The 141,855-nt window shown below is 39.4% G+C and overlaps 3 protein-coding genes across 8 annotated transcripts; all 3 read right to left on the bottom strand.

Annotated features, from left to right (window-relative positions):
• Nucleotides 1–706: 706 nt before the first annotated feature.
• LOC120530644 (dynein regulatory complex protein 10-like) lies at nt 707–1,930 on the bottom strand. The gene has a single exon (XM_039755066.1). It carries the CDS (start codon nt 1,928–1,930, stop codon nt 707–709), a length of 1,224 nt encoding a protein of 407 aa, XP_039611000.1.
• A 14,753-nt stretch (nt 1,931–16,683) lies between these two features.
• Nucleotides 16,684–34,696, bottom strand: LOC120531293 (high affinity immunoglobulin gamma Fc receptor I-like). Its single transcript, XM_039756562.1, has 6 exons — nt 34,529–34,696; nt 30,307–30,342; nt 27,809–28,090; nt 27,423–27,683; nt 23,204–23,491; nt 16,684–18,058 (listed from the first exon to the last, which is right to left on the bottom strand). Exons 1-6 carry the CDS (start codon nt 34,563–34,565, stop codon nt 17,814–17,816), a joined length of 1,149 nt encoding a protein of 382 aa, XP_039612496.1. The 5' UTR covers nt 34,566–34,696; the 3' UTR covers nt 16,684–17,813.
• An 11,704-nt stretch (nt 34,697–46,400) lies between these two features.
• rabgef1 (RAB guanine nucleotide exchange factor (GEF) 1) lies at nt 46,401–139,125 on the bottom strand. 6 transcript variants are annotated; one of them, XM_039756557.1, is made up of 10 exons: nt 139,044–139,125; nt 125,213–125,260; nt 109,835–110,020; nt 92,047–92,216; nt 70,922–71,088; nt 68,982–69,063; nt 63,720–63,852; nt 57,574–57,665; nt 56,714–56,970; nt 46,401–48,591 (listed from the first exon to the last, which is right to left on the bottom strand). In XM_039756557.1, exons 3-10 carry the CDS (start codon nt 110,011–110,013, stop codon nt 48,196–48,198), a joined length of 1,476 nt encoding a protein of 491 aa, XP_039612491.1. In that variant the 5' UTR covers nt 110,014–110,020; nt 125,213–125,260; nt 139,044–139,125; the 3' UTR covers nt 46,401–48,195. The 6 variants fall into 6 exon arrangements, with proteins under 6 accessions (XP_039612491.1, XP_039612493.1, XP_039612494.1 ...); XM_039756559.1 differs by lacking the exon at nt 125,213–125,260 and having other exon boundaries at nt 139,044–139,124; XM_039756560.1 differs by lacking the exon at nt 125,213–125,260 and having other exon boundaries at nt 109,835–110,017; nt 139,044–139,121.
• Between the last annotated feature and the right edge of the window lie 2,730 nt (nt 139,126–141,855).

Genomic DNA, 141,855 nt, shown 5'->3' with positions numbered 1-141,855 from the left:
TAGTTGGCTTGCTTATTAAATTTAGAACAAACACATTTTTATTTTACTCATCACTGATTGCCATAGCAACAGTATAACTAGAATAACTAGAAAAAAGAAAAAACTGCAGCACAAAAATAACACACTGATTTTAAGCCTGATATTTCAGACTGATGTCCAGGTGACAGCAACTACCCATTCCATTTTTAAGGTTAATATGGCATCTGTCCTCAAGCCCAGCAAAAGAGAAGCAATTTCCATTGACAAGATGGCATGTTCCTTGCAGCTCAAGGCTACTTACTGTTGCATTATAGATGAAAATCAGCGTCAAAGTGAGTCCAATAATGTGCAGCTCCAGCTGGTTTTAGATTTTGTCCAAACTACTCTTGTCACTTTTTCTTTGCTGGTGCTTTACCTGGAAAAACAAATTTTAAGTAAAAAGGAAAAGCAAGACAGAGTGTATTTATTACTGCCTCCCTCTTGGTTATACAACAGTCTTTCTGTACAGACAACAGCAATTACTGACTTAACAATGATCTTAAGTAAGGTTCTCTTTTTAAGCAAATGAGTCAAACTCACTTGACAAAGAAATGCAAAAATATTATTAAAGGATGTAAAAGGATTCTTCACTTCTTTTTTCTCAACCCCTACTTTGTATGTGTCTTGATAAGCTCACATGAAAAGACTTCCCTAAAGATGTTTTTTATACAATGGTCCAAGACTGCACTTAATATAAACAAATCATATTTAGCAAGTACTGTACTTTATGCCTCAGTTTTTCATAGAGTAAATTAAACTTGCCTTTGGCTCCTTTGCCTTTTTTGCCTCCTTTCTTGCCTTTTTTGCCACCCTTCTTACGTTTTGCCATCCTTCGTTCTCTAAAACGCCTCCAGTAGAATTGAATAAGAACTGCAGCCTTAGTCATAAGGTACAGTTTATGCTCCAGTGCTTTCTTCCTCTCCATAATAAGGCGCTGTCTCTCCAAAGCTTCCTTGTACTCCACTTCCAACACAGCAAACCTCTGCTTCAAATCATCCATTTCTGCCCTCTCTTGTATGAAGAAACCATTTATTTCCTCAAAATCCATATGCATTCTCCTTAGCAAGTCTTCCTTGTCTTCTATAAGACCTTTAATCTCTTCTTCCACTCTAAAATTCATCTTCCTGAGAATAATTTCTGCATCCCAGTTATCATCAATTAAGCGAACAAGTTGCTGTTTCACCTGTTCAACAGCTTGCTGCAGGTGGATTTGTTTTCCATTAGAAACTTGATGGATTGCTTTGACCTTCCGATGTGCAGTAACTAATGTTCGCATATTCAACTTCTCTGCCTTTCTCTGAGAGTGCTGAGATGATCTTTTTACCAACCAGATGTCCTGATCTAGCATGGAAATTTCTGAATCTTTATTTTTAACTGCAAGAGCAAGTTGATCCTCCAAATCCTTTACAATTTTCATGTTCTTCTCACGTCTCAGCATCATCTTTTCGAGGTAGTAATTTTTCTCATCTTCTACAGGTTTTCTAGACCGCTTTTCAGAGAGAAGGCTGCGAAGCTGAGTAAGTCCTCGTCCCAGCTCTATTGCAGCAGTGCCCTTCAATGCCCCCTTTTCTTTTAGAGCTTTACAAGTGACTGGGTTTACTTGAAACAGTCGCAGAATGTTTCTCAAAGATTGGCAAATAGCTTCCTTTAGCTTTACCACATGTGGGTCACGCTCTTTGCCCTCCTTTTGCTTCAAAAGATTCTTCAGACGGTCTTCTAGGCGGTGGTGCTCCTGTAGAATTTTCAAAAAATCCTCTCCCAAGATGTCTCTCAATTGCTGTAGATTCTCCAGGCAAAAAGGCAACAGGAGCATAAGTAATTCAGTCTTTTTGAGGGTTTCATCCAGTATTGATGTAACATGTTTGTGCCTCCTTGAGGAAACATGTTTGTGGGTATTTTTTGGTTGATCCATGGTAGAGCTTAAGTCCTAAATGAATAAAAATAAATACATGTTTAGGATTAGGTGCTTGGATAGTACACAACTAGATGATTTTCAGAACTAGCATTAAGAATAAATAGTAAGTTACGTAATTAGACAGTCAAACTACCTCTTAAAACTGTATATATTATCACCATTACTAATTAAAAAAAAATCACAAAATCAAGAATGGGATCAGTCGTAAAAGGCAGGAACATAAATATGTGCTGGTCTTCTCCTCTAGTTTGGAAGAGCTGTAAACACAAACTGACCCCACCCACTGAAATAACCACAAAAATACTCCAGGATATCACCCAATGGTCTGATAATCAGGACAGGTTCTGAGAAGATTAATGAAAGAGGTGTGCCAACAGTGCATGACATAAATATTTGTTTGCATTTAGGAAACATTAAGACCAAAAGGCTTTTTTCCAGTATGGCCCCAACTCATTTATCTTGCTTTCAGTATTGATGTACTATATATGCATTCAACAAATTATATTGCGGAATCATACTGTTAAAAATGGTTACTTAATTTTTCAATGCATTTCTTCTGTCAGGGTGGCATGGTGGTGCAGTGGTAGTGCTGCTGCCTCACAGTTAGGAGACCTAGGTTCGCTTCCTGGGTCCTACCTGCGTGGAGTTTGCATGTTCTCCACGTGTCTGTGTGGGTTTCCCCTGGGTGCTCCAGTTTCCTCCCACAGTCCAGAGACATGCATTTTCGGTGGATTGGCGATCCTAAATTATCCCTAGTGTGTGCTGGGTGTGTGTGTGTGTGTGCCCTCCGGTAGGCTGGTGCCCTGCCTGGGGTTTGTTTCCTGCCTTGCACCCTGTGTTGGCTGCGATTGACTCTAGCAGACCCTGTGACCCTGTAGTTAGGATAGAGTTATGTCAAAATGCTGTACTGTGAAAAAAACTTTATAAAGACATTTCTTAAGAAAAGTAATGCTACTAGGATGATCTACAGCCCTAATAAACATGAGCTGGATTAAGTAGGTCTGGGAGATGAACGGATGAATGCTGCCATCAGGATTTGATGAAGTCATAAAACACAACTGATGTGTTTAGGTTTAACAGATAATATGTTTATGGGTCAGTACTGTCATGTGTACAGAGTACAGTGAAATTCTTACTTACATGTGCTAATCAATATACAAAATGTTGCCACTCTCAAGAACCATTATTAGCAAATATAGCAATCTTACCTTGAAACTACCACCTTCCTTATCTGATAGATCTCAGAACAAAATTCCATATCCTCTTTAACAACTTTAGGGTGTAATAACCAATGGGTGAAAGCTACACAAATGTGATAAATAATACCTCTTCTTCAACAATTGGACTGTCACACACAATTTCATTTTAAAGAATGTGTGTCACATGTGGTAGCATTTAATATACCTTTGACAGCAGTGAAACACACAGACTCACCTAGATAAAGTAAGACCATTTATTAAAACTACAGTACAAATATCAACTAAAGGCATGGTATTTTTTTTTAATAATGGGATAAAATCATGACAGGAAAAAGAGAGCTTTTTAAAAAGTATGCTGATTATTATTATGTGCTTAAAAGGTTGTCTATTATTTCTCTTCTGCAGAATTTTTTGCTGCATTATTGCCTGTTGTAATGTATGTTTGCACTACCGTAGTTTTATCTAGATAACCAACTTTGACTGTTAAATTGATAACTACCAACAATTTATAGAATTATGGAACCTGCCATTTTGACATCGGAATTTAACGACTTTGTCTGTCGAGGCCTGAAGTGTGTCACAGTGTCACTGTCTTATCTTTGTCGTGATTTGTTGTATAAATACTAAAGGTAAATGAAACACACCTAAATAATGAACTATCAGTAGTGTATTGGATAACAATATTTTTAGTTAGGTTAGGAGAAGAAACAGATTCTTGCTGCTACTCATCCATGAACATTCTACATAAAGTTGGCAATGGGATAAGCACACATGCAGTAATCCACGCCCGCTACTCTCAGAGTTTGTTCATATGTCTTACTAATAGCCATGGTGAAATACGCACTAACAGGGAACTGGTAACACCAAATTATTATGAGCATATGGGTCACATTAAGGATGACCATGCTTTCTTAGCAACTTACCTTTTCTACCTCTGGTTACCTTAATATGCATTGGAATAATATACAGGTTCCTCACTGCATCTGGTGCATGGTAGAAGCCAACAACGGATGATGTGCTAGTTTATCACAGGTCACACTTAGGCACTAATCTATATGCACTCAGGGGAACCAATTTAGAAAAACACACGTTTGGGATGCAGGAAGAAAACTAAAGTAACTCTGGAAAATCACACACAATCTCTAAATGGGTTATCATTCAAACTCCATAGGGTCAGTCTTGAATTCAGAATCTTGCAGGCAGTAGCTGAGTGCCCTATTGACCATCTGATAACTGAACCTCAGATCCACTAGGTCCTGTAAACCAAAAAATAATACAGAATCCATCCTGACTATGAAATAGTGGACCAGATACAGTATTCATGTTGAACACATATACTTTGTGGATCTGGAAATAATGATTATGACCATACTCTCCATGATAACTTGTGGGGTTTTGGGTGTACCATTATGTCTCTGTATTTGCAAAGCAAGATGTGGGCATTGGGCTCTACCAAAGGTGTTCATTATTTTTGTTGTGCAGTTACACTGTAAGTCTGACTAGGATAATAATTCATACATAAGGAGTATTTATGAAGCATCCTACGCTCACTCCTAGATAGGAGTTCACAGACACCACAATTTTTACGGCAATCCCAGCTGCAAACTGGCATTTATGAAAGACTTTTGTAGTTTCTTTGGAAACCAGGACAACTCTGCAGTTTTATGGTAATAAAGTTAACGCTTCACCACAAAGATAATAACAGTATTTAAAGTAGGAACGAAAGACCTAATAAGGTAGGATATTGCGCTAAACCGTACGAAATTGTTGCCACTTTGCAGTGTAACACCAATGGTCCTGAGGATCGTGGAAAGCAGAGCTTAACATTGTTCGACCCCGTATATCTTCAGGGTAATATGATGGCTATACAATATATAGTTTGCACCCACGAACACCTGTGTGTAGTGATACTGTGATCTCGTTTGCGATGCACATACAGTACAAATGTATCTGCACTTGGGACAATTACTCTTTACGTGCATATCGAGTTTCAACTGAATGCATCTTGCTTTAAAATCACCTCGTGTGGGGTAATATACTATAATCTGCGTATTACCTCACGTGTTGTAAGAGCGTTCACCGTTAAAATGTGTCACATAACCATGCATTTCCGAATTCGCTATTATTAAGTCTAATCTAGCTGAAAATGTTACCTAATAGACAGGCCACTATAGGCAGTGAACTGCATACGCGCTCATTTCGTACTGAATTGCCCAAGAGCTGTTTAGTGTTTTCTCATTAACCTTTGACCTCGACAGTCTTTAGCACAATCTGTTGGCTCGGCCGAGAATCACAGTGCACGATGGGTAACGTAGTTTCTCGCGTCACCGTTCGTTACCGCCAAATTTGGCACTGCAACAGAAGGAGAAAATGTCACCGAGAATACACCATGCAGCGCAAGACAAAAACGGACCATGGTATCCATTCTTAATTGTTTCCAATCTTAATTAATTTAAGGTTTTACCATTTATTATAACTATTGGTAAACGGGGTTGAACATCCGTTCTAGTAAAATGTTAAAAGTTTCGCTTTATTTGTGCGAACGAGTAGCCTGCTCGTTAGTAAGTGTCACGACTGACAGAAAAAAACGTGCATTTACTGTACCTTTTTTTCTCATATTGCGTAATGGTTAAGTTGCCTCTGACACATTACTGCTGCGTAAGGCAAAGTGTGAAGCTTATGGTGCAGCTGCCACAGAATGCGGGCGTTTATAAGATCAGGTGGTTGTCACGGAGAGCAAGACAGATCTCGCAAGAGCCACTTGTGCTCTGCTGTTTGATTCATTAATTGATTTTCAAACGCGCACAGTCCAGTTACTTACATATTGGTAAAGAACTGAATGACAAAGATGCCTAAACAAAAAGAAAAACGCAGCCTACATCATTTTTTTGAACCTACTTATTCCAAATTATGGGTTGATCGGGTAAACATGTCAAAAGTAGGTTTCCTTCATATTCTCTCCGTGCTTACGTGGGACGCCACCACCAAATCCCACTCCCGATGTGCATGTGTTTGATTGGCGCTTCTGAGATTTGAACCGTCCAGATTCATCCTGTTGAGTATCCGATTTTTTAAAATTAATTGTCAATAATAACAATAAAATTACAATACAAACAAGAGCACTTAATATTCGGCAACTTCAAATAAAAACATTTCCGGGGTACAGGCTAGAAACAAATACAGTTTATAAAATAATTTATTTAAACATGGATAAAGTCCGCATTGTTTTCATATTTTTCCATTTTGAAATAGTTTGTAGATAAACTTTAACATCCATTTTAAAATGTTCAAACTCTGGATTTTATTGCAGACCTCATCATTATGTGCGTACAGCGATGGCAAATATAATAATTAAGTTAAGTACAAATTACAATTATTATTTTCAGTGGAATTGTAATTTAACATGTCTATCTCTTCAAAACCGGTGTCTGCATTAGTCAATTTTTAATAAGTTTGTAACTTTATCTAAAGGTTTTTTATAGTGGACATAACTAAAACAAATGCTGAATAGATTCAAAAACATTGTTACAAAAGATACATTTGCCATCTATTAATTTTAAATCGCTGAACAACATACAGGTTAAATTTGATTAATTATCTTAATTATGACCTCCTTAACTTAATCAGTTGTACAGTACTTATGGAGTATCGTCCACAGTTTTTCCCAATTAATCTTTTTTCCAAATAAAGAATTCTAATATACTGAAATGGCAAGAATGTGGTCATCTTACAATAAATACCTTAAAATGTATTGTTACATCCATAATTCAAAACTATCTTTCCCTGCAATTTAATGTAAACTGTAAATTCTCTAAATATTTCTATTAGACTGTCACCACAACGTCTTGGGACAGTCTGTATTTTTATTAGGAATTCCATTTATTACAGTACAATATTCCCTAAGATTACATAAATATTATATATGCTATTCAATTCCTTATAATTATATAAGTCACCATTATCATTTAGTTTTTGTTTAACCCAAATTATACCATTTTAAACCCAATTTTCAAATGATAAAAATGTATTCCTAATTTTAATTTATTGTTCCACATAGAGAAAAGTCAAGCAAAATGACACCTTTTATTGGCTAACTAAAAAGATTGCAATATGCAAGCTTTCGGGGCAACTCAGACCCCTTCTTCAGGCAAGATGTAATAGAGAAACTTGAGTTCCCTGTTTTTATATACACACTAGGACAAGAAACAACATTGGTAAATCTTTAAGTGAGAAATCTTAAATGTAAAAAATTAATAGACTCCTTCAGGCTAGGGTTCATTTAACAAGAGAGAAGAACAATGTATGCTCCAGATAGTAAAACTATGAGAGGAAAAGTTATGCTTATACATAAGTAACCATGTAACTTATGGTCTGTTTATGGAAACTAGCAGTTTCAAAGCAATGTTTCCCACATCAAAATTAAAATTAATTAATTTAATACCACTGAATTTACTCTCTTTATTTTTCAAATAAATTTGAATTCATCATATTTTAAAAATAGCATTAGCAGTTTTAAAGTGTAAAGTATTTATTCCTCCTCCTGACAGAGGATAATATAAATAATATCTCTTCTAAGATAAGGGGGGTTATTCCTTCAAATGAAATTAAAATGTTAAGAGTCAGTTTTTCTAATAAGTAAGGTTGGTATCCAAAACAAATTAAGCATAATTCAGTCCAGATAAAACCTTAGATTTAGATAAAAATATTCAACCCTTTAAAGAGAGGTCTCAATCAAGACATTTTCAAATGACTATAGGAGAAAAATTTAGATAATTTCTAATATTTGAATCTTGGAAATTGTAATATCAAGATAATTATATCTTTAAGAGGGATATCACAAATGGAAAATGAACATTTCTCAAGACCAATTCATCAATTCAGGTTTGCTAATATTTAAAGATAGACCATGTACAGAAGAAAATGCCTATATACACTGAATTGCCTTCTCAACTGCTGTCTGATTCCTTAAAAAAACAGTGAACATTTACTTTATCTATCGTGTATGTTAATAAGCTGAAACTCTTCCCTTTAATATGAGTACACATTATTTGTGCAACCAGTAAGAACAAAATTGGACTTGTGGGACATCCCTTTTGAATTCCTCTACAAATATTACATTTATAGGAGGTTCCATGAGCACATTTAACTGAATTGTTAAATTTATTATATAACGTTCTTAATACTTTTGAAAATATTAAGCCCAATAAATGGAGAACTTCAAAAATAAAAAAAGTCACTTATGTCAAATGCTTCATAACAGTCCAAAAATAAAATAAAGCCGTCCTGATCAATAAATTTGCTGTAATCCATAAGATCTAACACCAGTCAAATATTGTTACTATGTGTCTTCCTTTTATAAAACCCAACTGTAACTCATAAATAATTGAGTCAAGGTTTGTTTTAAGTCTCTCTGCAAAAATAGATACATCATTATTAATCAAAGTGATAAGTTGCCAGTTGTCAGTCAACAAAGGGGTCTTTATTTGGCTTTTTTATTACAGGTATTAAACTCTGAGTCATCAACAGTAATAGGACTTCCTTTATCGATTAATTCATTGAAAACCAAATGAAGAAATTCTGCCAAATCGTCTTAAAATGCTTTATAAAACTCAGCAGTTAGTTCAATGTTTCCAGGAGATTTTTTAGCTAAGTTAATTATAATTTAGTTATTTTCAAGAATGTGTATCTCTTTTTCACTGTAATACAGTTATTTTCTATGGTTTTTATGTTTTTTTTTAATAATTTTTTTAAAATCACATTTTTATCTAGAATGTCTATTTCTGCTATATAACTTACCATAAGAATCTGATACAGTTTTTGAAATTACTACAGGATTTTGAGTTTCACATCCATTTAAGTTTATTAAGAGTTGTATATTTTCTATTATTTTTTTCCACATTGTAAAAATGTTTTGATTTTTTACACTTTTTCTAACCATCTTTTTCCTAGACCCAAAAAAAGCTTATTTCTGCTTCTTCAGAGTATTATTGGTTCAGTTTAATTTGCAGTGTACATAGCTAATTTACCTACAGCTGTTTGACCTTTATTTTTGTTATCAGTAAAATTATAATTTGCCTTAGTTAAAACCTGTTCCTTTATTCTTTTAGCCTTTGCAACGTCATTGCTACATTTTACTGCAGCTGATTTTATACTTCATAAATTACTGATTTTTGCTATATAAATTTGAACATTGGGCTTGTCACCAACATGCTGATATAATTTCTTTGACCTTCCGTTTAAAGTCATCATTTTTCAGTATCCTGTTATTAATCTTCCAACAGGCTTTAGGGACTTTTATACGTCCATTTTTACTCATATTAACAGAAAGGTTAATTGCTTTGTGATCAGTTGGCGCAAGTGGTTTAATAGAAACCTTATTAGCTTGTCTTTCTATTACGTTTGAAATTAATCAAACCTCAATCCTTGATGGTATAGATCTGTTCCTGTTGTACCATGTAAACTCATTTAATCCTAGATGTCTAAATCTCCATATATCAATAATTCCCAAGTTTTGACATAGTCTGTTCAGTGCCTTGTCAAAAGGGGAACATCTAGTAGATACAGGGAAGCTGTCCATGGTAGCATGGAAGACTGAGTTAAAATCATCCCCTAAAATAATTTCACTATCTTGAAACTTGTCCTTCCTCTTAGCAACTTCTTCAAATTACAAAAACAATGATTGTTTATATTTTTTTCCCCAGTAAGAATATTTTCCCATCAAGATCCTATGAAATTTACTACTAATAACGTTACATTTAAGTATACCTTAACCTTAATGCAACACCTCCAGCATGGTTACTACCAGACAGCAACCAGATATCGCCACCCTACTGTTTCTTCCAAAATTGAAAATCTGAAGAGTAAGCATGTGTCTCTTATAAAAGTAAAAATCCACATTAAACTTATACAATACAATAAAGAGCCTTTCTTTTTGTTGAATACACATGGCATTAATAGAGAAAAGTGATAAAGACATAAAAGAAATATTAATTAAAAAAAGATAATCCTTCACTCTCATAAAATCTGAAATATATGTAGCTCAGTTGTCCTTATTTCCTATATTATATGTAACTAATATTGGAAAGAGAGAGAATTATATGTACATGTACACACAAACATACACATATTGTACATGTGCATATACTGTATATATGCATACATACATACAGATATATAATTAAACTATTATTTAAAAAGCAAACAAATTCAAACATCTGTTGCATTTCAACAACTGTAATAATAATTCTTAAGCCAAAAGTATATATTTAAATTTAGTGCAACATATAATTACTAATCACTGCATGAATCCAAATCTCTTTTCTCCTCCTCATTTTGTCTTTACTTCCACAATGTTGTAATGGCCATTCTTCCCACAAAGTAGGCTCTTTGTACTCTCTTCCTGTCTTCTTTCACCAGAGGTCATAGCACTTTATGCATTGTCATGTCAGTCAAAGTCAGTGAGTTGCAGTCACACTGGAGAAAGTCGCAACCCTTTACTCTTTTCCAAATAAGATCACGAGTAGATATAATGGTAAATTGGATGAGAGTTTTTATCAAAGCCTGTGAACAATATCCACTTAAGTATGTAGTCTTTCCTTGAGCCCAGGAATGCACACCCCCACAGATATGTATCACTATATTTTTAATGTGCTCCTCCATCTTCTCGGAAATATCTTGTGAACTTGGGTTCCATTTCCTGCAATACCATTCCACTTCATTTAATTTCTGCTTAGGCTCAGGTGTTTTTTTCCATATAATATTAGTTCCTTCCTTCATATCTGTCATATCAGATTTTAAGTCCATTGCTACATTCTTTGTGAATTGTACTGTTTTGTTTTACAGTACATTTTTTCATTATTTGTTGAAATGTTTTAAATCACATTTTTCGAGTAATCTACACATTCCTTTAGAAAATAGTGTCAGAATATTATTCTTCAACTCTAGAAGAGATGACTGTCTTTTGTATTCTTCATACATGTTTTTTCTGGAGTGCCAGACTTGACATTCGTATCAGGCAGTTGTACGAGCTGCAAATTACCTGAACTCCTGTGACTTTCAAAAACGTATAAGTGCTCAGTCTTGGAATTAGCTTTAACTTCTTTTCTTACATCTGCAGGTAGGTGTCTCATCCCTCTCTAAAGCAGTTGCGTTTTTATGTGTGTTTCTCTTTTCAGTTGTTTATACCAGTACTATTGTCGGAAATATCCATCGTAAACTGAGATTTCATTGTACAGCTCCATTCACTTAATCAATTTCAATTTATATATTGGAAAATATAGAAACACTTAAAAACTTAACAAATAAATTAGTAGAATATACTGTAATAGTTTTTCTACTCTAAATGTAATGATCTCTCCTAACTAATATTCTGGGGAAAAGACCCCAAATCTTTTTGATTAGAAACACATGGGTCATCTAGTCACAGTTTTGCTGATCTCCCTTAAGTGTGGGTTTATGTGCTTGAGTTGGTTCCACGATGCATGGAATCTCATCAGTATTTATTCATTACCCGGCGACCTTAAAGTGAAGTAATCATAGGTGAAAACAACTATACATCCATTTTCTAAACCTGCTTTATCCCAAGCAAGTTCATAGGGAAGTTGGAACCTATCCCAGAAGGCGTAATCTGTACAAGATAGGAGCAATCCTTCAACAGTGTTCCAGTCCATCCCATGATGAAACACAATAGGGCCAGTTTAGCATCGCCAAGCCACCTAACTGGCATGTCTAAGTTTTGTGGTCACACAGCGGCACACTTGGAGATGGATGAAAGATAAATGAATGAGAGCATTTTTTGCTTTTGTCAATTTCATATTTAATCAGTTTTTCTTTCTTGTTTGTTTAAGAATTGTGTTGTTAACAATTACTTATGAATGCTTGGAAATTCTTTCTTTCTTTCTTTCTCATCTGACTCACAGGTATGAGAAACCCCCTCAGATAATATACCCTTGTGACTGTAAATATTTGACGCAACTATTCTTATTATGTACTTCTACCTCAAGAAGTAAATCATTACATTACTTATTAACTCCCTGATTTGTGGAATCTTATGCTAATTCAGACTTTTTTTCTCATTGATATCAACCTAGTGATTCTCCTTCCAGTTTATGACATTTTGCAAAAATTAATAGAATTTTTTTCCTGATGCTTTATATAAATACAGTGCAAATGTGACCCAATTAGGCAGAATGCAATACTTCAGTCTGTAGTGAAGTAATTTAAAAGTAAGTAATGAAATATTTTATGTCAATTACAAATATGGCATACCCTATTTGATCAACCCACTTATTTAGATTTTGTTGTTCTGGGGACGTTGACAATGGGAAAGGCACTATATCAATAAAATAAAATGTGTCATCATCAATCTGGGCAGCACTGGGCACAAGGCAGGAACCAAATCCTATAAATGGTAGCCATTCCAGCGCAGTGCACCCTCATGCACTTGTCCATATGAGTCCAATTTAAAGTTAACCTAAGGTGCAGATCTTTGGGATAGAGAAGTTAAATAAACAAAATCTACTTTGTATGCAGATACATACAGAGGAATATTTCAAACAAAATAAAATGACTAAAACTGCAAATAAATAAAAATACTGTGAAATGTGACAATAAATAAATAATGCTGGCATGAAATGTGAGTATAAATAATTAAATGTATCATGAAATAAATATTTTGTTGCTCAGGTATATATGTTTTTAATTATTTCTTAATTTATTTCTTTCAGTGACACCACATACAACAAGAAATGCACCCTGAAATTAAATTGTCACTATCACTCATCAGTGTTGAGAGGACAGGTGCTAGCAAGTACTCATTTTGGACTTAAATCATCCGTTGAGTGGACAGAATGAGGATTACAAATATGAGGAAACTGTCTTCAAGTCGCGATTGGCTATAAAGGTGAGTGTTGTTGTCTCTCAGTTGTAAGGACATGAGTCTAATACCTGTCTTCGTGAAACCTGCTGTAAGGAAAGAATGTGCATCCTGGCTGGGAAAGAGAAGGATTCATTTCCCGGACAGAAGCCAGAGTGGAACGGCAAACAAATTGGCCAGCGGGAAGAAGAAATAACTTTGTGTCCAGCCGGTATCATTTGACAGAAGCAGACTAACAGAAGTTGAGAATCGGGAGCTGTTTCATCCCCCATATGACAGGTGGCACTGGTCCTCGTGTGGGGACCCAATTGGGACCACCCACAGGGATGCTTGGGATTGGAGCCAGAAATGCAGCCATGTCAGGGGTCCCTACATTTTGTTAGAAGCCGTTGTTGGTGGAGGACCTCCCTTCTTTTTCTATGGCCCAGAAGTGCTTTCCAGAAGACATTGAGTGGCACCAGAAGCATTCCCGGGTCCGGTATAAAAGGAAGCCCACTGCTCCACATTAAGGAGTCAGAGTTGTCAGGCAGTGGGCAACACTCAGCAGAGGTAGTAAGGCAGAAGAATTCTGTATTTATTTTCTAATTGAGGCAGACATTTACACACAGTACAATTGAACCCTGCTTTTCAGGGAACCACTTAAAAAATTGTTAGTATTAAATTATTAAAAGCTAGATTAGCTGAAAGATTTAGTATTTAATAATGTTTCTTTTTTATATTTTTACAATAAAGATACAATGTATTTTTTAAATTGGCATAATTGTTTTTTAAAAATGGTAAATACTGTAAATTACATATATACAAATATTTATAAAATAAAATGTAAGCATAACAAACATATGCTTTTTTTGCAAAATAAGTGTTACTTCACAAAACATAGACAGCACTGTCATCACCATTAAAAACTGTGTGAAAAAATATGGGAAAATATTAAACATGGAAATATTAAATCAAAGCAGATAATAAAATCTTAAATGAAAGTAATGTAAGATTAAGGAGTTAATGTAATCACCAGTTTCAAAGATTAGTACATCAAGGCAGTTGTAATTATAATTCCAATTAATATACAATTAATTGGGCACTTCTGCGTGGCAGCATAGCACTGCTCCATATAGCTTTAAGTCACCCAGATGGGAACCTCTCCAGTCAGAACCTTTAAAGCCACTTTACTCTTTTTTCACAAAACAAAGCCTAGCAGCTCCTAATGCCCCTCTATCACAGAATTGTCAAGTGTGTTAACAGCTGGCCTGCATACTAAGATATTTGACCCACTCCTCTACATCTGGCATCTTGTACTGTCACCCAGTGGGTTGTAGGGTTTCAATTCACCTCCTTTAAAATGGTAAGTCTTTTTGGGACCATAAGCTGCCCATACCAGCTCCAAGGTGTTTAACCACTTGCGAACCCTCTTTACTTTTTTAATAGAGGGTCTGACATTTCAGATATCCTTCATGCAGGTTACACCTCTCTCTTTCTCTTGTATTTGCATCACTGGATATTATTGTTGAATCAGTACTAAAGTTTTGACTTTGGTATCTATACCAGCTTTTGGACCTCAGTACCAGTACTAAAATGGTTTTAAAGGAAATAACAAACAATTGTAAAACCCCCCAAGCCCCCAATGTGTTACACCAGCCTCCCAGGTGTGCTGCATAATTACGGGGCTGCTCTGCTCTCAACTGTTTTCTCTTGGTGCAGTATGATGATTTCCATTATGCACTGGAATAGCTGACAGCAGCATGTGGTATTGCTAGAATAAGAATAAGCACCTCCAAGTCTGATGTAATTAGTTGGATTTCTTTTGTTTTCATTAATTGAAGTTGACTGCCTCCTTTAACATTTTTTATGTTAAAAAAATGTTTATGTTTAGTAATAAAGATGGTGGAAAAGTAGTAAAAAGATTTATAATCATATTTCACCTGTAACAGCAACTATTTGCAAACGCATACAATCCAGGAAAAGTATGTACAGGTTGGGAAGATGATTGAAACCTAAAAGAGATGAATAGTAAAACACTAATTTGTCCATACACTTCTTTTTGTTCAGCATCATAGAAAGGCTGGAGTGTACAATGGGAACAAAGCCTGGAATGGAAATTGACCTCAAGTCTTATGGAGTTTTTATAGACCTCTGCACTTCATTTTAATGTTTAATTTCAGGCTCCTGACAGATTTGAAGTGTGAGTTTGGTGGTAGTTAGCAGATATATGGTTCTCGTCTTCTTCATTGCTAATCTAACACTCACATTAAGATAAGATATCATAGCACTTGTTAGCTTTACACCCTTTTGTCTCTAGCTCTACACCAGCACAACCATGGAATGACACACTGAATCCTATTCTAAATTATTTCTGAAAGTGGGAGTCATTGGGTTATCCAAGGAGCATTATTTAAGGCCTAGTTGACACCTTGCCTTATGCAAGCTGTTGCCACATTTTAAACTAGTGGTTATGTGGGCACCAAATGGTAGCTGCTGATGTTTGTTCCAAGCAATTTCTTAATCTGAATCCATTTTTTAACATTAATTAAAATCTGTCTGGTGTTATTGCTTGTCATGCATTTTCTTGTCTATCTCTACAGTCACATGTATCCACTTGCATATGTCAAATAGTAGAGTCATGGGGAACCAAAGACTCAGCAGCTCTGGGACAAAGTGCAAGGCCATCACAGGCACACTCATGGCTTCTGTCTGTTGTTTGTGGAACAGACCCCAGCTCCCTCCCAATTGCAGCCATTCATGAAGTCTGTTTAATTCAATTCAGAGTGGCAGGGAGGTATAGTCCATTTTGGTAGCATCATGCAGCAGACAAATCAATTGTTGAGGAAGGATCTTCACCTAGTCATCTATTTTATAACATAACATTAATCAAATTCAGGGTTAGCAGGAGCGTAAGCCTATCCTGGCAGTATATTTGGAAGAAGACAAGAAGGAGCATTCACGTCCTCTGTTTTACCCCAAACTTAATTTAACATAAAATAACATAACATTTTCAACAACTTAAAACAAATTCAGGGTTTTGGGTGTCCACTTAGTCACTAATTAACATTATCAGTGTGGGAAAAAACTGGAATACACGGAGGACAACAAAGAGGCATGGGGAGAATATGCAAAACCCATACACACTGGGTGTGAGGTTCATATGAAGGACACTTGCCCCATGAGGCTGTAGCACTAAACACTGTGCCACACTAATTAATCTTCCTTTGTTTGTTAAGGTTGTTCCCAATTATACAGGTAGGGCTATGTTTTAAATTCAGGCTCCTGAAGCTGCATGGAAATAGTATTAACCCTTGCAGCAATCAAAATTTCTACTTTTTTAATTTATAATATAAAAAAGTTAGTGCAGCCCAAGCCAAACTAACTGAATCTCTAGGAGGAAAGAAGTAACCCAACTTAAATTTGGTGCAGGCTTCAATGTGACATATTCCTGCACATTTTAATGACACTTACTATTTATAAATGTAGAAGACATAATTTCTTTATATTTTCGTTTTTACTTACCAATACAATAAAACATTTTCCCAGGGGTATCCATAGAATGTTTTTTTTGTGATGGCACTAATTACAGTTCAGAAAAGGAGACAGACTGTGTTATTTGTTCCTCTATTATAGCACTGAAACACCCAGCACTAGCAGTGAAACTCAAGATTTAGAAGTTAATGAATAGCATTCAAAGATTTAAGCAAAAAAGCATTAATTCTTAGTTTATTATGAGGTCAATTTGAAAACACAGGAGAGACCAGAAGTACTGAACCTGCCTCTGGATAACTCAGCAAGTTTCACTGTGGGGGGAACAACTTGTGACATGGTGCTAAACCAGAGAAACATCTGCAGCAGTCATTTGTACCCTTTACACGGCCACTAAAGGGGACAGAGCAGTTATGGGCATGTGTGACTGTATGATCTACACTTTGATGTTGGCAGGCTTTGCTGTTTGAGAAGATAATTTGCCCATTGGTTTATGATTTTCCCATATTTTTACTGTTACTTCATTTATTAAACATTATTTCTTGTGCTGTATTTCATTAATGTGGAGTACATCCATTCAGGTCATTGCTAATAAGGCAGACAAGTTTAAAAAAAGTATATGTCTGGATGTGACTTTGAAAATGTGCTAACACATCAGGATCTAGTATGATTTTGGAAGACCCTAAAAATCTGCAAAGGTGTTGTTAACAAATGTAACCTTAGACAGAATTACTGAGAGATTACTAAAGCTTGGACCTCTGTTATGAAAGGTAACAGAAAATCAGTTTACTCTCAGGAGGCAGGACAGAGATATATTTTAAAAATTTAGTTGGTCTACAGTCACACATATGCTGAACAATATATTCATAAGCCAAGGTTAACAAGGTTTTTTTTTTAAATATTGTTGAAGAAGCTCGAGCACAGCTGATGTTAGAATAGAACTGACCTCACAGAACACCCTCACATGCCCATCTGTGCAGACACTTTCTGTATGCTGCATGGCAATGTTCGGTAGGCCATATGACTGGCATGATTTGCAGTAAACAGTACTGAGCCGTGGGATTGTTTTAGAAGTGTAAATTGCTATTATTTTATTCAGATTGACAAATCCATATTTTGCTGCCCAAATCACTTGTATGATGCCTGGTTGGTAAAGCATATGTTTTTAGAATTTGATATGGTTTGGCTTCTGCTCTCCATGTTTTTGTTTCATTTTTATATGATGCACTTCAAAATTGTTCTGCCATTCTGGTAGGACAGTTAGTTGCAAGTATTAATGACTGACGAGGCTCAGTGCCTCCTGTTAGTAAGTGAAGTCCTCTAAATGCATTCTAGCAGACTAAGATGAAGGAGTTTGTTTGACAGAACTTGGATAAAGCGGTGTGCTCTCTTCAAAGTCATAAGACTTTTCTGGTAAGAGTGGATCATAAAGACCTGCAAGAGAAGTAACATCATCAGTCATATCTTCATTTTTCATCTGAGTAGTATTTTCATCTTTTGTGGTAGGCAAGGGGATGGAATAAAAGCTTCCTCCTAGTGTAGGTGCATCTACATTTTTCAGGTTCTCTGTTCTTTGAATTGCATCTAAAACAAAACAGAAAAAGACAGAAAAGAATCATGTTAATTGTGCTATAATTAAGACAGTTGTGGACTGGTTAGGGAGGCTCTCTAACACCACAAAACGTAAAACTTTCTATCATTTTATCTTTTCTAATACACAAAATATTCAAAGCAATGTGCTTTTTCGCGTCCTGCCTCACAGCTCCAGGGACCTAGGCTCAGTTTAGGTCCAAGTTACAGTTCATGTTCACATGTACAGAGTACAGTCGTTTCTTGTCATCTCAGACCAAATTTCCACTGTGTGTGATGGCGGAACATTCGCCCAGTGCTTTAGATATGTCCGCTTTCTTCCATAACCCAAAGGCATGCATGTCTTGTTCATCTGCACCTATAAATTGGTCTGCTAAGACTGAGGATAGGTGAGGATATTTCGGATTTCATGCCTGTGGGTGGTGGAATCATTTTCAGCTCCCCAATAACTTAAATAAATAGATCCAGAAGGGATACTGATGAATGGATTATACTGCTCATATATAATAATAATAATAAGGTATTGGGAATATATATATATATATATATATATATATATATATATATATATATATATATATATATACATATATACATACAGTATATAGTAAGGGGTTTGCCCCTGCTCACTTCGCTTGCCAACCCCCCTGGCCTGCACTATGCACCAGCCACTTTGCATCTGTGCCACTCTCATTGTGAAGAGGGGGGCTGAACGCACTCCAAGGAGAAGCGGTCACTCCTCCGAAACCCCCTCTTAAACGGTGATACACTGGGAAACAAATACAGTTTTCTTTTTACCTCCTCTTTGCTCAGTCAGCTGCTGACTTGCTGCTGCTGCTGCCATGTGTGTGATCTGCACCTCACATGGCGCTTCGAACATTTAAACCTGTACAGCAGCTGTCCTTATTTTTTTTATATTATTTCCGGCCCCAGGCGTGGTTAAATCTCTTAGCAAAAAGTCTTGTCTCACGGGACGTGAGTTCTTGATATTTTTTGTTTATAATTTAAAAACGGAATAAGAATCTGAAAATCTAACAACATCATATTAAAGTTCGATAAATTCTGAAAAGAATGATACCAATCATATATATGTTAGGTTTTAAAATAAGCCCAATTTAAAGCATGACAAAAAAGTCACATAAAAACGTCACATAAAATCGTTGCACAAAATTGTTGCACTTTTATGCTTAGGATTTTATGTATATATAGAGTATATATATTATCCAACATCTGTCTGTCTGTACGTCTGTCCGCTTTTCGCGCGAGAACTACTTAACGGATTTAGATCTTTTTTTTTTCTATAATTTGCTTGAACATTCCAGTTTATTTTGTGACCTCTCTCACTGCTCTAAGTATCATAGGGTCACGTGCAGGACCGATTTATTTGCACAAATCCGAGAGAGAGGCTGCGGGCCGAGAGTAGGGGGAAGTGAGTGGGGCCCTCCTCACTCACATGCCAGCCTTTGTTCGAGTCGGTCTGATGAAGAAGGGTCTAGCTGGAGGTTGGAATACGTATGACATACATCAGGTAATATCCACAACGTCAGTCACAAAACACCCTTTGAGTCAGATAACCCTCCTACAACTATAATCTTAACCATATTGTAACGGGGCATTAATGTTAACCATAGTTTAATGCGATGGGTATTACGTGACTGACATCATAGGTACTGCAGTTTGCAATTCCACTATGTTGGTCTGATATGGCATTGGCAAGAGGTTTTAAATCCCTCTCATTCCTCTAATCGCCCTTTCAATTCAAGAGATTACAGTTCCTGGTGAAGCTTTGCTTTGCAATGTGAATTAACAAGGCCCAGGGACAGACTGTCAAGTTGCTTCTCGCATGGTCAGCTTTATGTCACTTTCTCCTGGGTTATTTCCCCAAGAAACCTACATGTCTTCCCCCGATAGCAAAACCAAAAAACCATGGTTTATAAATATTAAAGTGTGATGAAGTTACATATATACTGTATACAACACTGCATCAACCCTTCTAAAACAAAGACTAAACAAAACACAATAAAGAGCTAGAGAGTCTTGGAGAGTCAAGGCTTGGGGGCTGTCAAAACACAGGGCCTGTTAAAGCCCATTGCGGCACTCCTTGTGTGATTTTGGGCTATACAAAAAAATTGTATTGTATTTTGCCCTGGAATCCCTGCAGAGTTTATGTTTTTTTTTTCTCCACATTAACTAGAGTTTTATTTATTTTTTCTTTCCACCCTAGCCATCTGACCTTATCATCAGACTGTCATTTATGAACTTAAAAAAATAGTTCTAAGTACAGTACTTCTCTTAATAATATATTTTTATGTAAATGTGCATTATTTATTTATCTTTACTATGTATTCATTATTATTCTTATCTAAATTTAATTTGTTTTTATTTCATGTTACTACTTCATTCACACTTTGAGGTACATCCGTTGTGTGAAAATGTCCTATAGAAATGAATGTAGTTGTTGCTGACTCTTTAGATATGTTGCAAGAAGGTGGAAGTCTTTATCAAAGTTTGAACAATGTGTCTGCTGTATTCTCTGCAGAGACCTGTTTCTGTATCTTTACATATTTTAAGGTGACCTAGGTAGCCATCACAATCAAGATGATTATGTGACCCCAAATCATATGCTGAGCATGAGCTGGGGACGGCCCTGTCACTGTACATTGTACCCAAAGTTCTTGCAAGGGTTATTTCGATGCAAAGTCCTGAAGACACCTAGCTATGGTTGATGCTGGTGTTTCCTGGTTCCATTGAGTCTTTTTTTAAAGGTACAAATTCTCAGGCTACCTGAACTCTGCTGTGAGGTGCCGGCCTCTGCTTAGCACAAGTGGAGCTTGCTTACTGTTACCTGCCACATTGGGGGAATAGAAATGGCTTCTTTCTAAGTCCTATAGCCACTTCTCTTAAATGGGTGCATCAGCAGTACCTTTTTGCAGGACTAACTACAAGCTGTTATCCCATGTGTACCCTCGCTAGCTGTCAGAGGGTCTCACAAGTTGTTAGGCTTGAGCGCTGACAGGCTGATGTACAGTGCACATCATAGACAGTGTGCTGATGTGGCTGTGTTGAAGTTGGATTGCCATGGAGTGTTCATTACTACTTTCCACTGTAAACTTTTGGTTTCTTTAAAGCTTCAGTCCTAAAAACTTAGTTGTGTTCACTTCTGAGTGTTTGGTCAGCTCATTTTACAATTTTTTTTTCTATATGTAATACATGTGTTTTTTAATTTACTGTAAAACAAATGATGTAGCGAGGTCTATAGAAATGAAAACGTTGTCAGACAGCAATAACTATTTGTGGAAATTAATAACTGTCAGACAAAGCTGGGTGGGGGGCTTGAGGCCTGTGAGGTTTTACCCATACTACAAAAAGCTCTGTGGGGAAGATCTAGTTGGGCAGAGGCCTAGAGGCTTTTTAATCCGCATCTCAGAAAAGCACATTCCAAGCCATGCTAGTATTCCAGCTGGGGTAGCAGCTGGCAACAGGGTCATAAAAATTCAAAATATTGAAGACAGGCCTGCTTTTAAAGTGAAAGCCTGGGGCATGTGAAAGTTTAATTTGCGGTAGAATTGAGTGTTTAGTATAATAAGAGAGAGAGAACAGTTTTGTGATTTTCAGCAAAAGAGACACATTTCTTTTTAATAAAGAGGAAACTCTGTAATAAAGAATATCCATCCATCCATCCACCCATTATCCAACCCGCTATATCCTAACTACAGGGTCACGGGGGTCTGCTGGAGCCAATTCCAGCCAACACAGGGCGCAATGCAGGAAACAAACCCTGGTTAGGGCTCCAGCCCACCGCAGGGCTATTAAAGAATATCAGAATATGTATTCAAATTCTAAATATTCAAACCTAAATTAATGTTGATCACCTTGCAGATAACTAAACGTTTCAGCTTTAAACAAAACATACTCTAGCAGAACATTCTTAAACTTGCTTAAACCAATTCATAGTCATGGAGCCAATTCTAATAGCACTCCTGCACAAAACAGCTCAAGATGTGTTGCTGCAGGGCCAACTCATCCACACTCTTACACTAAGACATATTTAGATTAATAGTACTGTATTTGTCCACAATGGAAAATTGGTGTTTTACAGAAGCTCATTAAATAAATATATGTATTTATTGTCACACATGTGCGACTAGGAACAAGCTGAGTGGACCAAGTGGAGGTGATTACCCACCAGCCAGGGGGTAATTCTGTTATCTCTGCAGACCAAAAATGGGAAAACCTGCCTGATTTAACGTCACTTCCTGTTCCAGCACCCAGAATGTCACTTCCGGTTTACAGCATATAAAACCTCCATCTTCCCAAACCAGTTCAGTTTAATCTGGGAACTCATTTAAAAGAGCATCCTCTTGTTTTCTTTAAACCTTTTGCAGCCAGGGACAATATATGGGTGGCTGCCCCAAACCTTTTCAGTGCGTTGAGACTCATTCTTTTCTCTCTCTCTCTTTCTATATATATATATATATATATATATATATATATATATATATATATATATATATATATATATTGATTGTCACAGACGGCTGGGGTTCTTACCCAGCCGGGATGCCTAGAAGGTCTGGAGGGTGGCATTAAAAGCTTCCGGGTCAGGAGGACACAATCGCCCTGGAGCAGGAGAGGAAGAGAGACTTTCCAACTCGTTGGGACCCGTGGCCACCGCCAGGGGGCGCCTTATGCCTCCTAGAACCTGGGAGAACATTACTTCCGCCACACTCTGCAAGATGGCGGAGGAACCTGCCAGGGACGCCCGGAGTGCTTCCGGGGCAAAGGGCAGCACTTCTGCCACACCAGGAAGTGCTGCCGGAAGATCGTTTCCAGCCACCTGGAATGCATCTGGGCGGGAATAAAAAGGCGTGAGACGTGTGAACTCCACATAGACTTTGACCAAGCCTGAAACTAACAACCCTTGGCCCTGGATCCATGAGGCAGCAACACTAGTACTCTACTACCATGTTGCCTATCAAACCTACTAATGAACTATAATTTACACATTTGTGTAAAGTGTTATGAACACCACAAGAATCTCAACTAATAGGAACCAAACTACACTTTGTACCCATGACTGATGCTGTTTGTTCATCAAACACTACAAGTGACAATTGTCCCTGAAGACACTCCTCTTACCATCTGTCACATTGATGAGGACAGCACTGCTGGCTTTTAGGTTGCCAAACCTTTCCACTCCCACTTGGCAGGTATACCTTCCAGCATCTTCGACTGTGACTTTCTCTACAGTATATACATTTCTGGAAGTGGCTGTGCTCAGTAAATTTCCGTCTTTCAGGAAGTAGTATCGCAGCGTCACCTTCGGCTCTTGCACAGAGCTCTCTGTGAGGCACCAGAGACTCAAGGAATCTCCCACAGTCACAGGCTTGGAGGAACGGACAACTAGTATGGGATCCGTGAAGAGATCTGAAAAAGAGAAAATTCACCATTAGACTGGTCTGTGCTTTTCTGCAATCCTGCAATATGACTCTTCCACTGCTGACACAGGTATCTGAATGTTATCTTATCTGAAAGATATAGTCGTCTACTGTAACAACCGAAAAATGAAGCTACAGTGAGAGGAATAATGTACTGTAAAATAATGCACATGTAAGAAAGATGCACCATAAAGTATACATCTGACTGACATAATAGCCGATAAACAGATTTCCTTTTGCCTTTTTCCAAGACTGTTTTCTGGCTTGGGGTCCTCGGGAGTCAATCTGGGAGTGAACTGGAGTGCCAAATGAATGTCAAACCAAACTCTCTGCAAAGATAATGTGTTCATCCAGATTTAAGGAACAAGATCACTTGTTGCACTCTCTTACTTTTCACAAAATAAAAACACAACAGAAAGAATGGGCAGGTATACACTCCACCTTGCTCAAACATCAGACATCAATTCAGCTTCAGTAATTCAGCAAGCATAAGTGGGCTGCAGGGTGGCATAGTGGTTAGTGCTGCTATCTAAAGGATCTAGTGCCCTGGGTTTAAATTCTTTGCCCTGTAGTTACCTATGTAGAGCTGGCATGTGCTCCCCATGTTCATGTGGTGTTTCCTCCAGGTACTCCTTCCGCATCTCTAAACTCATATGTCCAATAGCATTTTATATAGAAAAGTGTGAAACATCTGGACCTACAGTCCTAAAAAATGCTATGAAAGGCTAGATACAGTATAAACAACAGTAAACTTTCCACCTCTTGTTTACAAAGGTTAAAACTTACACTTGATTATGAATTCCAAACATGTACAGTATACACTGTGTCCAGGGGCATTATCAATAGATGGGCTTGCGGGGACCGTGCTTTCATTACAATCAACCTTTCTGTCAACAAGGTGGACGTTACCTACATTTTTATGAATTTCCAGACTGTATGAGGTAATAGGCTTTCAATTAAGGCTAAGACCAAGTTTCTAGCCCCATTAGTTCACAACAGTGCGCGTGACAGACAGACATTAGTAGTTTTATATAGATAATAGCGGCATGGGGCAGTGGACCGGTAGGCAGTGCTACTTAATGGATTGAGCATTCTGGGTTCTATCCCATGCCTGTATGTTATCCATATGGCGTTTATACATCCTCCTAATGTTTGTATTGGTACTTAAATTAATCTCCCACAATCCCAAACATATTCGTGTTAGATTTAATGGTGACTCCAAATAAGCTCAGTGTGGGGATGTGTAGGAAAGGGCCCTGAAATAGTACTAGTACCCTCTCCAGGGTTGGTTCTTTCAGTGTGCCCAGCCCTGCCAAGGTAGTCCTCACCCTCCTGTGGCCCTGAATTAGATTCAACATGTTTGAGAATGGTATGACAGAGAAGATGGGGACATTTACACAAAATATACAAAACTACTGTATAGTAAATAACATGGATATTCACTAAAATACCTGGCCAGTACAACACTTTACTAATTCTGCCGACATGCTCAAAAGTGTGCCTTTCAAATAAGGAGACTAAGCAGTACTTATAAGTGAATCAAAAATCAAGTGTTTAACACTTGAGGGCACATAAAAAGGCACAGCATGACTTGAGAACTTTTAGGCACATTTGCATCATGGTTGATCTGGATCATACGTTTCAGGATGACGTGATCTGTATCCACCATGATCAAGGCTGGTGGATTTGAAAGTGCACCACCACACACCCCAATGATCCATAAATCTCCCAGTACTATGAGGTCATTCTCATGATTTATTTAGCACTCACAAATTCACAAATGCATCTGTTCTGAGCTTCTTTCATAGAACTAGAGCAAAAATGACTGAAGATAGCATTTTTTTTTTTTAACTATCTTTAGTACTATGGTGTTGTACTGTGTTAGCCATTATGGATGCAGTGAGAAGACAAGCAAAATGACACCTTTTATTGGCTAACTGAAAAGATTACAATATGCAAGGTTTCAAGGCAACTCGAAACATCTTGCCTGCGTTGCCTCAAAAGCTTGCATATTGTAATCTTTTTATTTAGCCAATAAAAGGTGTCATTTTGCTTGACTTCTCACTATATTCATCAAGTCTTCACAGAACAATGGATAGATTTATTGGTATCACTGTATTTCACCTCTCCCATATGTGGCGTGTGCTTAGGAGTCGTAACAAACAGCATTTACTCCATTATCACTGATCAAATTCTAGTTCAACTTCCTAGTCAGGATTTGTATTGCCTTATGTTTTTAGAAAATTAGAACAAATTTGATGACAACAGCCCAACAAAACCTGCCAATCCCATTCACCTAATTTCTCAGAAATAGCACTGAGTCAAATTTTCATGGTCCTGCTCTATCACACTACTAGGTCATTTATTCCTTGTGTCTATGATTCTGTGTGAAGAAAAAAGTTGTTACATTTGTTTAAAATGTACCCTTTAGGAGCTTACATTCTTATTGAAAAACACAATATAAAGTAACAGCTGAAAGCCACCATACAAATTAATATTTTTTAAAGCTATAGCCACGTCCCCTTTTAATCTGTGTTGATATAAACTGAAGAAGTTCATCTCCAGTCTTTCCTCATATTTTATGTCTCTTTGTCCTGGAATCGGCCTACTACTTCTTCTCTGGACTTTCTCTAGGCCGGCTATTTCTTTTTTTAAATGTAGACCAAAACTACACACAGTACTCCAGTTGAGGTATCACAAGTGTGTTATAAAGCTTAATCATGACCCCCTTGACTTGTACTCTACATGTCTGGATTTAGATTGTGGTCCATCTCATAAGGTGTACTTTAAAGTTTCAAATCTTCCATTGTTTATTCAAACTTAGCATTTCTACTTCTTATGTGTAATACTGTACTTTACATTTAGTTACAGTAAATCTCATCTTCCACTAGATCATTTATCTTAGGTAGAATGCCCAGTCGAGGCTGGGTGGTCTTGTGGCCTCAGAACCCCTGCAGATTTTCTTTTTCTTTTTCTCCAGCCCTCTAGAGTTTCTTTTTTGTTCTTTCTGTTCTCCTGGCCATCAGACCTTACTTTATTATTTGTTACTTAGTACTGCCTAATCTTATTTTTATATTTTTCTTTATCTTGTAAAGCACTTTGAGCTACATCATTTGTATGGAAGCATGCTATATAAATAAATGTTGTTGGTGTTGTTGTTCCACACATCGGTCCATGCTCGGTCTACAAGGCTTTGGCTGATTCTAGATTATCTGCCATTCCACTTCATACTTAGCCTGCTCGTTGTCAATATTCTTTTCAAGATCATATTAAAAAGAGTAGCACTTCCAACACTGACCTATGAGAGACACCACTTTTAACATCTCTTAATTCTGATAAGGTTCCTTTCACCAAGCCCCCTGGCTTCCGGTGTTTTATCCAATTTTACAGCCATCTACACAATATATCTTCAATTCTCACTTCCCTATTTGATGTTGATCATAATCGTACATCCATCTGACCATTCAGTGTGTTTACCAATTACCATAGGGTGTAATCATCATAATATGAGGGGGGCAGCCTATCCTGACAGCACTTGGTGCAAGATGGGAAATAGTCCCGAAAAGTGCAAGCACACATCCACACCAACACTCACATGGGCCCAATTCAGAATTGCTAATTAACTTAATATATTATGTCTTTAGGGATGTGGAAAGAAAACTGGAATACACGGACAAAATGCCATATAGACAATAACTAAGCACAGGAATTAAACTTAGGATACTGCATCCATGAAGAGGCAGTGCTTCTCCTTGCAGGCCTCGTGCCTCTACCGTATCTAGATAAAATACTCCTGGATGAACTTTTTAAGAATCAGAATGTACAGAGTAAATGCAACTGTTTTCCTCATCTTGCTACTTTTCTTTCAGTATGCATAATACAAACTGACATACAGTAAATTACAGGAATTTTCAACTCACTAGTTACATTGATATGAACTGGTAAAGACTGAGCAGAGTTCCACATCCAAGGATTTCCCCATGTAACCCTGCATGAGTAGGTGCCAGAATCTCTCTCCGTGACATTGGTCAATGTAAACTCTGTTTTTTTCTGGATGCGGATTAGTTCTTTATCCTTATAAAAACGAACTTGAGTTGGGCTGCTGTGGACGTGACACTTCATGGTCATATTGTCTTTTACAATAAGATGCTGAGATTGTGTCTGCAGGATCACCCACCCACCTGAAACAAAGTAAAGGAAGTAGCCATCACCATCGATTCAAGACATCAACACACTAGCCCCAGCTGGCATGAAAACCAAAAGCTGTGCTACCAAAGAGAAGAAACATTTGAATTGTGTTACTCACTGACCACTTGTATCCTCACAGGCGCACTGCGTAATGAAGGTTTGCTGTTGCTACCTTGGCACACATACACACCAGTGTGGAGCAAAGAGGCAGAATGAATGGTGTAGGTGATGGAGTTCTGGCCAACGGTGTAAGCTCTGTTAACAAGCTCTCCGTCTTTATATAATAAGAACATCCATGGAGGAGTTCCTCTTTTAATTGTACATTTCAGGACAATTTTGTCTCCGGTCAGGACTGTGCTCCACCCGGTCTCGATGCTGAGCACAGCTTTGGCTGGACTTCCTGGAAAAGTATAGAAAAATAAAGTTAAATGCAGGGGAAACCGAGTTGTCATGTTTTTTGCTCCATTCCTTAACTATCAACTTTTAACACAACATCTCAAAGACTTGCATGTTCGGTTTTTATTTGACATGAACTTTCACCCAGTATGATTTACTGCACGTCTGAAAGTTCATTGATGGCAATCCAGGCTTTCCTCCTCCTGCTGCTAGAATAGGTGTGACCACCAGGGAGCGCACCAGCTCCACAACACCCAACACAACAGACACTAGGCACAAGCGCAGCAACACACGTTTAGTCAACTGTGGGAAACGCTTCCCACCAAGCACAAGCACAGTCCACACTACAACAAAGCACAGCAACATTACAGCACTTTGCTTACTCTCTGTCTGTCCCTTTGTCGCCACTCCTCCTCAGGCAAGCTTCATCCTCCTCCTCCTGACTCTGGCTCTCTAAGTGAAGGCAGGTGGCTCCTCATATTCAGAATCCTGGGAATACTTCTGATGTCGCATAATTGTGGCTCAGAAGTACTTTGGGGTAAGGTGGGAGTCTTATATAAAAGGGCCCAGCAGTTCCTGCAGCAACCCCTGGCAGCACCCCTGGAACCCAACAAGACTGAGCCAACAAATACCAATTCAAATACAGCCCTGTGGGAATCCAAGGCACCGTTGCAACCCAGGGGGTCTGCCAAATAGCAGCTCAGGGGAGATTGTGCCCTTCATAAGCCATCTCTGCCTGTCCTTCCATTAAAAAGGTGTCCCGGCTGTGTGATGATCCCGGCCATCCCTCACATGGGAAATGTCCCACTGCAAGCCCAAACTAGATATAATAAGTGGGTTAGAAAATGTACCTGCTGGATTAATATTTGAGATATTTTAAATTGTGCAAATACTCCTTGTGTTCTGAAGATGGAGTCCTTAAAATTATTTGAAGAAATAAAATTAGTATAGCAGAGTATTAAATCATCCCAACTCTGTAACAGTCTGCCAGCTAATATTGGGGAAGACGCATTCATTTTCAGTCATTGCATATGTGGAGTTTATACATTCTTCCTGTGCCTGACAGGGTTTTTTTCTTGAAGCCCTCAGATGTGCATGCTAGGATAAATGTCATCTCAAATGTATTTATTTTTTTATTATTTGTGTTATTATTGTATTGATTTCTATATCTGATTTACTTTGTTTGGTACTGTTGTCAGTGTTACTTCATTGTGAATTTCCCCTTGGGATTATAAAGTATCTATCTATCTATCTATCTATTTAAAGGTGCTTTACAAATAAAACAGACTGACAGACTGAGTCTGAGTTGGCCCAGTGTGAGTGTCACATGCAACTTGTCTGTGTCCAGTGCTACTTGGACAGCATGGACTCCTGTAAACCTATATTAGATACAAAAAACATTTAGAAAATGTATGTTTTATATGTATAAATGTGTGCATGAACTCTTAGCCTGGGTGTAGCACGGTGGCACATGTTCTCCCCGTGTCTGCGTGGGTTTCCTCCAGGTACTCCGGTTTCCTCGCACAGTCCAAAGACATGCAGGTTAGGCGCATTGACGATCCTGAATTGTCCCTAGTGTGTGCTTGGTGTGTATGTGTGTGTGCCCTGCAGTGGGCTGGCGCCCTGCCCAGGATTTCTTCCTGCCTTGCGCCCTGTGCTGGCTGGTATTGGCTCCAGCAGACCCCCGTGACCCTGTGTTAGGATATAACAGGTTAGAGAATGACTAAATGACTGACTCTTAGCCTGTTTTCTATGGTGGCCCTAAAGTGTGGCGTGCAAAAACAAATTAAAACACACAAAACCAAAATGAAAATTCAGAGACAAGTCACAACTAATTTACTGATGTGAAAACAAATCTGAGAAATATAAAATCAAATTAGAAAAAACACAAACTCACACGAGGCCAATTTGGAATTGCTAATTAACTTAACATACTGTATTATGTCTTTAGGGATGTGGATAGAAGGGCGCTTAAGGACACTGGTTTTCAGAGAACAATGCTATATATGAATAAAATCAATTGAATTACCAACTACAATAAGAAAGGAAACCAGTTGGGTAAAGAGGGGATGACATCGCTTTGAGCAAGAAATTAAATTTAAAACGTGAAATGATTTATATATATATATATATATATATATATATATATATATATATATATATATATATATATATATATATATGACAGCACTTTAAACAAAGCTGAATGCCTGACCTTACCTTCAAGAGTTCCAAAATATGCAAATGAAAGAGTCACTGCGAAAAAAGAAACAAAGAGAGAGAACACCAGTCATTATCCTGATTACCTCGTAACAAAAAACAGAAAGTCCAGGGCCGTTTCGGGGCATAAGCTGTCCAGGCAAGGTTTAGGTCGCCCTCTAGTGGTCAGGGTGCATTACTGCAGCTTCTTTCTGGGATTCCTATCTTTATTTTGTTTAGAAAAAATTGTCCGCACCGGACGGGAGCACAAAGAAATGTTTTATGTTGTGCGCCTGCACTGTCTGCACTATGCACCGCACAATTTCTGAGCTGTTGCATACACTGGTGCAGGCAGCGTGCAAGGTATCTCGTGTGACGTTCTGCCTCCATGCTACCTGTGCACCGTGAGGCAGAGCCGCTTTAACTTCGGCAGGCAGCCGCTGCCAGGACCAGGAGTCAGGACACACCCCCTGGTCTTCCCACGTGACGTGCAGCCTGCCAGAGGGATACACAGCTGGGTCTCAAGCTCCTCCTCCTCCTCTTTAAGCGCGGCGCCGCAGGGTGAGTGATGGTGTTCTGACGATTTGTCCTACTTTGTCGAAGTATCCTACCGTAGTTTATTGTAAGTCGTGACATTAAACTTATAACGTTATACCATGTCATCATTTAGCATGTTGTATTTAGAAGTCATCTATCAAATTTATGGAAATGTTAACATTTCTCAATTTATTATATATGCATCATTTAATGTCCGAAAGAGACACAGCCTGATGCAAAGATTTCACAAGACGGTCATTACTCGTGCATGGATACAATGGCCTGTACAAGATTAAAAGTCACACATGCAAAATATACAACATATAAAATGTTGACAATAAATACCTATGCAGTAAACTGTAATAAATACATTAATGTAGTAAGGCTATAAGTTGCGTAATTTTGGTCTGCGCATGCTTAGTATCAGTGAGTAGATCATTTCGACGGGTAGGATGTTTCGTTATAACACCGGACTGAGTTCCGGCAGCCTCCTCCTGTCGTGGCCGCCGTGCCTTTGGCTTGTTCCTTGGGTCGGGAGGTACTAAGGTGAGAGACTAAGACTGAGGAGAGGAGGTCTTGGAGGCAGGAGCACTGGCACTGCAGCACGGACACTGTGTCCACTACACCACATTTAACCAACGCATACACTGCAGGGCCACATTGCCCAGGGACACATGTAGCACTACACAAGCACAGTGCCAGTTACCCCCATAAAATGCCTATTGGTGTATTGAAATTTTGAAGGGTGTGTTGGGGGAGAGGGTTGGTAGACAGACTGTGCCTGGTATAGCCTTAAACGTTTCATTCCACCCCATCTCCCTTATAATGTCATTGTACCTGGTGATATATTGGTTACAATCCCGGGTAGTACAGTGGCCAACATCCCTGCTGCACTCGATTTGTACCTTTACCGTGTATGACTAACCTGTGTTAGCAGCATATTGTGTGTCTGTGTGTGGTGGTGCGAATGGTGAGTGGCAGGGCCAGATTCTCTGGCCTGGGGCACCAAATAAGTCAGAAACGGTCCTGCAGAACTCGATGCAAACCAGACGTCGGGGTTCTGTTACTGGCGCGCCCACTGGCTCTGTTGTAGCACACCTCGTCTGCTAAAACGCAAATTTCTCTGTAATTCTCACTGATTCCACGCTTTTACGTGTAAAATGAAACGCATTGTCTGTAATTTACTGGCATCCTGTCCAGCTTTGCCTCATACAGGCTCCAACTTTTAATGTTGAAGAAAGCACGTTAAAAACCGAATGGTAACAGTAACTAACGGCAGATCGTGCAAATATCGTCTGACATCTGCGCGTCAACGATTTGGTACTAAGGAGTGGAGGTTGATTTGTATCTCGTTTCTCATAATCCGTTTTTACTCAAGTACGGTACATTTAGGCAAAAGTACGTTTGAGAGTAGTTTATGGAAATGAAACTTTTTACTTTTAATTGGTCAAATAATTCGGATTCAACGGATTGGAAAATGGATGGTCAACTAAAACTTGTTTTTGCTCCGTTACATTTCTGTTTTGGTATCATTACCATATTAACGTCATTACCATATTAACGTCAGTTCCCTAAGTGCTGCGAAGCAACAGCGCCAAATCCCAGCCGTCAGGCGCCTTGCTGTGTGGATTTGGGTTTTCAGCCATCAGCCGCAGTTTTCCCATCTAACACACAGCTGATCATTTGTTAGTTTGTTTTGCCTTTCATTATTTTTTGTCTTGCAAATAAAAGAAACCATTACGGGGGTTGAGTCTTAAATAGCAAGTCAATTAAAATAACAAGAAAATTAATTAATTAACAGCAAAAACAGGTCACTAAGAAAATTGTTAGAATGAAAACCTGCAGTCACAGCGGCCGTCCAGAATTGGAGCTGGACACCGCCGCCATGGGGTAGCCAATTTTGGTTCCAAAATGACACGAAGGTTCCACAAAGAACTTTTATTTATTTAGATCCATAACAAGAAATAACCTTGAATAGATGGTAACAGATTTGTAAAATGTCAATTGCGTACGATTTATAAAAAGGACTCTTGCTGCACAAAATACCACAGGCTAAGCCCAGGTGTTCTTAAAGTGTTAATGTCCTGCTATAGGCCTACCGTGCATTAAAAATGTCAGCACTTTTCCCTGCATATTAGAAAGATTTTCAAAGCAGGAGGAATCATCTTCATATGCAAAGAACCCTTCCCAGAATAAAAGGGTGCTTTTCTAAGCAGTAATTCTTGAAGGAACCACACAACCCAGTAAAGAACCCTAAAATGCCATTAAAGAACCAATGGCACTCGCCTGTGTCGACTAACGGACTGACCGGCTCGGACTCCACATAGGCATCTTCTTCTTCTTCTTCTTCTTCTTCTTATTTGGCTGACTCCTTTATCCAGGGCGGCGTACAACATGTGAGATTCAACGGGTTACATTTCTTTTGTTTTTCCAATTGGAGCAGAGCAGAGTGAAGTGACTTGCTCAGGGTCACAAAGTGTCAGTAGGGAGATTTGAGCCCGCAGACTCAGGGTTCGGAGTGCTTATTAGGAAAGCCGTGTTAGCCTTTTGTCTGTTTCGTGCAGCTGGCTTGTCAGCTTATTCTCTACGTCAGTGGTTCTCAACCTGTGGGGCGGGCCCCCCTAGGGGGGCGCAAAGTAACAAAAAGGGTGGCGCGAAGAGGTGACAAAAATCAAAAATATGAAAAAAATTTGTTGAAGCCAAAACAAATTAATTTAACCCACATTCTGATACTAGAACAATAAATATAGTTAGATAAATTTCGATAAAAGTTAAGTAGGTATAATTAAATATGAATCTACATTAAAAAAATGTTAGGGGGGCGCGATTAGAACTGTTATGAAAACTCGGGTCGCAAATACTTAAAGGTTGAGAAACGCTGCTCTACGTGGATGTCAAGCTCGTATTGGTTTGCGATGCCAGTGTCTGCTGTAGTCGTAAAACATCACGAAGTGACTTGCTATGCTAAACAACGTCGCTAGTAGCAAAAAACGAAGTCGATGCTGCCTGCCTGCCTACTATCTGATTTTGTTTTCTTAAATGGATAGCTTTTGTCTGTTATTATTATTGAGTAGTATTAGCAGCAGCAGCATTTAACTATTAATTCAGTCACAGTATATACGATTAAGTGAAACAACTATTTAAAATGAACACCAGCAGAGGGCAGCAGACAGAGTTCGTTTGATTCGGGATGCGGAAGGTTGCGTTTTGAAAATATCTATAAATTGATTTGTGTAAAATTCAGGGAAAATGCGGAAATTGATGGCTCATTCTGCGTTTATTCACTATTTTTCAGATTTACGGAAAGCTGTAGATTTCACTTACTGAAAAGATATACTGTACGTTTTTAAAGTGTTGAGAATCAACAGCACTCTTACTGACTCCGTTAACACGCTTTAAATGAAAACAATATTTGCAAAGTTTTTAATCAGATACTTTATATCTTTACACAAGCTCATTTTTGGTCGACTACATTTACTTTAATTATTTATTTATATTTTTTGAGCATTGATTTGGGCTACTTTTCCTAACACTGCCATCCGCTATTCTCAAATCGACGACACAAACACGCGATGAGAACAGTTGCGTTAGTTCACAATTCCGCGTCCAATCCGTTTAATTTAAAAGCTTAACCGCTCAGCAGAGACGAACAGATGAACCGGGTTTGATTAGGTGAGCTTCTCGCCCAGCTAGTCCGCATACTTACGCAGCACCAGTCTGCCGCAGAATCCGGGTGCCGTCATTCCGAAATTCAGCTGCAGAAAGAAAATAAAACGAATAAAGGGAAACGACCACTTTCTGTTTCTATTCCGGAGAAGAAGCTGTGTCTGGACTCAGTGTTGTAATGGGGTGGCGTGCGGCAAAAGCAAGAAGTAATAACACCCGTGGTGCGTGATGGAAAATGTGGTGTGGGTGCCGGCAGAGCCTATCCTGCCGTCAGTTTTATCTAATTATCTGTGTGTTATTTCCTCATTTGAATAATCGGCTTAACCCAATAAGTGGGGGGTTGACGTGCATTCAGCATTCGGAGCTGGAAAATATCCGCGATAATAATAATAATAATAATAATAATAAACCATTCACAAACCTCATTAGTTCGCTGAAGGGTCGCGGTGAACCAAAGCCTATTCTGTCAGTGCTGGGCGCCAGACAGGTGACAAACCTGGAGGGGCACCAGACCACCATAGTCTCACTCACAGACACACCCACTTTGACAAAAGGCCAGTTTGGGAAGCCCATTGAACCTAACTAGCATATCTCCATGGACGACTAGAGAATCTGGAGTACCTGGTGGAAACCCAGGAGTAGATGATAAATATGCAAACTCCACACAGTGTGTGCAGCAAGCAGGGGCCATTGACTTCACAGACGGATCAGGATGACTGCTGATAAATGCAATGAGGAAAGGTCCTCGCACACAGTACCACATCAAAGCCATATTGATACGACAAGAACAAAAACCAATCATGGAACGAATGGTCACTTCTGAATGATCCTGTATTAAGGAATCTTTCAGAATACACCTCGCTGTAAGGCTCTGCTAAAGGTCGACAGAGATGAATGAAGTAGTTAGCAAAGGTCTACCTAATACTCCAGCTGTAATCGGCTCCAGATACTGTTGGAGGGTGCAGAAGTTTGGAGAGTGGCAGGTCAAGGAGGGCTGAGCAGGTTAGCACCAAAGGGGCTCTAACGTATCTGAGGTTCAGCAGTCATGACATCTCAACTGCCAGAGTGTGCAAACTCTTTTTTATAACTTCAGCATAATAATTTTTGGTGCAATAAACCAGTCAGTGTCTAACTAGGAGGTTAACCACCTCTTTTGCTGGAAATCTATGCAAACAAAGTACCTTCTTGGCATTTGTTTCTTGCAGTTCCTTACTGACTTTATATAGCAGAATACAAAAACAAAAACGCTTTTAATGTACTACAGTAGTCATCAAAAAGGCCCCGCGATGACTGAGACATGCCTCCCAAAGGCCTCCTCAGCTTTTATAAATATACTGTAGGGTTCCTCCTGACAGGCTGCATGGTGTGCTGGAGGGTGGTGAAAACAGGACAGATCATCAGTGGCACATGGATACCATCCCTGCAGGACATACTGGGGAAGGCAAAACTAATCATAAAGGACCCCAGCCACCCTGCATGGATATTTTTTCCCTCTTGTTATGAGAAAGAACTGTTAACACCAGAGCTGCGAGACATAAGGACAGTTTGTACCCGCAGGTTATTAGGACGCTCAACTGTCATATGGGATAAACTGTCTGTAATCAGCCTAGCAAATGAAGTGCCACTTCTATGGTCCTAGTGTGTCTAATGTGGTGCTTAGCGTTATTTACCGCGATAATTATTAATAAGATTTAAGTCTGAGCTTTCTCTTTTGCTGATGGTTTATGTTTGATTATTGTGTCTGCAAAGAACATTATGCAAATAAGAATTTTGCTGTCCATTGTACTAGCAACAATAAAAAGATCTGGACATTGAGTTATTATAATAATAATAGAAATTAAACATATACAGTATTTTTGAATGAATAACATTTAATAAGTATGGTATTTTTATGAGTGCAAAGCTTAAATACACATATCACAGTGAATGTTATTGATCTTCACTGCTTTCTACCTGAATCTGCCCCCCATGTGCATTCACAACGTGAAGATCAGTTTAAGTTCCTGACAGCACAAAGGTAAATACTTAATAGCCTTGAGGTAAGTGCAAGTGTACCAAATTCAACTGGGCCAATAATGGACAAATGTAGGGGGTATACGATGAGAGAAACAGAAGAACATGAAGAATGAGACGCAAGCAAAATTAGAGTTTACTAGCCAACGCCCGCCATAGCATACGCCGGTGTAAGAATAGGAATGGAAAATGGTGAGAAAGGAATTCAGAAATCAAGAAGAAAGAACTCCAGATGTTGCCATGTATTGATAGTACTCCTGACTTGTTGTGATAACTCGACTTGCGTTGGAGAAAACAACAGGAAGAACGTCTCCAAATCTGTCCCAATGTGATGCAACGAAATCTACTGCCCTGTGTTGTAGTAAGAGTGCATTGCCTTCGTCAACCGTTTGTGTCAAGAAATAACCTACTGATAGGAACAGGCAGTTGCTGGATCCCGGAATAGAGATGACGTTGTACAAAACCCATCGACAGAGAAGATACTGTCGTTCATTTTATAACAAAGACTTAGAAAACAACCATCACAGTATAATGAAAACAGCATGGAGCGAAACCAATGCCAATGGTCGAGAGAGTACTTTCCTGTAGCAGGCTACGGAAAAGACTTCCAGACGCACACATGACCGAAGTGAAAAGTCACGCGTTCAGGCTAGATATAGGGCGGTGACGTGACACCAATGGGGTCACGAGAGAGGAGCGGGGAACACGGTAATCAGAAGGAGGAATAGGAATCGAGAAAAGCGTCGTGGGGGGTGTATGGGAGGCCGCAGGCAGCATGGGGAAGGGTTTAGAAGAGGAGGAATAGGAGTTGAGAAATGCCGTGTGGGCTGTGTGTGGGGGGGACTGGGTTTGAAGAGGAAGCAGGACGAACCAGAAGAGAAATATATATAAGAGATTGGCGAGTTTTGAGGGTTTGGGTTCTATCCAATTGTAAAGTCCGAACTGTGCTGGGCTTCACTGTTAAAATGGTTTAACATTAATTTTTATCCAATATGTAACAAAAATGGGAGAAATAATCCTAACTCAAAATGTGTAGGTTAGGTTAGGCCAATGCGAGTGTGGCCTGTGATGGAGTAACTCCATATCAAAGTCTGGTTCCCACTTTAGGTTATGATGGCCTCTTTTCTGACCAGTGCCCATATTTGTCTAGTGTTTCATAGAAAGAATGCAGTCTTAACTGACTCCAAAATCTCAGAGAGATGCACATTTGGTCCTATTTTTAGGACTAGGAGTAAAAGCATTTTAGCAATTTCCCTAATTGTGCAAAACAACTCCAGACTTTTCCAGGATTTAGTAGAGCTTGTGAGCTTTCCTAACTCTCTAGGAGCTATCAGAAGATGGCCTACAGGCAGAGATCGGCACACACATCATCTCAGGAAAGTCTGAATGTTCTGGGATCACAGAGATGAATATTCTTAATAAATCTTGTATGTTATACAGTCGATCCATGCACTGACAATATGAAAGCATGGCTGTTATTTTTTTTGGCCACGGTGAAAATGTAGCTGTGCAACAGCGATGATTTGAGTATGTCATATCCAACCATTTATCAAATTTTGCACTAAACTTTGAATGTGGTTGCAATGCATAAGGTGATAAACAGATTTGTACATTTCCTCACGACTCCATGTGAGGCATTATTAAAGCACACACACAAAGGTCATTGCTACAACTGTGGATGAGCACACGTATGTAAAACCACACACAGGTGGTCATGATGTTTTCTTGGAGGAAACAAGTGGATAGGACTGGCGAGCTTTGTTGGGCTGAATGGCCTGTTCTCGTCTATAGTGTTCTAATGATGATGATGATGATGGGTAAAAACTGTACTGTAGTAGAGAGCATCATACCCTGAAGATGAGCGGGGCTCGATGGGTGCTTGATAGTGAAATGTCACAAAGGTACCGAGATCCTCCCAGAAGATGAGAGGGGGATTACAGAAAGTGACACGGCACAGAACTCGAGAACACTGCGACTTCAGAAACAGTGCAAGAACAGCCATGTCTAATTTGAGCAACTTAAATTACAAAAGGCATTTCCTGTGGCCATAACAGCAGGAAGGTGATCGTTCTTTATTAAATGTCCGTTATTGGGCTTAACTCTTATTCAGTGTGTGCGTCTCAGAGTTTATGGCAGTATTATTCTTGATGTCATTGCAAAGTAGCAACAATTATGTGTAGCTTAGCACAATCTCCTGCCTTATTATGCTTTCCTTCTTCTTTGTCTTCTCCTAGTTCTATTATGAATTTTCTTATTACTGTTATCTTTGTGGTGACACCTTAGCATTAGGATCAGAAACCTAAAAAAAAAAAAATCATCATAAGTGGCAATTGGATAAATAATATGATATGCTCCACTTTGATCATATCCTTCCAGCATGTTGGTAAAATATGACCTCCCTCTTCTGAACCCATGCTGACTGTTCAGTAAAACGCCTGTACTTGCCATGTGTTGCTCAGTCTTATCTTTAATTCCTTCCATTAATTTTCCTGTGATACACGTTAAGCTTACTGGCCCATAGCTGCTTGGATCTGCCCGGTCACTGTTTCTATATAACGGGATAATATTTGCCATTGCCAAGATTGATATTTCTCAAGATGGAGTTATCTTTTCACAAATATGGTATAGAAGCATATGCCATACGAAACTGGGTTGAAATGTGAAGCATTTTCTATAAATTTAAAAAGTACCTGGCTTGCACTGGCTCTTTACAATGGAGGCTCATGGGGCATAGGGTGACACTGGAAAATAAAAGCGTAAAAAATGTACCAATGAAGCATCAAAAGTTTCGATATAAGAAAACACGCCATTCTTGTTTCCAACGCATGTTTGTGGCAACCAAGGCGATTTGGCAATGATCATTTTAGTGCATATTCCGGTTTCTATTTTTGTCATGGTAATCATGCGCTTTGTTTTCACTTCAGTGAGTTCTTACATAAATACAGAAGTAAATTAAAACAAAACCAGCCACAAGACTCAAAAATGTTTACTGTTATTTGGTCTTTCAAATGGAAAACCACTCCCTTGGGGGTGAAATTTTATTTTGGAAGAGGACAAAAGCTGAGGAGGCAAGCTCAGCTTGGTCTTCTTTTGGAATGACCAAATCTCATAATCTTTGTTTTTTAATGACACGTATCATGTGTGTGTGTAATTTCAAGACGCAGAATCAATATATGACAACTGTCTTGGATGTAATCTGTACATTTTTAAGCTGTTATTTTTCAGTGGGGCCCCAAACCCCATTAGCCTCCACTGTAATGTGCATCATGGGCAGGACATTTTAATTTAAAGGAAACACTTAACTTTAGAAGACAATTTTACATAGCAAATACATATTTACTGTGAAGAAATAACTTGACTTGAAAAATCCCAAACTTATCCTTTAAGAATGTTACCTTCATCCTGATCTGCCAGCTAATGCTCCCCTTCAGCCCCTCGGGGGGGTCTGTCTTGGATTAAGTGGGTTTGACAAAAATGTTTGGTCTCTTTGTCTCTCTCTGCCAGTTTGCATCCATGGAGGAGGAGAGGCCAGACCATCACTGTCTCCATTCAAAGACCATGTGGGCCCAAAGATCTAGCTGGACCAGGACATATCAAGATAGCAAGCATCTGCTTGGCTTGTAGTGGTGTTTCTGTTACACTCATTTGCACTTTGTATGATGTTTTAGGCATATCTTCTATAATAGATACAGTATATACAGTAGATGTGTCAGTTTCTCTCCTGCCTGTTCTGCGCTCTACTCTGTCTAGTTGTCTGGGGTTGTAGAATGTCAAAGAACGGGGAAGTGCTGAACTACCTGCCATTGTTGTAAGAGTGTGAGATCTGAGGTATTCTTTTAAGGTCTGCATAATAATGAGAATAAAAATGGAACACGGTCACTCTCTAACACGACAAAACACAAAGCTGTTCCTAGATGGTCTCCCATTTAAATACTTGCCAGACCCAAACATGGTTGGCTTCAGGTGGGTTGCCTGTTCTGAAGTGCAGGAGAAATGGCTTCTGAGATGGGAGAGAATTACATTGATATTTACCTTCTGACCAGTTTCTTCAATATTATGTATTTCGTACAGTATTATGGTCCCTTTTGACTATACTTGATAAATTCACAAACAAAACACAGTTGCTATTCGCAGTATTTGCACTCTTCTTAACAAATAAATTACCGCATATACTCGCATATAAGTCGGGTCTTGAAACCCGAAAAATCGATCATAAATTCAGACCCCGACTTATATGCCCACTCCAAAATGCAATACTTAATTTATTTTTTTTTTTTACATCTTCTTGCTTCCTCCAATCTCGTACGAGTTTCTCAGACGCATCGCATTTTGTTGCAGCAGCGCAGTCAGGCGCGGCTGTAGGCTTGTGGTGGCCCCTTCGCCCGCCAATGTCAATATGGTATCTTATGCACGGCGGATGGTCACGTACGTTGCGGATACTACATAGCCGCCTCATGCTCATGACACAAGCGTTTAACTTTTGCTGAAATTTGCCGCTGTGTCGTTATTTTCTCTTTCTGTTTTATATTCAATATATATTGGCGTGGCGGCCCCTGGGATTTGGCGGCCCTGTGCAGGTGCACAGTTTGCACATGCCTAAGGCCGCCCCTAAAGCAGTTACCAATTTCTTTCACCATTTCAATGACTTTTAATTTAATACCAGCTTCATATTTTCTTCTGATTGAATGCTCCATCGTAGATAAGGGATGTTCCTACAATAAAGGGGTATGAGATGCAAAAAACACAAAACAGTGAAAACATCACTCCAGAATAGTTCGAGTATTACCGTGTGATCACGTAGGCACAATATATAGAAACAAAATGGCCGTGTGTTCTGTGGTTACTCTCTCAGGTGGGCGTTAGCAAATCTCTTGGACCCATAGTGCGAGTTTGACTGCATTCGACTTACACAACCGACATTATAAAATACCAGAAATTATACAATAAAATCAAGCCCCAACGTATCCGTGAGTATATATGGTAAACAGTAATTACCCTTCATGTTTAATAACAATCTTTACAATCCGATGTCTCCTTCATTACTGACTTGCTTCGCACAGCACTGTGATGCTCACTTCCTCCTTGAAGAACTGCTTTGGCTTAATGACATTTATGGGATTTCAAAAATCACTTGCCCAGTCACCAAACCTCAATTGAGTTTAGGTCTGAACTTTGACCAGGCCATTCCAAAACTTAACATTTCCTAATAATACATTTTATTTATATAGCGCCTTCACCATGCTCAAGGTACGTATTTCTTCACCCATTCCAGTTTCTGCTTGCTTGTGTGTTTCAGACCAGTCTAGAACTCCAACCCTGCCGTGTTTCAGCTTCATTGTTCTGATACATGGACCTGGCATTCTCCGGAGGAGTCCTCTGATAAGGGTTTGATTTCACAGCCACAAATCGCTTAGGTCCTGACAGGAACCTCAAACCGTGACACTACCACCATCAAGTTTGGTTTCTCCTGATTATCAGGGGTTAAAGCAAGATACATTACTGTGCCAGAAACTATGGACCATGGATTGTTAGGAAACAAAGTATAACAAAAATAACATGAAAAGGAATTTGTGCAAAACATCTCTTAGATATATAGAATACATTATATCCATCTTTCCAATTTTCTAACCTGTTCTTCCATGGTAGGGTTACATCATCCTGAACTGACAGCACACTATTTCTGACCCACAATATCTGTTGCTCATGGTTTGATGAGCTTTGTTATGTGGGATGCAATCTCCAGATCCAACGATTCCTTTAGGCTGGAGAAAGCCACATAACCCCAAGTCAGAAAGCACATGTAACATTTACAACTGGCGGACCTCACAAGATTAACCAAATAGGAATTCCAGGTTGATGGTGAACTCTGTCATGGCCTCTCAGCACAATTTCACATTACCTATTGTGCCTCCAAAGTATTGTTAGGTTGACAGTTTTTGTCAGTATGGAGTATTCTTTTGTCTTAAAGGTGAGACGTTGAACAAAAATGTGTGCTGGATCCAAAGTTCCATAAGCTTCTCTTCTGTTAGCACTGTCCATAATGCTCAGATTTGTTCCTTTCCTGAGATCGTCATTACTCTGCTCTGTTCTTCTAAATATGGCTGAACTCTTCTCTGTTTGTGGATATTGTATGCCTTGTACTTTGGGCTTTGTGCTCACTGGTTGTTAATTCTTACACACAGAGTATAAGACAAAAACCGAATGTGTTATGAATCAATTATGGCTCATGGTACAGTGGTGTAACTGCATTGCTGGGGATGTCATGAGTGTACAATTACTGTCCACAACCTACTAAGATTATGTAAATGAAGGCTACAAAATCACTGGGAAAGATATGTAGTATGACAGGGGCTTTAGAGGGAAGGCGAAATGGCAGTAAATACAAAGCACCTTGTGGTGAAGCATTACTGTCCTGATGGTAGTGGAATCTTCTAGGATGACAATGCCACAATCTACAGGGCCCAAGTGACTAATGAAGTGTGTGTAACCAATATGCCACAGCCACCCAAGTTACTGGAAAATTTTATACTCAAGTAGAAATATTCTCAAAATATACTCATAAAGTAGCATGAGTATGTACAGTATTTCTAATTTGTTGTAATGGTAGGACTTTAGTTGAGGTACAGCAAAAATGCACCCATTACTCATTTACACTTATGTAACGAGAACTTTACAAAGGCTTCTTTTGGTCTTCAGGATACTTCTATAACATCAGTAGACAGGTAATTCATCTCTGTGCAGTGTGGCATATTGGCATGATGGTAAAATGACTTGTACATACGATGGGTCTTATACCAAATGTGTAATATCAAGAGAAGTGCGTCTCCGTTAAGTCAGCTCAGACCACTCCAAAATGATGATTTGTTGGTCGGTCACATTGCACAGATGAATAAACACTTTACTGATGCTTTGTAAGTGTTTTGAAGACCCAAAGAAGCGTTTGTTAAGGTCTTGTTACTACAGTAGTAGTAAATGAGTAATAGGTACCTAAACTGAAGTGTTACCGTTGCAATACAACACTGATGGCAATTTGCAACTTTAAGTTTATGTACTTATGGGGCGATTTTAAAAACCTGATGTTAGGATTTTGCAGGCCCATCTTGTGAGTGTATGTGCCTCGCAGTATTAATCAAGTGACAGCAATTTAACAGGAGTAAGGAGTTACAGTAAATATTGGTGTTTAACTGGCTGCCTCTGCCAAAGCCTTTAGTCAGACTTCCTAGTGAGAGTTTTGATGTAGTAGTAGTAGTTTTGTCTGCACAATATTTTTTGCTTGGTCCTGTTTTGCTCTTTTTGAATATCTATCTGTCTGCTTCAGTAAGTATTGCTACTTTATTTTATTACACCACACACAATTTGAAACAGCTGGCATCTCATCTGAATGCTATTTAAGTGTGAAGAACCACCAGAAGGCCTTTTCTTTCCCAGATTTTTTAAAAGATTCTTTGCTGCCATTTTTATATGTAAATGACACAGATTATGAACATATTGATTATGTATTGTGGTAGACACCCGGGCCCTTACCTGACCAGGAAGCCGTCACAATGGAAGGACTGGGGGTGAGAGCGTGCACAGGGCATTATCCCCCTCGGATCACTAGGTGGCAGCCACCCTGGGATGCTGCAGCCCCACTGATTTCCCACAGGGCACACTGGAAATTGCAGTTTGTTAGCTCAGCCATGTTGAGTTCCGGGGGTGCCGCAGGTACTGGGGAGCCCGGCTCACCCAGAAGTGCTTCTGGCCTACGCTTATGGGACACTAGAAATACTCATGGATGTCACATAAAAGAAGCCCACTGCTACAACTTGAGGAGCCAGAGTCGGGAGGAGGAAGAAGACAAAGCCAGCTGGGAGAAGAAGAGAAGGCAGTGAGAAAGAAAATAAAGACAAAGTCTATTGCTTGAGTTTTGTACTTGTGTTTGTGGTGTGGGAAACACTTAATCAGGGAAGCATTTCCCATGGAGTCATAAAAAACTTTGTTTGTGGCATGTTGTGCCCAAGTGTGCCTGTGTGGGTGTTTGGGGAGCTGCATCACCCCCTGGTGGCCACAATGTGTATTATAAGTTATATCTATACTAATAAAAGGCAAAGCCCTCACTGACTCAGACTCATCATTAATTCTCCAACTTCCCGTGTAGGTAGAAGGCTGAAATTTGGCAGGCTCATTCCTTACAGGTTACTTACAAAAGTTAAGCAGGTTTCATTTCGAAATTCTACATGTAACGGTCATAACTGAAGCCTACTTACGTACATATATACATCCATAGACTGCAGCTCGGCCACCGTGTGAGGCGGGCGTTACGTCCCCCATTCCCACTTCTCCCACGTAATTGGCTGCCTGCCCATATAAGGCTGTCTGTCGCTCCGGTCTCTTCATTCCCTTCCTTGCTTCGCCACAGTATTCATGTCTCCCAGCTGATAACTGCAGCCTTTTTATTTAATCCACAGCTTCTCCGCTGTTTTATTGTTCGTTTATTTCCATTATAGTTACTGTGTAGGTATTTTAGACTTAGTTTACTGTTCAGGTACCCATTTCCTTTACCGTCCCAACCGTACCCGCATTAACATGTCTATCGAGGTGATCACCATCGATCAAACTACTGTCACTTACCGAAACTCAAACCGATTATGACAGCAGCAATCCAAGCTGTGAGAAACCAGTAAAAAGGAGGTTTGTCAGACATCGTGGTATATTTTCTGATGCAGCTAGACGAAAACAACTTTGTGACGCTGCCTCCAAATACTCGCAGGCCAATCCACAAGTTCATAGACACGCTGCCGCTAAATACTTGCGGGCAGATCCACAAGTTCATAGAGATGCTGCCGCTAAATATTCGCAGGCAAATCCACAACTTAATACCCGGAATGCCTGTTAAACATCTTAAGATTCACGAGTACCGATTTGGGTAGTGATCACTTCGATGAATGAAACCTGTTATCTTTACAACAGTTGACAAACAAGGAATGTAACTTGAACACAACACGTCCTCCAAATACGAACCTGATTGAAAGAAATAATGATAATCAAATCCTTGATGACAGCAACACTCATAACAGTGACAAAACTATTACATTGACAATCATGTTATGTTATTTTTAAAATGTTTCCTTTTCTTTTTCATAACTTCTTTAACACACTACTTCTCCGCTGTTAAGCGCGGGTATTTTGCTAGTTATATATAAAGTAGTGAATTTTTGGTAGTTTATTTCAGCAATTGTAATTTGCCCAAGGAAAGTATTAATATATTGTCATGCTATAAAAAATTAAATGCACAAAGTAGTTTAGAGTGCCACAGCCTGATTTGTTTGATTGTTGTAATACAAATAACAGAAATTCTTCACACGTCAACAAAACAAAAATCTTTTTCTTTCTATGGCAAACATCTTGGGAGTCTGCTTTAAAATCAACCCAAACAATGACAGGGTTAGCTTGTCAGGCTGAGGTTAAGTGGCACCAGGATCGGCGCAGGGCGGGGTGCTCTTTACATTGGCTGGAGAATATAAGGTTTTTAGCCTGCTGGGTCACCTTCCACTGAGTACTCCCATGGTCAGACCTCGGAAGAAGACAGTTTTTGTTTTCAGTATTAGGTGTGTACCTATCTTACTAATTACCAGATCAATAATTAAACTGAAAATTGGTAAATCTAATAAAGATAAAGATTCCCATTTCCAGACGGTTTTCTTATGTTTTCACTGCCATCCTCAACAGAGACATCAACAGGTGAATGAAACTTGTTGTGTATCTTCGAGGGAGATTTCCATAACACCATTTGACTATTTTACACCATTAGTGTTGTAGGAACCCAGTATTCTCGACTCTGCTTCCACAGTGGGCTGGACAGTCAAAGGTTAAAACTTTGTAAAAACCAAATGAACGAAATGGGCCACTCACAAGCAAGATGGAAGTCCAGGCTTTTCTTTATTGAAGGAAAAATTAAATAAAACAAACTCACCCACTTTAAAACATCAACTTATAAATAGTGTAGTTGATTATAAACCATACAGGTAAAGATATACCGGTAATGGGAAAACAATATACATTTTTACAGAGCTGTTGGCTCAGCTGGATTTAGTGTGGGTTATCTGTACCTGACCTTAACATTCTCCATGAATGTTCCACAAGTCCGACTTCACAGGTCAGTGTTTGCGTGGGCCAGTTCCATTCACCAGATATGATACGACAGGTCCTGCACTAAAAAAGCTTCATCTCCCATTTGGATAGCATAAAAATGGATTGCTGCATTGTTTTTAAAGGTTTGATATCCAATTAAACATTATATGCATACTATTTGTTTTTAGTTTTCCTGCTTTTCTACAATGTAACCTACAGTTCTAAAAAAGTTCCATGAAACTAAAATGTGGATAACGGTTTAGGTCAAGCAATTACACTTACAGGAATACTGTTTCAAGAAGCAATGATGCTAGCTTGGAAAAAAACAGATTTTAAGTTGGTAGGTTTTGGAATAACTGGAATAGACTGTAACTGATTAAACTCCAAAATGTGACAAGAATCATCTCTGGAGTTCTGTTTCACTTATTTAAAGTTGGGGTTCACTCTGTGTCAGCGTGGAGCGTATACAGGATTCTTTGGTTGCTGGTGACAGAGCACCACACCTTAGGTGACCAGCCTGGTTGTAGGACACCTATGGCATAAAGAGGGGATCATTATTCCCTAACAAAGCCACACTGCAATGCTGTTGTACGTGTGGGGATGCACATCTACTACTTTAACTAATGCCAAGGTGTAGGTTCTGATGCCAGGTACTCAGCACTGCTGGACACCAAAGGCCAGTGATATTGTCAGAACTGTCCGGGACAACTACATTTAACCAAACACTGGAAAATGTTCAACTGCCGTCATTTTGCATAGATTACAAGCCTCAGTTCAACAATCAAGTATTCCAAAGAGCTAAAAACTAATTTGCCATCTTTCTTTCCATGATAATGTTTCAAGACTTATTTTGAAATCCTATCTTATTGGACCTGAAGGCCTGGACTCACTGATAAGACCTTCAGGCAGATCCTAAACACATAGACTGACCAATATTCTTGAATGTAAGGCTGCACACGCGTGCATACACACACACACACACATATATATATATATATACATATATAAATACATGTATATGTATATGTATATATATGTGCCTTCCACTTGTTTCAATGATTCAATTCCCCGAAGACCCCTAAACATAAACAGCAAGACACATGTAATCTTTTACAGACTGCTTCAGTAGAGTGCAGAAGTGAAATTGCTGATTTCAGCCATTTTAAAGTGCAGTCAGCCACATGCGACGCTTCTCATTACTGTACCGTTTTCAAAATGACCAGTAAGTCGTCTTTAAACCAGCTTTTGCCATTTCTCTGTCCCTCCTTGGCCTGCATTGTGGAAGAGTACGACATTATTAGTGCAGACTTTCACCAACTGTTTCTTTTTCAAGATAATTAATGCATTAAATAACTTAGCATTTCTTCCTATAAAGTAACAGAGTCTTTAAGAAAAGAAAAAAAAATAAACCAATTGCAGCACCATAATAATGAGTCTCTTGGTAGAAGTGTTCTCAACTAAGACAGAGGGGGCTGTGACATGTCAGAGTCACAGGCAAGCTTTGTCAGCTAAAGTCTTTTTAAGGACTGTCCAGACAAGGAGTGCTGGGAAAGACCAAATGAATATGCCGGTGGGCAGCAGATCCTAGCCAGCGAAGACCTGAGGTTGGAGAGGGGGTGGCAATCGATCATTCTCCACATTATCAGAGTCAATGGCTGATGCTGGGTGACAGATTTCCAGAGGGTACTTGTCCAGAATGTCTTGCACTTCCCTAGCCACTCCATCACTCCATTCGATAAGGTCTCTTTCAAGCCGGCGTGCCCCCTCTAGCACTCGCTCTTGTCGTTCGCCCAACCCAGAGAGCCGCTCAAGGTTCTGGTAAGCCTGACCCAAACTTGGACTGTTGTTCACATGACTCGGGTAGCCATCTTGGTCCTGCCTGCGTGGTGATGCCTGTCCAGACATGTAGCGTTCAAAATCCTCAGGGCTCAGATTGAGGGACTGGGCATCCAGTTTCTCGATGAAGGCAACAGCACAACACTGAGAAGAAGAAAGAATGGTTGCTATAAGAGCCATTTGTTACTTATGTTAAATATTTTCTTAGTCATGTTTGCCTATACATTAAAGCATAGTCAATGAGAGATTCCATTATAACCCCTACAACAACAACATTTATTTATATAGCACATTTTCATACAAATAATGTAGCTCTATGTCAGAAAGAGAGAAAAAGACAAAATAAATAAGAATTAAAATAAGGGAACACTAATTAACATTGAATAAAAGTAAGGTCCGATGGCCAGGGAGGACAGAAAAAAAAAAAACTCTAGACGGGGTTCCGAGGCCATGAGACCACCCAGCCCCTCTAGGCATTCTACCTACCATAAATGATCAAAATCAGTCCTCATGGTATTCAGGGTTCACATGGAAGAACTTGATGATGACGGTCATGTGGACTTCTGGCATTTATTCCATCAATGTAGGGACATCACGGTGCTTTTCTTACCATTCTGACTAGAGACAAGTTCAGTTTATGATCTGCCTTGCAGTCGGTAAAGGCAAACAGTTTTAAACCGTCCCACACTTACAGAACCTACTGAATGTACTGAAGTGAAGCCGATGTAAGTTTGCCACAAAAAAAATAACACAACTTGAGTATAAACATCAGGAGTGGTCTCCCCTCGACTTTCTTGTATACTCAAATATGGGGATGGATATTTGAGGAGTAAGCAGCAAGGCAATGATTATATTTTTATGTTATGTTACATTAAGGAACCATCAACAAGAAATCAAATTAATATTGAACAATTATTATAAAAGTAAAGTTGAATAAATCAGACTGTGCAGTGGCATGAATAAAAGGTAAAGTACCACTTCTGGCTAGTGGAAATAGCTCAGAAGTTAATAGAAATCAACTGTTTGTACCTGAATTTGCATGCAAAATTTATCAAGTTATCATGTTTCTATACACACACACATAATTCCACAAATGGTATTTTCGGACTCAGGAGGTCTAAAACATCGAGATTCATCAAAATCTCAAAATGGACTGTTTGGAGAATTTCGATATTTTCTCTATACTTTGTATATAAGAAAGTCAGGGAGGTCTAAAATGCTGAGGTTCATCAAAATCTCGACATCTAATTTTTGGACGATTACAATACTTTCCCCATACTTTGCATATAAGAAAGTAAAAGTAGCTGAAGTTTAACAAGAGAAAGCTAAGATTGTAACAAACAGGAGAAGAAACTTTTTTTTTGCCTCTTATTCTGTGTGTGTAATAGCTTTTTTCTCATTTTTTGCTCCTTTTTAAAAGTTACACTAAACCTTTTTAAAACAAACTTTATTGGGCTGAGAAACATCTTTTGTCATGTGTTTTGACTCATGCTGGATCCTACATGGCCAAATGAGTAGTTGCTCAATTTTTGGAACCTAGAAAAGGCACAACTACAGTTACAATTTAGTTAACTCAATAAGAAAGTAGTACAGAAAACACTATGATGCCCTTCAGGATCTGTTTAGCCAGTTTGATATTGAAAAATCCAACATTAAGGCATTCAAAATAAGATTTTCTGATAGTAGTTTGAGGTGTCACACTGGCTCATTGATTAGCACTGCTTACTTCCGGCTCCTGCATTCTAAATCCAAACCTCTGGGAGAGTTGGTCGTGTGTGAGTGAGCGTGTGGAGTGTGCCGGGCCAGTGCCCCATTCAGGGTTGGCTCCTGCCTGATGCTGCTGGCATTAAGAACTTTCTTAATGAAGTCTGAATTTGAATTGATGTAGAAAGATATCAAAATGGATAGGAAGCTACAGTATGAGTATCAAATAAAAGAATACTGCTTTGAAAAATTGAACAGATATGAATAAACTGATTCTGAAAAGAAATTGGATTATTTATAAAGCTTACATAATTTAATAAGAATGTTATGCTAAAAAACTAAAAATATTCAGTATTACGTTCTTTATGTGACTGATAATACTTTTTTTTTTTTAACACACTAATACTTTGACTGGCTTGATTTGTAGTAGAGGTTAATCATCCATTGCTTTAACCATAGCATGTATCCGTCTTCTTGTATAACTATACGTAGAGGTAGGACCCCTAGGCAGATTTGAAAGCAAGGTGGGCCTATATGCCAGAATGCATAGAACATACATGAGAATATCCAAATAATTCCATATACACTATACACTTTATCAATATATACTTGTCATTTTGTTTGCAGGAAAGTATTATAAATGTGAACACTTTATTAAGCTGCATATCTTGTGTTGCTTAGGCACTGGTGCAGTGGGGTTTTGCAGAGGAGTTGGAAGGATGCGGTTAAGAAACCACACAACCAACTGAAAGCAGATTTGAATCATCAGCTTTACTTAGCCCACTACTCTAACTATCTAGATATACATGCTAAAAATAAGTACTTTAACCAAACATGGTGTGGAACTGACAGTCTGAACGTTTGCCGCAGTCAATTACATCTTTGTGCACCTTAAAATTAGAGAGTGCAAATGTACCCTCCAGTAGGACTACATAACACAGGCGAAACATCATATGGCAATAAGAATATGACATGTCAAATTATTTAAAAAAATAAATAAATAAGCTGACTGTGTAACATATTCATGTGATATGTTTGAAAAGAACTAGTTTTAGAAGACCGGATTAAGTGCACTTGTAAATAAATGTTCTCAGACCAGCTCAGGGTTGTTGGGACAGCAGTAGGTACAAGGCAGAAACAAACCCTGGTTGGAGAACTCATTCAAAACAGGCCACACTCAAGTACAGGGCCAGTTTACAATGTAACCAAAATAAGATATATTCTACCAAACACAATAAAAATGATACCAGTGTACAGTATTAAAATATTACTATATTGTTTTGGTGACACCAAAATTAACATGGATACGTCAAAACTCCATGGACCTGGTTTCCATTTTTGACTTTGCCCTACCTGAGTTGACTTTGCATGCTCTTTTTCATTTAAAGTGTGGAGTGTTGTCATTTCTCAATAAATTTTATGAAAGCCGATTGAATCTGTAGATAAAGCGTTAAGAGCTAGCTGTGTGCACTTCAAAAAGAAAAAACTCTCCAGTTGAGAGACTCACGAGCCTTGCACACTAATTACTTAGCCAGATATTAGAGCTTAAAATAGACAATCTACTGTATAATTCTTGTCAGCAAATTTTCAAATCGGTACTTGCTATGTGTAACCTTTAACGGTTGTTTGATTAAGTGAAAAGAAGATTACACAATACATGTTTGTACATTAAAAAAACCTGTTCCATATACTCTTAATAAACCGGTCTTTAGCCTGTCCAGCTCTCTTTAGGTGGGATGCCACCGCCCTCACTGACACCGCTTCAGCAGGGACAAGCAATTATCACACTAAACAGAGATAAAATCAGGCTTGAAAAATAGAAGCTCATTTGAAAGGGGCTGTACATACACATGACCAGTTAGCGTTCCCTGCAGCATGTATTCTAAATTCTTATGAAATTAAGGAAGAGTGAAAATATATTCATGAATTGAGGATACTGTAATTGTAAAGCCTGTGAAGGGGGGATAATTCTTATTTTTTTATGCTTTATTCTAACAAGTTCTAAACTAAATTACAAAAAAAAATGACAGTATATGTATTCTTTGTGGGACCCGGCTAACACCTCTTTACAGTACATGCTCACAGCTGCATTTCTCTGTGCAAATTCATTTTTCATGACTTTCAGATCCAAGTCATGGGCTCACTGGCTCTCACAGTTCAAGAGTCCATCCAAGCAGTCTTTTGTGATATGCACGGTTTTTATATAGCTCTTGATGAGCACCCATGTAGAGAAAGGTCTTGTGCTAGTAGAAAGCAGCTATTATATTAAAAGGAGTACAAGGCAACATCGGTAAAGGCTGAAGAGCTTAGGTATGATTAAAAAAAGAAAAAGGTTTAAATGGCTATTTCACAAAAGAAATAATGGCAAGTTGTCAGACAAAAAATGACATGTGCCCTTTCTCCAAATAAATAGTTCTTTCATTCACTTCCAAACCACCTATTTTCATAGGGTGTTGCAGAATATGAGTCAATCTGGGCAGCGTTCAGCACAAGACAGAAGCCACATTTTGACAGAATGCCAGTCCATCACAGGGCACACTCCCCTATTAAGGTCACTCTGCAGCTATTAACTTTATATGCACGGTTCTGGGATGTTGGTAGAAATCACAGCTCTGTTGAAAATTTTGCTTAAGGCTAATATCAGCTGCTGTCCATACAAACAACATTAAAAAACATAAACCTCCAGTTGAAAAGTGGATAAATTATAGCATTTGGACAACAGTAGATCAATTTTATGCTCTCAGGTCCCATACTGTTTTTTTTACTGTAGGGGTACATGTGCTTAGCAAAATGATGTATTAGCTTTAGTAAATCTTTCATAGAAAATGCATCTGTCAGGTAACTTGCAACTCTAAACTTTTCCGGTATGAATTGAGTGTGGGGTTGTAAGGGCATTCCAAGATGGACTGGAGCTCTGTGCAGGGCTGGTTCCTTTTGTGGGCGCAATACTGCATAGCTGAGCATAACCATCTGTGAACCTGACCTGGATTAAGCAGATCTGATAACAAACAGAAAGATAAAAGCTTAACAGAGGCAGAAAGCTTGTATTACCCTAAGAAAAATTGGTGGCAGCCCCTCTGGGTGACTGTGGTGCCTCCGATTCCCACAGGGCTCCATGGGAGATGGAGTTCTCCACAGCCCTTTTGGGATCTGGGTTGGACGCCAGGAGGCCCTGCAGGGGTTCCTGGGCCAATCTGGGCCGTAGTTCAGCCACATTCCAGAGGTGCAATCGGAGGCAGGTGGTCAAGCACCTGAAGTTAATTTGCTTTTATACGTGCCTCCAGTGTCAGTTTGTGTCGGGTCGGCATCTATATAGTGCCTTTGTTACTATATATATAGTAAACAAAAATCCAAAGAATTAAGAGTGGTTCCCAAATTTTTTCATATGACTATATAATATATATATATATATATATATAGATAGACATATGAAAAATTTGGGAACTCTTAATCTTTGATTTTGTTTATCATTGGCTGAGCTGTCAAAGTAGCAACTTCCTTTTAATATACGACATGCCTTATGGAAACATTAGTATTTCAGCAGTGACATTAAATTTATTGGATTATTGCATAATAAAATTAGATAGGTGCATAAATTTGAGCACCCCAACAGAGATATTACATCAATACTTAGTTGAGCCTCCTTTTGCAAATATAACAGCCTCTAGGCGCCCCCTATAGCCTTTGAAGAGTGTCTGGATTCTGGATGGAGGTATTTTTGACCATTCTTCCATACAAAATCTCTCCAGTTCAGTTAAATTTGATGGCTGCTGAGCATGGACAGCCTGCTTGAAATCATCCCATAGACTTTCGATGATATTCAGTCAGGTGACTGAGGCGGCCATTCTAGAACATTGTACTTCTCCTTCTGCATGAATGCCTTTGCAGATTTCGAACTGTGTTTTGGGTAATTGTCCTGTTGGAATATCCAACCCCTGTGTAACTTCAACTTTGTGACTGATGTTTGAACATTATCCTGAAGTATTTGTTGATACTGGGTTGAATTCATCTGACCCTCGACTTTAACAAGGGCCCCAGTCCCTCAACTAGCCACACAGCCCCACAGCATGATGGAACTTCCACCAAATTTGACAGTAGGTAGCAGGTGTTTTTCTTGGAATGCGGTTTTCTTCTTTCGCCATGCAAAGCACTTTTTGTTATGACCAAATAACTAAATTTTTGTCTCATTAGTCCAAAGCATGTTATTCCAAAATGAACCTGGCTTGTCTAAATGAGCATCTGCATACAATAAGCGACTCTGTTTGTGGTGTGAGTGCAGAAAGGTCTTCTTTCTCATCACCCTGCCATACAGATGTTCTTTGTGCAAATTGCGCTGAATTGTAGAACGATGTACAGATACACCATCTGCAACAAGATGTTCTTGCAGGTCTTTGGAGGTGATCTGTGGGTTGTCTGTAATGTATGTTCTCACAATCCTGCGCATATGCCGCTCCTTTATTATTCTTGGTTTAACAGCGACTGTGCCTGTGGCCTTCTATTTCCTGATTACATTCCTTACAGTTGAAACTGACAGTTTAAACCTCTGAGATAGCTTTTTGTAGCTTTCCCCTGAACCATGATACTGAACAATCTTTGTTTTCAGATCTTTTGAGAGTTGCTTTGAGGATCCCATGCTGTCACTCTTTAGAGGAGAGCCAAAGGGAAGCACAACTTGCAATTGACCACCTTAAATACCTTTTCTTATGATTGGACACACTTGTCTATGAAGTTCAAGGCTTAACGAGCTAATCCAACCTATTTGGTGCTGCAAGTAATCAGCATTGAGCAGTTACATGCATTCAAATTAGCAAAATTACAAGGGGACCCACATTTTTGCACTGCCAGTTTTTCACATTTGATTTAATTTCATACAACTAAATACTGCTTCACTAAAGATCTTTGTCCGGAAAACACCCCAGTACTCTGATGTTCCTAGGAAATGAAAGACATACAACTGTTATCTTTTTTGTGGAAAGCAGTGTAGATTATTATGCAGGCTGAGTGGGGTTCCCAAACTTTTTCATGACTGTATATATATATATATATATATATATATATATATATATATATATATATATATATATATATATATATATATATATATATATATATATATATATATATATATATATATATATATATACACACACACACACACATATTTATCTGAAGGACCTGTTACTGAGCACATTAAACTGATTTTTCTAATGGTGTGTCCAAGTATCACCGTAATAAGTGATGTAACAGATACTTTCCAGCAGTTAGTTTCTCCTAATTGGTATTAATAACTTTAGTGGCATTAAAATTATGCAAGCATTTTCATCTCTAACATATAGCACACCAGGTCAGATTTCTCTGGGTACATAAAAAATGATGGTCAAAGATAACAAATGTCATCACACACTGTTATCAAACCATTAAAGGAAAAACACTGTGTTTTAGAAAAAGAGAATCAACCTGGATTCAGTGCTAATATTGCCTCACTGTATTATCCACCAGCAGGCTTGGCATGCTTTACAGCATAATCGTGACGTCTGAGTACTAACAGGACACGTAAACTTTATAAGAGTAAGATGAATTGACCATGAAGTGTCTTTAAGGAGTCTGTCTGTTGCTGATCATGAAAACTAATTTTGGGAAATGTATTTTAGCAAGCATGAATAGCAATCATAATTCTGTCTTTTTTGTAACTATCTGAGTAAGTTGATTTCTACGATTGGAAGACCTAGCACACAAGTACTTAATGTAACTTTTCAAAGAAAGGATGCACATAAGCAATATTCTAACACAAACAGAATTATCCTTTGATTTTTAAGGCAATTATTATGAATAAATCCTTTATTCATTTTCTTACACTGGCAGCACTAAAACAAGTCTGTTGGTAAGCTTTAGCATTGACGTGCACAGGGAATATCCCCATTGATTTTCTCATTTTGAAAGTTCACTGGAGATGCTAGTGTGCTTTTCTTTATTCAATTATGGGAGAGAAATACAGGAACTGTTGGTGAAATGTATTGATCTGCAATACAACTCTGTCCTAAAGGGACAAGTATTCTGCTGAGTTGCCTGAATTTTATATCCAAATGAACAAAAGAAAATGTCTATAAAGTAAACAGACAACACAAAAGATGCTTTTGTTATTTACTGTAAACTCTGATCACAGGATATACGATCTCCATTCTGATCTCTGATCTCCATAATGAACTACACTTTATCTATTAATTAAGTAGGGAACAGTGTCCAACAAATGGTGAGGCATTAGTGTCATTTAGTTTATAAAAAGACCATATGATGCTTCAGCTAAAACATTTTCCCCACTTATGTTCCAACAGAATGAATTTTTTTTTCAGCATTCGATTTATTAAGGCTGTGTTTATATCCTGAGGCCAGTGGCTTTTAAGATGTCTGCTGTAGTTTGTCAGAGAGCCCCCATGGCTTGGTAAAGAGGCTGGGGCCCTCTGGCAAAAAATGGTTTCTCATTGTCTGCAGAGGAGAGCAGATTTTTTTATCTTTCCAATGACTTTAAATGGCCAGTCTACCACTAGAGGTCACAAATGCTTACCAGGTTTGTGAAGTAGTAACCATCTTCTCCTGTCATGAGTCGACTTGGGTTGCAAAATCTTGTGATATATTGAATGTTGGACTGCAGGCGAGGAGGGTTTGCCTTCAGCACTATATAGATAAGGGTTGGTAGAAAGTCATCGGCTGAGGCGGGTTCCTTCTTTGTGATCTTGATGGCATTGAAGATGTGCTTGCTGCACTTTGTGATGCAGGCCAGCTTGTCTCTGGGCACACGCTTCGAGTCCATCTCAATTATATCTGTAATGCACCAATAAAAAGGCACTTCAAACATGTATAGTTATTAAAGAGATGTTAATTCTAAATTTCAGATGACAGAGGCAAAATACTGTTTTAAACAAAAAGGGAGATGATTATCACAATGTAAACTTGCACAGAGTTATTTACAAAAGATGTAAAAACTACATTGCATTTTAAATGCAAGGAAACACACCAGGTATGGACAATAACTGAAAAGAAATATAGTCCCTCTAATAGCAAATAATTATGATCCAGGACAGATTTAGACAAAGTGTAAAAATAAATTTAAAACTGGATTTTTTTTTTCCTGCAAATAAAAAGTGTAATTTGACAATGATATTTTATGAATAAAGCAAAGTGTCTTCAGTATATGAATATTTTAGAAAAAAGGCCTCATTGACAAAACAGGAATATTTCATAAGAAATGATAGAAGATCAGGCAATATAAAAATTCTCATCAAGTACATTATGCTACATGGCTCTCTCTTTGTCAGAAAGGTAGAACACATAAATGGTTCCTTTAAAACCTTGAATGTATATATAAATCCTGATTGTGGACAAAGCTTGTCTGCGAAGGTAAAACTCAGATTTAAGTTTATTTACCTGTAATAGCCTTCACCAAAATATCTGATACTTCAGGAATATCTTCATTGACTGGCACACACAACATCTGCAGCGTAACCCAGTGCAGAGCCCTGTTTGGAAGTGGGGTATGGGACAGGTATACAAATTGGAACATTCATTTAAAACAGTCCCTATTTCTGCAGTTTAGAAAAGACAGTAATCTGATACACTGTATGTCAAATTGATTATAAAAGGAGGACAGGAATAAACCTCTCCAAATGAAATAACAGTGCTAAAAATATAATTTGCAAATGGAATAACCATAACAAGAAAAACAATTTAGAGTGGATGAGTAGCTCCTTCTAACAACAGAGTCTGAGGATGTAAAAATATTCTTCAAATACAGTGGGTACGGAAAGTATTCAGACCCCCTTCAATTTTTCACTCTTTGTTATAATGCAGCCATTTGCTAAAATCATTTAAATTAATTTTTTTCCTCATTACTGTACACACAGCATCCCATATTGACAGACAAAAAAAAGAATTTTTGAAATTGTTGCAGATTTATTAAAAAAGAAAAACTGAAATATCACATGGTCCTAAGTATTCAGACCCTTGGCTCAGTATTTAGTAGAAGCACCCTTTTGAGCTAATACAGCCATGAGTCTTCTTGGGAAAGATGCAACAAGTTTTTCACACCTGGATTTGGGGATCCTCTGCCATTCCTCCTTGCAGATCCTCTCCAGTTCTGTCAGGTTGGATGGTAAACGTTGGTGGACAGCCATTTTAGGTCTCTCCAGAGATGCTCAATTGGGTTTAAGTCAGGGCTCTGGCTGGGCCATTCAAGAACAGTCACAGAGTTGTTGTGAAGCCACTCCTTTGTTATTTTAGCTGTGTGCTTAGGGTCATTGTTTTGTTGGAAGGTAAACCTTCAGCCCAGTCTGAGGTCCTTAGCACTCTGGAGAAAGTTTTTTTCCTGGGTATCCCTGTACTTGTCCGCATTCATCTTTCCCTCAATTGCAACCAGTCGTCCTGTCCCTGCAGCTGAAAAACGCCCCCACAGCATGATGCTGCCACCGCCATGCTTCACTGTGGGGACTGTATTTGTCAAGTGATGAGCAGTGCCTGGTTGTCTCCACACATACCGCTTAGAATTAAGGCCAAAAAGTTCTATATTGGTCTCATCAGACCAGAGTATCTTATTTCTCACCATCTCAGAGTCCTTCAGGTGTCTTTTAGCAAACTCCAAGATGGAACATTTTGGCCTTAATTCTAAGCGGTATGTGTGGAGACAACCAGGCACTGCTCATCACTTGTCCAATACAGTCCCCACAGTGAAGCATGACGGTGGCAGCATCATGCTGTGGGGGTGTTTTTCAGCTGCAGGGACAGGACGACTGGTTGCAATCGAGTTAAAGATGAATGCGGACAAGTATAGGGATATCCTGGACAAAAACCTTCTCCAGAGTGCTAAGGACCTCAGACTGGGCTGAAGGTTTACCTTCCAACAAGACAATGACCCTAAGCACACAGCTAAAATAACGAAGGAGTGGCTTCACAACAACTCTGTGACTGCTCTTGAATGGCCCAGCCAGAGCCCTGACTTAAACCCAATTGAGCATCTCTGGAGAGACCTAAAATGGCTGTCCACTCAACGCTACTCATCCAACCTGACAGAACTGGAGAGGATCTGCAAGGAGGAATGGCAGAGGATCCCCAAATCCAGGTGTGAAAAACTTGTGGCATCTTTCCCAAGAAGACTCATGGCTGTATTAGCTCAAAAGGGTTCTTCTACTAAATACTGAGCAAAGGGTCTGAATACTTAGGACCATGTGATATTTCAGTTTTTCTTTTTTAATAAATCTGCAACAATTTCAAAAATTCTTTTTTTTGTCTGTCAATATGAGGTGCTGTGTGTACATTAATGAGGGAAAAAAATAACTTAAATAATTTTAGCAAATGGCTGCAATATAACAAAGAGTGAAAAATTGAAGGGGGTCTGAATACTTTCCGTACCCACCGTATATAATCAGTCTAACCAAACCACTTACAGCAATAACAACATTTATTTCTATAGCACGTTTTCATACAAAGGATGAAGTTTAAAGTGCTTTAGAAGATGTCAAAGAGTTATAAGCAAAGAAAAACAAATTAAAAATTAATTACAATAATAATGAATAAATAGTATACAAAAATAAATAATGCACACTTATATAAGATAGATATATAATTAAGAGTATAGTCCTTAAATATAGAATTGTTTTTCCCCACTCACTGCCTAGATTGATGTCGTATAAAAATACATTATTGTTATTAAGTTAAATATCAGCATAACTTTTTACATACTAAAACTAAAAAGCTAAATATATACATAAACCTGCTCATACACAATATATTGACAAATAACATGTGTTCTGTAAACATGAACTGCATTTATAATTTTTTCTATTACAAAAATAGCCTGCTTGCTAAACAGAAAAAAATTGTACAATCCACACTTTAAATGAATATATAAATTACTGGCCATAACCCCACTGAAGGAGCATCAGCACACTGCTTCACTGGATTTGCCATCTGATATCAGTAGGAGTCCATGTCACATTGCATAACCATTTGCATTAGGAAACACTGGAACACAGTTCCGAGTCATACCGGGATGTGGCAGAGTGCACTAACTCTTTTTCTCCCTTGCCTGCAGACCATTCACGGGAGATTCCACCTGGACCTCTTGACGTCACTTACGGGACTGAGCCTATGGAAGGAGTCCTTTCTGGCTCTGGCCCCTGTGACGTCATGTCTGGGTCGAACCTATGGCTGAAGCCCTTCATGAGCCCGACCCCTTTGATCTCATTTCCTGTCTTCTTCTTTAAAAGCCTGCACCTTTTCCCTGTTCCCTCAGTTCTGTTTTGGACTTTGTATACAATTTTGCGACTCTGCAGCCAGAAAACCAATTACAAAGGTGGCTGCCCCGAACCTTTCAATGACTCTGAGTCGAGTTTGTGACAGCTGATTTCCAGCATGCCTGTATTTTAGGGTTCAACTATTTATTTGTTAGAATGTACTTTGGGTATATTTAAATTCATTGCCTGTATGGAACACATATTCAGTTGTTTCTGAACATGTTTAAAAGTCACCTATAATTAAACAATTCATATGGATTGTCATATATACTGAATTGTCCCGATATGTGCAGAAAAAATATTGTACATGGACAACACCCATAGAGATATGAGGAGAACAAGTGTATCTTTCAAAGACTGGCTGGGAGACAGAAATGCTAATCTACTGTGCCATTGTCCCACTACATATACTTATTAGAATGTATTGATTTATATTGTTTTTGAAACCACTCTAGTCACCTGAGCTTATCTTGCTGTTAATGAGTTTGGTTGTAACTGGTTATTTCAGTATTTAAATCGATTAGTTACAGATTCTGATACATACAACTAATAATAGGATACAAGAGCTAATAAACACTGCAAATTACCAATTTTACATTGTGTTTTCATGGATTAAGATTTTACACTGATTATCTCTTTATTAGCTATTTATTGCCATTAGTTTTGAGAATTAACTTGTTTTTTTTGTGATCAAATCTTTATTATCATTCAAATATCAAATCCAAAATAGATCTAGGATTCCATAATCATTTTAGGAATTAATTAAAACTAGCAAAAAAAACTGCCCTATACCCACCCCAGCCCTGTAAGAATATATCAAAACGGTTTGGCTAAAGTACCCCCAGAGACAGAGTGAGTGAGACATTACCTGCATGCAGACTGAGAAGGAGAGAAATGAAGGAATTAGCTTAGGATGAATTAGCTTCAATATTATCTATTGTAGATGTCTAACTAAACGTTTTGCAGCAATTTTGCGTGAGAATATATTACAATGTATTAAGGTGAAAGTTAGAAAAATCTACTCAATCTTTGTCACACTGCAAAAAGACTGTGATAATGGTAAGCGAGTATAGCAGGGTTTAATTTGGAGGAAGAGACAGAGGAGTTCATCATTTGCAAGTGTGGTGGTATCAACTGCTTCCAAATAGCTCAGGGGCAAACTGTTCACCCCACTGGACTTCTTTGGGCACATTGAATCAACAGGTTCTTTTAGAATCTACAATTGTTAACCAAAAAAAGAAATGAAGTTCAATATGGAAGTATTAGAATTTTATGAAAAAAGTAAAGTGTTGAACTCCAAAAAATTATTATTAATCAGAAGAGCATTGTTAGTAAAAATGTCCATTATATTTTTAATAGCTGGAATGGACATGCACACTTCACATCTTCTCAACTTTTAATGCTAATAGTTAACTGGAGACATGCTATGGAATCCTCGTGAAGTGGATCTCAATTTCAGTGTTTGTTTTTAAAAGCAGCTGCATTTAACTCAGACCTTGCATTAGATAGCATCAATTAATACTCTAGGGAAACCACACAATGGTACACTTTTTCCAAAGACAAGAGACGGGACTCTAAGTTCTTATATATTGCCTGCATTTACCCATAAAGCCAGTTGCTTATCTAGCTATAAAAGCATATATGATTCCTTTCACAGCCAACCTTATCTACATCCAAAGGGATTCCAACAGATTTTTTAATTTATGGCTATAAACTCCTTAAACACAGTAAACAGCGTTACGAAGACTGCTTTATCCTTAAGTTAGCAGGAATTAAATTGCCAGCAGGAAGGCACCTACTGATAAATTAAGCATGGGCAGGTTAAAGCAACATATCGCACAGTGGTGATCAAAGAGTGACTTCTATTAGAGAGGTTCGTAACCAGTGAATGAAAAATAAAAATATAGTCAGCCCCAGAATAAGGGCAATGACAAGGCCAAAAAAAAAAAAAAAAAACTTGGTAAAGGGGTTAAACAATTGGAAGGAATCAACCAAATTCAGATTAAAGGAAAATCTGCATAGCGAGTGATTCAAATGAGGAACACGATCACAGAGTGTTGTTACTTATGTCAGAAAGCTTGATGAGATACTGTGTTGGGCAATACATCATACATCTTGGTTAACATGTTAACAGAAACTATCTAGTTGATCAGACTACGCAACCAGTATTTTAGTTTGTAACATGTGGGGAGTAAGAAGTAATATTCCTCTCTTCTTAGAGCTGCACATTTAGAAAAAAAATCATAGGCTATCTCTAGATTTTACATACAAATCCACATATCTTTAGAACTGAAAATGAGAATGCACATGCTGAGGAGATTCTATTAAGTCTTTCAGTTGCAAAAGTAGTTCCACTTAATGCTGGAAACCATCTTGGTTAGGGTTTCTACAGAAGAGTAATTACAACACCTTTCTCAGTATTTCTAGGCAGTTTTACAATTTCGTAATTCTTATGGTGCCTATAATCTTCATAGTATGTTAGTTTTAAGTATAGCAATCTCCATCTGGTGGTGTTCCAAATTTATTGTCATGTAAAGAGACACTGGAGTGAAGAGTGCACCTCTTTTTTCATCTGGGTTTGCCTGGACTTCATACTGGACCTTATGGCTCACTGGTCTGTAAAGTCAGCCAGTCAGTCATATTCTAACCCATTTAGTGCTGAACAGGGATGCAAGGGACAAGGAGAAAACACACACACACCAGCCACACACTAGGGCCAATTTAGGATTGCCAATTCACCTAAACCCACACAGATATGGGGAGAACATGCCAACTCCACACACGGAAGACCCGGGACACCCTGTTATCCTTCCTGTGTAGCAAGAGCAATACCACTGTGCCACCGTGCCTCCCTGGTCTGTAAATTGAGCTTGGATATTGGTGTTAAGCAGATTGTTCATCATCTCCCAGAGATAAAAGTCTGACTCTCTGCCATCCAAGGCTTTGAGGACTTCTTTGGTGGAGTCAAAGGCTTCAGAATGGCTTCTATGTGCCAAGTGTGACATTTTACACTGTGGTCAGGTAAGTAAGGTATTCCAAACAGCTAATTAAGTAATTACAGTTGAGGGTTGAGATAATGAATGGGTTGAAAAGCATGGGAGGATGACAGCAAAAACACTATGGTGTCATTATGGACAACACGTTAAAAGATTGCTCTCTTGACTTATTCTTTGTTCAATGTGATTTCCAGTATCACAAGTAAGTTCTGTTTCATCTGCAGTACTCATGAATAAAAAGTTATTTTCATACCCTTAATTTGTACCCACTCTCTCAAAAAAACGTTACCTGATGCGTTTCTGCACTGCCAGATCTTTCTTTTCATCATCTGTGGTTTCAGGGCAGAACACACTTTTGTACAGACGTGTCATGATGTATTTTTCAACTTGATCCATAACCCGTTCCACACGTTCTGAAGAACCTGGAATAACGTTTTTTTTAAAAAACAAAAAGGTTACAAAAAGTGTTCCAAAACACGCTTAGTACTCACAAGGCAAATTGTTTCTGTATTAAAGGTATGAAGAGTCACACCAGAAATTACGAAGCAATGCTAATGTTCTTGATTGATTATGAAATAGTCACACAAAAACTACATTTATGTTTCACTTAAACACTACAAAGTTTCCCCAGAGTCTGCAGAAATAACAGTTACTAGAAGTATGATAATAGGTAGCTTGACATTCTTCACAAATAACACTAAAGAAAATTAATTTGTTGAGCTAGATGATTCATCTGTTTGAAAAAAAAGTCTGGTAAAAATTCTGACAATGTAAAAAACAAAAAAAATGTAGACATGAACTAATGGCAATAAAAGCTTGTAACTATTAGAATCTCTTGATGTCCACTTCTCCTGTACATGTTATTTTGAATAAAGACATCTCTGCTCAACACTGAGCTAGTTGTTTGCCTCCACAAGGGTATGCTATAATTATTTATATTTAAATGGCATTATGGTAATAATAAGTATCAATGAATGGTAAATTATCCCATCAGTAAATTAATATATTGTCTAAACATGAAATATCTTACAAACCAACTGAATACATCAGAATAGAAAAATGTTATGATACCTTACTTATATCCATTAATAACTGGATACCTTTGTATTCATTTCAATTTCGATAACAAATTCACAATGGTGAAAGGTGGAAGATCCCTCGAAAGTACAATTAATTGAATAATACTCAACCAACTGTGTTGGGGTGTGTCTTAGCAGGATATTTTTGTGGTTTAGTTTAATTTTTTTTTCTATACTTACTGTGCTAGTTCACTGTTGCCGATGCACACATGCACTTGCTTTAATGAGCTGATTGCCATTTAGTGGCGTGGCAAATGCATAACACAAGCTGGGTTTGTCAGTACTAATAAAAAGGAGATGGGCAGGTATGAAATTAGAAAAAGAAATTGGCAAAAGGAAATTGAGAAGTAAGCAAGAGCTTAAGAACAGCCAGAGCCAAGAAAACTCCATGATGGTTTCCATTAGATCAGAGAGAGATAGAGAGCGCGAGAGCAAGCGCTAAGTGCAAACTAACTAGGAGATGTCTGGATCTGCAGAATAACTAACAGAGCAGTGAAGGTGGAAGGCAGCTGGAATAGATTCCACAGTGCATTTTTATCAAAAATTAACTATTAAAACCATACCATTTTCTAAGCCTGCTTAATCCCAATCTGGGTTTGGAGGAGCTGGAGCCTAACCCAGCAAACATAGGGCAAAAAGCAGGAACAATCCCTGGACAGGATGATAGCCCATTGCAGAGTGAAGACACACACACACACACACACAAACACACAAAGCATGGCCAATTTAGTGTCAATAGTCCCCCCAATCTGTTTGTCTTTGCACTGTGGGAGGAAACTGGAGTACCCGGAGCAAACCCACGCAGACACAGGAAGGACGTGCAATTTTCACACAGGATGTGAACCCCAGTCTCGATACTTTGAGGAAGCAGCACTGCCACTGTGCCGCATAAATAAATTAAATTAACGATACGGCATGCACCTAGGAGTCAGATGAGGTGGCTCGGGCATCTGATCAGGATGCCTCCTGGACGCCTCCCTGGTGAGGTGTTCCGGGCACGTCCAACCGGGAGGAGGCCCCGGGAAAGACCCAGGACACGCTGGAGGGACTATGTCTCCCGGCTGGCCTGGGAATGCCTTGGGATTCTCCCGGAAGAGCTGGAAGAAGTGGCCAAGGAGAGGGAAGTCTGGGCCTCTCTGTTTAAGCTGCTACCCCTGCGACCTGACCACGGATAAGCGGAAGAGGATGGATGGATAGATGGCATGCACCCATACTAATGAATATTAAATAAGTAATATTTTGATTTGACAATGATTTTACATGATATAAATATTTTCCACCATTATTTATATATTTGTGGTTTACATATCATCTGAAAGTTTCTGCAATCTTTCATTAAGCTCTAAAAATATTCCCATTTAATTGTTCATGGCCAACTCACAAATAACAGAAACCCAAACGTCAAATTTGCAGATCTAAAGGGGCAATTGTAATCAATTACAAGATTTAAGATCTTGAGTGGAATCCATCCATCCCAAAAGGTTATGGCCTGAAAAAGAGGAAGAGTCTTCCAACCCTGCTGCCACAAAGATGAGGAATCCTTCCTTGTTGAAATTTACCATTGATTCAATACTAATTGAAGAAACAAGTAAACTGCACAAAAAAATCCACTCTATTATCCATTTCATTAAACTGCGTAATGTTGGTCCAATTAAAAGATGCACTTACATAGCAACAGATAAGCCAATGGCTGCCAAATAATAACCTAACATCTTTTGGTTGGAGAAGGAATCCAAGGAAATCAGGACAAAAAAAAAAAAACCTGTATAACAATGGGGATAGCAGACCTAATCTACAGTACAATGGAACAAAATCAGGGTCAGTGTGAGGACTGCAATAAAGTATGTGCCGTTACAGGTACAGTATCAGGTAAGAATTATATGCTTTCCTCTAAGCGGGCAGCATTAACAGCAGGGATTTTGCAAAGAATGATAAGAATATACTGTGCTGTATACTTTAACAAGATCCCAAAAAAAACCAGCAAAATAAATTAAGAGCTCACAACTTTCACAAAAACGTAAAAAGAAGTTAACTGGATGATGAATGCACTCAGATATTTGGGTGGGGAAACCTCTATTATTTTGCCATTTTAAAGTGCTGTTCTTTATATAGACACAGACAACTCATATTACTTGAGTAAATGAATAACACATACAGCAGACCACACATTTTTATGTAATTTGCTTTCAGATTATTGTACACCATTTTTTCAGTTGTCTTTAGATAGACAGATAGATAGATACTTTATTAATCCCAAGGGGAAATTCACAATACTATTATTATATAGTTATAAATTTTTTGTGAAGCAAGAAATATTAAAAATGATATAAAATATGTTACATGAACTTTTTCTGCTAAATAACTGCATATACTATTTAACTATGGTAATTTTCTACAACACTTCTATCACAGAATTTGAGGAACATAAAGTGGGAAATATTTACATTTTCCCGTATTCACCAGGTAGCACTGTGATCCCTGCAGCTAAAAGAGCTCTGTTACACCCTATTGGAGAAGCTGCTCTTCCGAAGAGGAGTTCATCAACTTGAGAAAAGATCAAAGTTATAAACTCATCCGGGGAAGGAAGAGGCAAAGATCCAGAGCAGGGATACAAGTGGGGTGGAAAGGATTTAGACCTGGCCTAACTCCATATAAGGAGAAATGTTTGATTGCTTTTATATAATTTCTATGAACTTGTACATCTCATAGCAAGTTATGGTGAGTTGAGGTATTATGACATTTTGGGTACTGTGGAAAACAGGCTTATGCCTCTTATTTCAGATGCTATTCTAATGCTGGATGGGTTTTATCAGGTTGAACTGAAGAGGCTCAAGGGGCACTGGAGATTTATATGAATGTACAATAGTGAAAAAGGAAGCGCAGTACAATTTAAACTAAATGTTTCATCTAGACATTAAACATGGTCTGAATTCATCACAGTTACTGTACAAGGAGATGAGTTACATCATCTTAGCCAAGTCACCAATGGAAATGGTTAACTCAATTTTCAATTTCTTAATGATAAATCATTATGAATTCTGGCAACATGGAAAGAAACATCTATCAGCATGTTCCATTTATGGACACTACAGGCTGGGCCCGCTAACGACTTTAAATATAAACCTACAATCTGAGCAGGACTGACTTCATCATACTTCCACCTACAGCCATGTTATTGACAGCAGCAATTCCCTAAAATATCCAAGCCAGAATATACAGTGAATTACACAATTCCTCTTTAAATGTACAGGTACAGCATAAGAGTTAATAAATGTGTGTACAAATCTTTTGTCATGCACAAAATTATGATGACTTTCAAGAAGATTGAATACTTTTGCATGCTACTGTATATATTTTAAAAAAATATATATAAGTATTTTTGAGCTTCTGTAAATTTCTGTTTCTCACTGGGTACAAATATATCTATTTTCATCTCAAAAATGTTCCAATTATGCAAACAGTACCACTTAAGGATTAGAGATGAAGGAAGTCTTGTATCTGTTAGCCTTAAAAAACTGACAGGATCTTGGTTTATCTGCCTCAATGCAATAATTCTGAGTGAATTATTGATTTACTGTTTTTATTAGTATTAAAATGCACATTTGCTGCTCATCTGATGATGATGATGATTAGCTAACTGAAGCCCATAATGAAATAGAAGGGACAGCTAATAAATAAATAGTAAAGATAAATGCCCTAGAGATTTTTCAACAGCCAATTGATTTTTAGCAATGTCATTCTATCTAATAAACATCATTAAACAAGTAGAGATTAGTACATAAAAGATCTGAAAGCATGTTCGAAAGCTGTAGGCAAAAGCTCTGTTTTTGAAATCAAAGAACTTTATTCTTGTAAAATTAGTTTTCCAATGATCAATTTTTGGAAATGGTAACATCTCTGGGGATTAAAATAATGTTAGAACACAACACTATGTTTTAATGCAAAATGGCTTGGGTTCTACCATGGCTTCATTGTAACAAGGTTATACTGCACATTTTATTCTTGGCTATATGTCTTAATTTGCTTTAGCAGTATGTAAGGGGGCAGGAGAGACACAGATATTTAATTAATATATTTTGCAAGTGACAATGCTCATAATAAATTCATGTTCCCAGAATTCCCAGCCATAAATAAGATAATTTCTGTCATCTGTTCCTTTCTCAGTAATGCATGAGAAGGACAAGAACAATGTAATGAACAACAGAGGGATAGTAAGAGGAAAGACTCAAGAGTATGAAAGAGGTTCAGAAAAAAAATACAAAAGCAGCTCCATCCTGCTACACAAAACAGCTTTATTTTGTCCTGTGAAGAAACCTAAAATGGTATGTGCAGGAGAGTCATTGCATCTTACATTACAATCTAGATATGAACAACATTTTCAGTGCATTTTGTCTTGTATATATTATTACTTGAATGTTTTCCATCAACTAAGCCTCATTCACTCATGTATATTTTGGCCTTAGCCATTTTACCTTTAAAATGCACCTGAAGCTTCTCTGCCACATTCTGATAGAAATCTTGTACATACTCAGATTGCTCTTCTGCACTCACTTCCTGCAAACCAAACAGTAAAATAATGGTTAGAGGAAGTGCATATATATAACATATTATGGCCGATAGACAGCGCTATAATCCGACATAATCAGACGCAGGAGGCACAAGTCCATGCACACGTGATTTATTTATAATTTCAGTGTCCCATCAAACACAAACACCCTATTTACTTTGTTTGATTTTTTCTTCTTCCTTTTTTCTCTCTGTCTTTTCTATTTCTCCTCCTCCTCCTCAGCAAGCTTCGTCTTCCTCCTCCAGACTCTGGCTCACCAAGTAGTGCCTGCAGGTCCCATATATAAAGCACCCGGAAGTGCTCCAGGTGTTTGATGACCTATTTCTGGCAGCACTTCCAGGTGTGGTGGAAGAGCTGCTCTCCAGGGCTCAGCAGCAGCAGCTGCAGCACCCCTGGTGGCACCCCCGGATCCACTGCAACCCAGGGCAAGTAATGCTCTGACCATGCTTGCTCCCCTAGTCCTTCCAGCGTGGAGGCATCCCAGCAAGGCAAGGATCCCGGCAGTCCACAATAATATATAAAATAATATAATTTTTCAGAGTATGAATATGAAATTCTCGAAGCTTGGCCACTGCAGTAATAGGCCCCACTCTAATATATTACTTAGACACCAGCATTGTTGGAAACTTTTTAAATAGGCAATATTGGTATTCATTGAGCATTTTATAACAAACAACCAGTATAGATAAAAAATGATTAAGAATTACTGCATAAACAGCACCTTGTGCCACTTTACTCAAGGTTTATGCCTTCTCTTTAAATCTTTACTAAAATAGTAATTCATTTGTTAAATATATTTTATCTTTAAAGGGTAAGAAGAAGCTAAATTTTATGTTTTGTTGATGCTCTATAGGAAGATTCTTTGAAAAATCCATGCTTATACTAACTGTAATGAAAATAAATAACTTATGCCCAACAGTTTAAATAATTTTAGATGCATGACCACAAGGGTTAAAACAGATTTCCACACAAGTAAATAGGTTCTGGCTGCTATCCAAATGTCCATAATTACCACAGCAGCTAAAGGTACAATTTGCCTGTGACCAGAATCCAGCTAATAAAGAGAACCTATCTGCATGACATCCCACTTGGACATATAATTGTAGCATCTTTATGCCGAATCTTACATTGAAATGCAAAATAAATGCCTTTTTTGCATGGGAAAGGTACTATATAAATAAAATATATTATTGTAAAAATGCTCCAATACTGGAAATGGATGAATTAACATTTTTTTTAGAATAGGTCAAACATTCACAGCCTAAAAATACTATACAGTTATGACTCCAGTGAAAACTGAGTTCCCTGTATGCATTTAAGATTTATGAAAATGCTTTCAAGAAAATAATTTACTCATTATTGCTGATAGGGCTTGAGTTAACACATTTAATGGCACTGTATTGATTACATAGAATCCTCAATGTCAAAAGCTATTTAGCTCATTGTATCTTTCTAATGCTTGCACTTTATCAGATGTTTTTTTTATAGGACATCCTTGAATTTGTCTATTTGAGAATATCAGTTATACACACACAGAGTTTCTGACTTATGCCTGATGCTGATGAAACTGGAGCCCATGTAACCTTGAACTGAACTAAGTGGATTTGTTATAACTTAAATATATTCTCAAAGCCATTTCTCTAAATAATGCTATCAAACTATCTGTATACTCTTTTGATAAAAGAAGCAGAATGAGAATAAATGATAAAAAAAGTCAAATTTGTAAATCTTCATACAGGAGATCCACCTAGCAGATAAACAATCGTTACAAATATAAGGCTGTCCATCCTAAAGACAGAGCTACAGACAAACAGAAACTTGCAAAAACAATGTTGTAGTAGTCACCTTCTTATTAGCCATTGTTTCAAGGAAAATACGACACTGCTTATGTATGTCCCGGCCAGGCTTTTGCAGGTTTTTCAGGAAGTCAATAAAGTCACGAGAAACCTTGTCTGTTTCCACACTGGACTGTCGACTGATAGATGGACTTGGCGCTTTTGCCTCCTGGGTCTCTAAACACACAAAGAAAAAAAAAAATTAAGCATCATTGTTAAACATTGTCTCATACATGAACAGTAACAGAAAGTTAAATTAACCAGTAGTTTAATTAACACTTTCTGTTTTTACATAAGAATAAACTGAGATTTTGAAGAGATAGTAAGGCATCAGTAAGCCAGTTCCTTTTATTGGCAATTTCTCATACACTTAAAAATGTATAGAATTTAATTTTAAAGATAACATTTGCCTCCTCAGAAAATTCTATTGGTAGTTTTCCATTAAAAGCCTCAATTTAAATATTTCAAACAAATAATTCTTACATGTCTGTATACAAACTTAAATTAAGTTTGCAATATAGCAAATGGCTACATGTCACTGCCTATAAAGATAAAGAAACATAACTTTCACAATGCCACTTAATACAATCTTGGCATTGGCTAGAAGACATAAAACTGCTTTGGACAAAGCAACAGTCTGCTGTATGACCCATTTATAGATGGATAACAGCATGAACCATTCTGACACACATCTATAACCAAGACAATATAGAATCAGAGTAAAAACAGAGAACCGAGATGAAAAACCCACAGACACGGGGAGAACATGTATACTCCACACACTGGTTCAAATCCAGAAAGTAGAATTTATAAGCCAGCAATGGTAACTCCTGCACCACTGTACCTCTGTGTAAGGATAACCAACAAAATTCATTCTCCTAGCATATGTAACATCTCACAATATTCAATATTGTTTGTTTATTTGCATCGAAATTCTAGCTTTACATCTAGTGAATGCACAGGCACTGGCGCTTAATATGCTATATTTTAGGCCTATGCTTACATAATATTGTTTAAGATATTTTTGCAATCATCACGGTTTACAAATATGGTAGGATGGTGGCACAACAGTAAGCACAGGGACCTAAGTTTGATTCCTGGCATGGCTGATGTCTGTGTGGAGTTCCTAAATTGTGGATTTTTCTGTGGGTGCTCCAGTTTCATCCCCCATCAATATGTACATTAGGTTAAGTGACATAATTAAAGCAAACTAGAATTAGTGAGTGGGTATTTGTCCTCAGTAATTGGTGAGGATTCCATTACAGTAGACTCCCATGAAGTTGCGGTTCAGAGTTTGCGGCCTCAGTCATTCGCAGATTTTTCCTTAAAACCTATCTAATATTTGTTAGCGGAAACTGAAAATATCCTCCTCGATTTTTATGGCTTTTATTGTGGCAATACTGCATTGTAGAGAGAACAGGAAGCAACTGTAGTGGAAAACATGGCTTGGTATGGTGAAAGTAGCCAATAGAATTTGAAACTGCAAATCCCAGCAGTCCCTGCAGTGGCTCTGATTGGTCTTCTGCTGAAGGTGCTGGGGATGTTAAGGTCAAAGGATGTCAGTGCGACTTTTAAAAAAGGGGCCCGTGACCAAAAGCAAAAATAAAGTTTTTGTAATTTGTGTTTCAAGTTCCTGTCTATCTGACTTCTGTTAGGTTAGCTGTACTTATTCATTTTGTCCTGGATCGTTTTGTGCGTCTGGATTGTCTGCCACCTGCCTGTGTACTGCAGGAGGACTGCAAGTGGATTCATGGCCAACCTGCAAAGAAAGGAACGCTTCTGAACCCGTTCACCCATCTTCACCATTTCAGGAACTACCGGTAGGACTATCTGTACATTCCCATTCAACGTGCGGATGTCTGGACTATCTATTTTCATCATTACATTTCATCCGTTGCCGTTTTTTCATGAACTTTTTCATGTGTGTTTTTTGTTTGTGGTTTGTTGTATTTAAAGTGTAATCGCTGTAAGGGGAACAGGGGTGGTATTGTTGTTTTCATTACATTCTTTTTTTGCTGTTTGATTACCGGTTAGCTTCGTTTTTGTCTGTTTGTGAGTGCGTGTGGGTTGGGTCAAGGCTGGGTGCATCCCTGGAATCTCCACCATAAAAATAAATAAATCACCGTCTTCTCGACGGTGTGAATCTTAGCAGCACCGGACCGCTACAGCGTTATTCATTTCTCCTTGCTGCTGATTGACTGTGATACATCTCCAGCTGAGTGTTCTTGTGTTTTCTGTTTACTTAAAAGCCTGAAGTGCAGCTGTCCTTTTTGGCTGATTGCTTTGTTTCTCTCTCCTCCCCCAGACATTCTCTGCACCTGTTGGGGGTTGTGCTCCGCTATGATGTTTGTATATTATTTAATCGATAACTAACTGCATACTGAGCTCGTTTTATTTCTGAAAGAGACATGTTTCTTTGAAGTGTTGAAGTGAATAAAGTTCCTGTCTCTACAATCTCCTGTGTTTCTGTGAACCAAGCATGACACCCTGCAGTACTGCAGCCTCACTGTCCCTGGGATTGAGCAGCTGCACTAGACTAGCCTGCAAGCATCGGCGCTTACCTCTGTGTGCTTGCGTGCAGTCAGTTTAAGCGCAGCTGTCTCAGTGATTTACTGAGTTTCATCCATGGCGTCAGTTGCACTTTGTACATATTGTTCCAGTAGTTTTTTAAACAGTTTTCACAGTTCATTAGCAGTGTGTAAAATGATCAGTGTTGCAGTAATTGTGATGCTCTTTGCATGAAAAAAAAATGTGTTCCATTAAAATTTCACTTTTTCTTTGTTAATTGTGACGTTTACTTAAAGTGCAGCAAAAAAGTATTTGGCGTCCAGGGATGCATTAACACTCAAATATGTGGCAGTTTAAGGGTTAAAGCCCCAAGATGCAGCCGAAACGAGCTGCACTGTCTAAGGCTTCTGGCACTGAAAACGCACTTGCATGAATTACAGTACATATAGCGGTAACATCGGTAATTTATATTCTAGCACTGCGGGAGACATAGCAGTACAGTATACAGGTTTACCTTTACATTCTTGAGGGTAAAGTATTAAAAGTAATGTGTGTTAAGTAGTTAGATTACTTTTTAAAGTAACAAGTAACTTATTATTAATATTTATTTTATTGAAGTAAAAATACCTGTGTTATTGTTATACCAGCAGCACTGGGTAGAAACAAATTTAACAAAATGCTACTCCTTTGTGGGCTCAGTATCATAACCATGCAGAAAGGAATGGGCAGTTTGCAATCCAGTAACAGAAACATATTAATAAAGTGTCAATTTAGTTTTTAACTAGCTATAAGCTATAGATACGTTAAAACAGTCTGATCGGGTGATCACACTGTAAATTATCAATGGCTCAGGTTGAGGATGTAAAAAGGGCACAAATGTTATTTACTTCACAGGACATGATTGACTAAATGCATTTAGAAAACACAAAAAAATTATCTTGTTTGGCTCAGTTTCTTGCCAGATTCATGAAGGTTCATATATGACCTTAGGATTTAATAAGAAATGCTGTCCAGTCAAATGTATAATCTCTCTATTATAATAAAAAAATCTTGGGTCAAGATGTGATCTTCTCGGAAGACACTTTAACGTCCTGTGAAACAAGGCAGTGAGACAAAAGGACAGCTGGTGTACAGACTTTTAAATGACCAACCCGCAGTGCGACAAGCAGAACACGCAGCTCGGCAGCAGCAAGCCAGCAGCTGATTCTTCCGCATCTCCTTCTTCTCAATGCGAGCGGCAGAGACGCGATGTGGCTGGCACTTTGCGCGCCCCAGGGGAGGGAGTAGGCAAGCGAAGCAAGCAGGGGGCAAAGCCCCCTAGTTTTCCATATAAAAAACATTGTTTTTAACCAATTGCATTTTACAATGATTAACTATATAACATTTAGTTACTTTTTTTTTTTACAATAATGATTAAATGAAGCCAAACTACTTTTAAAATTAACATTCCCCATACTTCTCAATAGATATTGACTCCATCTGGTTTTCGTTTTTTTAAGGATTCACAGCAGCCATTGAGGGTGTTTAATTCTCTTCTGCACAGTTTAATTACATTTGAGCATTTTGCCAAAGGGCAACTCCATAAGTGGACCTACACATATAATCGGCGGTTTTCAAGAAACCAGGTTTCTACCTTAACCGGGTTACTCTCCTTATCTGGTTTTGTGCGTAAGTGTAAATGCACTCAGTATAGTACAATATGCTTGGAATATTGTACAATAAATGGATTAATAAATGCCTTGCTTTGATAATTTGACCTTTTTGGCATTTACATTAAATGCATAAATTATGATGTTAATGATCTTGGTGATGATAAAAGCTTAAGATAAAAAAAATAAATTGTTTAAATACTTTTTAATGGGATATTCAGAAAGCACATCAGGAAACACAAATACAATATCTAAGTTGCAGGTGTTAGATGCAGTATGGGACATGCAATTATGCAATTTTTATTAAATTTTCTAAATGCTGCCTTTGGATTCTAACAGTATCACCCAATACCACCATTTGTTAATTTGTTAATTTAAATTCCACATGTAAATACACATTTTTAATCAAACTCCAACAAGTGTCAAAGCAGTACCGGTTTAGCTCTACTGACTGACTGCAAAACATCCACTACCTCTATTCCCACTACAATACTTCATTTTTAAAATATCAAGGGCAACAGTAACAGTTTGTACATTAGATTAAAGCCAAAAGTTAATGAATTTCTTTGGCTCGACCTGAAGTGTATGTGCAAATCAGCGATAAATACCTGATTATTAGTAAAAGTACTAAATTTTAGTTTACAGATCAGTTATTGGGTATCATTAAAATCTTGGGAAAAGCAAAGGTGATCTCGTTGGCTCATCCTCATTTTAAAACTTGACCTGTAACTGACTTTAAATGTAAGTTTAAAATAAAAAAATGCTGTAGTTAAAGGAGTCGCAAAGCAGACATATTGTAATATTCTGTATTCGGTGGACAACCACATTAAAGCATCCTTAAAACAGCAGCTAGACAGAAAGAGACAGACAGAGAGACAGTACCCACCTGGAGAGTACCCACCTTTTAGCCTGGCTGCCAGTGCTTGGAAAAATAAGTGGAATTGTCCAGAATGGATGGAGAGTGAAGGTTAAAAGCAAACAATGTAAATTATCTTTAGTATAAATCCAATAAATTCAGCACAGCACTAAAGAAAATGAATCACACAAACAACCCTCCCATCTTGCCATCACTGCAGATACATGCAGAAAAAAAGCACTTCTGAAACTAACCTCACTGCACACTATAACAACAGGATAGAGTCACACCTCTGCAAGGAAGGAATCTCAGTCTGCTACAGGAGATAGCAATGGAAACAGATCAACTGTGATCATTTACACAAGGGTAGCAGTTAAGCATGCCTTGGTGACCAAAGGAGCTGGACTACTTCAAGCTAAAAAGAAGCTCTACAACTTAAAGTTCATCAGAAACTAAAAATATGTAGCTCTGTAGGTGGAGTATGAGCTGAAAGCAATGTCTGATCACTTGTAAGTAGTCAACTGAGCAACAACATATAAAACAGAGAGACGTGTCAAATCTTAAAATGCAACAGCAAAGTGACCTGGAATTAATTCTATAATTTCAGTATCTAAATATATCAAAATGATCACTTTATGCTCAATGTTGTTTGGTACAATTTGTAAATATAGTCACATTTCAACTCATACCCTACAAAGAGTAATAATTGCATGAAAAAGGAGTGTTTAAAAGTGTATGTATTTGTAGTCACTACACATTCAAAATAAATTTTATTTAAAAATCTTTATATTCACCACTGCAAAAAACAAATAGTGTACATTGTTGTGGCTGTAATTATAGGGCACACTGACAATATTGTAAGTAATCACTGTTACGCATTTCCACCATCGTGGGAGCAAGTTTTGTTTAATGGAAAATGTCAAACTATCTGCACTTTAGAATTGGCATAAGTATTTTAGATCTGAAAAATCCACACTGTAACAGAGGAAAAAGTTGAAATTCCACAGAATCAGCTGGTGTGGGATTCAAATCCAGGACACAGGATACTTAAGTCTGCACTGTTAACTACTGCACCATTGTGCTGCTTCTAAATGAAGATATACAAAATTAGCAAGTAGCCCATTTGACATTGTAACTAAATACATGTAGTCATCCACAACATTAAACACATATTTTAATATATTCAAACAAATTAACACTTTACTTTTTAAAAAAAACGTTCCAGTCTCATTTACTGGTTGACAGAAATGCTCATGTTACAAAGCATCACCATGAGCAAAATTTAGACAATGCAATGATGTCTAGGTTGTGTACTATGAAGGAGTATTCTTATGATGTGCAATAGACTGATATTTTTTTCCCCAGAGGAATATAATATCAACTTTAATTATGGCAAAAAAACAAAGGAATAATAAATTGCGTTTCATATTGAAAGGTGGTTACTATATTTAAAATTCAAAGTAAATCTGAAATTACAATGGATGAAACTACATTATGTGTTAATAAATTATGCTATTAGTGAATGCATAAACTGTTCAGCTTCTTGACTCTAAGATCACAATGTAGTTAAAATTAAAAGACCGTCCCATTCCACTTTCACCTCTAATATGTGCCTATACATTTCTTTGAGTTTTGTTATTTTATTATGCTCCATGCACATGCATTTTGATATTTATAATTAATTGCTACCCACTGTTTTTTTGTTATGGTTGACTATTAAGATGTTATATATACTTTTGGCTACAACTAATGGCATTCGCTTTGGTTAATTTTCACAAGTTCAGAAGCATCAAGTTCCATTACTTTAGAATTAATTTATGAAGATCAGAATCTATAGTAACCATGGGAATCTTTTGTCACAGGTTCTTTTCAATTTCAGGCTTTTCCAGTTCTCCGGTTACACTGATGTTTATTTTCAGAGCCTATCTACACATCTATGAGATAGGTGATCTCTTCTATCTATACTAGTATCAATGCTATTTGAATGTTGGAATGTATGAATCAGGGTACCTTTACTCCCAAAAGGGACAATCTGTACCATAGCACACCATTTTCAAACCTGCTTAATCCTGAGCAGGGTTGTGGATAACTGGAGCCAATCCCAGCAAGCATAAGGTGCAGGGCAGGAACAATCCCCTGGACAGGGCACCAGTCCATCTCAGGAGAACACACTCACACACTAGGGTCAATTTAGCATTGTCAATCCACCTAACCCACATGTCTTTGGGCTGTGGGAGGAAAACAGAAGCACCCAGAGGAAGAGACAATCTTCTACTATATTATGTATGGAAAGTAGAGAATACTTTCACAGTAAATACAACATGCAAGTATTGCAACCTTGAACTACTGTATTAAGCACATGTAGTAGAAACCATATGTCCTTTAGCAGCAAAAATATTTTCTTTTGCTTAAGAAATCACTTCACCCTTTAAACAGCAGTGCTTATATAAATAAAAAAAAATTGGCCACTAAACCTGCAAAAAAATGTTTTTAATAGAAAAAGGATTCCAGTCTTTCCATACCATGTACAGTGCAGTGAGAGTTTAGGGAAAAGACCAATAATTTCCATCACTCAGGCAAATCTGTTGTGAAGAAAATACTGGCTCCTGTTATTTACAAAAGGGATTTTGAAATTTGGATAAGAAATTGTAATCATTTAAGGTGTGTGTGCTTTTAAAGATTGCTTAGATGTTTTGTGTGTGAATTAACTTCTCAAAAAAGAAACAAGTGGCCAACATACCGCAACCATGATACGAGCTTCTCTGATATTCAGTATACACACGTTACTTTTATTTCAATAATGTAAATGTGACAAGAATGTCCAAGAAGGCTACAGACATGTGTCTGGTGGCTAAATGAGGTAGTCAGAAACCATGTTACACTCTAAGGAGCAGTTGTTGCTGTAGATGAAATAAAAACAGTATTTGTGCTAAATGTGTTTTAAATTCATATTTTTAAATAAATTTAAGTACAGTGCTGCATCAAACACAGGAAGCTGAGGTTATTTATGGCAAAGAATAAAACGTGTGTTACACGTGTGCGAGTAGGAGTCAACTAAAGGGCGTGAATAATGGCAATTCCACGTCCAACCAGGTGGCGGCGGGATGAGCTGTCTTTCACAATGCCTTACAGACCATTCCCGGGAAATCCCGAAGGATTCCACCGGCGTCTGGTCCCCGCCTATGATGACGTCACTTCCGGTTCTGCTTCTGGGGATGTCACTTCTGGCCCTGCCTCTGAGGATGTCACTTTCAGTCCTGGCTATGATGACGTCACTTCCTACACTGGCCTTTAAAATGGCCATCTTGTCTCTGTACCAGCAGTTCAGTCGTGGACTCCGATCTAGAAAGATCTGTAATTCCATTCTCAATTTCATTTTTGCAGCCAGGACATACAGTGGTGTGAAAAACTATTTGCCCCCTTCCTGATTTCTTATTCTTTTGCATGTTTGTCACACAAAATGTTTCTGATCATCAAACACATTTAACCATTAGTCAAATATAACACAAGTGTTTTTTATTATTTAGGGAGCGCCAAATATTCACTCAGCGCCAGACCAGCTTCAAGGACGTGGAACATTAATACATGAGCAATGGTAACATAAATGCTGAGGTGGACAGTGTCTAAATTACATACAGATAGGAGTATCAGCTAGAAAAAAAAAAAAACCAACATAGAAGCTTTACTTTGTAGAATAGTAAGTGTAGTTCAAATATTTGTTTCCAGTTATTCAGCCATTCTTAGACCAATGCTCAAAACATAATACTGTATATAAAGTACTTACTTGTAGGGAAAAATTAAGTACAGTAGAAATAAGAAATGGAAAATGGAAGTATAATATAAATAATAAATAATTGTTAAAAAACATGATTATAAAAAGAATGAAAATTAGTCTCCATGATCAAAGAGACACTGAAGTACATTTCAAGTCTTTGACCAAATCTGCATCACCAACATTTTAGCCCCATTTAAATTATATAAATTAAACTGATTAATCTAAGATCTGTAATTTGAGCCCAGAAGACAAAGCTTTACTCTAGAGTTACTGATGCTTTTCTGTTTATGGCCTAAAAGGTCCTTATAACACAACACCAAGAAACAAGAATACAGAGTATATTCTTGTAATACTCTGTTACTTTTATCAGTGTTAACTGCAGGTGCATCATACCGTTGTTTGACTACTTTCCCACTAGATTCATGGGTGGAAGCTGATGAGTTGTGATCTTGAAGTGACTTTTCATCACTGTGATCTGTTGGTTTCCTTTGTGCTTGTCTCATCTCACACACACATGCAAAGGTGGTGTCAGGTAACTGAAGATCCACCACAAACTACTAAGATTACACCCAAGTTGTACAGCAGGTGCAACTAGATCTTTAAAGTGAGAACATGGTATTTCCTTTAAGAATGGAAAAATTGTGGCATAGTTAGCAGAAAGCTAGATAAAGTTTATGTAAAGAAGGAACTTAGTGGAATCATCTGAAATTAAAACTTTTACAAACAATGCTACCTGCCAAAGCTTCCTACATCCTGAGAATACAAATAAGGTAAGATAAAATCAAACAACAGTTTACATGCAGCAAACAGAAGTAACAGTGTACTAGACCAACAGAAAAACAATCTCAATACACTTAATAGAAATAAAGTACATTTTCAAATTTTCCTACGGGTCCCAAAGTCCTTTATGTTTGGAACAGCTTGTAGGAGAGTTTGAACTTTGGCTAAAGCCCTGCTGAATTACTGGTCTGGGCACCAGTTTAATGTGGCAAAGGAGCTATGTACTTCTTTATTTTCACAAGGTCAGCTAAACTGTATATTGATAGAAAAAGAATGGCTGAATAGCTCTCTATTTAACACTAGAACATTTAACATTGATTTAAATAGGGTTCAACTCCACAGGTCTTGTAGCTCATCTGGCCAGCTCCCTTGGCAAACCATATTACCTTCAGCGGGAGATGCCAGCTCCCAGGGTGGAGTAAAAATCTCCTTCAGGTCCCTGAGAAGGGTATCAGCATGGCGCTCTCTCCCACTTGGAGCTGACTGTTCATTTTTTTCAGGAGAAGCTGGAATTAATCCAGTGGAAGGCAAAAATGCAAATAAAATGTGGAGTGATTAGCACATGATGAATCAAAACAGAAAAGCAACAAAGAGTAAAACAAATGCAAAAGTGACAAAATGGAAGGACAATTTACAGCAAGGAAATAAACAAAAAAAAAAAAAAAGAAACAACTGAATAGACTGTCACGGGATCAAGACATAGACACATGACTCTAGGCTATGAACAAACAATGCCTTTTGACTGGAGGACTGCAGCAAATGACCATGATTTGTAAATCAATCAGTGAAGTTAGTTTTTCTGACAGAAGAAAGGTGGCAGAAATATATTTACAGTATTGAGGCAAGCCAACTACAGCAGCCCATGAAGACATGATGGACCAGCAAGTTCAATGAATAGATGAGAACATCTATTGCAGCATAAAAACAGAGAATTTGAGAAGAAAATTTGAGAATAACTAATGGAAAGCATTCTAAAACAAAGTATATCCAGTTAGAAAAGTCATCATAACCAATGGATGAAAGTATAGTAAAGTGGATTTTATCCAAAGCAAGAGATTTTTGGCAAATTGAATAAGTTAACATTTATTTAATGACAACTTTCCTAGGAGGAATACTGAAACCAATAGAATATCAGTTTCAGTTCTGTAATTTTTTAAATTTGTGTTTCCAGGCAAGTTTGCGTCAGCAAAATTAACATGAGAAAACTTTCGGTTTTGAGCAGGGGTGGGCAAAGTCATTCCTGGACGGCCGCAGTGGCTGCAGGTTTTTGTTCCAACCCAATTGCTTAATAAGAATTACTTATTGCTCTAGAAATACTTCTGCTTCAATTTAGTTATCTCCCTCATTAAGATTTTGAATCCTTATTGCTTATTTAAGTCTTAAGCAGCTACATTCTCAGTTTTGAATTGCTCCTTATTAGCAATAAGATGCAAATGACAAAAGAAACCAGCACTTATCCATTTTGCTTGTTCCCCTTTACACCTGTGTGTATTTATCGTGAGCTATTTAGTTTAATTAAATACTTGGAAGGAAAGAGAAGAGAAAAAAGTGAAGGGTTGAGAATTACCCATCCGTATTACACTTCAAAGTATTATTTCCTTAGAATGGAAAAAAAAAAAAATCTAGGATATGAGAATGACTCTACATAGCAGAGCACTAACAAGGCATGAAATGTAATTATTGGCAAGGATCGTTTCCTAATTAAGCAACTGGGTTGGAACAAAAATCAATAAACCACAAAGCTTATCTAAACTTTATTTGCTGTTGTCTTATCAAATAGTAATGCAATAATTAAAAAGACAAGAAAGATGTCATAGCACACAGAGGCACTTCTCAAACATGTGCAGTCATGGTGATCTACGTGTGTGTGTGTGTTTTGTTGGTCTGTCTCCACTGTTGCACCACTCATTATCATGTACAAATTAATCATTAAGCTTCAGTTGCCTTATTCTATTGAACTCCTGAATAGATAAAACCAATTTTAGCTTTTATTTTCTTAGTGTCAAGTCTTTTGTCTTAGCTCTCTCTCTTTCTATCTATCTGAAACCCCAGCAGCAATTTATACACACGGACAAACCTGAAGGCAAAAAACAGGTTGAAGTATATTCTTGTTCTAAAATCAAAACAAAAATTACAGAAATTGACTTGAATTATTTAGATGGACAGACAGAACTAGTAAATGAATCAGTTTTGTTCCTTTCTATGTGATGAATCAAACAATGTCAATCTGTGGCTTCACTGAAATGCATATTTGTCATTTATTTAAAATGTTTATCGTGAGCTGGCTGTCTTTAAACATTAATGTGAAACATAAATTCAATGACACAAACAAATAATAAATAATGCTCAAGGATGTGGGTATGGGAGTGCTACAGCATCCCTTATGGTTGGGATAATAATGGAGATGATGCAGTAAGTAGTATCACTATGGCCAGACTGTTACACAAGCTAATGCCCAGGACTCCGCAGATTACAGGAGACACAAAATGTGTTAAACTATTTGTTCTTTGTTTTTTAGAGCCTACCTCAAGACTAGCCAATCATTCCAAGTTTGGTATCTCTGCAGTCTGGAGCCTCTACCCTTGAGCTCCAGGTAAGTACAGATAATGTAATAGACACTGTATTGCATCATTTGCTAACCCTCCCACAATCCTAATCTTACCCGTAGTGTACCTGGGCAGAACTGTGGGGGTCTGCGACTGACTAGACTCTATTGGTGCCCATTGGAGTCAACTTCACCTACTTGAACCACCCACTAGAGTGAACTTCACCTACCTGAAGCTCCAGGGTGGAGGCCCCAGGGTGAAAAGATATATACTTGGGTTATTCCTGAGATAGCTTGCCCAATGCTAGTCCCACGCACAGTGCCTAACCTGAGTTTACTCGTCTCCTGTAAGCAGCAGCTCACTTCTTTTTTTTACTTTAGGTATTTCAGTGCTTCACCTAATGACAGTTGTATTTATGCTATTCACGGTAATATTTTAAATTACCTATACTTTGATCTCAAAACTATGTTAAAGAAACTTCTGAAACTGTGTTACACCCACTGCAAGCCTCAGGGCTTGAATCATTTGACACTAGGCACTGCCCTCAATGTGCTGTAGAAGGAATCCTTTCAAAACTTTCCATGCACACAGCACTGGACATGTGGTTACACATGAACTCAGCAAATAAATCATGCACATGACTGACTTAGAGCAGACAAAGAGAAGTGTGAAATTCACAGCAAAAAAGAAAGGAAATCCATACAAGCTCAAAATACTGCAATTAATCTTCTTTTGTAATGTGATTTAAAAGTATGTATCTGTGTGAAAAGAAGTGCAACCAAAGACAGGCTGCTGATATGTTTTGTTTTACTGAACGTATTTCAGATTTCACAACTGGCTTTCCACTCTGCTGTGTAAAAATACAATCAATCACATTTTAACATGGTACAGAAGAAATATATCAGTTACAGGTTTTCTGTCTCCATTTAAATGCAGAACTAAATAGTAAAATGGCATAAGCTGAGTTTTTAAGCATCAGCACAGATTTTTTTCCCCGAAATCTAAAATAAAAATTCCATCCAATAAACGAGTGTTCAGTTAGTTTGATTAAAACCTTTTGCATATGAGATTATGTTGTGCCACAGAGCAGTTCTTCACCAAGCTTAGTTAAAAGTTAGTTCCAAACTATTATAGCAGACAAACCATTTTTATAACTATGTTGGGTAAGCTTGCCAAATTTAAATGATAATTATCCATACTATTTTCCATTAATAAAGAACTACAAAAAAATACAAACTGAAATATGCAATAAGAAATCCTGCAAACCTAGACTGGGACATTAGATACAATAACATCTTTACACATTGTAGATCATCAGTTAGGAAGTGCATAATCCAGCTGTAGAGGGATGCACTCGGTCCAAAACTCTAGGAACCTAGCAATCAGTCATGAGATAGGAAATAATCTTATTTCCTATCTTCTAACTATATATTGTATATAGAAAAAAAAAATGCTAACATTAGACTGTCATGCAAAAACTTGTGAACCCATAGGCCTTGATCTATCATTTTGGCCTTTAATCAAGAGCTTCTGCCATGATACACATAATGCAACATATGAATTGAATGTGCAGGTTATCTCAGCCATAGGACTGGGCTTCAGGTCCTTCTTACGGTAAATGGTGATGCGGCTGCTTGGTGTGACTGCAAAGGAAAGCACAGTGGCATGCCCACACGGCACTGCCGATAGGAAAAGAACTGCTGCAAGCTCTGTTGACAGTGAAGCACATCGAACAGACTGATTGATAGTTTTCATCGCAAGCACCAGTCATGAAGAACCAAAGAATTAGAGGCCTTACTCTGACACATTATTGGGCTTTGGGTCCTCCACATGCTGAGCAACCATGTGCTCACAACATGGCTGACAAGAAAACAACAATCACACTATCACACAGCATGACTTTCAGGAAAAGAGCTGTAGCAACATTAAATGGCAGTGAAGGACATGGCAGCAATATTGGCAGAGTGAGGTGGGATGCTGTGTTTCATGAGAGTTTCATTGAATACCAGAGGTCCAAATATTACTAGCATTCTATACTGTGCACCCTGGAAGAGCAGTTTTTTTCTATCCAGATGTGATAGAATGGTAAGGTAGATTAAACTTTATGGAATATTACTTTTAATGTGCTCCAGCACTAGTCTCAAAACCTCTAATCATTAAACCTGTCCACTTTTGCTTTCTTTTTGGATTTTGATATACTTTATTAGTACCCAAAGGGAAACTGCCTTTTTCACATGACCCTTGCTACAGTGATAACTATTATCATTTTGAAGTGGATAGTGTGAAGGAAATTATTTTATGCATTTTTTTAAATATATTTTTCTAAACGTGTATATATATATATATATATATATATATATATATATATATATATATACACATATATGTATAGATATAGATATATATAGATCTCCATTTTATATTCTATTTCCAAAAAGTTGGGATATTGTGTAAAATGTAAATAAAACCAGAACTTCATCATATAATCAGTTTATTTAATTGACAATAATACAAAGGCAACATAGGATCATTTTGAATTTGATGTCAGCAACATGTTTTAGCAAAGTAGGGAAAGAGGCATGTTTATTACAATACCATACAATTTATTTTTGTATAGCCCAAAATCACACAAGAAGTGCCGCAATGGGCTTTAACAGGCCCTGCCTCTTGACAGCCCCCCAGCCTTGACTCTCTAAGAAGACAAGGAAAAACTCCCAAAAAAACCCCAGTAGGGGAATAAATGGAATAAACCTTGGGAAAGGCATTATTACCACTGTGTTGCATCACCTCTTCTTTTAATAATCCTCTGTAAATATTTGGGGACTGAGGGGACCATTTGCTGCAGTTTTGAAAAGTGAAATGTCCCACCTGATATAGGATTTCAGCTGCTCAACAATTTGGGGTCTCCTTTGCCGTAATATTCGTTTCGTAATATGCCAAATGTTTTCAATGGGTAATAGTTTAGCACTGCAGGCAGGCCAGTAGCAACTGAATTATTTTTCTATGGAGCTATGCTGTTGTAATATAGCATTCTCTTACTGAAACAAGCAATGCTTTTCCTGAAAAAGATGTCAAGTGGATGGTAGAATATGTTGCTCCAAAACTGTATTAATCATTCAGAATTAATGGTGCCTTCTCAGATATATAGCCATGGCCGAAATTATCGGCACTCCTGGAATTTTCTCAGAAAATGCACCATTTCTCCCAGAAAATTGTTGCAATTACAAATGTTTTGGTATACACATGTTTATTTCCTTTATGTGCATTGGAACAACACAAAAAAACAGAAAAAAGCCAAATCTGACATCATTTCACACAAAACTCAAAAACTGGGCTGGACAAAATTATTGGCACCCTCAACTTAATATTTGGTTGCACGCCTTTTGGAAAAAATAACTGAAATCAAGCGCTTTCTATAACCATCAGCAAGCTTGTTACACCTCTCAGCTGGAATTTCTTTTGCAAACAGCTCAATGTCTCTCAGATTTGAAGGACGCCTTCTCCCAACAGCAATTTGGAGATCTCTTCATAAGTGTTCAATCGGATTTAGATCCGGACTCATTGCTGGCCACTTCAGAAATCTCCGGCACTTTGTCTTCAACCATTTCTGGGTGCTTTTAGAGGTATGTTTGAGATTATTGTCCTGCTGGAACACCCATGACCTCTGATGCAGACCCAGCTTTCTGACACTGGGCCTAAATTGTGCCCCAATATCGTTTGGTAGTCTTCAGATTTTATGATGACTTGCACACAGTCACGGAATCCAGTGCCAGAGGCAGCAAAACATCCCCAAAACATCTTAGAACCTCCACCCTGTTTGACTGTAGGTACTGTGTTCTTTTCTTCGTAGGCCTCATTCCGTTTTCTGTAAACAGTAGAATGAGGAGTTTTACCAAAAAGCTCTACCTTGGTCTCATCTGTCCACAAGACATTCACCCAGAAGGATTTTGGCTTCCTCAAGTACATTTTGGCAAACTCCAGTCTGGTTTCTTTATGTTTCTGTGTCAGCAGTGGGGTCCTCCTGGCTTTCCTGCTATAGTGTTTCATTTCGTTCAGACGTTAGCAGATAGTTTGAGCTGACACTGTTTCACCCTGAGTCTGCAGAACAGCTTGAATATGTTTTGAAGTTGATTGGGGCTGTTTTTCCACCATTCGGACTATCCTTCGTTGCAGTCTTTTATCATTTTTTCTACTCCGTCCAAGTCCAGGGAGATTAGCTACAGTTCCATGTGTTGTGAACTTCTTGATTATGTTGCGCACAGTGGACAAAGGAACATGAAGATCTCTGGAGATGGACTTGCAGCCTTGAGTTTGTTGATATTTTTCAACAATTTTTGTTCTCAAATTCTCAGACGATTCTCTGCTCTTTTTTCTGTTATCCATGCTTCCACACTCAGACACACAACAGAAAGGTTGAGTCAACTTTTCTCCATTTTAACTGGCTTCAGGTGTGACTGCTATATTGCCAGCACCTGTTTCTTGCCACAGGTGAGTTCAAACGGGCATCATATGCTTGAAATAAAACGATTTACGCACAATTTTGAAAAGGTGCCAATAATTTTGTCCAGCCCATTTTTGGAGTTCTGTGTGACATGATGTCAGATTTGGCTTTTTTTTTCTCTGTTTTTTTTGTGTTGTTCCAATGCACATAAAGGAACTAAACATGTGTATACCAAAACATTTGTAACTGCAACAATTTTATGGGAGAAATGGTGCATTTTCTGGGAAAAATCCCAGGGGTGCCAATAATTTCAGCCATTGTACAAGCTACCCATGCCATGTGTGCTAACTGTCAAGGATGCTGGCTTTTGGACTGTACACCAATATCAAGTTTGAAGATCCCTCTCTTCTTTACCATGGAAGATAAAGCATCCATGATTTTAAAAAGAACTTCAAAATTTCGATTTGTCAGACCACAGGGCAGTTTTCTAGTTTGCCTCAGTGCATCTCAAAATGAGCTTGGGCGCAGGGAAGGCGACCATGTTTCTACATCTTGTTTATTTATGGTATTTTCTTTGTAAGTTACAGTTTTAACTTGCATTTGAGGATGCACTGTGTACATATACCATGGGTTTTGGAAGTGATCCTGTGCACATGCAATGATTTCCACTACAGAATCATGTTGGTTTTTAATGTAGTGTCGCCTGAAGGCCCGAAGATTACAGTCATCCAAAATTGGTTTTTGGCCTTATCCACGGTGTACAGAGCTTTCTCCAAATTCTCTGAATCTTTTAATGATATCATGTACTGTAATTGATGATGAAATCCCCAAATTCTTTGTAATTTTACTTCGTGAAAAGTTATTCTTAGATGTGCAATATTTGCCTGCACTGTCTTCCCTATCTTTAATTCTGTCAGACTCTGTGTATCTATTACACAACTTTTCCAGTATTTTGTTGTAGATATTCTAACTTTTTTGGAATTTGTTGTTGGCATTTTATTCAAAATGAGCATATATTTTTCAAAAGGTAAAATTTCCTCAGTTGTAACATTTGATATGCCATCTTTTCAAATAAATATCAGGTTAACATGATTTACAAATCATCACATTCTATTGTTATTTACATTCTACACAGTGTTCTAAGTTTTTTAGAAGTGAGGTTAAATATATGTACACTCAGAAAATAGTTTGACTTGTTACATGTAAAATGTTTTGTTACAGCGTAAGAGTTCACATTAAAATACTGAATGTGTACAAATTTTTTGTCATGCAGAAAATTATTAAGATTTTCAAGGGGACTGAATAATTTTGCATGCCACTGTATATTCCACCAGCCTCTCCCAAAGATGACACAAGCGTAAACATGTGATAAGTTGCTTTTTTTTTCATCTTATTAGCTCTTTCACAGTTTACAGGATAATTTACTGCTTTCTTGCTGTCCTTTTTATTTTATTGGATTTCTCGCCAATGGATATGTTGAATAAATAAAGACACAAACATGTATACACACACACACACACACACACACACACACTCCCCGAACTCTTAACAACTTCAAAACAATTATTACAAATAAGTCCACAACAGATTTATTGATGCACTGGTCAGGAAGTGATTATACATTCACACTCAAACAACTTGGACTTGGAACCACCAGGTGAGGCATTCTCCCCTGTTTGGTCTCTGGCATAGCCACCTGGGAATGTTTTTTTCATGGTCTGTCACTGGATAAAAGTGCCAAGTGGCCCTTTTCTATGTACAGGACGGCATCTTTGGACAGAGCTGGCTTCTTGAGTACTCTCTTTATTTTACACTATTCGCTCTGTAGATTTGCTCACAGAACTTCTCGGTCTGAAACCTGCAGCATGTTTTGGTAGTTGGACTTCTTGATAAGATAAAGATAACAGGAAAGAAGTGAATAAAACTGGCAGTCAAACCAACCACGAAGAAAGTGAAAAAGATGTAATGAGTACTCAAAAAAGAAATAAATGAGAAATATGGCAACTTTGCCTTTTAAAGAGAAATAAAAGTTGGACTTTTCCTATGAAGATAAACATTAGAATGAAAATGTCTGGGGGAAAAATATCCACTAACAGATTGCTACAGGTTTTTAAGATGCTGTATGACACTCAGTCCATGGCATATGCTTCACTGACAATGAGTCAATTAAAAATTCTTCTTAATATCATTCACAGAAACAAAAGAGGATGAAATTTTGAGGTATTTTTGAATTTCTACATCACTCAGATGTGGGTGTGTTTTCTGCTTCAGCTCACAGTCAGAAAGCCCAATATTCTAGTAAAAAACCCTACAATATACACAATTTAACAATAACTAATTGTCTGGGCCCTAGACAATTAAATGATACTTGTAGAATTGTTTAATATTTACACAAATTGGTAGACAGTACTAACTCATTCCTATCTATGTTTAGACAAGCTTTGGTGCTGGCTGCATTTAAAGTAACTCATTGACTCTTCAGAGTGTATCTGTCCAGAGGCCTCATTTACTAATAATTCATTGCATTTATATAGCGCTTTTCTCACTACTCAAAGCGCTCAGCAATTACTAAGCTTGCATACAAACAAAAAAGAAGTTTGAAATATGCATATGCAACTTCCCCCACGAATGTTGGGTTTTGTTAAAGACAGCTTAATGGAGAACATGAATATATTTACAGCAACTCTGACCCATGTGTATGCAACATTTCAGAGGAACTGTGAAATGCCAACACTCTTGACCAAGAAGGTAAATGCAGCCAAGCCAGCTAAATGACAACTAATAAACTATTGCACCTCAAAAACAATTAATATGATGTACAAACGGTATTTTACTGCCTATTTAGGAGGGCAAATGCTACATATTTGCATTGAAGAACGTTTTTTGGTTATTTCTCAATTTATATCAGCTACTTGTTGTCACTTCTCAAGGTACTTGGTGACAGTTCAGGAATATCTCATCCAGGGTCCACTCCATCATGCCTGCTGTGCTGGAAGCCATTAACTGACTGGCAAGGTATACATCCCGTTTTTGTATGGGGCAGGTGCACATACATAAAATATGTTTTTGCCAACAAAAAAAGGCAATTGGCAGCAGTGTCTTTTTCTCCTAGCAAAATCGGAGCAATTGCATTCATATTACAATAAGAGCACCTTACGAAAACAAAGCTTCTTTTATTAACCAGCCCATGATTCATTTACTCTGAGGCAAAGTAGTATTGGCAAAAGTGACAGTACTGTACGTGGTGAACGGCTTGTTGGTAAATTAATTGGTTGAAACCTCAGTGTTTCAAATGGCTTGTACTAATCATTGTACCAGCAATCATGTCATTACATGTGCCAGGTAAAAGTGGCTAACCACTCAATACTCTAGCACCTTTTGCCTTTCCCAGAGCCATAAAGCACAACAGAAAGGGACTGTTAGGCCACTTATGATCTTGATATTTTAATTGCAGAGCACAGCCAGATACTCTTGAAGGCAGGTGTCAGGGTATCAATACGTCAGGAGGGAGGCCGCTCTAAAAGGCAATGAAGTTCTGCAGCATCGAGATTGTACAGGTACGAGGTTGATTAGCATGCACCTTACTATATGGATGTTTCACGGCAGCATTCAAGGTGCAGTCACATACGCATTTTTACAAGGTGATAACTGCATAGAAATATGTGTGCAACAGGCTTTATAAATCTGATTTTTGTTTGGCATATGCAGTTTCCTGAGTTTTTTTGGTGTGCACATATTTTCACGCTCAAATCCACGCAAACTTTTATAAATGACACCCTAGCTCCTTACAAAAAGTGTTTAACACTTAAAGGGCTGGGTGTTGATTCTAAGCCTAGGACACGGGTTAGCATTATTCATATGTCTTCACTAGTCATACACCATGTTTAATAAGATGCTTGAAAAAACTGAATAAAAAAAAAAAAGAAAGTCAAATATTATGTTCTTTGGATCTGCAGAGACAGTGGATTGAAAGAACATAATCATAGGAGAAAATACATCTGAAAAAATAATTACTTTATTGAAAATAGTTTGCAAGATATGGGATATGAGTAGGGAAGGTAAAACAGCAAGATTATAATCTAAAAATCTGCCAACAAATATTGCTGGCAAAATCTACAGAAACTGTGCAAAATAAACATGAGACTCATCAAATTAGGAAGAAATTAATATTATTTGCTTCAAAGTATAGCTTCAAATGTCACTTTAGACACTGCCTAGAACTTTACCCAATTTTGCTCCTTGCTAATTTCCAAAACATTAAAGTGTCCTTGAACAAATGAAAGAATTCACGCTTTCATAACCAGAGGGAATGATACACCCAGATAAACATACAGAAATACTGCACAAGTCACTACAGGAACTGAAGAGTTACATGGAAAACATTGGGTGGGGTACAATCACAAGTGTTCTCACTGCAAATATATTCACATGGTAGAGGAATTTCCTTTGTTTATGTCACAGGTAAAAATCAAATGAAGTAACAGCATAGGTAAATGTATATTTAAAAATGTAAGTATTATCTTGCAGTACATTTTATACAGTACGTGAACTAGTATTAACAACAAATAAGAATCACAGACCTTTTTTGGGGGCAGCTCGCGATGAGGGGCTGAAAAACTTCTTGACTGTAGTCACTTTACGAGTTGTTACATTTGTCTTCTTGTCTTCAAATTTTGAAAAAGGGGCAAGGGTTGGCTGAGTCTGTGCTCCCTGACTGCTGGCATAGGCTGCTTCCTCCTCTCTTTGCAGTCTAGCAGAGTGTTAAAAAAAAAAAATCAATTGGAATCTTTCCAAAACGTTTTTAAAATGTTAACAAATCACCTGAAAGGCAAGATGTCGATACATCCATTTACCCACTTTCCAAGATTTACTTTTCCATTAATGAATCTGCTGAGAGCCATGGCCTATCCCAGCAGCACAGAATGCAAGTCTGATAACAGACCTAGATAGGGCCAAAGCTCAGTGGATGGCAAAACACATGCACATATTCATTCCATGCCAGTTTATGGTTGCTAGATGATTTGACATGTATATTTTTAACACAAGGGAAAGAATTCATTAACTGTGGAAATGTGTGAAGTCTACACAGACAGAAAGGAGTTCAAAACCAAGACACTGTGCAGATTTTGTATAACTAACATACTATATTTATTAAAGTGCTAGAGGAAAGGGTGTTAGTACCTTGCAGGGTAGTATAATTTATTAATTTCAATTGTTGCTAACATTCCATCCATACACTTTTTAAATAGCTTTAATTTTAAGAGAAATTATGTTTATTATAACTAAAATGCCAAAAGAAAGTTTTTACTATACTGTAAGACACTGTTCAACCAATTACAAACAATTACCACTTTCAGCAAGGCTACTTCTGTATTTGTCTAAGTAAAGAATTAAGATATTATACATAAAAAATATGCAGCTCTTAATAATCTTGTCATGACTTGAGGGAAAAAAAATACTTGTTACAACATCAACATCAACCTGTTTAAACCTAAAGGCATCATTTATTTACGGCTCTTCTCTTTTTTAGATTTCAAATCCCAAGGTTGGTGGTTAATTCTTCATTTATCTCTCTGGTGTTTGCACAATGTTATCATTTAGATAGTAGCATTTTCTAAAGATGGAACAAATGACAAAAGTGGCATTGGACAATAACTTGCACCATTCACTTTGAGTAACAACGAGATCAGCATATGCACACTGTTGTGCAATTCTACAATACTCTGCTTTTCAGGACAGATATAAAATGGAAAATTGATTAAAACATTGTTCCTATTTTGGTCCACCCAAAATATTATTTAAATCAACATGTACAACATGAGATCCTAATATGGAAAATCATCTTAATCTTATTAATAATATAAAGGGTGGTCCAGATCTAATTATGCAGATCCAGATTGTCTGGATGACTTTGATTTACATGGGGACGACTCCAGTTTGGCGCGAAGACGATTCTTCATGTCGTCAGTTCGCACACTTCTCAATGGTCCAGGATTTTTCGGGTGATTTTCTATGTAATAAACTTAATAAGTTATAGTGTAATGACAATTGCATAATTAGATCTGGACCACCCTATACAGTATATATATATTTATCTTTTATAAGCAGTTATATATCATAGTATATAATGATACTTTTAATAATATATCATGCACCAGGAGGAACCCAGTAACCTCTGCACCAACATAGGATCTGACAATGGGTCCAAGGATTTCATCCTGATACCTAATGGCAGTCAAGGTACCGTTGTCTAGCCTGTAGAGGTCTGCGAGTCCCTATAAGGATATGCCTCCTCAGACCATCACTGACCCCACCACCAAACCAGTCATGCTGAACAATGTTACAGGCAGCATAATGTTCTCAACGGCTTCTCCAGACCCTTTCATATCTGTCACATGTGCTCAGGGTGAACCTGCTCTCATCTGTGAAAAGCACGGGTGGTTTTGTTTTGCCGACTTGCTCGCCTTGCTTGTGTATCAGCGGCTAAGCAAGTTTCTCTTTTGTCGGCATTTCCCTTTGGTGACAGAGTTGCTTTCTTTGAGCGTCATGCCCTAGCCTTGCACTTTTGGTCCAGACAGACAGACAGACAGACACACACACACACACACACACTTCCACATGTAGTCGTGTGTATGTATATATATATTTATTTATTTATTAAGATGGTAATGGTAAGATGGTATTCCCACACTGGACCAGGGGGTGGCAGTGTACACTAACAACTTCTCTTTTTCTCATGTAGACCACCAGAGGGAAACTCTGCCTGGGCCTGTTTTTCGTAACTGAGAGGGTGTCGCAGATGACTGCTGGCAGGTTGACCAACCACATGTGTTACATGATAGATAACCAAGTAAACATCAGATTATAATCAGACCTATGCATGTAATACTCCGATCTATACCATGTTAAATAAATGCCCATTCAAAATAATGGAAATCCAGTTCATCCGTTCCGCACCCCCAAAAATATCAACATAAAAATCAATTTTTCTAACAAATACAGATAAATAATATATACAAGTGGAACCTCGGTTTGCAAGTAACTTGGTTTACGAGTGTTTTGCAAGACAAGCTAAATTTTTTAATTAATTTTGACTTGATAAAACGAGCGATGTCTTGCAATACAAGTAGTATGGATACACTTTGTCTGCTGAGTGTCATGTGATCATAACTGAGCTGATGGTTCTTCTCTCTCGTGCTGCGCGTCTCTCTCTCCTTATCTCTCTCTCTCTCTCTCTCTCTCTCTCTCTCTCTCTCTCTCCTTTTGAGGGCAATCGTCTCTTATTCTCTGTCTGCATGTCCACGATATTTTTGGATACGCTTATACGGCGAACTGTTACAGCGAAACAATGAAATCACAAGCGCACAAACACGTAGATCCTCACGCTACGGGAGAAGAAGGAACACTGAGTGAGCTGACGGGCTGGCAGCGTCAGCTTGGGTGAATCCCCGAGTCAAGGCGGATCGGGAAACACGTCACGCATACCCACAGCCTTGCTCGTGGCTCTTTACGCGAGCCAATGCTCGTATTTAGATCCTAATTTTTCGCTCATACTTTCCTCTTATCTTGAATTTCTCGTATACAGGGGTGATCGTATCTCGAGGTTCCACTGTATGTATGTATGTATTTTATATATATATATATATATATATATATATATACATATATACATATATACACACACACACACACATATACATACACATATACACAGTACAGGCCAAAAGTTTGGACACACCTCCTCACTCAATGTGTTTTCTTTATTTTCATGACCATTTACATTGGTAGATTCTCACTGAAGGCATCAAAACTATGAATGAATACATGTGGAAGTATGTACTTAACAAAAAAAGGTGAAATAACTGAAAACATGTTTTATATTCTAGTTTCTTCAAAATAGCCACCCTTTGCTCTGATTACTGCTTTGCTCACTCTTGGCATTCTCTCAATGAGCTTCAACAGGTAGTCACCTGAAATGGTTTTATGAATGAGGAGGTGTGTCCAAACTTTTGGCCTGTACTGTATATATATATATATTGTCAGGGATGCCAGGGGCCATGACCCGGCCGGGACGCCAGGAGGGACCGGAAGAGGGTCAGAGCCCTGCCTGGATCACGTGGGGTTTGCCTTCCGGGTTGCTTTGGGGCCACGGGTCAAGGGCATGGAAGCCCTTCCCTGTAGGAGCCCGTGGTCACCGCCAGGAGGCCCAATGCCTTGGGGACTTGTTTCCCAGCACTCCCGCCACACCAGGAAGTGCTGGGGAAGACTTTGGAGGATGCCGGAGAGCAGCCGGGAGGACAGCCGACACTTCCGCCACGCTGGGGCGTGGTCAGAGAAGGAATGCCGGGAACACCAGGTGCTCATCCGGGTCGTCTATAAAAGGGGCCGTCTCCATTCATTCGGGGCTGGAGTCGGGTGGAAGTAGGACGAAGCAAGAGGAGTGTGGAGGCGGCCCAAAGAAAGGCATTGTGGCCAGGACTTTGAGTGTTTGGGGTATTGTGCACTGAACTGGGTCTTTGTGACCATTATTTGGGGGTCTTTGTGACCGACGAACTATAAATAGTGTAAATAAACGTGTGGTGGTTTTGTGCAAAACAGATGTCTGCCTGTCTGTGCCCGGGTGGCGTTCACATCTGGCGTAGTCGGCAGGATGCTCCGTCTGTTCCAAAGGCGGGACCTGTTATCAAAAATTTGTTGTGGGCGACCGGCGCAGCAGGGGACCCACCCACGTGCGCTGGTGCTGCGTGCACACAGCCCAGCGGGGTAAAGGAACCCACGGACCGCCAGGGGTCCGCAGGAAGGCCATGTTTCCCTGATGCGGGCAGGTGGCGTGCCTACAACAAGTGCAGCGGTCTCCTACAAGCAGGCCGTTGCTGAAGGCGCCCGACCGCATGGCGCCAAGAAAGGCCCGCCGAGGAAGTGTCCTCGGTTTGGCGAGTCGGGAAGGTGAGTTCCCTGCCTAGCGGCAGCCGGCCCATGGGGACCGGGCGTGTTTTCTCTTTTGCAGGCAGGGACCTCCCGGATCCACGTCGGTGGCAGGCGCATGCTGGTCTGCGGGGCTCCGGCAGCGTGGCGGCAGCCGCGAGGGCTGTGGAGGAGGAGACGCTGCAGCTCGAAAGGCGCTGGCAACAGCGAGGCTGCCGGCAAGCACGGCGCCGCCGCAGAAGGGGAGCCAAGATGGCGCGGACGAAGTCCCTCCCCTGACAGGCACGCGATTGGGCGGTGTGTCTTGTGTGCCCGCCGATGACTGCAGAGAGGCGGACCAAGGAATGTCCATCACGGGCAGGGGAGACCCGATTGGGCGGAGGAAAAGGCCCACAGGAAGTGGCGGCGCCGGAGGCTGACAGACAGGTAGGCCCGCGTCGGTTAACTTCCTGTCTTTGCCGGCTGCTCTGGCGGAGCTGGGGGTGTCTCTTCAGCCCACCGAGCAGCGTGTGTTACAGATGCTATGTGCCCTCCGGGCTGAGGTGCTGGAACTGGAGAGGAAGGCGCTCACGGCGCTGAGAACGTTCAATCAACAGCGGACGGCGCGGCGCTGGAATCTCCAGCCGGAGGTACAGCGGAGGCGGTGAGTACAGCCGACTCCGTAAAGCATCGGGAGGGTCTGCTGAAAAAGGCTGTGATGATAACGATCAGTTCCGAGTAAGCAGCCCTCCGACAGGAGGTGCAGCGCCCTGGCTGTATCTTGTGGCGAGGGGAGTCGAGAGGGCGCTGAATGGACACGGGCTGCTAAGTGCCCCGGGTCCTAGCGCCCTCCGCCCCGAGTCGGCTGCGGTCTTGCGCCGCACTATAGGGACGCAGGCGGGACAGAGGCGCCTTTTATTCCATAAGGAGTCTCAAACCGTCATGGCGTCCCAGAGTGAACGGAGGAATAAAGGGCTGGGTGCCGATTCCTCCAATATGGTGAGACGCGTTGCTGGGTGCACGCGTACGGCTGGCTGCCCTCTGGGAGAGCAGAGGGAATCCCTGAGGCCGGCGGAGAGAGAGCAGGCGGTGCCGACGGCTCCATCATTGAGAGGGACACGGAAGCCGCGGAGAGGGTGCCGATCAGGCAAGTGCCGGGCGATTGGAGGAGCGCTGCCCGCATGCGTGGCACGAGCTGGGTGCTTTGGCAGCGGTTCTGCCCCTGTGTTCTCTTTGTAGGGACGGACCCGGCGAGCTGAAGGAGCCCGCCGTGGCGGAGCAGCCCTCTGATGTCGGGCCGTCTGCGGAATAATCTCTCTGCTGGTGCGCAGGTGCGCTCACAGCTGGAGGAGCCTACAGGGGGAACGAGTGGCTCGGAACAAAGGCGTGGAGGCCTCGGAGGGGGTGCCGATCGAGGAGGCCCGGGGTGCCGGTAAAAGGGGGGAGCACAACCTGTGCGAGGCACAGGGATGCACCAAGGGCTGGTGCTCGGATTGTGTCTCCGCCCCTGTCCCTGCTAGGAGTCGCGGGCGGACCCGGCTATCCTCGAGTGGGGCCCGTTTGGGCTCTGCTGCCCTCGCGGGGCGGGTCGCTCTTGCCCGCAGTGGTCTTCGCTGGCTGTGGGGCACTGTCAGGGATGCCAGGGGCCATGACCCGGCCGGGGCGCCAGGAGGGACGGAAGAGGGTCAGAGCCCTGCCTGGATCACGTGGGGTTTGCCTTCCGGGTTGCTTTGGGGCCACGGGTCAAGGGCATGGAAGCCCTTCCCTGTAGGAGCCCGTGGTCACCGCCAGGAGGCGCCCCAATGCCTTGGGACTTGTTTCCCCAGCACTCCCGCCACACCAGGAAGTGCTGGGGGAAGACTTTGGAGGATGCCGGAGAGCAGCCGGGAGGACAGCCGACACTTCCGCCACGCTGGGGCGTGGTCAGAGAAGGAATGCCGGGAACACCAGGTGCTCATCCGGTCGTCTATAAAGGGCCGTCTCCATTCATTGGGGCTGGAGTCGGGTGGAAGTAGGGGCAAGCAAGAGTGTGGAGGCGCCGAAGAAAGGCATTGTGGCCAGGACTTTGAGTGTTTGGGGTATTGTGCACTGAACTGGGTCTTTGTGACCATTATTTGGGGGTCTTTGTGACCGACGAACTATAAATAGTGTAAATAAGCGTGTGGTGGTTTTGTGCAAAACAGATGTCTGCCTGTCTGTGCCGGGTGGCGTTCACATCTGGCGAGTCGGCAGGATGCTCCGCCTGTTCCAAGGCGGGACCTGTTATCAAAAATTTGTTGTGGGCGACCGGCGCAGCAGGGGACCCCACTGCGTGCGCGGGTGCTGCGTGCACACAGCCCAGCGGGTAAAGAACCCCACGGACCGCCAGGGGTCCGCAGGAAGGCCATGTTTCCCTGATGCGGGCAGGTGGCGTGCCTACAACAAGTGCAGCGGTCTCCTACAAGCAGGCCGTTGCTGAAGGCGCCCGGGACCGCATGGCGTCAAGAAAGGCCACGCCGAGGAAGTGTCCTCGGTTTGACGAGTCCGGGAAGGTGAGTTCCCTGCCTAGCGGCAGCGGCCCATGGGGACGGGCGTGTTTTCTCTTTGCAGGCAGGGACCTCCCGGATCCACGTCGGTGGCAGGCGATGCTGGTCTGCGGGGCTCCGGCAGCGTGGCGGCAGCCGCGAGGGCTGTGGAGGAGGAGGCGCTGCAGCTCGAAGGCGCTGGCAACAGCGAGGCTGCCGGCAAGCACGCCGCCGCCGCAGAAGGGGAGCCAAGATGGCAGCGGACGAAGTCCCTCCCCTGACAGGCACGCTGCATTGGGCGGTGTGTCTTGTGTGCCCGCCGATGACTGCAGAGAGGCGGGACCAAGGAATGTCCATCACGGGCAGGGGAGACCCGATTGGGCGGAGGAAAAGGCCCACAGGAAGTGGCGGCGTCGGAGGCTGACAGACAGGTAGGCTCAGCCGGTTAACTTCCTGTCTTTGCCGGCTGCTCTGGCGGAGCTGGGGTGTCTCTTCAGCCCACCGAGCAGCGTGTGTTACAGATGCTATGTGCCCTCGGGCTGAGGTGCTGGAACTGGAGAGGAAGGCGCCGCGGCGCTGAGAACGTTCAATCAACAGCGGACGGGCGCGACGCTGGAATCTCCAGCGGAGAGGTACAGCGGAGACGGTGAGTACAGCCGACTCCGTAAAGCATACGGGAGGGTCTGCTGAAAAGGCTGTGATGATAACGATCAGTTCGAGTAAGCAGCCCTCCGACAGGAGGTGCAGCGCCGCTGGGCTGTATCTGGCGAGGGGAGTCGAGAGGACGCTGAATGGACACGGGCTGCTAAGTGCCCCGGGTCCTAGCGCCCTCCGCCCCGAGTCGGCTGCGGTCTTGCGCCGCACTATAGGGACGCAGACGGGACAGAGGCGCCTTTTATTCCATAAGGAGTCTCAAACCGTCATGGCGTCCCAGAGTGAACGGAGGAATAAAGGGCTGGGTGCCGATTCCTCCAATATGGTGAGACGCGTTGCTGGGTGCACGCGTACGGCTGGCTGCCCTCTGGGAGAGCAGAGGGAATCCCTGAGGCGGCGGAGAGAGAGCAGGTGGTGCCGGCGGCTCCATCATTGAGAGGGACACGGAAGCTGCGGAGAGGGTGCCGATAAGGCAAGTGCCGGGGCGATTGGAGGGGGGAGCGCTGCCCGTGCGTGGCACGAGCTGGGTGCTTTGGCAGCGGTTCTGCCCCTGTGTTCTCTTTTGTAGGGACGGACCCCGGGCGAGCTGAAGGAGCCCCTTCGTGGCGGAGCAGCCCTCTGATGTCGGGCCGTCTGCGGAATAATCTCTCTGCTGGTGCGCAGGTGCGCTCACAGCTGGAGGAGCCTACAGGGAACGCAGTGGCTCGGAACAAAGGCGTGGAGGCCTCGGAGGGTGCCGATCGAGGAGGCCCCGGGGTGCCGGTAAAAGGGGGGAGCACAACCTGTGCGAGGCACAGGGATGCACCAAGGGCTGGTGCTCGGATTGTGTCTCCGCCCCTGTCCCTGCTAGGAGTGCGGGGCCGGACCCCGGCTATCCTCGAGTGGGGCCCGTTTCGGGGCTCTGCTGCCCTCGCGGGACGGGTCGCTCTTGCCCACGAGTGGTCTTCGCTGGCTGTGGGGCACTGTCAGGGATGCCAGGGGCCATGACCCGGCCGGGACGCCAGGAGGGACCGGAAGAGGGTCAGAGCCCTGCCTGGATCACGTGGGGTTTGCCTTCCGGGTTGCTTTGGGGGCCACGGGTCAAGGGCATGGAAGCCCTTCCCTGTAGGAGCCCGTGGTCACCGCCAGGAGGCGCCCCAATGTCTTGGGGACTTGTTTCCCCAGCACTCCCGCCACACCAGGAAGTGCTGGGGGGAAGACTTTGGAGGATGCCCGGAGAGCAGCCGGGAGGACAGCCGACACTTCCGCCACGCTGGGGCGTGGTCAGAGAAGGAATGCCGGGAACACCAGGTGCTCATCCGGGTCGTCTATAAAAGGGGCCGTCTCCATTCATTCGGGGCTGGAGTCGGGTGGAAGTAGGACGAAGCAAGAGGAGTGTGGAGGCGCCAAGAAAGGCATTGTGGCCAGGACTTTGAGTGTTTGGGGTATTGTGCACTGAACTGGGTCTTTGTGACCATTATTTGGGGGTCTTTGTGACCGACGAACTATAAATAGTGTAAATAAACGTGTGGTGGTTTTGTGCAAAACAGATGTCTGCCTGTCTGTGCCCGGGTGGCGTTCACAATATATATATTTTTTTTTATTGATTTTAATTAGAAACACATAACATTCCATGCAGTCAAGTCAAAATTTAACAAATCAAAACAAAATTCGACCCCCATGAAACAGAAACAGAGAGAGGAGCCAGCATTCGAAGCTACTCTATAAAAGGAGCAAGAAAAGAAGGGTATCCTTTTCCCTGAAATGGAACCGTATTCTAAAATGTTATTGATTAAATCCTGTCATATTTTAAAAAAGTTTTGAACAGATCCTGTAAGTGAGAATTTGATTTTTAGAACTTCAAATAGTATAGAACATTGGTTACCCACTGACTTAGGAGTGGTGGGGTGGGATACTTCCATTTGAGCAAGATAAGTCTATGTGTTAGTAGTGTAGTAAAGGCAATTTGTCCTTCTGCACTTTAAGACCATTTGGGAGTCCATCAAACACAGCTGTTAATGGGTTAGGAGTGATTGTGACACCAAGGCTGTCTGATAGGCATGCAAAGACTTTTGTCCAAAACGTCGTTCATTTGGTGCAAGCCCAAAACATGTGGCCCAGTAAGGCTAGGGCTAGATTGCAATGTTCACAGGTTGAATCTTGCCCTGGAAACATTCTTGACAATTTTAAGCGAGCACTTGCTAAAAGATTTTAACTTGAATGACTGAATGCTTTGCACATATGGAGCTCAAGTGAATTCTGTACATGGCTGCCTCCCACTCCTTTTCTGAAATATTGAGTGACAGATCCTTTCCCCAATGTACTCCGGGGTCTTTGAAAGGAAGAGATTTAAAAATAGTTTTATCAACTGTAAAGATGCTATCTGGGTCTTCAAGAATGATCGATAATTCTTCTGGAATAAAACAAGGTGAAAGGTGCGGAAAATTGAGTAGGTTCTGTTTAGCAGAGCTTCTAGCTTGAAAGTAGTGTAGGAATTGTGTCGATGAGAAGTTGTATTTGAAGTGTAATTGTTCGTATGATGCAAAGACATTATCTATGTACAAGTCACTAAGTGTTTTAATCCCGGACACTTTCCACACATTGAACAATGCTCCTACGAATGATTACATTCCAAATTTAACTTTCCAGCAACACATTTCTTTCACTACCTTCAAATCAGAAACTTTGTAAAACAGAACCTGCCCAGTTTTCCTCACCTCCCATCTACCCCTATGCCGGAAAAAATATTGATCAGTCTTGATGACTCAGACAACATTACTGCAATATATAAAACCACTCTACAGTACCTCCCTTTCAAAGATCCAAGAGGACATTGGGAAAAGGATTTCTCACTCATCATCTCAAAAAAGAAGTGGAAGGTAGCAATGCAGGGAATTCATTCGAGTTCCAAATGTGCAAAACATACAATTATTCAACTCAAAATTATATATCGAGCACATCTGTCTCGCTTAAAATTGTCAAAAATGTTTCCAGGGCAAGATCCAACCTACGAACGTTGCAATCAAGTTCTAACCTCACTAGATCACATGTTTTGGGCCTGCACCAAATTAACATCATTCTGGACCAAAATCTTTAAATACCTATCAGACAGCCTTGGTGTTACAATCCCTCCTAATCCACTAAGGCCTTGTTCACACGGGCGTTAAGTTTTTGGATAAACGAACTTGCTCTGAACGTCCTAGACGTTTATGTTGCATTTTGTGGTGGCGATCGATTGACTTCTACACCAGCATTCATTTGTCTCTGTCTAACACCAGCCTGCAGCCCAAATTGTAGTTTGTGTGTTAACCTGTGGAGGCAGTGTCGGAACTGGATATGAAAGCCCTTGTCGTTTTATTTGAGGTGCCTCCTTTCAATATGGACCATTTTGCTATGTTAGATATTAATCTTCTTGTTTTAAAAATACTCGTAATACGGCAACGTAGGTAGAGAAAAAATCGCCGCCGCTACTGGGTTCATCCTCTGACTGCACAACGTCGGGTTAAAGTTTTTTTGTGCTTTATGAAGAAATGCGAAAATTTCCGCGCAAGTTTTTTAATTAAAAATTAATTATGCACTGAAATGCCCCGCCATGGATTGCCCCCCCTACATAATCGTTATCAAATATTAGATTAGAACATAAATTAAGAGGTTCATGGTTTACAAATTACATGAGACAATAAAATAAAATAAGCAATATGAAAATATATATCCGGTCCTCCGAAGCGTAAAATAAACGCGCAGAAAACGAACTAGAAGCAGTTTCCTTGCGTTCATTGGGTTTTGAACGCCAAGAAAAAGCTGCATGCAACGTTTTTTTGATGCCGTATAAACGCACGTCACCAAAGCCCGTGTGAACACTCTCATTGACTCCTACGTGTAGAAAACACTTGGCGCTTGATCCGCGCTCACGGACGCCTTCTGAGCGCAAAAGCGCTCGATTTTAACGCCCGTGTGAACAAGGCTTAACAGCTGTGTTTGTGTACTTCCAGATGGGCTTAAAGTGGTGAAGGTCAAACAAACTGTAATTGCCTTTACTACACTATTGGCATGTAAGACTTATCTTGTTCAACTGGAAGAATCCTAACTCTCCTATTCTATTTCAGTGGGTAACTGATGTTATATACTAATTGAAACTGGAAAAAATTTAATTTGTACTTAAAGGATCTGTGCAGAACTTTTTCAAAACCTGGCAGGATCTAATCAATAACATTTTAGAGTAAGCTTTTAAAGCACTGAGGAAGCAGATTCTCTCCCCTTTTTTTCTTCTCCATTTATCTTTATTCACTTATTGATTCATCTGTTTACTTATTTTTGCTAGCTTTAAGTTTTACTCTACTGGCTTAGCCCTCTTTCTCAGTGGTAGAGGTTGATTTGTTTTAGATCTTTTTTTTGTAAAAATATATTTACAGGTAAAATTCCGTTACAACGAATATCTTTACAACGCAAGTTTCATTACAACGAAGTATTTTTATGATCCCGACTGTTTCCCCATATGACGCAAGTCTATAGAAATCACGTTAGTACGAAGTGCATTCAGCAGATACTTTCATTACAACAAAGTGCCCAAAAGACCTTGAAATGCCTGAATGAATCATTCACAGAGCAGTTAGTTCTGTGGCCGCAGCTTAGTTGTGCACAATGATCCCCCCAAACAGAAACATTGTAATTTTCTTCTTTCTTTGAACTTTCCTCGTACTGTTTTTTTTTTTTTGCCTTTTTTGTTTCCTGCAGTTTTCAGTGATACCTTTTGCTTATTGCTCGTCAACATCTGAAAAACGTCCATTGGAATTTAACTCACTGTCCCCCTCCTATAGAAACGGCAGACACCAAAAAAACAATAACAGTTCATATTGGAAGAAAAAAAGAAAAAACCTTTACAATTTTGCAGTGTGCCGTTCCTGTTTCAAGCTAAATAAAGCTGGTTTTGCTAAGGTACAGAGACTCAGCCTCGTGTTTTGGGGTGCAAGACAGGGACTTATAGCGTGGCCCCGATCTTTTATGATTTGCTTCTGTGCTGCTTCACTGCAGCGCTATGAGCCTGTTATTGCCCTGCCTCAGCAACGGACAAACAATTTTCCACAGACGGTGCAATCGCGCTTCAGGACACATTTCAGCATGTAATTTCCGTTGGGTGGGGAGTTTTTCTCAAAAGAGTTCAGAAACCTCACAATATGAAGAAGAAAAGGATGATTCGACTCCTGATTGGTAACTGTGCTGCCCACAACATGCTTCCACATTTAGGTAATATTCGCATTGAATTCCTCCCACCCAATTGCACAGCAGTGCATTCACATCCTGAAAGTGTATTATCACAAGGAAATGCTGAGAAAAATTCTCGTCAGCATAACTTGTAGGCAGGAGGAGATTAAAATTAACATGAAAGAAGCTATTGAAATGATTGCAAATGCCTGGGCGCAAGTTAAAGAAAGCACTATAGTAATAAATAAAGAATCTCGTTACAACTAAATATTTTTTAGGTCCCTGGGAGTTTGTTGTAACAGAATTTTGTATCGAGTATGGTATTTATATGGAATGTTGCGTGATTTTAATAAAATCAATAAAAAAAAAAGTAGTGGCGGAATTGTGTTGATGAGAAGTTGTATTTGAAGTGTAATTGTTTGTAGGATGCAAATACATTATCTATGTACAAGTCACTAAGTGTTTTAATCCCTGACATTTTCCAGACATTGAACAGTGTATATATTTGAGAGGGTGGAAAAAGGTGGTTGTTATATAGATGCCACATATGCCTTAAGTTGCTTCATCTTAAATATTTAAATGCAGGCTTACCCTGTTCCTGGAATACAAGAAGTGAGATGTCATCCAGTAAAATGTTTTTTTTTTTTTTTTATTTTGTGTATAATTTATAGTATACACTTGTTTAAGTTCCATGTTTACATCTGTACCATGCTCTTAGAAAACTTGTTAATATAGAAACACACATATAGAGACAGGAAAACCAGGGAATAAATCAGTTGCCACAGATGTGGAAATCAGCAAATAAATTTTACAAACTTCACATTATAAGAAATGTCAGTGTGTTATTGTATTACAGGTGCCGGTCATAAAATTAGAATATCATGACAAAGTTGATTTATTTCAGTAATTCCATTCGAAAAGTGAAACTTGTATATTAGATTCATTCATTACACACAGACTGGTGTATTTCAAATGTTTATTTCTTTTAATTTTGATGATTATAACTGACAACTAATAAAAGTCCCAAATTCAGTATCTCGGAAAATTAGAATATTGTGAAAAGGTTCAATATTGAAGACACCTGGTGCCACACTCTAATCGGCTAATTAACTCAAAACACCTGCAAAAGCCTTTAAATGGTCTCTCAGTCTAGTTCTGTAGGCTACACAATCATGGGGAAGACTGCCGACTTGACAGTTGTCCAAAAGACGACCATTGACACCTTGCACAAGGAGGGCAAGACACAAAAGGTCATTGCTAAAGAAGCTGGCTGTTCACAGAGCTCTGTGTCCAAGCACATTAATAGAGAGGCGAAGGGAAGGAGAAGATGTGGTAGAAAAAAGTGTACAAGCAATAGGGATAACCGCACCCTGGAGAGGATTGTGAAACAAAACCCATTCAAAACTGTGGGAGGGGATTCACAAAGAGTGGACTGCAGCTGGAGTCAGTGCTTCAAGAACCACCACGCACAGACGTATGCAAGACATGGGGTTCAGCTGTCGCATTCCATGTGTCAAGCCACTCATGAACAAGAGACAGCGTCAGAAGCGTCTCGACTGGGCTAAAGACAAAAAGGACTGGACTGCTGCTGAGTGGTCCAAAGTTATGTTCTCTGATGAAAGTAAATTTTGCATTTCCTTTGGAAATCTAGGTCCCAGAGTCTGGAAGAAGAGAGGAGAAGCACAGAATCCACGTTGATTGAGGTCCAGTGTAAAGTTTCCACAGTCAGTGATGGTTTGGTGTGCCATGTCATCAGCTGGTGTTGGTCCATTGTGTTTTCTGAGGTCCAAGGTCAACGCAGCCATCTACCAATAAGTTTTAGAGCACTTCATGCTTCCTGCTGCTGACGAACTTTATGGAGATTCTGATTTCATTTTCCAACAGGACATGGCACCTGCACACAGTGCCAAAGCTACCAGTACCTGGTTTAAGGACCATGGTATCCCTGTTCTTGATTGGCTAGCAAACTCACCTGACCTTAACCCCATAGAAAATCTATGGGGTATTGTGAAGAGGAAGATGCAATACGACAGATCCAACAATTCAGAAGAGCTGAGTGCCACTATCAGAGCAACATGGGCTCTCATAATACCTGAGCAGTGCCACAGACTGTTCGACTCCATGCCACGCCGCACTGCTGCAGTAATCCAGGCCAAAGGAGCCCCAACTAAATATTGAGTGCTGTACATGCTCATACTTATCATGTTCATACCTTTCAGTTGGCCAACATTTCTAAAAATCATTTTTTTGCATTGGTCTTAATTGATACTAGCCAACCCGCGACGTAGCATACGCCGCATAATCAGGCCGCTTTTTAAATGATTTTTAAGCACAGAGGAAAAAATAAACATTTGAAAAATCCGTAATTTAATAAACCACTAAGAAAAGTAACATTGCAACAATGCACGCTACGAACCAATATACAATTGTCCACGACTGAAAACTGGATGAGCGCTGTCGCGCTTTCTCCTTCCAAAGCGAAGGACGGGGTTGAACGGCGCTCGTTCAGTACGCACTGCCCGCTTATGTGCCCGCCCCCAACTCCCTACCTGAGTCGCTTTCGTCTGTGTACAGTCCACACGCACCTGTGAGTCACGTTGACTGTTAATTTTCCAAACACTGCCTCAGTCGGTTTCCACGTTGATTTTTCATTGTTCTTTGCGGTTCCGGCTGCTTTTTTTATATATATAATCCACCAAGTCACCCGACCATGGGGGGCTTTACAAAGGGCAGGGACGTAATCAGTGCGAGCGTATGACCCGCACGTACTGGGAATTTCTTGTTCGTGGGGAACAATTGGAAGCCACGGTCTCCATCACGAATGGGGTTCAATAGCTTACCCACGCCGGGTAGACAGACGTTGATCCATTCAGTGTAGCGCGCGTGCAGTACCGGACATACAAGTGCATCACAGACCTGTTAATGCTCAATCTCATGTGGCTGAAAGCCACTTGTCCCTCTAAGAATTTGGACGCCGACGCTGTTGGGTCGTGTAACTATTTAGCAGGCGGGAGTCTCATTCGTTTTCGGAAATAACCAGCCAAATCGCTCCACCAACTAAGAACTGCCATGCACCACCACACACAGAATCGAGAAAGAGCTATCAATCTGTCAATCCTGTCCGAGCCGGGTGAGATTTCCTGTGTTGAGTCAAATGAAGCGAAAGGCTCCACACCTGGTGGTGCCCTTCCGTCAATTCCTTTAAGTTTCAGCTTTGTAACCATACTTCCCCCCTGAACCCAAAGACTTTGGTTACCCGGTTGGCTGCCCGGCGGGTCATGGGAATGACGCCGCCAGATCGCCTGTTGAGGGGCCTGCATTGGTGAAGCAGGTGAGACGGTAATTAAACAGAGGCACAGGGCTTATTGGTTTTTAAAGACTGCTTCCTTCATTGGGTTTTAACCAATGCACGGAACGAACCAACACACAATCGTCCGTGCGGCGCTCAGGGTGGAACGGGAGGAGAGGAGAAGGACATCCACTCCGCTCCCTCCGTCATGCTAGTCTCCTGATTTCTCGTTCAGTATACACTGCCTGCTCATGCGTCGTCTTTGTACAGTCCAGATGCACCTGTGACTCATGTAGACTTTTCATTGCTCTGTGCGGTTTTGGCTGCCTTTCTATATATAATCCACCAAAACACCCGACCACGGTGGGAGGGGGGGTGTGTACAAAGTGCAGGAGTATCTAAGAAGACGCATGTTTGTCGCGGATGCGAATTGCTGTATGTAGCGTGTAAAACAGTTTGCTAAAGTGCACGCGGTCGTGCGTCGTAACCGAAAACTCGTTTTTTAAAGACTGCTCACTTCATTGTGTTTTAACCTCAGTTGTAAAGGAACGTTTTAAGGATCCCATGGGATACCCCTCGCAAACAGTTTTACACGCGCATGGCGATTCACCTCCGAGAAACATGCCTCTATTAACAGTCAGCGTGGGTCGGAGCTGCATGTGACCTCTACGACAGACGAATATAAATGACGCCGGTTTTTCTGTGTCGTCGTGTCCGAGTTGGTGGGAGTGGCTCTGTGAGTTGTCGTCGTATCCAATGGTCTTGGAGTTGATGGGCGTGGCTCCTTCCTGCGTGCGCCATAGGTGTCTCACTTGTCGGCTTAGTGAATCCACGCCCCTTCCGGCGTGCTTTCCATGGTCATCTTGCCTTAGTGAATTATATATATAGATTCTAATTTTCCGAGATACTGAATTTGGGACTTTCATTAGTTGTCAGTTATAATCATCAAAATTAAAAGAAATAAACATTTGAAATACATCAGTCTGTGTGTAATGAATGAATCTAATATACAAGTGTCACTTTTTGAATGGAATTACTGAAATAAATCAACTTTGTCATGATATTCTAATTTTATGACCGGCACCTGTATATGCAGATCCATGGAAAAGGAGTATACAATACATAGTTCAGTAGAACAATTACACTGTGATCAGCTGTATGAGACTAATTCAGCTGCAAAGTACCTTAATGAAGAATTTTGATCCATGTCACAAGTCTTTAAGCCAAGATCCTGCCTGGGTCAAATGTTTGCAGCATCATTTAATTTGCTTTCAATTATGTAGCATAGTGTCACTGTCTCACTGTATAACACTGAGCAATTTACTTAACCTGCCTGTGCGTGCATCAGATTTAAACAAAGGGCCTTGGGATGTTGTTCTTTATACTACTATGTATATGTTCTGCATAAGCCCTATATAAAATAAAGGTTTTTGCTGAAAAATACACTAAAGGACTGAATGGGAGGTTTTAAGAATGAAAGCTGAAAATAACTCATGTTTATATAGACATCCAAGTATACATTTCAGTCTACTTAAGTATTTTAATTTCTTTGTGTGAAAATTTGGGAAATATTTATGTTAAAAAAAGAGACAAACAGAAGATAATAATGAGACTACAGAGGTCAACCGGGTCTGAATGGGGTTGATACTGAGACAGCAGTCAGAAAGAAACAAATAAATATCACTTATTTTGTGAGTTAGTAGGCTACGTAGTAGCATCTTGGATACAATAAACATCTTCAAATATTCTTAAATTACGCACAGGTTGCTTCAAACATCAGCATATTTTATCCTCCCCTTTAGCACAACAATCCATGATGAACAATCCACATATTACCTTTCGGCAAGTGCCCAGTCCTCCTGAATCTGCTTCTGCCGAGCACGCTGGTACTCTTCACGCCAACATTTTGAACAGAAACCTTGCCAGGCAGGATTCCCGTAGTACCCACATCCTTTCTTGCAAAGCAGTTCAGACTGGTCCACATGAATCCCTCTGCGCTCTGATTTCTGGCTCATGTTTCTACTGGCAGACAAAAAAAAAAAAACACTTTAGAACAAGATCAGAAGCAAGATTCAACTTATTTCAATCTCTACAAACATTTAAGGCTGTCCTAACATAAAACGTAATCTTCAGTAAATATCACAGTTGACAAAAAATAGGAATTTAAATTAATTTCCATATAAACAGATGTAATCATCTCAAACAATATGGTAAAATGCAATATAGGTTTTGCTGGTGTACAATTGCTTGCATTTTTCAAAACATTATGAATGTACTTATTTACCTAAGGTTTAGCTCTGTAGCGAAGCCGAGTATCTACATTACAAGGCATTCCTTTCTTATTTCCCCACCACAGCTTAGCTGACCACAGCCTGCTAAGGTGCAGGGAGGAGTTGCTCCCATCAAAGCATTGCCTCACAATAGTCTTCTCAAGAATAAAATGACAATGTTAAAGCTGTTTGACAATCTATTTAATAAAGCTCACAATTTTTTCTGATATATCACAATACAAATTAGACTACCACACACAGATAAAATGATGACTTTAAACACTGGATTTAGCTTCACCTCAGAGCGGTCACAACAACCTGGATCACAATTGCACCGTATCTCTTTGCCAATTCCTGTCTGAGAACAATATTTCTGTGTGTTCCTTTTAACCAGCTGAAAGCATGTTTGTTCAGCATATCAGGCCAAGAAAGGCTTTAGTTCCTCACAACCTTGTTATGAAAAAAGTGAGCACTGAAAATGAACTAAACGACATAGTTCAAATGATGTAACAATCAGAAAATGTTATTAAATTTCCCCTAAATTTATCTAATCTAAAGTCAAATGGATGCTTTAATGCAGCATCACGGGTCAATTATTTTTAAACCGACTTAATCCAGAGTGGGATCACTGGAGTCGGAGACTGCCCTGGCAGCACTAGGCACAGGGCAGGGAAAAAGACATTGCCATCCATTACTGGATTCACACACAGACTCACAGCCAAACACACACACACTGGGGACAATTTGGAACTGCCAATCAAGCTAACCTAAATGATTTTGGGGATATGGAAGGACAACTGGAGTACCCATAAGGAAACCCATTTAGACAAGGGCAGAATGTACAAACTCCATATAGAAAACATCTGAATTGTGCTGCGCTACCATGTCAACTTTAGCACTAGCGCGCTTCAAACAGTCTCCTGGAGCAGTGACTCGGCAACACTAACCACTACATCAATGTGTAACCCTTAGTGACAATAACAATAATTAAAATGTATACACTGTGTGTATGGCTAGTGGCAGAGTGGCTAGCTTGTGCAGTTGCCTCATGGATCCTCAATACTGGCCTTGGCACCAGTTCATTCAATCATTATCTAAATGGAGCTTAAAAATTCTCCAAAAAATGGATTTTCGTGAGGGTGGTTTGGTTTCCCACCTTCACTGCTAAAGAGGTACATGTTAGGTTAATTAAAGATTGTATCCTGCCTTGTGTTCAGTGCTGCTAGGATGGGCTCCAGCACCACTAAACCCAAACCACCCTCTACCAACAATCCTCCCTGTGTCTGAAGCTAGAAACCAATAAAAGGAAAATGAAAAGCAGAGTGTGTTTCTACTGCAAGCTAGATGTTTAATGAAACAATGGGCAAAAGAGTTATCATTTAAAACACTACTGAAGTCATCCATTAAGGCCCAAAAAGCTGGGTAGGAGCTGACAGCCTGGTATCAAGTCAGAAGGCATAGATGACAAAAGCCTGCTTTAAAACCAGCAGAGGAGCCAAAACATTTTTGTAATCTGCAATTTTGGGGAAGATAGATAGATAGATAGATAGATAGATAGATAGATAGATAGATAGATAGATAGATAGATAGATAGATAGATAGATAGATAGATAGATAGATAGATAGATAGATAGATAGATAGATAGATAGATAGATAGATAGATAGATAGATAGATAGATAGATAGATAGATAGATAGATAGATAGATAGATTTAATTCAGTGGGGTGAACAAAACGATTGCATAAAAATGTGAGGCAACTAAAGCATTTTTAACACAATCCCTTCATTTTAGGGGCTCAAAAGAAATTGGACAAATTGACTCAAATACTATTTCATGGGCAAGTGTGTTGTAATGTCATTATCAATTAAGCAGATAAAAGGCCTGGAGTTGATTTGAGATGTGGAGCTTGCATGTGGAAGATTTTGCTGTGAACAGAAAACATGTGGTCAAAGGAGCTCTCCATGCAGGTGAAAGAAGCCATCCTTAAGCTGCGAAAACAGAAAAAAGTCACCCGAGAAATTGCTACAATATTACAAGTGGTAAAATCTACAGTTTGGTACATCCTGAGAAAGAAAGCAAGCACTGGTGAACTCAGCAATGCAAAAAGACCTGGACGTCCACGAAAGACAACAGTGGTGGATGATTGCAGAATCATTTCCATGATGAAGAGAAACCCCTTCACAACAGCCAACCAAGTGAACAACACTCTCCAGGGGGTAGGCGTATCGATATCCAAGTCTACCATAAAGAGAAGACTGCATGAAAGTAAATACAGAGGGTGCACTGCAAGGTGCAAGTCACTCATAAGCCTCAAGAATAGAAAGGCTAGATTGGACTTTGCTAAAGAACATCTAAAAAAGCCAACACAGTTCTGGAAAAACATTCTTTGGACAGATGAAACCAAGATCAACCTCTACCAGAATGATGGCAAGAAAAAAGTATGGAGAAGGCGTGGAACAGCTCATTATCCAAAGCATACCACATAATCTGTAAAACATGGTGGAGGCAGTGTGATGGCTTGGGCGTGCATGGCTGCCAGTGGCACTGGGACACTAGTGTTTATTGATGATGTGACACAGGACAGAAGCAGCCAAATAAATTCTGAGGTGTTCAGAGACATACTGTCTGCTCAAATCCAGCTAAATGCAGTCAAATTGATTGGGTGGCGTTTCATGATACAGATGGACAATGACCCAAAACATACAACCAAAGCAACCCAGGAGTTTATTAAAGCAAAGAAGTGAAAAATTCTTGAATGGCCAAGTCAGTCACCTGATCTTAACCCAACTGAGCATGCATTTAAAGGCCCACAAACAAACAGCAACTGAAAGCCTCTGAAGTAAAGGCCTGACAGAGCATTAAAAAGGAGGAAACTCAGCATCTGGTGATGTCCATGAGTTCAGGCTGTCATTGCAAGCAAAGGGTTTTCAACCAAGTATTAGAAATGAACATTTTATTTCCAGTTATTTAATTTGTCCAATTACTTTTGAGCCCCTGAAATGAAGGGATTGTGTTAAAAAATGCTTTAGTTTAGTTTTGTTTAGTAGTACATTTTTATGCAATCTTTTTGTTCAACCAACTGAATTAAAGCTGAAAGTCTGTACTTCAACTGCATCCGAGTTGTTTCATTTAAAATTCATTGTGGTAATGTACAGAACCAAAATTAGAAAAAAGTTGTCTCTGTCCAAATATTTATGGACCTAACTGATATATATATATATATATATATATATATATATATATATATATATATATATATATATATATATATATATATATATATATATGTGTGTGTAAACACTTTCAAACTGATACCTGACAATCAAGCTGACAAGCATGTCTTTGTAGGTGCAGCAGGAAAACAAAAAGTACATATGAATGAAAAAGCCCATACAAAAAGAAGCAGAATGCACTCCATCCACATAGACAACATGCAGATTTGAACCTAGGAAAAACTGTACCAACCTATGTATAATATTAAAGTACAAATGTTTTATTGCCAACAGGGAAAAGAGCAAAAGTGGCAACACTCAATAAAAACATACTCTCAGGTATTAAAACATTTCTTCATTTGATAATGATTGTTATCAACGGCAAAACAGTCTACTTATTTTCATTTTAACATAAACATTTTAAAACAATTATAAAAACAGCATAACCTATATGGATTATGAAAGTAACGGTGATATTGTAAGAATGATATTGTAAATGTAAACAGTTTTACGTTTTTTTTTTGTTCCAGAGCAAAACCAAACACTGCTTTCAAATACGCATTCAAATAAGCAAGGGGTGGATAATATCAACAGAATGTTTATCCTTCACAATTTTATCTCAAATATCATTCAACTTCCCCCATAAGTGATCTGCTGACAAAGACAAAAAAACCCTACACAATGATGAGCCTATCATGTTGTATCTAGCAGCAAAGGGGACTTTTTAAACCCAGTACCAACAATTATGGCAAGTAGTCTTAAATCATGCAACTCATTCAGGGAGACATTTCTTTATTTAAAAAAAAACAAACAAACATGGCAATCCACTGTACATTCTTAAGAAGCATGTATTATTTATTTTTCTTCTCATTTAATTGCAAGGTGAACTACAGCAATGCATCTTCTAGAATGAGTTCTTCATTGAAAGTGACTGGGGCACAGAAACAGTATGTCTATTTTGAACCAGTTTGCTTTGTGTACACAACGATCCTTCCTCAAGTGCCTTCTACCTTTCTCTCCTGCAACAATACCATAATTTAATTTTGCTAGAATTCTTTTTTATCCGTGATTGTAATTTAGCTTGTCTTTGATTCAAATTTTTGTGTAAATAAGTAAATTGAGCAGCTGGTCATACACTTTAAAAATATTTAAGCTGGATTACATTTAAATACATGGGAGGACATCTGGAAGCATTTCCTAAGAATTAAGAAAACAATGACCAATTTTCTGAACCTGCTACTTCCTTTCTATAGTTAAGGGGAGGTGTATCCTAAAAACAAGAACCAATCCTGGAGAGGTTTCTCAGGAGATCGTAGAACATCCACACTTATTTATACTATATTTATACTATTCCAATTCCAAGTTCCCAGTTAATAAAATTTGTAGGTTTAGGAAGTTGGTAGTAAACCAATGTATATAGAGAAAGGCCATGTGTACTTGAAGAGGGCATGGAAACTTTCCATAAACAGCAACCACCGGAGGAAATGAACCTAGATTGCTGAAGCTCTGAGGTGACAATGCCATTACATAAAAGGTTCAATTGTAGCTGTCTAGAAAATCAGAATTATGCAAAGATAACTTCAGCATCAGATTTCTGTAATCATGGCTGATCACATTAGATATTCTTCTACAGACAACAGACTGTTCTGTGGACAGTCAAGAATTAGGTCTGGGATCAAAAGAAACATTTTGCAATATCAAAATGCTTCAGTAGGCTAGTATTCCACTAAGGGGAGTCAATGGAATGACTTACAGGTTGGTATTGGCATTAAAACTATTTTAATTACTGAAATAAAACCAATTACCTGTTCTTTAGACTCTGTTCCAACAAAGGTAGTGAAAAAGTAAATAAGCTGTTCTTTCAGCACTCATTGTTAGCAGAATATTATGGACTGACACAATTTCTAATGCACCAAATGTATATGTTTTCAGGCAGTTGTTGGAGGTAAAAAAAAAAGACTAGATATAAATACATTTAATAACTATGGACCTATTATAAATTTACCTTTTGTTCCTAAAGTATTTGAAAGGTCAGTCTCACACATTATAACGTACTTGTGAAGATCCAGGCTACCTTTTCTACTGGTCCCCACCAATATATTGTCTTTGACTCCTGTATGCCTAATTATTTTCCTCTGATGATGACACCTGGCCGGTTGTGGAAAGCTTAGGAATAAAAAACTATTTTAAGACACATGACTCATTTTCTCCCTTTGTGGATCTGTAGCTACGAATATGCAAATCATATCACAGACCTTCGTTTCCATATATATATATATATATATATATATATATATATATATATATATATATATATATATATATATATATATATATATATATATATATATATCAGTCGACCCTTGATATACGACCGGCCTGACATGTGAACAACTTGATTTACGACCAACATCTTGCGTTACGACCCGAATGAGGTCACGTGTATCTGCTTGTGCGATTGTAAACAAACAGTCGAGAGCATTCATAACCGTCAGTCGGAGCCCAGATACACATGTGTTTGTGGACGTAATTTCGGTCAGTGCAGTGATTTATCTATATATATAATTCACTAAGACCATGGCAAGATGCATAATTGCTAAGGAAGGAAGAGAAGGTAACGAAGGTAAAGAAAGCGATTGTTAAGGGATGTTAGCTAGCGGGCTGGTGCAGCACATGATGATGTCATCAGGCTGAGTCAGCACCAGCTTGCTTTTGAGTGTATTATTACAGCAGTTCACAACACGACCAGCTTTGAACTGAGTGCTCGACTACTGTCATTATTAACTTGAGAAACAGTGATCACAATCGAAACGAAGAAGGAAATTGTGCGGAAATATGAGAGTGGTGTTCGTGTGACCGATCTCGCTAATACAGGTATGTACAGCATGTCGAAATCCACCATCTCGACAATTTTACAAAGAAAAGATTTGCATAAGGAGGCTCCTTCTAAACAATAACCACCTTCCGTTTCATTCTCCTCCTCCTCCCTTCCTGCAGCCCAAAGATGTCAAATTAAATGGTGAGTACAGTATGAAATTGTTTCTGGTAGGTTAGGCACTTTTTATAACTTTTTGGTTAGTACATTTGAAAAATTATTGGCGTTTTGGTAAATGATGCACTTTATACAACCCTTTTTTATTATGAAAAGGTTAAGTAAGTGTTGCTGTGGGAGGTTCGGAGCGCATTATGGGTATTTCCATTATTTCTTATGGGAAAAATAGTCTTGACTTACAACCAACTTGAGTTACAACCAGCCCTCGCGAATGAATTGAATTCGTAAGTCAAGGGTCCACTGTACAGTATATACATAGGTGTTATATTTATAGGTCTGCATCTCAATCGTATTATTTGGATGGTTAACACTTTTGCTTGGTCAGCCAGTTGGCAAACACCCACCACATCCTCTCAGTTGCAAGAGGCAAATCATAGATATGTGATACAGTACCTGCCAAATAATACAAACAGGACACACACAAAACGTGTTTCACCCTAACAGGGACTCATCTGGTGTAAGCACCTTTGCTTCTCCTTTAATGAATCATTTAGTTTTTTATTATAATATATATACAGTATATATATATATATATATATATATAAAAACAGCATTAACAAACATTGTAAAGGAAACTAATATATTCGCATTAAGGAAATACTACAGTAGTTATGTTGTTAGAGTGTTGTTAAAGTGCACCTTTCAACATCACTGACCACTCAATTCTGTTACATAGGCTACAAGATTACATTTGGCTCTTGGGCATCATTTTTGTGTGGTTTGCTTCATATTACCAAATCAATTTCACTATGTAAAGAAATGTGTTGATAGTGGTCCATTATCCAGAGGTTTAACATGGTGTCCCACAGGGTTCAGTTCTCAGCCTTTACTGTTTTGTTAACTCGATTCCCCTGAGAAATATCATCAAAAACATAACATTAATTTTCACTTAAACACACTTATACCTTTCATTCAGACAAAGAAATGTTTCTGCTATAGTATCCTCAATTGTGTCAGTGAATTAGAAGGGTCTTTGAATACAGAAAAAAAATAGTTTGGGGGAAAAGATACAAACTGCAGCAATCTACAGTCAACTTGTTACTCAGCAGACCAATCAGTTGTTCTCTTAGCTAAACGTATGTTTTCTAAAAACACACATTATAACATTTCCTAAAACCTGCTTTTTCCAGCAAATTATGGAAGATCCACATATTGGATTTCTAATGGAAATGACTACTGCAATGTGTTACTCACAAGCCTCGGTCAAATAAAAATTCTGCTGCAAGAGTCACCTTAAGCAATGACATATAACCACATAAGTCCAGTTCTTAAGTTTTTGCCCTGGTTTACTGGTAGTCTCCTTAGCATTATGTTTACCCCGAGAACAAACAAGAAAAAAACATTGTTTTTTTTTTTTTTCAACAAGAAGTAATATTATAATGTGTAATAGAAAAATGCAAATACTAAAACATTTATATAAATGCAGTTGGAAAGGTATGTTGAGAGTCCACTGCTGTACTGATGCAGATTTAGTCCTTCGTGTGATATGTTTTGAAACAGTCACCAACGCACAATCCCAAGTCACATTCGAAACAGCAGAAGCGTGTTTTTTTTCACACTTTTCTTATAATATTTTTACTATTGCTTGCACATGAGAGGGTAGAATGTCAGTGCCTGTGCAGCATGATCAACGTGCCCCTTGTGTTATTATAGGCTGCTGCAGTGCAAGGATCAGTGACTTCCACATTTCCCCTGACACAAACATTGACAGTTGCTGTATTGTGAACAGTGCTTAGAGATTAACATCTTTCTAGTCCTTCCACTTGATTCATTCATTTTGCCTTATTTTTATTTATTTATTTTTTTTGCCATGGTGATGCTTCATGGGACTAGATTCATCAATAGTTTGGGAGTATGCATCAGTTTCATTATCTATGTCAACGTCTGATGACCAGTTCACATTGTCATAATTAACACTTTGTTCAACTAATGGTCCACTTTAAGTATGTTTTAAAGCGGACATTATAGCTTCTCGTTTACACAACCAATTGTGTTTTGGTCGAAGGCTCCACACCATTAATGAATATTAATGTGTTACTGTAATGTGGCAAAACACATAGAAGTACTCATGACTTTTTGCAGCATAATATTTTATCCAATAGATGGCAGCAGGATACTGTCCCAAGAGATATTAAACATGACCTAGAGTCTGACTCAGGGTTAACCATAATAACATAGAATTCCGAGCCCAAGCACAGATGGGGATAATGCCAAGGAAGTTAAGTTTAAGGTTGATTTCAACGTTCTCCTTCTTACATATACAGCCTTAAATGGCCTAGGGCCCGTTTACCTATTGTGAACGTTACCCGGGTACAGACAGGCAGACATGTTGTTTTTCCACCACCACTCATTTATTTACAATACTATTTACAATATTTACAAGTGCACACAAACCCCCACAAAGTCCTGGCCACACAATGCCTTCTTCTTCGGGCCGCCTCCACACTCTCTTCTGCTTGCTTAGTCCTTCTTTCACCCAACTCCAGCCTCGAATGAAGGGAGGTGGCCCCTTTTATCCACACCTGGATGTGTTCCAGGTGCTCCCCGGCAATCACCCGCCGACACGCCCCTGTGTGGCGGAAGTGCCGGCTGTACTCCCGGAAGCTCTCTGGGTGTCCCTTCTTCTCTTGTCCCCAGCACTTCCTGGTGTGGCGGAAGTGCTGAGGTCCAGGGCTCCAAAGGCTTCGGGGCGCCCCCTGGCGGTGATTACGGGCCCCTACAGGGTTGGGCTTCCAAGCCCTCTACCCGTGGCCCCCAAAGCAACCAGGTTGGCAGCCCCCACGTGATCCAGGGTGGGCGTAGACCCTCTTCCGGTCCCTCAAGGCGTCCCGGCCGGGTCATCGCCCCTGGCATCTAAACTGCTTGCCATGAGAAGATATGCCCACATGTATAAGAGATGAACCTTCATTTCAGCTATTGAAGTCAGGCTGAAGACTCACTACTTTAGACTAGTATACCCTGACTAGCTGGCCTTATTGCATTCCTATTTGTTGGTAATTCACACCAAAATACAAGTATTATAACAATTACTGTATGAACCATTACTAAACCTCCCCAATTTTAGTTCTCTTCTCTGTACCCTGCTATGGCACTTGTTGCTACTGCTCTACTTCAAAGCTGTTTTATTGCTCATAAGAAAGACACCACAAATACAATAAGCCTTAGAATTAAACGATGGAAAGATTATGTCACCTTCTCAGACTATTAAGAACACATTTATACTGTCGAATGTCTTAGGTCTCTAGAACTGTGACCAGATTTAACTTTGGCTATGACTTTACGTTATAACCAGCTATGGAAGCTTAAGAAGTTTATATGCCCAAAGGAGCTCTAGATGCTGGCTGGAGTTTCTGTTTTCCTCTCCTCCATTGTCAACTGGCCAAAACTCAACAATAATATGAATGGGCATACACTGTTAGGATGATTTGATGTTAATCAGTTTGAAATGGTTTTATTATACATTTAAGCAAATCTGTTGTGAGGAACGGCCAGGCCACCCTTAGACGGCAAGGACAGGGGGAGATGGACTGCACTGGGCATTAAATAAAATGTGTGTGTTGCTGCATTTGTGTCTGTGTATGTGTCTATTGTGTTGGATTTTTGGGCATTTGGTACACCCCCTGGTGGTCATACTGTACTTTACCCGTCTGTATTTTGTAATTTGTAAATTTTTCAATCGTATTGTACTTGTCAACTTGTTCAAGAAATCTGGGCTTACTCTAAAGTGAGGAACAAAATACACACAAAAAAAACTGATTTAATAAAAAAAATTGAATTGAGGAGAACATTCTAATTCAGCAACTTTAAACTTAGTCAAAACTAAAATACCTAAATTCAACATCATTAGAAATTATGCAGTTCAAGATTAATAAGTTACAGTAATCAATGAATATGTGCTGAAGCAGGCTGAAAACAAAAAACATCAAAGCAAGAACACACAGATGGAATGCCCAGTCCTTAACACACAATCAGCAATCAATCACCACTCAGTATGTCTTTGCACTGTAAAAGAAACCCACAACAAACATATGAAGAACTTGAAGAGTCAAGAAAGGCATTGTCCCTGATAAAATGCCTATCACTATCCATACACTTAAAGGTAACAACATTGTTTTGTTACTTTGCCCACCCATTGTAAAAACAAACAAAAAAAAATGTAATTCATAAACTATTATTTTTAACCTATAAGTGCCTTATAATATTTTGAAAGCGCTGTAATAATACAGACAGGTATCTTTACCATAATTACTGTAATTCCCCACACAGCAACTCCTGACCACTGAAACCAAATAAATTGCAGGTTACAATCACAGGTAATTTTTATCACTGTGTATTAAAAAAAAAAAAATTCTGAGCAAAACATATTACTTAACAAGTCCATTGAGCTTTTCAGGAGAAACTCACCAGTTTCTCTAAATGCAGAAGCTCCATCAGGTAATATGCACAAAACTGAGACAAACTTACATATGATAAGTTGACTCTAGTTTTAGCTCACTTTAACCCAGAAATGGAAATGGCAGTTTCAAGAAACAAACAAACAGAAAGCTACTCCTAAATAAATAAATAACATAGAAGAATACAACATATACATCAAAGAAAAGCACTGGATAGGGAAAGGGCCCAAAGACAATGGAGTTGTGTTACATGCACAACCCACGCCAAAAATGTTGCTTGAGACAGCAAGAGTTGCACTTGTTAAGCAATCCCTCTTGAAGCCAGGATGTGCTATGATGAGTAACATGGACTTGGAATGTGAGTTCAGAGGGAGAACATAACTTTGAAAAACTCAACAGTCAGTGTCTTATCTAGTTCTCTGGCATTCTGGACACAGCAAGGACAAACCTGGCTGGATATACCAGCATATTGCAGTGAACACAATGACGACGATATGTTGGTCTGACATGCAAGACAAACGTTCAGCGCAGTCTGTACATATGGTGATAAATTTGAACTTGAAAAGGTCTCAACACAGATCTTAAAATAATATGGCACAATGACATAACACTATGGCAGCCAAATGAACTTTGATACACTCAAAAGAAGGAAATGAAAACAAAGGCATCTCAAGGTTAGTACATTGCTTGAGGTTTTTCCCCCCAATTTCTCTTTGCATATTTGTTCCAGCTCAATTATGTTACCTGGGTGTTCCTCACACATTTGAAATTTCAAATTGTGCTGTAGGATCTCAATAAAGCTGAAGTAGGGGCTTTTATTTCTTGAGCCAATGCAACACTGCTATAAAAAGTTTACTCCTAGATTAAAAAACAGTACTCACACAAGGATAAATAGCAAAAGGATGGCTGGATGAAAAGACAGTAATATAGTTTTTACACACTGCAGCAATAGTAGACCTATCTTGGCAGATGGTTAAAAAGGCATGCAAACCAGGGATGTACAGATTGGGTTCACACAAATAGTCAACCTTTATGAAAGAAGTGATGAAAATTCTCCAACTCACTTCTTGTGTACTGTATACAATTCATAACCAAGATCGCATCATTTACCTGAAAGCACCATTTATAAATATGAATTTCTAATTGTTAAGCTGCCTTTACTTTATCATACCAGTCAACATAAAAACTTCAGTACTTTTCAGATTGAAGCCAAGTGACGGTCATAATGCTGCCCAAAACTGCATTAATGGAATGTTACCTCTTTGATCCTGGCTCACTTGTATTTCACATCGCTTCCCCTTCAACCTGACAATTATGCACATCGCATACACTCTGAAAGTGCACATTAAGTCAAGATGGTTAATACTCTAGCGTATCACTCTAGCTCTAGACCAAATACTGCGCAGCACAGGAGAACTGCTGCAGATCACCTATCCCCTCTGTAACGTATTGATCTCGCTGCGTGACCTTACTCAGATAGCAGGCGCTCAGGACAGACAGGCGGCTTTAAGCAGTTTAGATTCGCTTCTGAGAAGAGATAGGTAGATAGCGGGCAGCCGCCCTGCGCAAATGAACATTATGCTGCTCTACCCTAACTGCTGACAGCTCAGACCAACCTACTACTGCTGCTGCCGCCGCGGTCTGACCTAGAGGATAGTCCTCATTCGGAATCCAATATACGGATCTGCCGGGTCCAGAACAACAAAAGGCATCTGCAGCCGGGTCCAACCAGTTTCCTCAAAGAGCATGGGACACGCCGGTACCAGCTTGGCCTGGACCCAGGTGGGAAAACTACCATTAACCTTTAAGAACCCCCACATAAATACAACTTAGAGGTAATGCGGGTGGTCAAGATAAAGCATTCAAAAGGCACTTACTCTGAATGAGTGAACTTGAAGCCTATCGGGAACCAGCGACTAAAACCTGAACGATGTCAGACGGTGGGCGCTCCCTGGGCTGCTCACTCTCTTCTTCTCTGGCATCTACAACACTGCCCTGCCGCTTCAAGCTAACACGCATGGGGTCCCACGAGGCCACATAATCGAGCGACGAGCGAATGACGAACAGCTTATCGGCGAGTCACTTCAAATCCACTTTCAGCATATTACGATGCAAACTGGAATATCTTAGTGTATCTCCTGTTCTTTCGCTGAAACATTTTTAACGTTTAACACAGCTACAATATCCGTTTCGGCCCAATTCCGCATTCGTCTTCAAGAACAGTTCAATATCAGATGCTTTCTCGAAGCAAAAAAGAAAAGTTTGGTGGGCGGAGTTACTAGTGACCGTGGTGACTTCACTCAGCGGGGTGCAGACAGTATTTTGGTGTGTTGCACAACATAGTTTAGGCAAAGATTAAAAAAAACCTGAAAGTCGACGTAATTTCATTTTTATTACTATGTAATTTAATATTGTTTCTTTGTATCAGTATACTGCTGCTGGATTATGTGAATTTCCCCTTGGGATTAATAAAGTATCTATCTATCTATCTATCTATCTATCTATCTATCTATCTATCTATCTATCTATCTAAAAACATTGAAGGTCGTAAGAGAGGAAGCATTTGTCGGACTGCCGAAGTCAAACAGAATGCTTTGGAACAGCGCTCAGAACACGAAATGTTATTGCCAGTTTAGGCTATGAGTTCTGTACGTCTACTATACATAATCACAGACGTTCGGATTACTTTAACTGTAATAAGTAGTATCCTCTGCCTTATCATTAAATAATATCTAAAATAGCACGAATTACTTACTTTGGTTTCTAGTAGAACGTTTCAAAACCCTGCGCTTTCGTGTACTGACCACATAGATTATTGCCCATTCATTAATTTTCTATTCTACTTACGAAGATTACAAGTAAAACCAACGCAAATTCATTAAACTCATGTAAACTCAGCACAGACAGAACAACAGTCCATGATTCACACCGAGGATTTTGGAGATTTAAGGTAACAACACCAACGACTGCGCTGCCGATTTTAAGAAGGTATGGATTATGCAATGTTGATCAACATCATGTAGCTCCGTGTTTATAATGTAATCAGTTTTTACAATGTCTATTAAAGTGTTCTTCTTTGTTTACGGCAATTGTAGTTTACCTTGAATTAAACCTAATAGCAAGTAAATAAACATCTGTGTTAGTATGTACATTTGCATATCTTAAGTTTATATGAGCTACATGTATTTTTAGACCTTACTGTAACTATGAACTTTGGTTGCTGGATCCACAAATCCTAATCAGATCTCTTGCACTCTATTCAGAAATAAACATTAAGGCCGCTGTGTATTTGTATTATATTTACATTATATTACTGGTATTTCAACTGTTTAACTAGGATGTGAGATTTTTTATTTAATATATTTTCATTTTTCAAATCGCATTACCGGTAATAGTAATTGTAGAATAGAGAAAACGTTTAAACAAGTAGAAATTTTAACTGTTTTACAGGGATATTCATGTTTGATTAATATATTCCAATTTACTGAGAAATGCTCAAAGTATAGTTTGCTTTTTTGCTTGTAATATTATTACTTTCGCAGTCTACAATTAAGTGTGAAAAGTGGCTGCATTCTGTCCCCCCAGCACTGGTTGTAAGGCAGGAAACATCCTCAGACAGGGTGTGAGTTCATTGCTGGGCTGCATGTTCATAACTAGTTTGACATTAGGTGGGGGAAAATCAGAATACCCACACAAACATTAGCAGAATGTTTTAAATAAAATAAATAAAAAAGTAAAACAGGTGATCATAAAAAAAAAAACTGAAGTGAAGAAAAAGTCTCATTACTTCTCTAAAGGTTGTTTTTAGTCAGACATGGATACAGTCCTCATCTTCATTCACGCTAGTGGATTCCACTTCAGTAAATTTCCTGAAAAGTGAAGCTGGAAGCAAACATTCACTGTAAAACAGGCAGACAGGGTGACATAGTGGTTAAAGCTTTGGACTTCAGACCATGAGGTTGTGGGTTCAAATTCCATTATTGACCCTGTAACCATGAGCAAGTTACTTCACTTGCTTGTATTCCAACAGGAAAAACAAATGCGGTCACTTGTATCTCATGTTGTTAGGTACCTTGGATAAAGGCGTCAGACAAATATAAGTAATAAAAAAGCTCCCACTTTTTGACAAATCGTTTCTCACAAAATCCTCCAAGTTACAAAAAATAGATATGTGCAGTGTGCCCTACTTATCGGTCTGCTAAAATGTCAGGTACTGATATGTCCTGTAGTATTAAACTTGTTTATAGAACTATGTTACTTCTGCATTATCCTGCAGTATCTCACCCATAGTTTTTTCCAGCCTTGTATCCAAAGTTTCCAGTTTCCAAAACCCTGTAATGGAAAAAAAATACAGAAAACGACTGATTACTCAGGGTTTGTATCGTAGCACAGTGGTAGTCCTGCTGCTTTGCAGTATGGGGACCAGGGTTTACATCCCAGGTCCTCCCTGCATGGAGTTTGCATGTTCACCCTGTGTCTGTGGGGGTTTCCTCCCAGAGTTCAAAGACATGCAGGTTAGGTGGATTGGTGATAATAAATTGGCCCTAGTGGATGGTTGGGGTGTGTGTGTGTGTCTGTTTGTCCTGTGATGAACTGGTGCCCATTCCAGGGTTTGTTACTGCCTTGTGCCCTGTGCTGGCTGGGATAGGCTCAGACACCTCCACAGCCCTGTTCAGGATGATGTGGTTTAGAAAATGACTGATTACTCAGATTCAGACATTGTGTTCATTGTTGCTTTAGGAAGTGACACATGTTTCACGGATCAGGTGATCTGAGGCTGAATGTGTCTTTGCTCATTCAATCATTTTGTTCATTCAGCACCCTGTGAAGGAACTGAGGCTGTGCTGCTGTGCAACTGTGCATGTCAGAGGGTTGTATTATTGAACCCATTAACACCTTGAAGTGGGTTTGCAGTTTAGGCTAGGTTATGAAAAAACTGTAAGCGTTTTTTATATAATGCCATTCAGTCAACAAAGTGTAATGTCCATCGAATACCTATTCCCCATGGCAGAGGAACTTGTAACTGTTTTCCAAAAGTCAATGATGTCTACAAAGCTCTATGTGCATCATAGCTATTGGAATGAGTTCCTTTACCTGACTTGCATGAATTGAATCACTTTTAGGCTGGGGGCATCTTTTCAGTATGCACTTCTTTTGGACTCAAGCTTACCTCGACTTGCTTTCAGAGGATAATTTAGACAATACAGTAATTATATCATCAGGCTCCCTGGAATAGTTGGATTAGAGTGGATTACGTCCCAGATGGTGCTTCAAACAAAAATTCTTCTTGTCCAAAATTTTGCTGTACTCTTAAGATTGTTGAAATGTGTCCTTTTACTGCATCTGAAATTGATTTTGTTGTTTCCATCTGCTTCCACTTGTCTCTCCATTCTAGTGTTGATGTCACTCATATAAACATTCTAAAGCTACTGAGCTTGCAACTACCCTGTGATAAACCAGTGTTTTGGCCATCTTAGGTTTTGTTTACCCATTTTTGGACCTCCCATACGTTTTATTGTTCATAATTTGTTGTGTTATTATGTCAACTTAAGCACATATTTTTTGGTGGCTGTTAGTCATGCATGCCTCCATTTTGCACTTGTCTTCATACCCACAACCATATTGTTAATGGTAACAATATTCTTAGCAAGCCTTGAGCTTGAAGAGAATTGTAATACTTTGGATTTGCATTGGATTGGCAACATAGAACCTGTTCTTTTATAGTTTTACTTAAGGACAATAAAATACAATTTAGTGTAAGTAGCTTCCTTTTCTTGACTTGAATTTTGTGTAGTTTAGTGATTATTGCTTTGATGCTCAGTTCAGTCTATCCATCTCAGTGTTCTGACTTCTACTCATTTTTAGACTTCAGATCTGACCTGCCACCTTTACTTCACCAATTTACCAATCATTCTCTCTAAGCCCCTTTTCTCTCACTGGACACCATCCTGGAGCAGATGTTCATAACACATGCTGCTGTAACCACTGCTTGATATGGAAACATCTTACTCCTGTAATAGGATATTTACATGCAAGCCAAAGCTACATTATGCCTTGTTTTTATTCATTTTGTTCTTACTATTTTGAATTTTGCTGATTGTGATGCTTGATTAACCGCAATAGGCACAGTTCCAAGACAGCCTTTAACCAGCTGTTGCTTACACCTATTGAGGAAAATACGAGGACTCAGTGTACATTTCAGCTTATGTTCACATTGGAGAAGAGTAACATTTCTTGCATGTGAATATAGTCAGCAGGCTACTTCTGGAATCTGAAGAGGAAACGATGCAACCATCATCTTAAGAGTCTAACCAGAGAAGAATTTCAGGCCACACTTATGAAAGAACATTTCCAATAAACATAGATACAAACAAATAAATAAATGTATTGTGAAATGTGACAATGAATAAATAAGATAATTGTATGACTGCATAAATAATTATTTGTGTCCTGAAATATGCTTTTTCAATGCTTATTTATGTTCTTTCTTTCTTTCTGTGACACCTCATACAACATGAAATACGCGATGCAATGAAAGCTGTTATTTTGACCCATCAAAATTGAAAGGGTGGGCTCTAGCAAGTACTGTGTATTGATTAGTGAATCATCCGGATAGTGGACATAAATCTTTGGTTTTACAACAGATGCTTCAGACGCAGACTTCTGATTATGAATTCAGAGCTTCTTGATTTTAAACAGCTGCTTCAAGACGTAGTTCTTGTCAACTTTATCTTGCATTCATATTGTCCATAGATACATACCGTCACATCTTTGGGTATGTTTTTTTGACATATTTAATTATTCATGTGCACATACAATTTATTTATTGTCACATTTCACCATACGTTTATTTATTTATTTATGTATGTCTGAAATTTTAATCCATATCTGCTATCAGGAACCCATCCATCAAGAAAAAGGTACATTTTTAATGCACGCTTTAGAAGTACTTGGATAACGAAATGTTAAGGGAAAATTACAAGCATTCCAAAATAATAAAAATTAAAACATGGATATTCCCTGAGTAGTGTGTTAGAGTTGACTGTGACGTTGTCTTTCCTGGACTATGACACTCATCTTTTAAGCAGGGAGAGATGTCATTCAGGTAAGTGACCATGAGAGCATCTCCATAACATAACAAAAAATTCTTATTCTTCTTCTTTTGGCTGCTCCCGTTAGGGGTTGCCACAGCAGATCCAGATCATCTTCTTCCATATCTTTCTGTCCTCTGCATCTTGCTTTGTTACACCCCATCCCCTTCATGTCCTCTCTCACCACATCCATAAATCTTCGCTTAGGCCTTCCTCTTTTTCTCTTACATGGCAGCTCTATCCTTAGCATCCTTCTCCCAATATACTCAGCATCTCTCCTCTGCACATGTCCAAACCAACGCAATGTCGCCTCTCTGACTTTGTCTCTCAGCCATCCAACTTGAGCTGAACCTCTAATGTACTCATTTCTAATCCTATCCATCCTCATCACACCCAATGCAAATCTTAGTATCTTTAACTCTGCCACCTCCAGCTCTGTCTCCTGCTTTCTGGTCAGTGCCACTGTCTCCAACCCATATAACATACAGTGGGATGCAAAAGTTTGGGCAACCTTGTTAATAGTCATTATTTTCCTGTATAAATCGTTGGTTGTTATGATAAGAAATGTCAGTTAAACATATCATATAGGAGACACACACAGTGATATTTGAGAAGTGAAATGAAGTTTATTGGATTTACAGAAAGTGTGCAATAATTGTTCAAACAAAATCAGGCAGGTGCATAAATTTGGGCACTGTTGTCATTTTATTGATTCCAAAACTTTTAGAACTAATTATTGGAACTCAAATTGGCTTGGTAAGCTCAGTGACCCCTGACCTACATACACAGGTGAATCCTATCATGAGAAAGAGTATTTAAGGGGTCAATTGTAAGTTTCCCTCCTCCTTTAATTTTCTCTGAAGAGTAGCAACATGGGGGTCACAAAACAACTCTCAAATGACCTGAAGACAAAGATTGTTCACCATCATGGTTTAGGGGAAGGATACAGAAAGCTGTCCCAGAGATTTAAGCTGTCTGTTTCCACAGTTAGGAACATATTGAGGAAATGGAAGACCACAGGCTCAGTTCAAGTTAAGGCTCGAAGTGGCAGACCAATAAAGATTTCGGATAGACAGAAGCGACGAATGGTGAGAACAGTCAGAGTCAACCCACAGACCAGCACCAAAGACCTACAACATCATCTTGCAGCAGATGGAGTCACTGTGCATCATTCAACCATTCGCCGCACTTTACACAAGGAGATGCTGTATGCGAGAGTGATGCAGAGGAAGCCTTTTCTCCGCCCACAGCACAAACAGAGCCGCTTGAGGTATGCTCAAGCACATTTGGACAAGCCAGCTTCATTTTGGAATAAGGTGCTGTGGACTGATGAAACTAAAATTGAGTTATTTGGGCATAACAAGGGCGTTATGCATGGAGGAAAAAGAACACAGCATTCCAAGAAAAACACCTGCTACCTACAGTAAAATATGGTGGTGGTTCCATCATGCTGTGGGGCTGTGTGGCCAGTGCAGGGACTGGGAATCTTGTCAAAGTTGAGGGACGCATGGATTCCACTCAGTATCAGCAGATTCTGGAGACCAATGTCCAGGAATCAGTGACAAAGCTGAAGCTGCACCGGGGCTGGATCTTTCAACAAGACAACGACCCAAAACACTGCTCAAAATCCACTAAGGCATTCATGCAGAGGAACAAGTACAACGTTCTGGAATGGCCATCTCAGTCCCCAGACCTGAATATAATTGAAAATCTGTGGTGTGAGTTAAAGAGAGCTGTCCATGCTCGGAAGCCATCAAACCTGAATGAACTAGAGATGTTTTTTAAAGAGGAATGGTCCAAAATACCTTCAACCACAATCCAGACTCTCATTGGAACCTACAAGAAACGTTTAGAGGCTGTAATTTCTGCAAAAGGTGGATCTACTAAATATTGATTTCATTTCTTTTTTGTGGTGCCCAAATTTATGCACCTGCCTGATTTTGTTTGAACAATTATTGCACACTTTCTGTAAATCCAATAAACTTCATTTCATTTCTCAAATATCACTGTGTGTGTCTCCTATATGATATATTTAACTGACATTTTTTATCATAACAACCAATGATTTATACAGGAAAATAATGACTATTAACAAGGTTGCCCAAACTTTTGCATCCCACTGTAGCTGGTCTCACTACCGTCCTGTAGACCTTTATAATATAACAAAAAATTCTTACCTTTGCTAAATCCAGTTCAGAGTCACAAGATGCCAGAACTTATCACACCACCAACAAACACAAAACTGGAACCAGCCCTGGATAGAACACCATTACCACAATAGCATCCACAGCACAAAGTCTTCTGGACATAACTTTTTTTGAATAAAGTATCTGACTTTTATTTGTAAGTGGTATGACATATTCTCAGTGCCTACTTTGACATACAGAGCTGTTAAAGAAAGGCAAAAATTATGTCAGCACAATGTCCTGTTATCCACAGACACATATGGTAAATATTTTCCACGTGGTATATAATATTCATGCTCTAAGGCATTGGGTTTTCCCTTCCAATCATCATTGTGATCCTAGTCCAAGTTTGAAAGTCAGTGAGAAGGTATCATTAAATAAACATCTTGTTCGCCAGAATTTACCTCTGAATGCAATTCAATGTGCCTAGTCAGATTAATGTTGGAGAACAGTGGCTTAACAGCTACCTTTGGAAAGCACCACAGCCTTTTGGAGCAGCTCAAAGTAGTGACTCCCTAATGGATGATTTCATCTCACTTAGATAAATAGGAGACCAGATGAACAACATCTCCTCAGCCATGTCTTTCTTTCTTGTCCTCCTTTGCCTATTCATCACCCTCATTAGTTGATTTGCCATCCTTTTCAAACTGTTTAATACAAGCTGCCCTCTAGCCATCATGCCACATACTGTATATTTCAAGGATTCCAACTGTGTTTTAATACTTGCTTAGTATAAGTTTACTTTGGGGGAGATGTAATGTTGGGCTGTCTGCTGCAGTAGTCAAGCAGATCAGCAGTTTGTAAGATTAACAGTTAGATTTGGTGCACACTACAGTAGTCAAAGAAACTGAAGTAAAGACATGTCCTTTATCTCAGCAAATCACTGACAGATCAAGAGGCATTGTTAATGACAAAGATGCATTTGCACAATGGTGTGTTTATTGCATAATAAACTAAATGTAAATGCTCCAGACATGAAAAAGTTACCATCGGTATTTGAGTCAGAAGTACAATTTAGGACTATCTGAGATGTTTTATTGACTTTTATTTTACAGTAATTGGTGTATAAATTGCATTAAACGAGACAATCCCGATATCCATTATGAAATGCATTTAATACACACTAGGGTTAGGTCTGGAGGCAGTACAAAATCCTAGGCAAGATTCTTTTCTGCATAAGCACCAGTGCATCATATGGCACACTCACACACAGTGCTAATGAACTTAATACTGAAATAAGTCACATCCAGACAGGGAGAGGAAGCAGAGGTCTATATAGAAGCTGTGTGAAACCATTAACTACTGCACAGCTACATGCCCTCTGTGAAGTCAGAGCAGAATCCTGTTCTGGCAGCATTGAGCAAAGGGCAGAAACCAAATCCAGATACATCCCAACACCATACAAGATACACTACCTTATAAGAAGTTCATTTGAACCTGCCAAATAACCTAATAAACATGTCTTTGGGATGTGGGTGATAAATAGGAATATGCAGAGGAAACGCCATATAGACATGTGGAGAATGTGCAGTTCTGGAAGGCTTCTCTGGCTGCAAGTCTTCATTTTTTTCTTCAGTCCAGTTTCTTAATTAGAAGCAATTATTGCTCCAGACACATTTTTCTGCTTCATTTTTCTTGAGTTGCTTGTTAAGATTCCTTATGCTTAATTGTTTTTCAAAAATCTCTTGAAACAGCTGCATTCTGTTTTTAATTGCTTCTTTTGTTTTTTTTTTTTGCCAATCAGCAATGAAATGCAAATGACAAAGAAACATGTGGTTCAAATTACATCTTTGTGCTCATTATGAAATACCTGTATTAATAAAATATTTGGAAAGAAATGGTAAAAACAAAAGTGGAGGAATGATAATTACGAATCTGCTCCATTAAACAAATCAATTGGGTGATATTCTGGGAATTGAAAAATCTAAAATGAGCTGATGTGTCACAGGCAAACACCACATAAGTAAATATGTTCTCTTATTAGGAAGGATTGGCTTCTGATTAGGAGACTGTTGAAACAAAAATGGGACCACACCTGAACAGCCCTAATGTGGACAATGCCCAGCAAAGGATTCAACGGAATTGTAAAGTTGCAGCACTAACCACTGTGCCTCCATGCAAGTTGTAATCAAGTAATTATTTATTTGAAAGACAGTTCATGCTTTCTTCTGACTTTCTAAACAGATTTTTGGTGATTTGATTTAATAATATTTTTTGTTAATCACCAAGGGGAAATTGTCTTTTTGCATGACCTTTGGGGGTCAGAGCACATGGTCAGCCATTGTATCGCGCACTGAAATAATTTTCAGGTTAAGGGCCTTGCTCAAAGCCCCAATGGAGTTGGATCTCTTCTGACATTAATGGGATTTAAACCAGCAACCTTCCAGATACCAGTGCAGATCCTTAGCCACCACTATACTATATCTGAGAAAAGGTCAGACAAGTCACTCACAAGTAGACGATTCAAATGCAGCTTTAGTTTTTACCTGATAGACACAACCTCCCTGTCACTATGCAATGGATAAACTGGATTCAGAGAAAAAGGTGCATAGACAAAGTAAGAATGCCGTATCATATGAGCAGTTAGGGGAGTCAGACTTACTTTCAAAGACTTTTTCAATCTTATTTGGTACTGGAGGCTGAACACAAACACAGAATGAATATGTCTGCAGCTGAGCCGAACACAGAATAAAAACCAAGAAAAGTGGCCAACTAATGACTTAATGAGATCAAATAAATGTAGGAATGACTCCCTGACTGTAAAACTGATTGGAAAGGAAACTACAGCAAACAGGGACCTCCAGAATCAAACCTTCTTTTCTGATTGGCAAATTTATCTTTCACAAGAAGGGATTCTCTGGAAATAATGTCCTAAGTATTACATTATTCAAGCTTGAAAATATGTCTAAGAATGAAATGCTTATGTACCTAACCATAAGAATGTCTAGTCAAAATATAAAATACTACCGAATCTGCTTATTATTTATATTGGACACATGTCAATAAAACATGAAAAATACATAAGAATTCATGCGTTAATTCCCCAATCCATTTAATCCATTTAAGGGTCACGAGGAGCTGTAATCTATCCTGTATCATTTGGTATGTTTGGTGAAAATAAACTTGGGTTAAAGAAAACTGATGTAGTCCTAAATAGACACAATGGTTCAGTTGCAGTGCACCTGAGATAGTACCGTACTGGCAGCAGAAACCAGATTACGTACTACAGTACTAAGGGGAGACGAAGCTCCAGTCTAAGTGCTGTCTCAATAAACTGCAGAACAAAATCACTCAAATGTTTCACTAATATGCAACTAGTTTTGTTGTGGCCTTGTGTCTCCTTTCAGTTTGCTCATCTGATTGTCTGATTGCCCATTAATGGCAATTGACCTCTCTAAACTAACAATGTGCAGCTACACATTTTTCTTAATTTAAAGGGACAGAGCAGAAGGTAAAAGTACATGATAACCTACATTAGATCAAAATGTGTGTTACTGTAATATAAATGCACTTTGAGCATATGAAAAGGCTCTGAAATCTATGGGAAGTATATAGAAATTAATAATGACGAGAGGTCCACGTTAGATGAATTATGTCTGAATCATAATTGTTTCATTGTTACTCATTTCCCAATTACATAGAATCACAGTTTCAACTACCGATTGTGATTCCCTGTTTCTTAGACTACCTACAGTGATCCTCCTAGGGGGACGGGGGACCCAGACCCCGTTTTGATGGTCATCGTGGAGTGGGTCTCAAAGACATTAGGAAAGCCTGGATTAAGTGGCAAGAAAAAAAAGGTAGAGAGAGGTAGATAATACAAGAACAGAGGCTGGATAGCACTCATAAAGAATGTCTCATCACAGCAGAGCACAAGTCCTATATTATACATACTGTGAGAGAGATCTCTTCTCATATTAGATGTAAAAGGCACCCAGAATTTAAAATGTGTTTTTGTAGAGGGTTTTTTTTTTTTTTTATAATACTGTAATTCCAGACAGAGCACCGTAACGGATCCTTTTCTGTTTAAGTGGCTTTTTTAAAAGGACTGCTCGCCTTTGCCGCACTAGCTGCAGTGCCGTTTGCGACACTCCAGGTTTGCCGTTCCTATAGGCTCGTACAATGGGCAACTCATCCCTGGCAGAAGCATCTTGTCAGTACCATTACAATATTTATATTTTCTTATGATTCTGCAACTAAACATTTCACTACAGTTTGCACTATTTTTAGAATTGTATTCAACAAATAAAATGTTATTCTATTTGTTACCTCTACAATACAGCGTGAAAGAAACTAGCAACATCTTTCAATGTGCATGCACTTTCCCAGCCAAGCGATTTCCTAGTTAAGGACACAGACTCTGCGTCCTTTTACTTAAGATTACAGGTTAAATTAATGTTGATCCGTATTTTTTTTAATATAAATATTTCCAATCTTCGTCTGTCTTTTTCTATCTTACTGAGCTAAGTATATTTGATTAAATATCACACTATATACTTCATTTCAAATATACATATAAACTATGGTTTCCATAATTTTCAATGGCATATAAATGATTCTTCGTGTCCATGACAGTCTGGCTGATGTGTGCCGAATTCAGTGTGTAACATTAACCACCGAGCCAAGCCTATTAAACCTGCTTACGGGGTGGTCTGAGTTAGTAAGGCAACTTTGTTCATATTCTCCGACTCCATGAAGCAGACGGCAACCGCATTCAGTCATGGTCTTTGTCTGCTACTAGTCCGTAGCTCCAATTTACACTGCAACAGCACTAAGCTCCAATGTTTCTCTCGTTACCGTAAATATGTATTAAGACCAAATCTACACGGGACCATTCTGAGCTAACAGTGCACCGCAACTGACCCAAGTATGACAGAAGATGTAAATACACAATCAAACTTCTAAAGTCGAAGCGATCGCTCTGTACTCGGCTCGTTGAGCCTGAAGCAGCACTGCGGTGCTCGCGTCCACGTAGCGCGGAAGTTGTTGAATTCGATTGTTTACTGCCTGGCATAGCGAGAAGCGTGCGACAAGTTTGCTACCATCAGCTGTAGTCCTGGCGAGACGGTTTTTACGGCTGTCGTTATGGGCGGGGATATGGGAGTCAGTTATAAAGTAGGCTAAGAAAAAATGACACACAAAGCATGGAGCAGAAAGCGCGCAGCTGGCTGGTGGCTCCTTGAATTTGGGTTCAAACACCGGATTGCTATCATACACGCTATTTTCGGTTCAGCTCATGTCAGTTTTAGAGCCACCGTATAACAACATTTTTAAACACCACTGATCAAATTCAGGTTTCCGTAGCAGCATTGCGAATAAATCAGGAACCAACCCTGGACGGGACGGAAGTCCACCACAGTGGGAAAGACCATTTGCAACTGAATTTAATTGATGGCAAAGTTATGTTTTGATGAAATTTTAATTAGTGAACATATTTTCGTGTTTTAAAAGTGACATTTATAGATAAAAATTCTGAATCAATGTAATCCGCCCCAATTCGGGGTTGTTCATAAGAAATGTAATAGTCTACTTAATGACATTGAAGCACATAATAAACAAAAAATATCTGAAATATTAAAACGTGTGCTTCAGTTTAAATGTCTAATGGAAAGGTGTCACTTTTCGTCCTCGATTGAAGTCTATAGAAGGCTACATCCCCAGTAAAGGTCAGGTTGGGGAGCATACACTGGTACGATGTGTTGCTGCACCCACCACACAATGAGACAGCTCGGGATCCTGGTTGATAACCCCCCAGGCAGACACGCGGTCCTGTCTCACCCTCCAGAAATGACCCTCTATCTGCTGCAGCCAGGTGTTATGTGGGCATCCCCTTGGCCTGGTCCAGCCACTTGGGTCTTCGACAATGAGGATCCTACAAGCTGGACCACCCTCGGGGGAATCGCGCCACATGGCTGTAGTGCCGTAACTGACGCTCCCTCACAATGCAGGTAATGTGCCTCATTCGGGACTCCATGAGCAAACGCTCATTCGACACAAAGTCAAACCAACTGTACCCAAGGATTTTCCGGAGAGACACAGTACCAAAGGAGTCCAGTCTTCATCTCAAGTCACTGGATAGCCTCCATGTCTCACAACCATATAGCAAGACAGGAAGCACCAGGACTCTAAAGACTTGGACCTTCATCCTTTTGCATAGATATCGGGAGCGCCACACACCCCTTTCCAGCGACCTCATGACCCCCCATGCTCTCCCAATCCATCTACTGACTTCATAGGAAGAGTCACCAGAGACATGAAGGTCACTGCCAAGGTAAGTGAACCTCTCAACAAGGTTGACACTCTCTCCGCAAACAGACACACTGCTGATGGCTGTGCCCAAGAGGTCATTAAAGGCCTGGATCTTGGTTTTTATCAGGACACTCACAAGCCCAGACACTCAGACTCCTCACTCAGTCTCTCGAGAGCCCCAATCAGAGCCTCCATTGAAGGATCAAAAATAATCCCAAATTCATTATCAACTGACATTGAAATGATCTAAAATGACACCACTCATGGTTTTGTTTGAAAATTCCTGTTTAATCTTCCGGGAGCAGATCTTAGAGGGCTAGGACTACGGTTAATTAAAGAATCAAATTTCAAAAATCTGTTCATATTTTGGGGTTGCTGATCACGAATAGCTTTAAACGACATGTCTATATTCCCAAACCCCCTTTTTTATTTTTCATAGTTTTGTGAAAAGAAGTATCTTTGTCCCCCAATTAGGGAGTGAACTGCTGAGGTCGGTTGATGTGGCTTGCACAACTTCAAGTTTTGAACGACACCAATTGGTTTACTCTTTTATCATAATGATGTAATTTTCCGCACAAAGTAAAATGGCCTAAAAATGAGTTTTTTCAGGACGAGAAGGCCAAAAATAGGAAAGAACCCCAAAAATCTTGATGTGTTGCAAAGCTATTCTCGTGAGTAAGGAGGTGCCAGACAAAAAATACTGAAGTGATTTTGCCACATCCGTAAGTAATTCTTATGAACATAATTGTTTAAATATTGGCTTTGACATGCTGTGTCTAAATGGTTGGTTTTTTATTGAGTATCCCTTAACTGAGTTCCACTAGACTGTTAGGTTTGCTCCTGTGTGTGAGTAAAGGCTGATCTGTGAGGGCAAAGTCTCGAGGTTTAGCCTAGCTGGGTGACAAGTAATGGAAAGTGACATTTATTCTTATCACTTTTTTAGTAGTAATAATAATAAGAATACATTTTATTTATATGGCACTTTTCCCTTGCTCAATGCCACAAAATGAATGTTGATCTTATATATGCCCAGTCTTTTGCGAACATTGCAGATTCCTCTGCAGAGTATTGCATCACGTTAACTATAGAAAGCATTCTGTATAATTTTTATCTAAAGTATAGGATGATGCAAACCACAAATCTCTTAGATATTAGTTCTTTTGTTGAAGTTATTGAGAATTAAGAGAGATGCATGTGTCCTGTGTTGTTATTGTCTCTTTTGTGTAGGAGAGCACCTTTCATTTAACTATTAATAATAAACAAACCCAAATTACTGCTGTATATACTGTGGACGCTGGCCCGGACACAGACAGACAGACATCGTTGGCTCCACCACACACTGTTTATTTACACTTATTATTTACGGATTACGTGCACTCTCAACCCCAGTGCCTACAGCACCGATTCCCCAAAGTCCAGGCCACACAGTTCCACTGCCTTTCTCCTGGCCGCCTCTAGTCCTCCCTCCAGCTCCGTCCTCTTCCACCCGACTTCTGCCGATGAATGGAGGGAGGCGGCCCCTTAAATGGGAACCCAGATGGGCTCCAGCTGCTTCCCGGCATTCCTCCATAGCCACGACCCAGTGTGGCGGAAGTGTCGGCTGCGCACCTGGAAGCCATCCGGGTGTCCCCTGTCGTCTTCCCCCCAGCACTTCCTGGTGTGGCGGAAGTGCTGGGCTCCCGGGATATTCAGGCACTGGGGCGCTGCCTGGTGGTGGCCACGGGTCCCTACAGGGCTGGGCTTCCAAGCCCTTTACCCGAGGCCCCAACATAACCAGGGCGGACGCCCCCTCGCGGTCTGGAGGAGGCACAAGCCCTCCTCCGGTCCTCCTGGGCGTCCGGCCGGGTACCACAATACGCATTTTCATTGTGGCATAGTGTATATATACTAGTAGTATTTGTTAGTCATCCAGTATTAAGGTACTGTATCTGCTAAATAAAGAATCTTTACAATAATAATAATAATAAAAAAGCCAGGGAAGACGGAGGTGCAGTGGTTAGAGTGATGCCTCATGGGTAATTCTGAGTTTGAATCCCATGCCTGGTTGTTGTCTGTGTGCAGTGTGCCTGTTTTCCACCATGTCTGCAAGAGTTAGATTTATTGCTGTTTCTAAATTGGTGTGTGTGTGGCTGTGTGTCCTGCAATGGTGGCTTCTCCACTTTACACACAGTGCTGCTGGCCCCCTGCACCCATAAATCGGATTAGTTGAGCATGATAATGCATGCATATATGTATACCTCAACAGCTACTGCTTTGAGAAATATTTCAAGTTAGTACAGGAAATTAGTTCATAGACTTCCTTTTAAGATGACTTTTAAAAGTCATTTACTTGGGCTCCAAGATGCTTCTGGTTCTTTAACCCTGGCATTTTTAACTAAATAAAATGTTAAAAGTCCAGGTAAACCTTCTCATAACATTGCTGACCTTTTCAGTGATAAAATGGGAGGTCTTACCTTCTATTCCTAAGTGTAAGACCCGTGACAGACAACCTAAGTACATTTATTTTAGATAAAGTACAAAGTAAAGACATGTCTTCAATTATTAAAATGCAGGCGTACTTACTGCAAAGCAAAGTAAATGTAGGAGTACCTGTGCAGTGCCAACGCTGTGGATGTGAAAGAAGTCTAGAAAGTCCAAAACAAGGAGACACTGATCTGGTCGTTCCCTTTCTCATGTGACGGTAAGTGATCTGACAAACTTTATTATGAGAGTCAAAACCAGTTTCACAGCTTTAAGTATGCAAATGAGGTGGCATGAATATTATAAGCTTCCCACCCATTCTTAGCCCACACTCATTTCTATTATTGTGTTTGGCGTAGTGAGACATGTATTTGTGGGTGTATATCAAAGTGTTCATCCTTCTGCATTAAACAGTGTCTGATTCAAGAAAGTTGAAAGCCCAGATTACATCAGATGAAAGTGTTGCAGGTTAGTTTTAATTCACACAACATGCCTGGTGCAATGTTAGCATAGGCAAGGTTTGTCTCAGAACAAAGCAGGATAAAGCCGTTGTAAAGGTGGAAAAAAAAAAGTAATTCTTGTGATGGGTGTGCTAGTTTTCATTCTTTTTTTGGTGATTGGTGGGTTTGCTTGAGTGTTCTGTGAAATGGATAGGAGGTTGTGTTGGTTTTGTGTGTCCATTGCTGCCTGCAGTTCTCTATTGAATGACAGACAGCGTATGCGTGTTTGATTTCAGATTTTTGTATATCAACAGAAAGACCTCACGATTACAGTTCAATGCTGTACAATTACTTACTGAACTGCTGGTAAAAAGGACAGACAATCTCTCAGTTATTTGAGTCATATAAAAGTTCTGAAATTTCACATAAAATGCACCCTTTAACGCAAAAGTCTGAGCTGTCATTTCAGATTTAGACAGAAACTGGGAGAGAAGTGCAAGCTTCCTGCAGCACTGTTCAGTTAAGACTTGCTCTCAGTACAACATCTCTCTATTATAAAAATAAAAATAAAAAATTGCGATGAGGCAAGGCTTTTTCCCGGGGACGAGACGTGATCTTTTGAAGAGAGACAGAGACACTTTCACTTCTCGCAAGACGGACAAGTCAAATCATACTTACAACCTTCAGATGCAAGTCCTGTGATACACATGCAGAGCAGGTTAGAGATAATAGAAGTAGCAAAATTCAAAAGTCTCAAAAAATGAGAGTAGAAATCACATTAGTGCAAACAATCTGAAAATATTACTCGGGTGAAATAACAGAACAGCGAAAAGAGATTGAATATTCAGGTGCCGTACAGGCTTTTAAACGTTTGAAGCTCTGCACAAAATGCAGATCACGTGGTACGCAGCAGCAGCAAGCTAACAGCTTCTCGAGCAAAGAGGAGGTGAAAAAAAACATCTGTTACTTGTTTCCCGATGTATCACCGTTTAAGAGGGGTTTCGGAGTAGCGGCCGTGTCTCCTTGGGGTGTGCTCAGCCCCCCTCTTCATAACGGTACCTACCGCTGCCCTATAGGGAGGGGTAGGCGAGCAAATTGCAGATCACGTGTGAGGGCACCAGCAGCTTCTCCAGCAAAGAGAAATTAAAAAAATGTCTTTGTTTCCCATTGTATCACAGTTTCAAACAAAAAAATGAATTAGTTTCACATTGTATCACCATTTAAGAGGGGTTTCAGAGAGGCAGCCACTGGCAGGGGTTGAAGCCCCCTAGTTAGACAAGTTTTCACAATAACAAGCCATTCAGCTCAACAAAGCCCACAAATTCTATCCACTGGATTCCCCCAAAATAACATGAAGTCTAGATTTGAAAGTCCTCAAAGTTCAGCTGTCTTCACATGCTATTTAGCAACTTGCTCCATGTGTCTGCAGTTCTGAGTGTGAATAAAAACTTAACATTTGTGCAAAGTTTATCCTTAAGTTTCCTGCTCTGTCCCAGTATTCTTCTTGGACTCATTTTAAAGTAATAATCTCGATCCACTGTACAACTTTCTTTCATAATTTTAAAAACCTCAAAATTTGCCAAACTTTGTACTTAAATCGAACACGTTCAACCCTGTCCGTCGTTCCTCTTAACTCATACCCTGCAGTACTGGAATCAGCGTTGCCGCCATTCTCTCTAGACATTTTTCTAGCGCTGCTGTGTCTTTTTTATAGTCCTGAGACCAAAAATGTACACAGTGCTTAAGCATAACCTCCTTAGACTTGTATTATACACATCATGCTCTGTAACTTAACATTCTGTTAGCTTTCTTTATTGATTCTGTACACTTGTCATAAAGTAGACATTAATGAGTCCACTATGACTCCTAGGTCAACTCTCAATTATGAGAATGCAGAAAAGGTACAATGAAACACATGCCTTTGAAGCCATGACCAACAAATCACCTGGCTGATGAGAAGTCCAACTTCTTCTTGAAAGGTGCATCATATTCATTTTCAAAAATACGTACCTCCAGAATATTCCTCAGGGTCAGCCTGTAAAAAAAATTTTTTTCTTAAATTTCTGAACTATGCTTGAGTTTAACCGCAGGTACAGACATGGTTCAGTTCCCTAACGGGTCACCCATTTGTGTGCATGTTCTGTTCATATGTTTGTGTTTTTCCTCCCATATCCCATAGACCTGCATTATGGTAAACCAGTGAGTCAGTAAGGGTAAGTCTGGGTATATGGATGAGCATGCATCGCATTAGCTGGCTTGCCATCCAGTGCCACAATGGTATTATGAAGCTCTCCCGATAGCAGGAGAAGAATCGACATTGATATGATCAGCAATTTTCTTGTAAGTATTATAAAATATAACAGAATCACTAGTATATGCATTATAGCTGCATTTTTTATTTCAGCATTTATCATTTACAAAAGCAAGTAGGTTGGGGCTCAGTGAGTCATTAGGTTTACTAAATTGAAATACTGTAGATAGTAGGGCCTGCGCCACCTCCA

The sequence above is a fragment of the Polypterus senegalus genome, chromosome 6 (genome assembly GCF_016835505.1).
Source record: "Polypterus senegalus isolate Bchr_013 chromosome 6, ASM1683550v1, whole genome shotgun sequence".
Classification (NCBI taxonomy): domain Eukaryota; kingdom Metazoa; phylum Chordata; class Cladistia; order Polypteriformes; family Polypteridae; genus Polypterus; species Polypterus senegalus.
This window is presented reverse-complemented; position numbering and strand designations above follow the sequence as displayed.

Excerpts from the sequence above, each read along its gene's own strand:
- LOC120530644 (XM_039755066.1), bottom strand. The coding sequence starts at position 1,930 with ATGGATCAACCAAAAAATACCCACAAACATGTTTCCTCAAGGAGGCAC.
- LOC120531293 (XM_039756562.1), bottom strand. The coding sequence starts at position 34,565 with ATGACGGCACCCGGATTCTGCGGCAGACTGGTGCTGC. Across the intron at positions 30,343-34,528 it reads CTGCGGCAGACTGGTGCTGC|TGACTCTTTCATTTGCATAT; the intron begins GTAAGTATGCGG and ends CTTTTTTCGCAG. Across the intron at positions 18,059-23,203 it reads CCTCATCAATGTGACAGATG|ATGCAATTCAAAGAACAGAG; the intron begins GTAAGAGGAGTG and ends GTTTTGTTTTAG.
- rabgef1 (XM_039756557.1), bottom strand. The coding sequence starts at position 110,013 with ATGAGCCAGAAATCAGAGCGCAGAGGGATTCATGTGGACCAGTCTGAA. Across the intron at positions 69,064-70,921 it reads AAACAATGGCTAATAAGAAG|GAAGTGAGTGCAGAAGAGCA; the intron begins GTGACTACTACA and ends TTTGGTTTGCAG. Across the intron at positions 48,592-56,713 it reads GTTACTACTTCACAAACCTG|TGTTGTGCTGTTGCCTTCAT; the intron begins GTAAGCATTTGT and ends TCTTCTTCTCAG.